The sequence below is a fragment of the Lithobates pipiens genome, unplaced genomic scaffold, assembly GCF_037356315.1.
Source record: "Lithobates pipiens isolate NorthernLeopardFrog02 unplaced genomic scaffold, aLitPip1_a1.2 Scaffold_23, whole genome shotgun sequence".
NCBI classification, from domain to species: domain Eukaryota; kingdom Metazoa; phylum Chordata; class Amphibia; order Anura; family Ranidae; genus Lithobates; species Lithobates pipiens.
The window spans coordinates 216,482,148-216,626,326 of NW_027507785.1; the positions used below are offsets into that span (position 1 = coordinate 216,482,148).

General features: G+C 43.8%; 1 protein-coding gene across 3 annotated transcripts; it reads right to left on the bottom strand.

Annotated features, from left to right (window-relative positions):
* Positions 1-18,994: 18,994 nt before the first annotated feature.
* Positions 18,995-104,625, bottom strand: SOAT1 (sterol O-acyltransferase 1). Of its 3 annotated transcripts, none has more exons than XM_077452848.1 (16): positions 104,434-104,625; positions 89,317-89,437; positions 70,084-70,142; positions 69,309-69,457; positions 67,373-67,435; positions 66,971-67,078; positions 64,672-64,951; positions 49,529-49,607; positions 48,864-48,945; positions 48,588-48,633; positions 44,156-44,285; positions 43,436-43,533; positions 38,556-38,654; positions 35,993-36,128; positions 30,538-30,683; positions 18,995-26,841 (listed from the first exon to the last, which is right to left on the bottom strand). In XM_077452848.1, the coding sequence occupies exons 2-16, from the start codon at positions 89,432-89,434 to the stop codon at positions 26,785-26,787; spliced, it is 1,650 nt and encodes a 549-aa protein (XP_077308974.1). In that variant the 5' UTR covers positions 89,435-89,437; positions 104,434-104,625; the 3' UTR covers positions 18,995-26,784. The 3 variants fall into 3 exon arrangements, with proteins under 3 accessions (XP_077308974.1, XP_077308975.1, XP_077308976.1); XM_077452849.1 differs by having other exon boundaries at positions 104,412-104,625; XM_077452850.1 differs by lacking the exon at positions 104,434-104,625 and adding an exon at positions 103,478-103,501.
* Positions 104,626-144,179: the final 39,554 nt, after the last annotated feature.

The following is a 144,179-nucleotide window of genomic DNA, read 5'->3' on the forward strand; positions in this document are numbered from 1 at the left end:
CGGTCGGACGAAAAAGCAGTTTGAGAGCGGAAAAAGAGGGCCCTTGCCTGCGGTGTGGCTCCTTAGGCTTCCTGGCTTGTGGGAGCAGGGTACTCTTACCCCCAGGATCCACGACTGGAGGAGCAGACCATTTTTTGAGAAGGCTTTCCTCAAAGGGGTAACGCACCGCCATGTTTTTGGGGACCGAAAAGGTCCTTTGCAGCCGACCCCATTCCCTGTAGATGAACTTGTCAAAATAAGTCAAATACGGGAACACCTTAGGTGAACGTGCTGGCTTGCGGGACCCAAAAGGGGCCGATACATCAGCAGAGGAATCCGCTGGCTCCTGGATCTTCAGGGTATCACGCACAGCTGTGATAAGTGCTCCAACAAGCGCCCGGACGGGGAATCATCCTCGCTGTCCGAATGGTCCTGGTCAGCTTCGTCTGATAGGTCAGAGCAGGGGTCACCAGCTGCTGCAGGGCCAGAGTCTGCATCAGAGCTCTCCCCAGAGGACGGGGGGGGGGGGGGGGGCAGGAGCCTTTTTAGCGCACCTTTCTAACCATGCACAGCCTCCATTTTAGCAACAAATGAATTAAGGACCGCAGTCGGGGTGTCCATGGGCACAGTGCCATCCGCAGGTGACCCGGTTGCAATAGCCTGGATTTCGTGGGAAGAAACACCAGTTTCTGAAGCCACCCTGACCCTACCCTGTCTGCCACCTAAAAGGGGACTTAGGACAGTGAAGGTCTCACCCTCCTGCTGCAGCTGGCTGGGGGGGCTCCAAGCGCCAGACTCACCACCCTGAGGTGTCCTGTGTCGGTTACTAGCCGTGCCTGTAGTCCCCAGGAGGTTAACCAAGTGCAGAGTGAAGAGGCTGTGTCGGCAGCAGCAGTAGATATGAGCAATGAAATGATCTGCAGAGCTTGCTCAAGCATTCAGAAAATGGCCGCTCAGCGTCCTGTATACACAGGAACCACAGGAAACCATGTGTGTTAGCACATGGCATGCTGTCACTAGAGAGCTGCAGTGAAAAAAAAAAAAAAACGCTCAGGCCTCAAGAAAATGGCTGCCAATGATCTGAATAGAAAAACCTACAGAAAATGGCTGCTGAAGCTCACAAGGGGAACCTGCTCTGCCCTCATCCAAAATGGCCGCCGGACAGCGCCATGCCGTGAAAATTGAAACCCACATCACAGAACAGTGCTGGCTCAAACACAGCAAAATACCCCCACAGGCACCTTTTTGCGACCCCCCACACCGGAACCAGCACCATCACTAGCCGCATGGACACCATGCAGGCGAGAGACCCAGCGAGCCCCTGTACACACACCGCTCAGCAGATACATGCAGCCGCCCCCCCAGGGGGGAAGATAGGGACGTGGGAGAGAAGAGAAGGCGGTGAGGTGGGCCCCCGAATCGACCCCCCAGGGAATGCCCAGCTGCTAAACTCCACCGAAGCAGGGAGAGCCGTACTTGCCAGTCCTGAAGAGCTGAGAGACATTCCATTACAGACCCACTCCTGCGCAGTTACAGGGTGGCTGCTGGCCTCGGTACACAGTGATCCAGACCATCAGTAGCCCAGTCATAAGTATACCCCGGAGCATTGAAGCTCCCGACCACCTCTGGAGCTGAGGTATGTCGTGGCCTGCCGAGCCATAGCTGCGACCTGCACACGCTTGATGGCCAGACTGGGGGGACTACAAGGATAACTTAACCAGCCTGTCACCCAGCCGGCAGTTGATAGAAGATCACAGGATCATTCATCTTGCACAAAAGCATAAGTCCTGCATCAAAAAAATGGACTGAAGGGCCCACAGGGTTCCTAGGTCATTCTCCTTCACTAGGCAAATTAAAACTGAAGCTGCTGTGGCAGCAGGGAGGGTTGTTAGCACAGGGTCTGCCCCCCTGGGAGGAACTGACAATTCTGTGTATTGTGTTATGATTTTGCCTAGTTTCTCCTAGTGGCAGGCTAACAAACCCACTTTGTACAGAGAGGAGCTGTGTCGGTCGGTGAATATAAGAGAAATTAAATAGTCCTCGTGTGTGGATTGGGAGCATAACAAAGTAAGCTCATCAGTGGGGGGGGGGGGGGGGGGGGTTAATGGCAAGTAGATGCAGTATCTAGTGATCCCTGTGTGGGTATATTGGAGCTAGTAGGCAATATGTAATTGGCATGAGGGCTTTTTAGCTTGGACGGCTTTTTATTCCAGGAAAAAATTCTATCTGAATTATAGTCGTCCAGATCTCGTTTAAAATTTGCCCATTTTCATACTAATGAGATCAGCTTCATCTCTTCTAGTATGGTTCTCTAGCCAAAGAGAAGGAATAGGTACTAAATGATTGGAAATTTCCTCTATGATGGTGGACAGTTGAGAGTATAAATTGATCGAACTTGTTCTCTCTATGCGCGATAAGTATACCTATCCATTTTGCTGTGCAGAATTCTGCAAAGTTCACCCATTCTTTTGAATTGGCGTCAGCCAAAAAAGTGGGGACATCCTTTCATCACACAAAGGCCTCTAGGAGAGATCTTTGTGTTGATGGATTGAGTCAAGAAGAATTTATCCCACCACTGCTGATTAGTGGTTCAGACAGGTCTTTCCAAATGCTTAAATTAGCCACAAAGAATCCGGCGTGTTCTAAGTTTAGCTTCATTGGAAAAGGTGACTGATGAAAGCATATAAAATATTTTATCTAAAATTACACTCCTATTACCATCTATAGTGGAAATGAGGTTCACCAAGCTGTATCTAAAAATTAGAAACATTATTCTGAAATTGACCAATGTAAAATAAGATTGCAAAACACTTTTAAATTTATCATCTACAGTATATAATATCAAAAGATTCAGAGAATCTGGAGAAACACTATTGGAACTTTGTGATCTTTGGGTCCTCAGGTCAGCACTGCATTAAAAACAGGCATGATTCTGTGATGGACATCACTGCATGGGTAGAGTATTTCCCAAAATCAGTCTGAGCACTTTTCGCTGTGCCATCCAAAAATGCAGAGTAAAACTCTATCATGCAAAGAAGTAGCCACCTCTGAACATGATCCAAAAACACGGCCATCTTCTCTGGGCCAAAGCTTATTTAAAATGGTCTGTTGCAAAGTGGAAAACTGTTTTGTGGTCAGACAAATCAAAATTGTACATTTTTGGCAACCCTGGGCACCCCATCCTCCAGACTAAAGAGGAGAGGGACCTTCCAGCATGTTAGAAGCACTCAGTTTAAAAACCTGCATTTAAGAGTTAAGAGTCCTACATTAGGCAACTATGGGACAACATTCCTTTCCCAAAACTCCAGCAACTGGTCTCCTCGGGTCCCAGACATTTACAGAGTATTGTTAGAAGAGGGGATGCCACACCATGGTAAATATGGCACGGTCAAATTTTGAGATGTGTTGCTGCCATACATCTTAGAAATTTCCTAAAATGGTACAAATTTTCTCAGTTTAAACATTTGATAGCTTGTCTATGTTCTATATGGGTTTAGGAGATTTGCAAAATCAATGTCTTCTGTTTTTATGTAGATTTTACACAGCATCCCATTTTTTGGGGAATTTGGGTTGTATAAATCAGTACTTAAAAAGGGGGTCCCCACTTGCAGACCAAATTGCATAACACACTCTCCTCCATGTTACATCTTATGTGCATTTATGGGTTAATTTTGAAGTCTATACGACTGCTCCACTTAAAACGTAGATCTAAAGCCTTATGTTTTTTTCTACGTTAATGCATCCCCTGCACTAAGGTAAAAACCCTCAAATCCTGTTATTTTTATTTTTTTCCACAATCAAAGGTTTTATTGAAAATAAGATCACGTTTACAGTCAACGTTTGGATACATATATTATTTCAGACAGTCTGTAAACAATAAAGCATATAAATACATCTCTATGGTGTTCCAGTTTAGTCAGTGACTAAGTTGGGGAGAGTGCACGATTGAATACGGTGAGTAGCGTACACTATGTGGGGATATGTGGTGTGGGGGACATGGGGGGAGGGGAGGGGAAGGTGTAGGGGGTAAAAGGGGGGGGGGGGGTTGTGGGTTGTGATCAGCCCTTTGCTATGGTATCCAACTCCTTGTGTTATAGATGCTCTATGTCAGTCCAAACCTTGCCCCCACCATGTTAAGGATCCAGAGGTGCCGACGGGATTAATCCTTGAGAGCACGAAATTCAGGGGAGAGTGTGAAGGCCAGCCATGGTTGCCATGTTTTGTTAAAGTTTGTGCTATTCTCGTGTTTGGTTGCCACTATCTCCTCCATCTTGTAGATATATTGTACTCTATCTAGCCAGTCTCTAATGGCCGGAGCTTTGGTTGTTTTCCAGTGGATTGGTATTAGTGTTTTAGCGGCTGTGAGTAGGTGTCTGGACAGCGATTTTTTGTAGCGGCATATATTGATGGGTACCAGATTGATCAAGCAAGCGGCCGCATTCAATTCCAAGCAAGTTTCTGTGATATGCTTAACCCAGTATCTGATTGTGTCCCAATAGGTTTGTATTAGTGGACATTCCCACCATATGTGCAGAAAGGTACCTGTGTCTGTATTACATCTCCAGCATGTGTCTGAGGTGGAGGGAGACCATCTCCTGGTTTTTTGTGGCGTAATATACCATTGAGCTAGAATTTTATAGGATATTTCCTGATATTTAGAGCTCAAGGAGCACTTGTGTGTCAAAATGCATGCCTTATTCCATTGCTCCTCAGATATGCTGGTCTTGAGATCACGTTCCCACTTTGTTTTGAATTTATTTTTGTCAGCCTGAGACGCTTGAGTTAGCATCGAGTATGCAAGAGAAGTGGTGTTCGTTACTGGTGATCTTTGTAAACATATATGCTCAATCTGAGTTAATGGGAGGCTAAATTGATTTTTGTGTTTGTTGTTGACCAGGAAGTCCTTCAGCTGGATGTAGAACCAACTTCCAGGAAACAGCTCCCCCACCTCTGCGGCCAGCGTTTCTAACGTCTTAACTCGCGTACCTGACATGCAAGTGTGTACTAAAAAATTTTGTGGCATGTTATGGTGTAGGCCTGGAATGAATTCGGGATTATTCGTGAGTGGGGTCAGGGGACCTGGGTTTGTTGCGATTTTTTGCGACTTTACCAGCGTCTGCCAAATCTGTATTGTGGTTTTGATTAATGGGTGGCCTATAAGTTTGGGCCTTCTGGAGTGGAGCGACCATGGGAGGTATAGGGTGCCGCGTTGTGCCAGATTGCTTTCCAGCTGGACCCAATCTTTATTTAGTCCGTGGCAATGCCAGTCTATCACTCTCGTGATATGTGTAGCCTGGTGGCACTTTTTAAAGTCCGGCAGTCCTATGCCCCCATCTCGCTTAGCCAATGTTAAGCGTCGGAATTGGATCCTAGGTTTCTTATCTGCCCATAGAAATTGTCTTTGGATTTGGCTTAATGTTTTGAAGAAGAGTTCTGGGATTTTTATTGGTAGAGCGTTAAATACGTACAGAAGTTTGGGGAGCACTGTCATCTTTAATATCGAGGCCCTACCAAACCAAGAGAACATTTTTGATTTCCACTTGAGAAGGTCTTTTTTGATCATGGCAAGTAGGGGTTTATAGTTTGCATCGTATAGTTTTTCAAGTTCACTAGATAAATGTATGCCCAAGTACTTAAGGGCGCCTCGTTCCCATTTGTAGGGGTGATTGTTTTGTAGATTTTCAAGGATGTTTTGTGGCAGGGTGAGGTTCAGGGCTTCTGATTTTGACTGGTTTATTTTAAAGTTAGATATGTACCCGAAGGTTTGAAATACTTTGTGTAGGTTAGGTATCGAGATGTGGGGATTGGTGAGAAAGAACAGGAGGTCATCGGCATAAGCAGCAACTTTGTATTCTTTATCCTTTAACGTAAAGCCCTGGATGTCAGCGTTTAGGTTAATTGTTCTAATTAGAGGCTCTAGGGTAAGGATAAAGAGGAGGGGTGACAAGGGGCAGCCTTGGCGGGTACCGTTATGGATGGTTATAGAGTCTGAGAGAATATTATTAATTTTGATTTTGGCTTGGGGATTCTGGTAGAGAGCCGAGATCCATGACAACATGTTTCCTCCAAGGCCAATATGTGTGCACGTAGCCATCATGTAATCCCAGGAAACCCTATCGAAAGCCTTCTCGGCATCGGTAGAGAGCAACATGCCCTCGGTGGTAGATTTGCGTGCAAAATGTATTAAGTTCAAGGCCTTAATGGTGTTGTCACGGGCCTCCCTCCCCGGCATAAATCCCACTTGTTCAGGGCCAATTATTTTCGCAAGAAGGGGTTTTAGTCTATTCGCTAGGATTTTGGCTAGGAGTTTGAGGTCTATGTTTAAAAGTGAAATGGGTCGAAAGTTTGCGCAATCCGTGTGTTCCTTGTTGGGCTTGGGAATTACCGCTATATGCGCCATGAGAAAGGAAGGGGAGTCATGTTGGTTCTTTGCTAAGAAATTAAAGGCTGAGCGGAGGGGTTTTATAAGAGCGGTAGTGTAAGTTTTATAGTATTGTGAAGTGAAGCCGTCAGGCCCGGGGCTCTTCCCTGCTTTCAAGTCTGCAATTGCGTTCGCAATCTCAGTGGGAGTTATGGGGTCCTCAAGTGCATTTGTACTTCTACTGTTAGGGAGGGAAGTCCGCTATCCTGTAGAAAATCCTGTATGTTATCCTGTCGTGTGTGCGTTAGGTGAGGTGGTTTGTGTTGGGCCGGAAGTTTATACAGTTTAGAATAATAGGCATGGAACATATCAGCTATTTCCTCCGAGTTGTGTTTTAAAATACCTTCCTTGTCTTTTAGAGCGTGGATACGGTTCGATAGTTTAGCATCTTTTAGAGCCTTTGCCAATTGTTTGCCACTCTTGTCTCCAAATTCATAAAAAATGCTTTTCTTAAAAAATAGCGTTTAATTTTCATGTCTAACAGAAGCCTTAGTGCGGTCCTATGTTGCGTCAATTGATGTTCTACTTTAAGCGAATGGGATGGTTTGTGTTGCAGTTCAAGATTTGCTATTTGATGGGAGAGTTGATGGATTTCATGTTCCTTTTCCCTCTTTTTCCGGGCTCCCCATTTAATAAGTTCGCCTCTAATCACGGATTTGTGTGCCTCCCAATTATTCAGTGGAGTCGTGTCAGAGTCAATATTATGGGCAAAATAAGTGTTGATGGCTTGTAGGATGTCATCTTTTACAGTTGGGTCGGTGAGGAGGTAGGAATTCAGTCTCCAGTTAAATACGGTCTTGTGTGGTGTTTTTAGGTGTAATGTGACCGATGTAGGTGCATGGTCAGAGATGGCCATAATGCCTATTTCCGCTGAGAGTAGGTTGCCAAGGTCCCTTTGCGATATGAATATCATATCTATTCTCGAGAATTTTTTGTGTGGTGCGGAGAAAAAGGAGTAGTCCCTGTCTGTGGGATGCATGGATCTCCAGGTGTCTACCAATGTCAGCGACTGCAGCAGCGCTTTTATTCTCTTGAGCGTTCTATACGGAACTTGGGTGTGTCCTGTCGAAGTGTCTTTGAGGGGTGCGAGGGGAACGTTAAAGTCTCCACCAAGAAGGATACATCCTTCGGCAAACCATTTAAGGTCCTCAACAATTTTGGTGCAAAAAGATACATGGGAGACATTCGGGAAGTATACATTGGCAAAAGTTACAGGTGACCCTTCCCATGAGCCTTTAAGGAATAGGAATCGTCCCTCAGGGTCTGCCAGTTGTTGCTGCAGCACAAAGGGGGCATCTCTGTGAAGGAGAATGGACACTCCTTTAGTTTTGGCTAGGGGGTTGGTGGCGTGGTATACCGTGTTAAAGGTGTTGTCAGTGAGTCTAGGAGTATTACCGCTCTTAAAGTGAGTTTCTTGTAAGAACACAACTAAGGGTCGGGCTTTTTTAAGTTCCCTCAACAGTCTAGACTTCTTTTCGGGTATATTTAGACCATTCACATTATGGGAGAGGATAGTAGGTGTTTTCCCTAGGAAAGCGTATGCCATGGCGAAGGCGGGGCTTTGCGAGGGGGGTGTACAGAGATACGGAGTAGTCTAACAATAATCTTGACCTGTCGCGATCGTGGGGTGTAGGCGGGCAGGGATAGAGTAGGGGTCAGGAGGCGGTCGTGCGGGTAGGGAGTAAAGGTGGGTAGGGGGGAGGGGGAGGTGAGACGTGTAGGGTGATTGAGAGGGGCAGAGCACTCTGCCCCTCCTGGGGGTGGAGTCAGCCCAGTGTCTGACTCGTTCCAAGGTACGGTGACCCTTCCCCTGCGGGGGACAGCGGGAGGTGCAGTAGCAAGGTAGTGTTACGTGTTGCGCTATGTAGTAGCGTGGTGTGTTTCTACTAGTAGGTTACCCTGAAAGAAGGTCCGATGGGACCTGGGGACCCAGGACTTCAGGCCGGGGGGAGTGCCCCCCAAGAGGTTAGGATGTCTGGGATCAGGCATAAAGCTAATCTTGTATAGAGGTTTAGCAGCGTGAGACGTCGCCTGGATTGACGGTGCTGCGTTTGGGCTATGCCCGAATTACTAAGTGGTGTCTTAAACTCTATCAACAGTGTATAACAGTGAAGAACTTACAAAATTGTCAAAGAGAGGGAACTCAAAAAGAGTAACAAACCTAAGTAATAGCATTTCAGGTCATATAGAGATAAAACATATCAAACTGCTAACTAGAAGTGGGAGTGTAATACTCCTCCATAACCCGGCATGTGAAAGTAAACATTAAATAATTCTACAGTTTAACGAGCCTAATGAACCTGATAGCAAGGAATCTAGGCCTAAGGTATCCAATTAAGTCCGTTCAGCTACAGTCCCGTACGTGTAGCAAAGCTCTCCGCTATGATAGGATTAAAGTGACCTGCATAGGGATCAGGATATCACAGGTGGTATCCGTTGAGGCGTTATGCCGCAGTCAGGTGCGTACTGTACCAAGCTGTTCCCGGAAGCCAACAGATAGTATGATTAGTGGTACTCACAGTTCAGATGGAGGCAGAGGTGCAAGCTTGATCGCAGGTTGCTCTAGCCTGGGGTAAACTTTGCGTTGGTCTGTAAGTGGGGCTGGAAATAAAAAAGAAAAAAGAAAAAAGAAAAAAGGGGGGGTGGGGTGGCAGGGGAGTAGCTGAGCCACCCTGAGGCAGGTGTAGAGATGGGTTAAGCAAACGTTGGAGGCCAGCTTAAGATGCTTGGTGGTCACAGTTAGCAGTCGGGTGTAGCGCTCGCGTTAACATTGTGCATATTAACCTTAGGCGGTCACACGCTCGTATTGTTCAAAGGATGGTGGAGGTTCACAGTTTGTAGGTTCAGAGCTTGTGTGCTGCTTCATCGAGTCAGTAGTCCCTCGCGTCCCTCCCTCTCGGGCTTCTGGCATTTCTGGAGGGATACGGAGGTTCGAAGCTGTTCCTGTCTGGGTTCCTGCGGTGTTTACCGGATTGGTAAGGCGACTGCGCATGGGATGGTCCCGGTGAAAATTGTGGGTTGTTTATTTCTGGAGGCGGACGGAATTCTGCGTACCATTCTGGGAGGTCCACGGTGTCAATCTGAAGGTCGTTACAGAATTTGTTGAGGTCTTCTGGTACTTTAAGCACATATTGTTTTCCCAAGAAATTTGCTTGGAGCGCGAAGGGGAACTTCCATCTGTAGCTTATACCTTTGTGTCGTAGCACCTCCAGCAATGGCTTCAGGGCCCTCCTGTTTTTGAGTGTAATGGGCGACAGATCCTGGAAGAGTTGGATTACAGCTTCTTCATGCACAATCTGTTCTCTGGTCCTGGCCTTCTGAAGAATGTCCTCCTTCAAGCAATAGTTGGGTAGACAACAAATGAGGGTGTTAAATATGGCTGTGAGGGTCGGCCTAATTTGTTCTTGGGACACGGTCTCAGGCACTCCTCTAATTCTGATATTGTTCCTGCGTCCTCGGTTGTCTAAATCTTCGATGTGCCGGTTAATATCGATTAGGTGTTGGGAATGCGTGGCTGCAATGTCATCCAGTCTTATCAGAGCCCTGTCTCTTCTTTTCCCTGCCCGGTCTGTTATTGCCATTTGTTCCGTTAGGCGCAGAATTTCCGTTTTAATGTCAGTAATCGCTGCTGTAAAAGAGCTTTTAATGTCAGCTGCAATGTCAGTCATGGCCGCGTAGGTGAGCAAATGGTCAGTCTTATTGGCGCCAGCAGCAGAATCTTCAGAGGCCGGTAGGGAGACCTCATCATCTTCCATGTCTTCTATAGCGCTGTTGCTCAGCGGGGGCGCTTTTTTGGTATTTTTACCGCTGCCTGAGTATTGAAATTTACTTAGGTTTGCAGATGATGTCTTGCTCTGTGGGGTCCCCAGAGAGCGCAGGGTATGGTTATGTGTACTTCTCCGTGAGTGCGTTGACATAGTCAAAATGATCCGTTTTCACTATTCAGGTCCCCAGGTCATCAGGGTTCTCCTACAGCAACAACATATAGGCCTTACACCAGGCCACTGCCCCTATATGTAGTAGGCTTTGTGTGTGTGTATGTATGTATGTGTATATATATATATATATATATATATATATATATATATATATGTGTATATGTATATATATGTGTATGTGTGTGTATGTATGGGCATATATATGTGTATATATGTATATATATATATATATATATATATGTGATAAGTATCATATGTGTGTGTGTATGTCCATGTACTTTATATATATGGTGTTAGATGGGCACATGCAAGATTGACCAGGCCAGATGTCAGTGGACTGACTTGTTGAATGACTTGTCGGAGCCAACTCAATTACACATATCAAAGGGGACTTGTTGACCAAAAGATTGTTAAGGTGGTTTCTGTTAATCTAATTACACACATTGAAGGAAACCTGTTGGTATTAACATGCAAGAATTTAGATTGGGGTATAGGCCTTATTCTATATACCAAAAGGTTGTTAAGGTGGGATCTGTTAATCTAATTACGCATATTGAAGGGAACTTGTTTATGTTTATATGCAAGAATGCAAATTAGGGCAGTTTATGACTACAGCTGTTCACGGCTAGGGGTAATCTTTTGTCACTCTGAAAAGAAGACACAAGGAGATCAAAGCATTTAATTGAAAAGGCCAATCAAGTTGCTCAGCCATTCAATGCTTAGGATATATAACATGGCAGTCAGTCTTGTATGGGTGTGTGTGAAGGCACCAAGGATTAAGGAATATGGGGATCTGAATATGTTCTAGATCTGTAAGATATACTCTGTTGGATATTTTGTCATCTGTTGCAAGACTTTGTTCTGTATTGGAAGTCAATAAAGTGCATCTCTCTGGAAGAATTGGGTTGCTGCGGAAGAGTACTTATAATAACGAATTAATCATCTACCCAACGCCACTATATTTATACTATATCACTACACTACTGAGAGTGTATGGCAGTCCAAGGACTGAGTGGGGTGTACCTTAAGCACGGTGTTCGTTGGGATCTTTTTGTGGTCCGAACGGCCGATTCAAGCAAATTCAGTTAGGTGTAGAAGCGGGGTAAGCAGGCAGGGTGTAGCAAGATGGCCCCTGGTGTCTTATCTGTGGGCCTGCTGGCTCTTGTTGTCCCACAGTCAGTTTCAGCTCCCTGAATGTCCCAGCGCATGCACGGTGGGACGGCAGGGGGAGCTCTACAATGGTTAAGCCTCTGGTGGGGGCCAGTTACCAGGCAGTGTCCTCTATGGAGGGGGGGGGGGGGTGGCGTGGGCCCTGTGGTACTCACTGTGTGTCCAGGAAGTAGGCCCAGGTTTCGTTATATCCTCCTGCTGGTCCTGACCACAATGAGGGGCTCTCCAACAGTGGCCTTGATCTGTCTTGTGTGTGGGGCTGCCTGGAGGCCTTGCGTCTGGCAGCGGTGTGGAGCGGCCTGGCCGTAGGCCCCAAGATGGTGCCCGTCTGATTACTAGGCCTCACTGCGGCCTGCTTTACCAGCTCCGTCCCGGGCGCAGATAGGGAGTCCTCGGCGGCGGTTTATTACCGATCGGGGTCCGCTCACATGCCGCGGCCTACGGCCCTGTGTGGATGGGCTCTGGTGGGCCGAGAGGCCGGCGGAGATGCGAGGCGCGCGGCGGCCCATCTGTAGGCCTCAAGATGGCGCCCGTCCTGCCTTGTCAAGCTGCGGCGTCCCGCAGCACCGGCACCCCTCCCAGGGCTTAAATGGTCCTGTGAAGTGTTGCCCAGTGGTCCCAGCAGCAGCCCCCTGAAGGATGGGTGTTCGGCTGCGCTCCTATTGCGCCGGATGGCGGTGGATGGCAGTCGCTATCCTGGAGCTCTGCTAGAAGACGTCCGTTCTCGTCCGCGGCTGGCCACGCCCCCCCAAGAAAAAACCCTCAAATCCTATGATGAGCCTATAGATGCAGGCAGTGGGGCTCAGGATTGTGCCTGAACGACACAGGAAGTGGCTTTCTAAGGTGAGCACTCAAAGAGGTAGAGCAAGGAACACCAGTGGAGGAACCCAGAAGAAGAGGATCAGGGCTGCTCTATGTAAAACCATTGCGCAGAGAAGGCGAGTATAACAAAAAAAAAAGGGTTTTGAATCTCATTAACACTGCCAGTATTTTCTGATTTCAACCAAATTATAGATGTCATATCTCTAATTACATTACTAAACATTCCCTAAAAAAAGTGGGGCAATATAAAATATTCTTGCAAGCGCACGTCTCCACATTTGCCTTTATCTACACTGTGGGGTAATATAGTATTTTTTACCGAGTTGGAAATCGCCACATTCATTCCAGTATTATTGGTCAGCTAGAATCTCAGGAGCTCTATGATTTACATGCTCTTCAAGGGGTGAATTGGATTACTCCTTTACCCCTCGATATTCTTTTGGATGCAACTAATCAGGAGTTCCAGCGTTGGCTTCATCACACCCGCTAGGGTGCCTGCATGTCAGCGGATTGTTTTATATGCAATTTTTCGCCTGCCATCTTGTAAGTAGTTTTAACCTTCTTCATAAAAATATGGATTATTAATTATGGTACTAGTACTAATATCACTGAAAAGTATTTAAAAAAATATTCCTCAGTGATCCCAGCGCTCAAGACAGGTTGTCAAATAGTTATCAAATTATAAGCTGCCATCATAAACAAAATCATACAACATAAATATATAGTATAAACCGTTCCTTAAAGCGGAGGTCCACCCTAAAATGGACCTTCCGCTCATCGGATTCCTCCCCCCCTCCGGCGCCACAATTGGCACCTTTCAGGGGGGAGGGGGGTGCAGTTACCTGGATAATCCAGGTAACTGCACCCACTTCCGGGCTAGCTCTCTGCGGAAAGGGGCGTACATTACGCCCCTTTCCGCAAGTGCCCGCCCCCTTCCGCAAGTGCCCCGCTGCCTGCTGGGAAACACACAGATCCCAGAGGCAGCGGGGACCGTCCTCATTGCGCAGCGCGGCTCGCGCATTGCGCAGTAGGGAACCGGGAAATGAAGCCGAAAGGCTCCATTTCCTGATTCCAATACCCAAGATGGCGGCGGCAGCACTCGAGTGTCGATCCAGAGATCGGCTTCTGGTGCCGACATCGCGGGCGCGCTGGACAGGTAAGTGTCACTATTTTAAAAGTCAGCAGCTGCAGTATTTGTAGCTGCTGACTTAAAAAAAAAAAAAAAAAAAAAAAACGCGGAGTCCCGGCGGACTCCCGCTTTAATCCTTCATAATGTGAAATATACTATATTGACAGCGCTAGATAAATGTAAAGTAATGATTTATCTAGCGCTGTCAATATAGTATATTTCACATTATGAAGGATCAAGGAACAGTTTATACTATATATTTATAATTATGGTATTACACTAGAAGTTTCTCCTTTGTCTATCCCTTTTGCTGAGCCCACTGCTGAACATCCTAGTTGTATGGTAACCCAATCTGGAACCTTGGCTCCTAATATCCATCCAGCCCATGGATACTGGGATAAAGCGCAGCCAGACCACCATCTTGGGGTCAGAGTAGCTCGTAAGTGGCTTGAGAGTTAAGTGTGCACTTTTGGGTGTGAAGATTTTGCCATCCACACGAAATATGGATTTTTGTTGATACACAAGAGCACTTCCCTTCCTCTTTTTTCTGATGGACTTTAATGGCTTATTTATGAATGTTTAAAACATTCTTACTTGTAGTTTGATATATATTATTTTCTTCCTTGATTGAATGTATACACTTTATATTGATAAAGAATCCATATTAACCACTTAACAACCGCCCATAGCCGATTAACGGCTTCAGGGCGGTTGTTTAAATCTGAGAGGCCGTTAATTAACGGCCTCCCAGAATTCTGCTCTCGCACGGCCGTTTACCACGTGATCGCTCCGTCAAATGACTTGTAAACAAACCGGTGTCATGTTATGACGCCGGTTCCTCCCTCCCCCTCTCTGTACCGATCGGTACAGCGGAGGGGAAAGATCGGTGTCAGCAGCGCTGTGGGCTGCATCTGCAGTGCCCACATCGCTGCTCACCGAATTTAACCCCTCCATACCCCGCCAATACTCTGCAATACCCCGCCATACTTGGAGATGCCCAGCCATACTCGGAAATACCCTGCAATACCCAGCCATAGACGCTTCTACCAACTCGCCAATACGATCAAAGCCAGAATCTTTTTATTTATTTTTTAATTTTTATTTCAGGCTTCCCAGCCTAGAGGTGAGATGTGGGGTCTTATTGACCCCCAGATCTCACTGTAAAGAGGACCTGTCATCCCATATTCCCATTACAAGGGATGTTTACATTCCTTCTAATAGGAATAAAAGTGATCAAAAAAATTTTGGGGGGGGGGGGAAAAAATGTCAAACTAAAATAAAGTAAAATGAACAATACATTTTTTTTTAAAGCGCCCCTGTCCCCATGTGCTCGCATGCAGAAGCGAAACGCATACGTAAGCCCCGCCCACATATGAAAACGGTGTTCAAACCACACATGTGAGGTATCGCCGTGAACGTTAGAGTGAGAGCAATAATTCTAGCCCTAGACCTCCTCTAACTCAAAACATGTAACCAGTAAAAAAAATTTAAAGCGTCGCCTATGGGGATTTTTAAGTAGCGACGTTTGGCGCCATTCCACGGGCATGTGCAATTTTAAAAAGAGTGACATGTTAGGTATCTATTTACTCAGCATAACTTCATCTTTCACTTTATGCAAAAATTGGGCTAACTTTACCGTTTTTTTTTTTTTTTTTTTAAGCACAAAACTTTTTCCCGAAATAAACGCGTTTGAAAAATTGCTGCGCAAATACCGTGTGAGATAAAAATTTGCAACGACCACCATTGTATTCTCTAGGGTCTTTGCTAAAAAAAAAAAAAAAATTATATATATATATATATATATATATATATATATATATATATATATAATGTTTTGGGGTTCTATGTAATTTTCTAGCAAATAAATGATGATTTTTACAGAAAGAAATGTCAGAATTGTTCTGGCTGCTCCAGAACACCTGATGGCGCTCCCTGCATTTTGGGCCTCTGTATGTGGCCACGCTGTGTAAAAGTCTCACACATGTGGTATCGCTGTACTCGGGAGTAATAGCAGAATGTGTTTTGGGGTGTAATTTGTGGTATGCATATGCTGTGTGTGAGAAATAAACTGATAATATGACGATTCTGTGGAAAAAAAAAAAAATTTGATTTTGCAAAGAATTGTGGGGAAAAAAAATGACAACTTAAAAAAACTCATCATGCCTCTTACTAAATACCTTGGAATGTCTTCTTTCCAAAAAAGGGGTCATTTGGGGGGTATTTGTAATTTTATGGCATGTTGGGGTCTCAAGAATTTAAATAGGCCGTCAGTACTTCAGGTGTGATCAATTTTCAGATATTGGCACCATAGCTTGTGGACTCTATAACTTTCACAAAGACCAAATAATATCCACCAATTTGTACTTCTTTTTACCAAAGATATGTAGTGGTATAAATTTTGGCCAAGATTTATGAAGAAAAATTACTAATCTGCTAAATTTTATAACAGAAACAAAGAAAAATTCATTTTTTTTTTTTTTTTTTTTTTACAGAATTTTCGGTCTTTTTTCTTTTATAGCACAAAAAATAAAAAACCGAAAGGTGATTAAATACCACCAAAAGAAAGCTCTATTTGTGTGAAAAAAAAAAAAGGACAAAAATGTAATGTCATTCAAAATGTGAGAGCACCAAAAGCTGAAAATTGGTCTGGTTATTAAGGGTGTTTAAGTGCCCAGTGGTCAAGTGGTTAATAATAATGAAAAAAATAGTTGCCCTAAGAAACTCTGATAAGCTCCCTCACAGAAAAATGTATCACTACCTCCAAGAAGAAAAAAAAAAAACTGCATTACAGGGAGACAAAATCCTAAGGAAAAAAGGAAAAAGAAGGAAGGATCTGGGATGAGCCATTTTTGACCCCAGATCTCATATTTAAGAGGACCTGTCATGCTTTTTTCTATTACAAGGGATGTTTACATTCCTTGTAATAGGAATAAAAGTGACCCAAATAGTTTTTACTCAGCGTAACTTAATCTTTCACAAGATAAAAAATGGGCTAACTTTACGGGTGTCTTTTTTTTATTTATTAAAAAAGCAAATTTTTTCCCCAAAAATTACGCTTGCAAGACCACTGCGCAAATACGGTGTGAAAAAAGTATTGGAATGACTGCCATTTTATGCTCTAGGATGTTAGAAAAAACATGTATAATGTTTGGGGGGTTCGAAGTAATTTTCTAGCAAACAAAACATGTTTTTAACTTGTAAACACTGAGTCTGAAAAAGAGGCCCTGTCCTTAAAGCGGAGGTCCACCCTAAAGTGGACCTTCCGCTCATCGGAACCCTCCCCCCCTCCGGTGCCACAATCGGCACCTTTCAGGGGGGAGGGGGGTGCAGTTACCTGGATAATCCAGGTAACTGCACCCACTTCCGGGACAGCTCTCTGCGGAAAGGGGTGTAACTTACACCCCTTTCCGCAAGTGCCCGCCCCTTCCCGCAAGTGCCCCGCTGCCTGCTGGGAAACACACAGCTCCCAGAGGCAGCGGGGAGCGTCCTTATTGCGCAGCGCAATTCGCGCATGCGCAGTAGGGAACCGGGAAATGAAGCCGAAAGGCTCCATTTCCTGATTCCCATACCCAAGATGGCGGCGGCAGGACCCGACAGACGACCTAGCGATCGGCTTCGGGTGCCGACATCGCGGGCGCGCTGGACAGGTAAGTGTCACTATTTTAAAAGTCAGCAGCTGCAGTATTTGTAGCTGCTGGCTTTTAAAAAAAAAAAAAAAAAACGCGGAGTCCCGGTGGACTCCCGCTTTAAGTGGTTAATCCAGGACACATATTACACAGATTCTGAGGATGATTTAATGCAGATAAACTCAGTGCCTTAATTACCACCTTAATCAGCGACAGAATCTGTGTAATTAATGTGTGCCCTGGATTAAAGGGATGTGATGTGGCAGCCCTATTGCTGTGTCCTCCACATGGCTTCTCGCAACCTGAATTATGGTTTTCTTTCAGCAACGGCTTTCTTCTTGCCGCTCTTCCATAAAGGCCAGATTTGTGGCGTGCGCGACTAATAGCTGTCCTGTGGACAGATTCTCCCACCTGCCTAGAGGCGATTCAGTTCGCATTGTGCGCTATATAAGTATTTCATTCATTCATTCATTCACCTGAGCTGTGGATCTCTGCAGCAGCTCCAGAGTTACCATGGGCCTCTTGGCTGCTTCTCTGATTAATGCTCTCCTTGCCCTGCCTGTTGAAGTTGTGCCATACTCTTTCCATTTTTGGTTGATGGATTGAACAGTGCCCTGTGAGATGTTCAAAGCTTGGGATTATTTTTTTTATATAACCTAACCCTGCTTTAAAACTTCCCCACAACTTTATCCCTGACCAGTCTGGTGTGTTCCTTGGCCATCATGACGCTGTTTGTTCACCAAGGTTCTCCAACACAATGGTTCTCAACCCTGTCCTCAAGGACCCCCAACAGGCCATGCTTTGGGAATTTCTCTTAGATAAAATAGCTGTCCAAAATACCAGCCATTGACTGATTAAAAAAAAAGCACCTGTGCAAGATAAAAGGAAGAACTTCAAACATGGACTGTTGGGGGTACTTGAGGACAGGGTTGAGAACCACTGCTTTACCAAACCTCTGAGGGCTTCACAGAACAGCTAGCTGTATTTATACAGAGATTAAATTACACACAGGTGGATTAACTAATTAGGTGACTTCTGAAGGACAATTGGTTCCTACCATACACATCGAGTACATATTTTTGAGAACACACTAGTTGTGTGGATTGTTCCTCCATTTTTTGTTAATAAGTGAAAAAGCGAGTGTTCTCTCAGCTTGGTAAAATAGGTGAAGCAGTGTTCATGGTCAGTAATGAAATATGGGCAAATGAAATTGCACAGGACTTCTTCCTTATCTAATGATGATTAAGTAAAGACACCTCTACGATATCCACCAAAAGAAGTGAGCATTACATCTGAAAAGAAAACACTCCCTTGCTACGTGAACATCTATTCCTTTACTAAATGAACCGCATTGTGTAAGGGCCAGTTCACACTTGTGTGATTCGAGAACCCTGCGAATAAACGGCGGGTTCCGGCATCGCAACCGGCACTTCACATTGCCATATGCAAACTGCTGGGGAGTGTCATATGTTAACGACACCCCCATTTCACCTCACATATTGCACTGTGAACTGACAGATCGGATCGCATATGTGTGAATACACATGCGATCTGATTCTGGTCCGACCTGAAAAAAGGGTCCTGTGCGCGTTTGCACCGAATGCTATCTGTATGGCTGACATTGTACCCACACAGACATCACATGTAATGTGAACAGCAGTGCGCTGCGCATTACATGCAATGCCTGGCATCGCAATAGTGTGAACCGGGGCTTAAAAAAGAAATGGAGAGATGAGAACATTTGTTTTGCATTCTTTATAGTGATTAGTAGACCATACCACTATTGTGTATTATTTACTGGGCATCCATCAAAATTATAATACAATTCCATCAAACACGTTTTAGAAAACATAACTCAAGTATTTATTTGCAAAGGTCCCTTTTTTCGCAGTTCATAAAACTATCAGTCTTTGAAAAAAAAGTTTGCAACATCTTTATTTTTCATCAGTTACAGCCTCGGACCAGCAGAGGGCACTCTGCATGATTCAGTGTATTGTACAGGGATTTCATGATCATCATTGATTGTATAAATGACTTACATCAATCAAAATCTTAACTTTGTATCTGTATAAATATATTTGTCAGAGTGCACATTCGCTTGCCAGGAAATCCTAGTTTACACTTCAGACACTGGCCTTTAGCAAGCAGAGTGATGTACAGTAACCAGTAGCATCTGAACAAATCATATTACATTTTTGGACTACTCAAGCTAATGAAAAGTGATTGATGCCAGGATTAATGATTAATGTATATGTAAACAACTAAAATTTTATATACATTTTAACATGGGAATGCAATTTCAATTGTAATTCTAAGTCATTTTAAAATGTGCAACTTTCATTAAAATAATAATTAGTGATCCTGCCGTGAAGGTCCTTGTCCAGGCACTTCCTGTTGCTGCATCATCACCCTGCTGGAGAGTACAAGACGTTGTGCAGGCATGGTCTGCAATTGTTACGCATCAGAAATCCAATGCAGAGCAATGATGTGCAACCAATGCTAGAGTAACTCCATGAAGACAGGAAGTGTCTGAAAGAGCCCTTCTGAGATCAGCAGCACTGAGATGAAAAAAAAAATAAATAAGTGAAAAAAAAAACAAAAAAAAAAATAAAAATGAATGGCAATAGTTTATGAGACATAGCACTCTAGTAAAATAAATGGCATTTAGTTAGGGTTCACAGCTTCTTCAAAGCAAATCTGACACTAGTTGAAAGGAGTTCGAATAGCAGCCCTCTGTATAGAAGTAGGGAAAAAATCCTACTTTATCTTCCCAGCAGGCAGTGTATCAAATGTTCTCTGTTGAAGAGTTCTGGCCACCACTGCCAAAAGAGACACTTCTGGGCGTGATGGATGAGCAATTCCCTGTTGCATGCTGTGGGTTCTCATGGCAACGCCTACATCACTACAGGACAGAGTAGTGTATCAGAGGTCAGCAGGATAAATCAAGTGCACACTAGGGAATGCGCTATCAGTCCACCTTAGGGTGTCAGATAGCAGCGGGTACTAGATATGCGAGATAACGCATCCCCCAATGTCGATGTGTACTGTGGTTCTCCAGTTTGTCCTCCCCATCACCACTGGGACTTGTAGTGATGCAGGGGCCAGCAGGAGAACCACAATGCACAGCATGGGACAAGGTATCGGACACCCAAAAGTGTCATAGCAGTGGTAGCCGTATCGGAAGGGTTTAAAACACTGTCCAAGGGAGAGGCAAGTATGCGTCTTATTCTATAAACTGCTGCTGTTCCTAATTTCAGCTCTCTATCTGTACATCATTCTCACCCACCATTATATATGGCCATATTCATCATAAACCAAGATAGCACATGGCTAGTAATCCTGCCATTTTTCACCAATAGAACCATTACATTGACAATCTGAGACCATTACGAAAGAATTAAGTATTTGGAGGACGGAATATAAAAACTGACAATAAGTAGACCAATAGCAGAGGGAGCCCACCACTATGCAAATACACATGTGCTTTAACATAGACACTTGTACCAGTGACTGTCTAGGGCAGACAAGCCTCAATACTAGACTGCATGTAGTACAGAACTTATATACCAGGTCTAAAGTAATATCTCATAATTCACATTTAAAAAAAGGGACCAGCAGAAATAAAGCGCCACATTAAATTATTCCTATCTGGGCATAACTTGGTTCAAGGAGCAGAAGCTAGGTCACATGTACTGCAAGACCATCCTTGGTTAAATATAGCCAAGATATATCAACGTGCATCACGTACCAAATAAGAAAAAGGTGTGACCTGACACAACCCTGTATATTAATGGCAGGCCTCCATTCCTGTTATGCATCACGTGCTAACCTACTTATCAGAGAGCAAGGATGGTCAGCAGATCTTACACTGGACTGGAGACAATTTTTTTTTGTGTCTTCTCACCCCCAGTCGTTGGCATGTTGCAGCGTGTGAATTCCGGTAAGGCTGTCTGCGGATGACACAATTCCTCTCATATATGCAATGGCTAGACCTGGCCCTCCATACAGCTGTGAGAAATCACTGGGAGCCCCCATGATACTTATACTGCATTAAGGTTAGTAATTCTCTTAGATCAGCCTCTCAACTTCTTTAACCCAGGGGAATAATTTTCATGTCTCAGGGAACCCCTGTTAAAATTCAATGGGAAAAATGTCCCTTACATTATTGGAGGTCAATGGGAAGAATGCCCCCCTTACATTGGTGGTCAGGATGCCACCTTTACAGACCGCTAAAAAGATCAGTGGTGTCATGCTGCTGGCTCTGCAAAGTGGCGCTGGACCTGTTACTATATTATAACTCATGAATGACAAGCCAACCTTCTATTAATTCTGAGAATGCAGTATTACCATTAAAGTGATTGTAAGGGCTCTTTTTTTTTTTTTAACAAACATGTTATACCGTGTAATTGTTTTGTACACAGCAGCCTGGATTTGCACCTTCTCAGGTACCTCTTCGCTGGTTATGGCCCCTCCCTCCTGTCGAATTCCCCCACAGCAAGGAGCTTGCTACGGGGGCACCAAAGCCGAGCTGCAGCTCCGTGTGTCCATTCAGACACAGAGCTGCCATTCCGCCCCCTGATTGGCTGACTTTGACAACAGTAGGAGCCATGGCGCCCCTGCTGTGTCTCAGCCAATCAGGTGGAAGAGTCCCGGACGGCCAAAGGACATCGCATGGACAGAGATGGGGCGGCTTCTACACACAGAAGGCTTTTTATCTTAATGCATAAAGATAAAAAAATAAATAAAAATCTTCTGACTTTACTCCTTTAAATCAAAGCAACCAGAAGATATACGGTTTCCAGACTTTGAACACAGGTCCGAAACTATGTAGGCACCAGCCACAGCTCAAGGAACCCCTAGCAGCCTCTGGAGGAACCCCAGGGTTTCATGGAACCCTGGTTGAGAATGGCCACCTTGAATAATTTAGAATTAAACTCCAAATAAAAAAAAAAAAAGGCTGGGAGGATAAGACTAAATACATATAAAACAAAAGTCACATTAAATGGCTGAACAGTGCGATATGGTGCATTATAATTTAAATGAAAATTTCATACACAAGAATTACATTTAATAAATTAAACTGGCAAATCACCACCTTATCTGAACAGCCTTGACAGTAATGAACTATAGAAGAGATACAGCGCTATTTATGGAAGAAAATCAATCTTCCACAAACATTTCAGTATATAATTATGAACAACATTGCTAGCGCTCCCTTGAGTAACACTGTATATATAAAAAAAAAAAAAAAAAAAGCATGGATTCTATGAAAGGTTTGGCAGCTTGTAAGCTTGTACATACAGGTACTTTCCTTGCGCATGTAACACATTTGTTTTAACTTCACTTCACTCATTGTTCAGTGAATAAAGCACAAGTTTAATTACAGAGACATAAACCCGGCAGGAAGAAACTCCAAATCAGGAGCAAGAAGACTGATGAGGGAGTTGTGTCACCGTAAAAACTGTCCAACTGCGTTTGTTGCCTTGCAGCTGATCTAACACAAATAATTCCTGCAGCGCTCACACACAAACCCTTAATGCAAAAATAAAACAAAAGGGATAAATGACATACAATGAAACAGGACACTCACTTTATATAGCAAGCTGCATATTGCTTCTGAACTGTGCTGCTACAATGTTGCTAATGCATTGCAAGCATGTGCAAGTCTAATGGCAAGTTAGGAGCAGAGCAAGGAAAGGAGCACAAATCAACTTGAAGTGTTTGTAACCTTTAAACAAATGTCACTGCCAGCCCCTCTTTTATGCAGCTATATTGCAGTGTGTGTGTTTGCTGAAAACCATGTAAATGCCCTTTTTCAGATCTATTCAGGCTGGCCACGCGACTCTCAGTTGCTCTCCTACTCCATCTACGGCTCCAGTGGTAGGGACTGAGGTCTCCCTCTGACGTCAGCCGGGAGGTCACATGACTGCTGTGCTGGCCGTTCAGCCCCTCCCACTGTAGCCCGTAGATGGGTATGAGAGCGGGGGGGGGTAGAGACAGCCCACACACAGGAACTGACAAGGGGGAGGAAAAAAAAAAAAAGGAGAGCTGCAGATGACAGAGGCACAAAAAGTGACCACATTAAATCAGGGCTCAGCAGCCATGAATATTGTGGTCAGTACACAGAGGGAGACACATGAACTGGCAGGATCAGCCAGGTTTTTTACAGTTTAGAGAGGGGCAGATTAGACAGCACAAGCACTGAGCCGTTTAATCTGCTATAAGGCAACAGAATCTCTTTTTTTATATAAAGGTTTAAAGGGTTACAAACACAGGGTGGGCCCCAGCTGCTGACACCCAGCCTGTAATAAGATGGTTAAAAACTCTGAGGACAGTGCACAATCTACAGCAAAATCCTTGTACTAATGACATCACCTCCTGCCTGTTTCGACATGTTTCAATTGGATACGGCCTATTCTAACGCAGTACTTCAACAGAAACATATCAGTATAGACAGGAGGTGATGCCACCAGTATAGGGGCATTGTTGTAAAGTGTGCACTGTCAAGAGTTTCTTTACTATCAGATACAGGCCTCTGTCTTGCTCTGCTCCTATTGAAACCGTCATTAAGCACACACACACATTTGCACTGCAATAGCAACATCAAAGCAAAACAGCTCAAAAGAAAAGAAAAAAAAAAAAAAAAACTACCACAATGACAGTCAAATGCATTTTTTTTTCACTAGCCACACCAATTTTGACCAGGTAACAAACTAGGGAATAACACTTTGCATTGACGGCAACTAAAATATTGCTCTTTTCTATTCCATTGTTTTAGCAAAGGCTCATTTCCTACAACACCCCCCCAATGCCTATAGATTTCTTGTTTACTTGAATTGTTTCACAATAAGTATTTTACAAAGCATCAAGTAAAAAAAAAAAATCCTTAAGATTACTTAACACTGTCAACTATCAGAGAATTTGAACAAATGTAGCGCAACGCAGTAAAAATGCCCATTGATATAAGCGGTATAAAAGCAAGGCACACAGGCAAATTGTCACCATTTTTCTTAAAGGCCAACTCCAACCAGCTGGTATTTCAGTTTTGGGGAAGCTGACATATGTTAGTGAAATGCTTACCAATGGATAACCCACAAAGAAAAGAATAAACAACCAATTTCTTAGACAGGTAGCAGGAACCAGCAAGTAAGCCAACTCACTAGGGCCAGTTAGCCTTTAAAATAGCCTATGGAAACAAATTCTGTGGCTATTGAACCACTGAAGCCTATGTAAACTGTATACAACACAGGCACATGTAATCATAAGGTCGCACTGTAATCCAACACAAACAAGACAATGTGACACCTCAATTGCATCAACGGAAGTCTCATTACGGGACTAAACAATGCAGAACGGCAGCAGATGGCATGGTAGTAGGCATTGTTCTGTGAAAGGCAGTATGTTTATTGATGATCCAGTCAGAGTATATTGTGGGTTTTCTTAGACTTTCCGTATTGTGAAGATTCAGGGCGATCAGAGCCATACCCTTGCATTGGTCAGAGTACCTTGTAGCCAAACCATCACCACCCAGATTTTTGTTATAGTTATACACAAGTCCTTCATTTGGTTCTCAATGCGTGCAATCAGGCCAATGTTTCATGGCCAAAATAAATTAAATACAAGATCATTAAAATATAATTGTCCCTTGTTTCTTCATAGACTTGCATTGTATTTGTATCCAGTAAAGAAGCACATGCTGCATCCTAGCAATACTGAGTATGTAAGCTCATTTACAGCCATCATGACACTATGTAAAAACATTGTATTACTTTTGATAGAACAGAGGTCCCTTTATATCCACAATGAACAAATATATTGCTCTATGGAGTGAAATCAGAATGATTAGTTACATATAAGGATTATGACTGGTCTGTTTATTTACAAACTGATCATGAAATCAAACATTGGGAGAATGAGATGAGAGACTAATAAAATATTTAGCTGTGAATGCCTTAGTTAGAAATTGTTCTAGTAGTAATATTGTAGCATCCTTCAGTGAGCCTCTTGTAAAAAAAAATAGTGGGACCCATGTCCTGTTCCGTTTACCCCAATTGGCTGACTGAAGTTCAACTACACTAATCTGCACTAGAGGATCTTATTGTGTACTGCTGATGGGCACTATCAGCATTAAAGAAAAAGTTCTTTACATATACAGTATGTTGTTGATTCACAACTCTCAAATCCAGCAGCATAAAATTACAATTTGTAAAGGAATGTGCTTCAGTAAAGTATCAAAAAGTATGTGCATAAGCTTATGCAGTGTGACTTTAGTGAAAGAAGACACCCTTATACCGCGTACACATGAGTGGATTTTCTGTCAGAAAAATCTTGGATGGTTTTTACGACGGATTCCACTCAAGCTTGGCTTGCATACACACGGTCACACAAAAGTTTGCTGAACTTTCGACCATCAAGAACGTGGTGACGTACAACACTACGACGAACCGAGAAAATGAAGTTCAATGCTTCCGAGCATGTGTCGAATTGGTCCCGAGCATGCAAAGGAATTTTGCGCGTCGGAATTTGTACAGACAGACAATCAGAAATTCCGATCGGAACTTTTTCCGACTGAAAAATTGAGAATGTGCTCTCAATCTTTTGCTGGCTGGAATTCGGCCAGCAAAAGTCTGATGGAGCATACACACGGTCCCATCTTCCGACCAAAAGCTCTCATCTGTCTTTTGCTGGCCAAATTTCCGATCACGTGTACGCGGCATAAGAATCCCTTCAGAAGCGCATGCTTTGAGGAGTTCTACCAGCTAATTTAGAAATTACATTCGGAGCAGGCAAATCTAAAAAGAATCCTAGGGATGTCTCCTTCAACATAATGTCTGATGCAAAGAACCTAGTGCAAATCCAACAGGCTGCATTTGCCTTCATATATTAGATGAGCTACAGAGTGGCTTACCTTTTAAATACAGCCTGTGCCCAGACAATTTTAAGTGAACCTTTATATCAAGTCCTAGAAGCATGTTATAGGCTAAATGAAAATAGGTTAAATAAAAACAGTGATAGTTATGGAGTCATGATAATAAAAAAGTCAAACCATAGTGTTATTTGGAAAAAAATAATGTAATGAGGGTGGAGAAGGTAATCTTTGGTAATAAGTGTTATTATGGTTGTAATGTCACATAACTCATTATTGCTCTGTAACGCAGCATTGATAAAGGTCGCTATATTTTCTAAATGTGGCACTTTACTGGCCTACTCGTGCCTCGCTGGTTTCAAAGGGAAATACATTCAGTGAAAGTACAATGTGCAAAAGGCACCAGAACATCAGTCTGCAAAGTTATGCCTATTGATTTCAAGGTCCTGCTTGACGGGCACAACCATTAATCAGAACAAGAACACATCTTTCTTAGATCAAAAAGGAAGAACAATGGGATGTACCGGGAGGAAGGTCAGTAACTTCTACTGTAAACCGAATTTGGTATATCTGAGGCTAAAAGGAATGTATGGTGTTACAGACATCAGAAGAATGGCATCATTCAAGGCATGATGCTCAATGCTGGTACTTGTCTAAATATAGAGGTGGTATTTTAAGAAAAAGAAAAGTTGAATCCTTTACAAAAGATGTAGTCACTGACTACAGACGGTTTCCAGAACTGGTACAAAAACATTCAGTAACAAATTGAGGACGTCAGTCGATTTTTTTTTTTTGCCAGAGTCTGACAATGTAGTTTTTGTAGTTTCTTCAGTTTACTCGTCAACATGGCAGGTCCAGGACCGTGGCTTCAAGAAGTCCAAAAACGCAGGCTGGAAAACAAAGAATTATTATTTTTTTTTTTTTTTTTTTTTTTTTTTAGGGATAGTGTGCATTATATCAAGTCTTTACTAATGCCAAACTACATTATCTTAAAGTGGTTCTAAAGCCTCAAGTTTTTTTTACCTTAATGCATTCTCTGCTGCAGGATTCCCACAGCCGCCCCCCCCCCCCCCCCCCATTCTTACCCGAGACGTGCACAAGAGCAGCAGCTTTCACTGCCATCTCCCTCCTCATTGGCTCCCAGTGCTGTCAATCAACTCCAGTGACGAGGGAGCAACTGTCAATTGACGCAAAAGCGGGACTCGGGAGGGAGCATGCACAAGTGGGGGAAATTGCAAAAAGAGGAGGTTTAGGGCTGCTCTGTGCAACTCTATTGCACAGGGCAGGAAGTATAGCGATGCCGTTTCTCTCTACCCCCCCCCCCAACTTTACAGTCACTTTCAGGGCTCGTTTACACTTGATCTGGTCTCAACACACAATAATGGCTAGTTTAAACTTGCTTCAAAACAAGGCTTCGAACATGCTTTGTTAAAGCTCTCAGAACGCCAGTCAAAGCTCCTGTCACTAAGACCCCTTTCACAATGGGTCATTTTTCAGGTGCTTCTAGGCTAAAAATAGCGCCTGTAAAGCACCTGAAAAATGCCTCCCCTGCAGTCCTAGTGTAAAAGCCCGAGTGCTGCTATCAGCATATTTGGAGTGGTGTGTGTATACACCGCTCCTCCACCGCCCCTGCCCATTGAAATGAATGGGCATTGCTGCTGAAGCACCTGAAAAGCAGTTTGGTAGCGGCGCTACACGGGCGCATTTAACCCTTTCTTCGGCCGCTAGCGGGGGTTAAAAGCATGCCACTAACAGCCGAATAGCCCCGCTAAAACTAGCTGAACTTTACCGCCAATGCTGCCTGTGACTCAGTGTGAAAGGGGTCTTAATAAAATGGTTAGCTTACAGTCCTGTTTACACCTTGCTTTGCTTAAGGTTCACTTCAAAAATGATACCACGTGTTGCTTTAGCTATGCTTCAAAAGCGTCTTCAAAACCTCCATAGAAGTCTATGATAAAGCTCACTTGAAGCCCCACCGAAGCCTCACAAAGCTTCATCAAAGGCTCATCAAAACTCCACCGAAGCCTCAAAGCAAAAGCAAGGCGTAAACAGGACTGTAAGCTAACCATTTTATTCAGAGACAGGGGCTTTGACTGCCATTCAGAGAGCTTTAACAAAGCATGCCTGAAGCCATATTTTGAAGCAAGCGTAAACTAGCCCTAACAGTCAGAAGTTAAAATGTTACTAAACCCAAAGACATGAAAATAGTTCACCTGCGCCCCACCCCTATTACAGTGCCCACAGCTTATAAATCTTTTTTACATTAAAATATTGCCACTATATAGCTTTTTGGCTGATCTGTATATCATGGTCAGTAATAAACTGCACTGTTTCTCCAGTGCTGAGAGTTCAGTTAGGAGATTTCCACTGCAGCTTGTATACACACCCACATGTGTAAAGCCAGTCTGAAAAATCTTAGATGGTTTTTCCAACGGAATTACGCCCAAGCTTGGCTTGCATACACACGGTCACACAAAAGTTCGCTGAACATTCGACCGCCAAGAACGCGGTGACGTAAAACACGATGAGCCGAGAAAATTAAGTTCAACGCTTCCGAGCATGCGTAGGAATTTTGCGCGTCGGAATTGCTACAGACGATTGGAATTAGCGATTGAAATTTTTTCCCACCGAAAAATTGAGAACCAAATCAAAAGTTCAATGGAGCATATACACGGTCATATTTTCCAACCAAGAGCTCTCATCTGTCTTTTGCTAGCCGAATTTCCAATCGTGTGTACGCAGCATTAGGCTCCCCCCCCTCCCCCCCTTTATTTCACCTGGTATTCTAGCCTCCGGACAGCAACATTGTAAGTTTGGGAAGAGGGCAGTGGCGGCTGGTGCTCCAAATTTTTAGGGGGGTGCAAACTAACTGAAAAATTAAGAAAAATACTGAAATAAAAACCATTAATTGCAGCCACTGTGCCCATCATATGCAGCCTCTGTGTTCATCAAATGCAGCCAACTCTGCCCCATCAATTGTAATAGCCGTACCCTGCAAATGCAGCCAACTGTGCTCCATAATTTGCAGCCTTTGTGCCCATAATATGCAGCCACTGTGCCGCCCTCCCCCCCCTTTTGTCTGCCCGGCACTTACCCCATTGTGGTGGTGGGTCAGGCAGTGAGCTTTGGGACGTGTAGCATGGCGATGGATGCAGGACTCCTCCGTGCGCATTTTCTTCCTGTTCTGCGCGGCGGCCAAAGGGATTGCCTCTAACTTCAGCCAATCAGGTGCCCAGTATTACATCCAGGCCCCCTGATTGGCTGAGAGGTGGTTCTGTGTTAGCAAAGCAAATATTTGCTTTGCTAACACACTTGGTGGCACTGCGAGCACAATGGTTTGTGCTCGCAGTGCACCTTTTTTTGGAGCCTATGGCTCTAATCGAGTGCTTTAAAAACGCCCCTCTCCGCTGCTGGAATTCAGATGCCCGAAAAGGGGGCGGACACCTGAATGGGGGTGGCTACATTGATCGTGGATAGATTCATGCAATGCATTAATCTATTCATAGTAAAGAGGGGGTGGCTGGAAAGAGGGAGCAGCGCCTGAGCACACATAATGGATGCAACATCACTGGAAGAGGGTAGTGTTAGACTAGCAGACTTAGATGGACTTGACTAACAAATTGAAGCTGAACTCCAACTAACACTTTATAAAAGTAGTTATATCAAATGTTTTTTTCACCCAATTTATGATAAAGGTTTCACCTGAAAGAATAAAAGCTGACCATTGTAAGCCCCCTCTGTCTATGTTTAATGGTTTGTCTCAACCCTCTGATACTTTTTCTGTACAGGTTGGTTGGTTTACATTTACATTACAGTTGAAAACTAACAGACTTACAGACTAAATAAATAAGCATAAAAGAAAACTAATGCAGCCACCACATCTAGAAATTGATCAGCTGAAATTCATAAAAAAAATTGTTTTTGGGTTAAATACCGCTTTAGCTTTAAAGCAGAGCTAAATGCCATTTCTTGAATGGTGCATGTCCCTCACCAAAGCCAGCATCTTCTGCCCTGTGACGGTCTTTGGCTGTTTTCATTGGTCAATGTGGGATGGCTTCACTCCTGTGCATACACAGAATTGCAGTCCCCCAGCACATAGGAGCGGTGCTGGAATGTAAACTGAGCTGGGTTTGTACAGCTCACTGTACATTCCAAACTGGGAGGCGGCAGGTAGGTTTAGGGGTCTCTTCTGCAATAAACAGCCTGCCTGCTTGCAGTTTGAAAGCAGGACTTTACTTCCACTTTAATTAGTCTTGCAGTTCATTTTATAGGCTCAGACCAGACCTACAGAGCTAGTTAGTAAAGTGCAGCGCAACAAAGTAGGAAACCAAGCCTGCACATGTAATCAACCAAGCGTGCCTCATCTATATTTATAATAAACTTTACACAGAAAAAGTCTTTAACATCATCACTTATTGAAAAGGCCATTAGCATTGCATTCATGGCAACATGATTCTCCATATTATAGTCTTGTTTTGCTCTGCATTATGATAAACATCTGTTAAAATCTGTATCGGTAACAAAACATACTATGGGCCAAGAAGTTTTTCTTGAATGGACTAATACAACTACTCGTATACACTCACATTGCTGATGGGGCAGTGTTTCTGGGCATACCACTCCTGAGAATAAAGACATAGGAGAACACCCTGACCCAGGAACAGAGATGTCCACATGATCACATTCCAGATGGGACCTTTCCGACGGTCATGAAGGATGAAGTTAAAAATCACTGCAATTAAAGAAAGAGCATGTATTTAAAAATAATGTATCCTGGAACTCGGAAGTAGTTGTGAAAAAAATAGAAAGCAAATAAAAAAAAAAAAAAAAAAAAACACATTTGACTAGACTGATAATTTAGTAGGACAATTCTTTTTACCTTTTGTTTTCTATTCCTGCACTGTGCAACCACTTGATTCAAGCAACACTGTATTAGTTTTAGAAGAATGTGCCATTTCTCATACTGTATTTGCAATGCCAAGGTAAGTGGCATAGCATAAAAGATTCTTATGATGAACAATAGACTGTTTAGAACAGGCAACTGACTTAACATGTAGCAAATAATATCCCATTAAGGGCTCTTTCACACGGGTGGACAGTTTTTCAGGCGGACCCTCCAGTCTCCTCTATGGAGTAGTGGGTGTCAAAAGACACGTGTCTGTTGATACTCGCCAACATTCGATCCGATAAGCTAAAAAAAGATGGATGTGGATTTGTTACATCTGAAAATGTTCTGTTTACATCCACCCATTCATAGAAGAGGGCTCTGCATAAGCAGAGCAGACATGAACCAGCCAGCCACCTGCTCGGCGGGGATCAGCGTTTAGCTTTGCAGCATGAAGATGGCAGCGCAGGGGATCCGTGTTAGTGCTGTGCGGGAGTGATTCACTTTACAGGTGAGTCTGTCATAATGTGCTAATTTGCGGTGCATACAGTAAGTGCCCGTTCACACAGGGGCGACGTGACTTGCAGCGCGTCTCACAGACGCGACCTGCACACGATTTCAGCGGCGACTTGCAAAATGACTTCTGTATAGAAGTCAATGCAAGTCGCCTGAAGTCGCCCCGAAAATACTACAGGAACCTTTTTCTAAGTCGGAGCGACTTGAGTCGCTCCTATTAGAACGGTTCCGTAGTACAGAACGGAGCGCGACTTGTCAGGCGGCTAAGTCGCCTGACAAGTCGCGGTAGTGTGAACCGGCACTTAGGGGAAAAAAAGGTTTGTGATTCCCTGCCGATTTTGTACATTTGCCCACTGACAAAGAAACGATCAGTCTATAATTATGCTATAGGTAGGCTTATTATTTTACCAGTGAGACAGAACAACAAAAAAAATCCAGAAAAAACGCATTTCAAAAAGTTATAAATTAATTTGCATTTTTATAAGCAAAATAAGTATTTGACACCTTCGCAAACCATGACTTAGTACTTGGTGGCAAAGCCCTTGTTGGTAATCACAGAAATCAGACGCTTCTTGTAGTTCAACTAAAAGAAAAAGAAGATTTTCTGTACACACTTTTGTTTTAATAAACGTTTTAAAAGTACTCATGAATCAGGCCACACGCCTTCTCTTTTTTTAGTTTTGCATTCTGGACTTTCCCCGGTCAGCCAGGGCAACGGGACATGCATGCATGATTGATTATAGATCAATATCTATATGAAAATACTACCAGTTTTACCTAGACATATCTGCACAAGCGCAGGCGAAAAAACATTTTCTCTGTTCCTTGTAGATGGCCATCAGGTTTGGACACATCTCAGGAGGGATTTTGTCCCACTCCTCTTTGCAGATCCGAAGTCATTAAGGTTTTGAGGCCGACATTTGGTAACTTGAACCTTCAGCTCCCGCCACAGATTTTCTATGGAATTAAAGTTTGGAGACTGACTAGGCCACTCCAGGACCTTAAGGTGCTTCTTCTTGAGCCACTCCTTTGTTGCCTTGGCTGTTTTTTTTGGGTCATTGTCATGCTGGAATACCCCATCCACCACCAATTTTCAATGCCCTGGCTGATGGAAGGAGGTTCTCACCCAAGATTAGACAGTACATGGCCCGTCTAAACTCCCCCCCCAAAGCATGATGATTTCATCACCATGTCTGATGGTGGGAATGGTGTTCTTGGGGTTATAGGCAGAATTCCTCCTTCAAACACGGCGAAGTTGATGTCAAAGAGCTCAATTTTCGTCTCATCTGACCACACACACTTTCACCCAGTTCTCTGAATCATTCAGATGTTCATTAGCCAACTTCAGAAGGGCCTGTACATGTGCTTTCTTGAGCAGGGGGACCTTGCGGGCACAGCAGGATTTCAATCCTTCATAGCAATTGTTTTCTTGGAGACTATGGTCCCAGCTGCCTTGAGATCATTGACAAGATTCACCTGTAGTTCTGGGCCGATTCCTCACCGTTGTCATGTCATTAAAACTCCACAAGACAAGGTGAGATCTTGCATCGAGCCCCAAACCGAGGGAGATGGACAGTTATGCGTTTCTTCCATTTACAAATAATCTCACCAACTGTTGTCACCCTCTCACCAAGTTGTTTGGCGAATGTCTTGTAGCTCATTCCAGCCTTGTGTAGGTCTACAATTTTGTCCCCAGGCCCGGTTGGCCATAGGGCAAACTGGGGCCACCGGGCCGCATGTCCTTGCGGGGCCCAAGGCAGCTGGGCTGCTCTTGGAGCCTGCACCACTCACGCGGCCACCAGTTCAGCCCAAGCAACAGGGGGACAGAAACATGAAGGGGGAGGGAGCTAGAGGAGACACCTTTGGTCTCCTCACAGCCGCCAGTGTAGTTCAGCCGTCTGTGCCAAGGGACGTGACCACGAAGGGGGAAGAGCCAGAGGAGACACCTGCTGCAGACACCATGGAGCCGAATCAGAGAGAACGTGAGTGTGGCACCCTGTAACCTGAATAGGAGGAGCGGTGGGGGTGGCTGCACATAGAAGAATCATTCTTACCATCCTCCTCCAGCAGTCTCTGAATACCTGCTTCTGCTCCCAGGCTTTCAGAAACTGCGGGAAGAAGATGGAGAGAATGATTCTTCTATATGCAGCCACCCCCAACACCCCCTCTTATCCTACTGCCCACCACAGTGCTCTCTACCTCCCCATTGCTCTACATCTCCCACTATCCCACTTTCCCCTGATGAAGTCACGTGACCCGTGACGAACACGTGCGGGACACAGTAACCAGGAAGTGATGTAGACCGAGCCCGCAGCTTGTTTATACACTGCTTGTACAGACTGTTTGTTTGTGAGTATTTTTAAACTGTTTTAATAATAATAAACCTGTTGAAGCACTTTACACTATGGAGTATTCTTCCTCCATCTCTGCTTAAACCCATGCATATGCCATACCATTGAGGAACCCTGACTGCAATACCACAGAGGAAAACCCCAGACCATATCATTGGCCAGGACCTGGGCACCCCACATTAAAGGGAAAACTCCGCTAAAAGGATCCCAAAAAGCTCTCTATATATACGCTGTTACCTTACAGCGGTAAGGTAAGGGGACATCCATTACTGGTATATATGGGACCACCAAGGCCATATTCCCTTCCACCAGCACCACTGCCCTTCCCATTGCCAGAGCTCCACATCGTATATCTTGTTGAAGAAGTCACACCCTATGCGATTTTGAGAATAATCGCAGCACTTTGCACTGAAAACGGACTTTGTGTCTGATACACTTATATTTTTTGTCACTTAATTATCATTTATGTTTGAACGTTTGCCTATGTGCACCACAGCTGAACACTTGCACTTTATGCGATTTTAGGATCGCAACACGCTGCACTTTTGAATGTTATATTGTGTTTTTTCTTTTTTCTTGTTTTTGTTTCACGGTTTCATGTTGTAGATTTTACACTAATAGCAACGAACATTATTGTTTTATCAGCCACAGCGGCACATTGGAATATTTGCACTTTTATGCGACTACAGGATCGCAACACGTTGCACTTTGGATTGTATATGAATTTTCACTATTTTATGTATTTATGTTGTGGACTATTAGTAGAAATGAGTGTTGCTGTTTAAACTAGTCACATAGACATACCCAGACCTGTATTGTTTACTGGATATCCCCCCATTGCAAATTTTATATACTGCTTTTATCAATAGATATATCCTTTTTGTGTACAGCGCACCACTACCTTTCTTATTCATTATTCCCCGGGGTTCAGATATTTCCCTTTCAGTGTGTGCAGCAGTACCCTATCTCCCTCTATTTCCCTGACGTGGCGCAGGAATACTTTTCCACATCTCCCACTATGCTCTCCAGGACCCCCCCTCCCTGTGCTCTCCGCCTCCCCCCAGTCCTCTCCAGCACGCCCAGTACTCTCCGCTGCCCCCCCCGTCTCTCCCCCAGTGATCTCTGCATCCCCACCCCGTTTTTTCATCCCCGTGCTCTCCAACCCCCCACTCCCTGTGCTCTATGGCCCCCTTGTGCTCTCCTCTTCCGTCCTGTGTTCTCTGCCACTCCCCTGTGCTCTCCGGCCCCTCCCCCCATGCTCTTTGCCTCCCCCCACAGTGCTCTCGTCCGACCCCATATTCCCAAGCTTCTTCCCTGTGCTCTCTGCCCCCCTTCCCCCCGTTCTTTCCCAGTCTCCTTCACCCCCCCACACTTCTGCCAGGTTCCCCCTCCCCTCTCCCGACGGAACCGTCAGGATGGAGAGTGGGGAAGGGGCCGGTTAACATGTCATGGGTTGCTCATTCCAAAATGCCTGGGCCTAATTTTTGTACCAGTCTGGGCCCGCTTGTCCCTGACATCCTTGGATAAGCTCTTTGGTCTTGGCCATGGTGGAGAGATTGGAATCCGATTGATTAATTCTGTGGACAGGTGTCTTTTATACAGGTAACAAGCTGAGATTAGGAGCACTCCCTTTAAGAGTGCTTCTTATCTCAACTTGTTACCTGTATAGAAGACATCTGGGAGCCAGAAATCTTGCCGATAGGGAATCACAATGACTTATTTCACCCACTAAAATGCAAAGCAATTTATAACCTTTTTGAAATGCGTTTTTCTGGATGTTTTTGTTATTATTCTGTCTCTCGCTGTTAAAATAAACCTACCATTCAAATTATAGACTGATCATTTTTGTCAGTGGGCAAACATACAAAATCAGCAGGGGATCAAAATACTTTTTTCCCCCCTTACCGTACTAGTACATTATGACTTGACCCTGCAGGGAAGCCCACTTTGTTTTTATTTTAGTGGCAGTTTACTACCACAAAAAAAAAAAAAAAAAAAACACACAAGGTATTCACATGTCTCATTGTTGCACACCCCAAAAATGAGGGGATACATTTTTCTTATTTCATGATAGTAGGGGCCCATGCAAATCATTGCTCATCACCCCTCTGGCCAGATTCAGAACCACTGGTGTATAGAGAAAAAAAAAATATCCTAATATTATATTCCAAAGTGCATACAGCGGTTTCAGGCTATTTAGCTATCATCAGTGTAGTGTATCAAAACCATGGCTTCTATAGAGTAGAGTATAATCATACATGTCTTACATATTTATCAAGTGATACTTACTGCCAAAGCCCATAAACAGAATGAAAAGAACAGGATAGAAAAATCCAAAGCAGATCCCCAGTGCATATTCATGAACCACAGCGGACACAGTAAACACAGACAACATGGCTGCAGATTTGAATCTCCTGCCAAAAAACTTGAATTGTAAAGAGAGAAAAACAGCAGCAATTAGATTATACTGTTAGCAATGTTGAAAAGAACGACATTCTTTCAATTCCTTAAAATGTAATCCTATTTCTGTAAATTCAATAATAGATATTCAAAAGAAAGCAAAAAATAAAAGCCTAGAAAGAAACGTATGAAGAAAAGAATCTCTTGACCCAAGCAATGAGAAATGCCAAATTTCACAAAAAAAATAATGATCTCCAACTGGCTTTTAAATGAAACCTGGAGATAAAACATGCCGGGTGGCACTGCTGAACTCCTTTGATGATGCTAGTTGCCTGCTTTTTCTAGTTAACAAGTGGCTTCAGAACTGAATGAGCCACTGAAGTGGAAAAAGCACGAATTAAAGTATCTTGTTCTGGGTCAGTGACTCCAAAAGTTGTGAAGAGAGAAGATCAGTTAAACAGCCAGGAAACCTGCATTTTTACTTTAGCAATGCTTTTAATGCTAATGGAGAAAGGAAAATAAGCAGTCATACCATAGGTGGTAAAGAACAGAGGAGGGAATGCTAGCAAGCTTGTAAGCTAATGTGCATGAGCTTTTGAGATAAGTTAATCTAAAGCCAATTTTTTATTTTTATTTCTGAGAATAGGGAAGGGTTAAAATTCCCTAACTTTTTTTTTGCTTCCTGCATCCTATTGGGAGGATTTCCTCTCTCTTCCTTTTCTGGAGACACAAGAAGATTAAATCTCTCCAAAGTGAGGGGAAATGGAATCTCAGAAACTGATCACCTGAACAGATGTCCCCATTGGCAGAATTTCCCATTCTGGCGACAAACCCAGTTAAACTGCTTGGCTGATAAATGAAAATCTGTATATTTGTTATACAATTAGGCTTGTTATACCTTTTGAATAGCTTTGAAGTTAAACAGACACTATATTGTTAATATACACTTACATTTTGAACCAAGTGTTACAAAAAATGTAATGTAACGTTAAAAATATTAAAGATTTTTTATAACCTGCTGTAAAATGTGGTTTCTTGATGCCCACAAGGCTCTGGTAAGTATTGGGCATGTAGGTTATACTGCCTGCTGTAGATGGCAGTATAATCCCACATGTCCAAGACTTACTACAGTCCTGTATCCTACAATGGAAAAAAAGGAGACTGCATTGAAAAAAATAAAAATAAAATTACATTGGTTATAGAGCTGTGGTCTTTACGTAAAAACTTGCGCAACACACAGAATGTTTCTGCATAATGTAGCCTTGCAATGTGTACGGTTTGTGAAACCTATATATACACACACATGCAGAAGACATTATCTGTATATTAGATAAAATGGGTTTCACAATCATCACACTTTTCAAGGTTAGCGTGTTCCAGCTGCACTCAGCTCTGTATACCACAATCTATGTGCAAACAGGCTTTAAGCATCAACACTAATGCAAGCTAAAACACATTTCCTAATCAAAACATAAAAGCTCCCTTTTAAAGGTCCAGGGAAAGTGAACACCACAACTCAACCAGGGGATGTTTACTTCTTGGCAACAAAACAAGCAGAAGTGAGGACAAAGCCAAGCTTCAAAGCTGGCCATACACCGATTGATTTTTACTGATTGCTGCTGCATTGGCTAAAATTAGAGCTGTCGGGAGCCGAACACATAAAATTCAAAGTGTGCATGGCATGATTAATCATTTGAAGTACAGGCCTTTTCTGGCATTTTTTTATTTTTTTTTATTTGTAAAAAAAAAAAAAAACGGTACTTCCTGTGTAGCAGGGGTTATATAGGGGAGGATATCCTATTTGACTATCTGCCAGTGTCCATTCACCTATTGGTGGCATATAACCCATATAGTCATTATGGTTGCTCTCTGTGCAGTGATGTACGCAAAGAAAAGGATTTTACAGGTTAGAATGATGAAAAAAAAAATCCTATTTTTAAATCACTTAATTGTTATCACAAGGAATATAAATATCCCCTGTGATAGCAATAGGCAGTGACAGGAGCTCTATTAGACCCAAGATGTCTTATTTTTCCCTTAAAAGCATTTGATCACACCAAGATCAGTGTGATCAAATGCTTTCCCTAGTTAAAAATGATGCGATTTACATCCGGAGAAACTGAAAGTGATAAATGCTCATCACCTCCGGTTTCCTATACCATAGAGGCAATCAGAGCCTTTTTGGTCTGATTACCTCTAAGGCCAGCCAGCGTAAGCGGCTGCTGGTCGCTCAGGTCTACCGGTGGGATCAGAGAGCCAGAGAAAGCCGTGAGGGTTGCTTTTACAAGAATGCCAACCATCGGCTCTGAAAACAATATTGCTGGGATGATGCCTGTAGCAGGCAATCAATCATCCTGCTATAACCACTCAAAGTCCAGTCACGCTAAAAGTGGTTAACGCACACGAACCCTAAAACATGCAAACAGAGCCACCAAGCATGTGAACTTCTTACCCAGAGAAAGTCCCGATAGGCATAATAGTACAGCCAGTCATGGACAACCACGTTCCAGGTACGGTAGTAGTTGGCAAATGAGGTTGAATTCCACCAGTCCTAAAGAAGAGAGGGAGATATTTACAAACATATTGTTATAATAGTAACATTTTCATTGCCAGGCCAAGCCATTTTCCTCCTCAGGAGGCTAGACCATATTAAAAAGTGAAATGTTAAAAGTTAGTAAAGGGTAAAAGAACCTCCCCCCTCCCCTTCCATAGCACAAAGCTTGTTGAATTCAAAGATGGTACTGCTGATTTCATACATGTCACATGATAGAAATATTAAGCTGTATTTTCATTAACAATTTACTAAAATAGTTACTAGTGCACACAAATAAAACACAACCTTCAAAATTCTTACTAAATCTAAAAGGATCAAACTGAAGCAACGTCAATAAATATTTGTAAACTGTGAAGTGCATTTCCACTTTTGTGGTCAAATTTGGGAAAATCCCACTATACGCTTGTTATGTGTTGCCAGTCACACCTTTCTAGGGGTTTGTTTGGAGAAGGCCTCAGGCAGACTGCAAACTACTCTGAACAACTTGAAAAGAGAGTTTCCCCTCACTAACATAAAAATCTAGAAGCTGGCCTTATCCATTCTCTTTTTTAGGACTAGCAGTGTTCAAGTTCACAGCTGATAATTAAATCTGCCAGCACAGAGAGTGTATTTATGGTAAAACATATGCTCAACACTTCAGCATGACAGAAGAAAATCAGCAGCTTGGCGTTTTCAGAAAAAAAAAAGCAAACAAAATGCAAGCAGCAATTTTTTTTTCCAAGTAATGGTATGTAAACGATACTGTGTTAAAAATATAAAGTAACTGTTAAAACACTTTGGCTGCAAAATTGAAACTACACTTTAAATTGCCCCTTTTTGTAAAAATGGAACGGAAAACTGCAAATACCGATTGAACTTAAAAATCTTTTTCTCTGCATACGCTTTAGGCTAAAAACCTTGAAGCTGGCTCCACATTTATGTGCAGTAGTAATTCACAAACTGCAGTGTGGTTAGTTGCAACCTTGCTTAATTTCAGCACACAGCAATACACAGATGGAAAGCATCTCCCCCCCCCCCCCAAGCACAAAAAGTTCATGTACGATTTTACTTGTATTGTTGTGTGCTGATACTACATTACAAACGAATAGGCTGCCCTAATGCAGTTTAAAGCATGTTAAAGAAACTGGGGTTGATTTACTAAAACTTGAGTGCAAAATCTGGTGCAGCTCTACATGGAAACCAATCAGCTTTCAGTTTTTTTTGTCAAAGCTTTATTGAACAAACTGAAGTTCGAAGCGGATTGGCTATTATGGAGAGCTTCACAAGATTGTCATCTCCAGTTTTAGTTAATCAACCCCACTGACACTTTGCCAATCAAAAGACAGTGACTGTGAAAAGCCCCCCTTTCCCCTCCAACTAATACTCACCTTTCTACTGACCCCCTCACTGCTTCTTCATCGCAACCACTACTGAAATACCCAGGGTTGGAGTCTAGATGATGTATTGATATCACCCCTAGTGACTTGCCCCTAAACAAAAGCACTGTGGCAGCCATCCAATGAGTAGAAATGGGTCCTGTATGTTTTTGTTATTTTACTTTTATATTCGAGTACTGTCACTAGGGGACAAAACCCCTTGTGACAGTGTACATGCAAAGGCAGGTGCTCTTTAATAAGATGTCAGAGTCTAAAAGACCCCTTACATTGAGGGAAAAAGTATTTGTTACCCTGCTGATTTTGTACCTTTGCCCACTTACAAAGAAATGATCAGTCTATAAATTTATTTATTTTAACAGTGAGACAAAACTAAAATAACCAGAAAAATGCATTTCAAAAAAGTTAAATTGATTTGCATTTTAATGAATCAGCCCAGAACTGCACAGGAGAGTAATGTCAATGATCTCAAGGCAGCTGGGACCATAGTCACCAAGAAAACAATACACTACGCCATGAAGGACTAAATGCCCGCAAGGTTCCCGTTTAAAAAAAGCACATGTACAGACCCGTCTGAAGTTTGCTAATGAACATCTGAATGATTCAGAGGAGAACTGGGGGAAAGTGTTGTGGTCAGATGAGACCAAATCAAGCTCGTTGGCATCAACTCAACTCGCCATGTTTGCAAGAGGAGGAATGCTGCCTATAACCCAAAGAACACCATCCCCGTCAAACATGGAGGTGGGAACATTATGCTTTGAGGGTGTTTTTCTGCTAAGGGGACAGGACAACTTTAGTGCATCAAAGGGACGATGGACGGGGCCATGTACCATCAAATCTTGGGTGAGAACCTCCTTCCCTCACCCAGGGCATTGAAAATGGGTCGTGGATGAGTATTCCAGCATGACAAGGACCCAAAACACACGGCCAAGGCAACAAACGAGTGGCTCAAGAAGAAACACACATAAGAAACACACAAGGTCCTGGAGTGGCCTAGCAAGTCTCTAGACCTTAAAGCGGAGGTCCACCCTAAAATGGACCTCCGCTCATCGGAATCCCCCCCCCCTCCGGCGCCACAATCGGCACCTTTCAGGGGGGAGGGGGGTGCAGTTACCTGGATAATCCAGGTAACTGCACCCACTTCCGGGCTAGCTCTCTGCGGAACGAGCGTAGGTTACGCCCCCGTTCCGCAAGCGCCCGCCCCCTTCAGCAAGTGCCCCGCTGCCTGCTGGGAAACACACAGCTCCCAGAGGCAGCGGGGACCGTCCGGATTGCGCCGCGCGGCTCGCGCATGCGCAGTAGGGAACCAGGAAATGAAGCCGAAAGGCTCCATTTCCTGATTCCCATACCCAAGATGGCGGCGGGACCCGGCAGCCGAGCGAGCGATCGGCTTCGGGTGCCGACATCGCGGGCGCGCTGGACAGGTAAGTGTCACTATTTAAAAGTCAGCAGCTGCAGTATTTGTATTTGTCCCGGTGGACTCCCGCTTTAATCCAATAGAAAATATGTGGTGGGTGCTGAAGGTTCGAGTTACCAGATGTCAGCCTTGAAATCCTAATGACTTAGGAGGGATTTTGTCCTACTCCTTTTGGCATATCCTCTCCCGAGATGTGTGCAAACCTGGTGGCCAAATATAGGAAAAGTCTGACCTCTGATTACCAACAAGGGTTTTGCCACCAGGTACTAAGTTACATTTTGCAAAGGAGTCAGATACTTGTTTCACTCATTAAAATGCAAATCAATTTACAAGTTTTTTTTTTTAAATGTATTTTCCTGGATTTTTTAGTCGTTATTCTGTGTCTCACAATTAATCACTGCAGCCCCGGAAGATTTGGCTGCTAAATTACTAGGACATTTTTTGCGATTCGGCACTGCATCATTTTTACTGACATTTCGTGGTCGTGCGATGCTGTACCCAAACAAAATTTATGTCCTTTTTTTTCCACAAATAGAGCTTTTGGTGGTATTTGATCACCTCTGTGGGTTTTCTTTTTTTTTGCACTATAAACAAAAAAAGAAGGAGCGACAATTTTGAAAAAAAATAATAAAAAAACACCCCACAATATTTTGTACTTTTTGCTATAATCATTTTTTTTTTTTTTTAAAAAGGAAATTCTTTTTAGCATCTACAAAATAGGGGATAGATTTATAGTTATTTATTTATTTTTATTTCACCTGTAATGGCAGCGATCTGCAATCTTTGCGACTACGACATTATGGCAGACACATCGGACGTTTTTGACACATTTTTGGGACCATTGTCATTTATACAGCAATCAGTGCTACAAAAATTCATCGACTACTGTAAAAAAATGTCACTGGCAGTGAAGGGGTTAACACTAGGAGGCGATCAAGGGGTTACTGTGTTCCCTGGGAGGTGATTTTAACTGAAGAGGGAGGGGACTGACGGATCGATGGTTCCTAGCTAATAGGAACATGCGATCTGTCACTACTCTCAGAACAAAAACACGGATTTGTGCGTTTATACACACACACACACACACACACACACACACTTCTGTGTTCTGTCCCTCATGCTCGCTTGTGGCTGGCTGTCATCACGACCGTCAGCCACAAGCATCGGCACCCCTGCTGTGCAGCGGGCCCGCCCGCTATCCCGATCCCACATATAGCTACGACGGTTCGCGGGATCGTGCCAACCAGCCTAAGTATAATGACGGCAGCTGGTCAGCAAGCAGGTAAAATAAACCTACCAATAAAATGACAGACTGATCATTTCTTTGTCAGTGGGTAAATGTACAAAATCAGCAGAGGATTAAATACTTTTTTTCCCCCCTCACTGTATGTTCCCCTTAGTATTGAATAGAGATGAGCCTGATGTTTGACTCGAACATCGGGGGTTCACCTAACAGCGAACAATATGCAGTGTTTGCGGGCAATTCGAAAGTTGCTGGAACACCGTTAAAGTCTATGGGACACTAACATGAAAAATCAAAAGTGTTCATTTTAAAAGCTTATATGCAAGTTATTGTCATAAAAAAGTATTTGGGGACCTGTTCCAGGGGACATGTATCAATGCAATTTTTTTTTTTTTTTTTTTTTAAATGCTGTTTTTTTCGGGAGCAGTGATTTTTTTTAATGCTTAAAGTGAAACAATAAAAATTGTTCTAAACACGGGAAAAATGTGCCACTTTACAGGCATACTATAGACACCCCAGGTACCATATTTAAAAGGAATATTTCATTTTTTATTGTTTCACGTTAAGCAATAAATATCACTGCTCCTGAAAAAACTTCAGGTTTTTTTTTAAAAAAATGTCCCCTGGGGCAGGACCTAGGTCCCCAAACACGTTATAACAATAACATGCATATAAACCTTTAAAATTAGCAAAGTGGGGGATGGTGGTCCCCTATTTCCCTGTAGGTAAGGTAGAGAGTCTGTACCCTGTAGAACATCCGGTCAGCGAAGCGAAGCATCTCAGCAAATGCATTGAGCCAACAATGCAGGAAAGCGAAGAAGGCCAGGAAGAGAATCAACACACCTAAAAACAGATGGGGCAAACTAAGAATCAATAAACACACAAAACATACATACTACTACCAAAAATTTTTTACATTTTTAAAATTTATTATAGTTGATTGTTGTCTTTTAGATTATATCTAAACTCAACAACAAAAAGTAGCATATTGCAGGTTGCCAGTCCTATACGTGTGGTGGCTGCATAAGTTATTTTTTCAGTCTATATATATTTTCCACAAATGCTTAAAAAAAAAAAAAAAATAAAAAAAAATAAAAAAAAAAAACACAACACACACATTCCTATTTATCCCATTACAAATCTCAAAACAAAAAAGGAGAAGGAGAAGGAGAAGGAGAAGGGAAAAAAACCTGAAAGGAAAACGATTGCAGCCACAACACAACAGTAACCTGAAATGTATTACTTTTCTTTTTTTTTTTTAGGTTGACATGCTTTAATTAGCACAGTATAGCAGAAAGCAATGACAATATGCAGTAAGAGAGATCACAGACAGGAAAACTAGTTGCTATGGGTTACTGCACTTTACATATGGTTACTTGCTTAATTTAAAATAAGCAAAAATAAAATGAGCAAATTTTGCATTTAACTGTATTGTTTGCCTAAATGACAGGTGGCTGAAACATACCTGGCAGGATAGAGTTGAAAATACAGAGGACAAGGACCTTCAAGCTAAAAGGCTCCTGGCTCATGTTGTGGAAAAGTGGAATGCAGAGTCGGACAAAGACGTAGTAAGCATAGAAGAGGCAACCAAGCACCTAAACAAAATAAAAGGAAATGACAAAACAATTTTAACTAGGATAGCCATGCGATATATAGGCCCAGAGCACATTTAACAAAACTGCATTAAAATGCCTACACATTTCCAGCTAGCTGAAAATATTCAATATTAACCAAAAATCATACCCATTCTACAATAAAAAGGTAGCAATTTGAGACAACATAGAATTGTAAAACTGAGAGCCCTATTAGTTATGCAGGCATGCATGCATATACTGTAGTATGCTTCTATTTCCAAGCATATCCATGTACATAAAAACATGGCAGCCAGTTCAAAAAAATGCTATATTACATATAAATGCCAAATCATATGGTGTATGTATGTATAAAAAAATTTAAGTTTTCAAAACTTAAATTTAAGTTTTGAATAGAGCTGGGCAGGGTTAAAAAACTTCAGTCTGAAGAATTCTCACTACTTTATAAAAAGGTCAATGAGGTCATCTGTAACTTTAAATAGAGAACCCAAAGGAGGATGCCATAATCTGTATATAAAACTTTAGCTGTCCGATCATTTTTCACAATATACAGTGCCTTGCGAAAGTATTCGGCCCCCTTGAACTTTTCAACCTTTTGCCACATTTCAGGCTTCAAACATAAAGATATAAAATTTTATTTTTTTGTGAAGAATCACCAACAAGTGGGACACAATTGTGAAGTGGAACGAAATCTATTGGATAATTTAAACTTTTTTAGCAAATAAAAAACTGAAAAGTGGTGCGTGCAAAATTATTCGGCCCCTTTACTTTCAGTGCAGCAAACTCACTCCAGAAGTTCAGCGAGGATCTCTGAATGATCCAATGTTGTCCTAAATGACTTATAGTGATAAATAGAATCCACCTGTGTGTAATCAAGTCTCTGTATAAATGCACCGGCTCTGTGATAGTCTCAGGGTTCTGTTGAAAGCGCAGAGAGCATCGTGAAGACCAAGGAACACACCAGGCAGGTCTGTAATACTGTTGTGGAGAAGTTTAAAGCCGGATTTGGATACAAAAAGATTTCCCAAGCTTTAAACATCCCAAGGAGCACTGTGCAAGCGATAATTTTGAAATGGAAGGAGTATCAGACCACTGCAAATCTACCAAGACCTGGCCGTCCCTCTAAACTTTCAGCTCAGACAAGGAGAAGACTGATCAGAGATGCAGCCAAGAGGCCCATGATCACTCTGGATAAACTGCAGAGAACTACAGCTGAGGTGGGAGAGTCTGTCCATAGGACAACAATCAGTCGTACACTGCACAAATCTGGCCTTTATGGAAGAGTTGCAAGAAGAAAGCCATTTCTCAAAGATATCCATAAAAAGTATCGTCTAAAGTTTGCCACAAGCCACCTGGGAGACACACCAAACATGTAGAAGAAGGTGCTCTGGTCAGATGAAACCAAAATCGAACTTTTTGCCCACAATGCAAAACGATATGTTTGACGTAAAAGCAACACAGCTCATCACCCTCAACACACCATCCCCACTGCATGGTTTGGGCCTGCTTTTCTTCAGCAGGGACAGGGAAGATGGTTAAAATTGAGGGGGGAAGATGGATGCAGCCAAATACAGGACCATTCTGGATGAAAACCTGTTGGAGTCTGCAAAAAACCTGAAACTGGGACGGAGATTTATCTTCCAACAAGACAATGATCCAAAACATACAGCAAAATCTACAAAGGAATGGTTCCCAAATAAACGTATCCAGGTGTTAGAATGGCCAAGTCAAAGTCCAGACCTGAATCCAATTGAGAATCTGTGGAAAGAGCTGAAAACTGCTGTTCACAAACGCTCTCCATCCAACCTCACTGAGCTCGAGCTGTTTTGCAAGGAAGAATGGGCAAGAATTTCAGTCTCTCGATGTGCAAAACTGATAGAGACATACCCCAAGCGACTTGCAGCTGTAATCGCAGCAAAAGGTGGCTCTACAAAGTATTAACGCAAGGGGGCCGAATAATTTTGCACGCCCCACTTTTCATTTTTTTTTATTAGTTAAAAAAGTTTCAAAAATCCAATAGATTTCGTTCCACTTCACAATTGTGTCCCACTTGTTGGTGATTCTTCACAAAAAATAAAAATGTTATATCTTTATGTTTGAAGCCTGAAATGTGGCAAAAGGTTGAAAAGTTCAAGGGGGCCGAATACTTTCGCAAGGCACTGTATGAGGAACGATTTCCTCATATGCTTAGTTGAATTGCCTGGGTTTACACTTTTTTTCCTAATTAACCATCTTAAACAATAAAAAAGATCATAAAGCATCATCAAGAATGTATATTACCTTAATAAGTTCAATGAAACAGTGGCTTTTTTACATGAATTCTGGAATGTCATAACCAGATTCAAAGTTTAATAAACACAGAACAAATTGGATCAAAGCCTCTTAACCACTTCAGCCCGGACCATTGTGCTGGTCAAAGACCAGACCATTTTTTGCGATTCGGCACTGCGTCGCTTTAACTGACAATTGTGCGGTTATGTGACGTGGCTGCCAAGCAAGATTGGCGTTCTTTTTTTCCCACAAATAGAGCTCTCTTTTGGTGGTATTTGATCACCCCTGCGGTTTTTATTTTTTGCGCTATAAACAAAAATATAGCGACAATTTTGAAAAAAAAAAACGCATAATTTTTTACTTTTTGTTATAATAAATACCCCCCAGAAATATATATAAAAAAAATGTTTTCCCTCAGTTTAGGCAGATACGTATTCTTCTACATATTTTTGGTAAAAATCGCAATAAGGGATTATTGATTGGTTTGCGCAAACATTATAGCGTTTACAAAATAGGGATAGTTTTATGGCATTTTTATTAATAATTTTTTTTTTTTATTAGTAATGGTGGCGATCAGCGATTTTTATTGTGACTGCGACATTATGGTGGACACATCGGACATTTTTGACACCATCGTCATTTATACAGCAATCACTGCTATATAAATGCAGCGATTCCTGTGTAAATGACACTGGCAGTGAAGGGGTTAACCAGTGGGTGGCAGTGTAGGGGTTAAGTGTTTGTTCCTAGGGGTGTGTTACTAACTGTGGGGGGCTGGGCTTTCATTTAGTGAACACTGATCTCTGCTCCAATCACATGAAGCAGAGATCAACGTCAGAGATCACGGGGCGGCATTTCTCCGTTTAGCCGCCCCGTGAGATGATCGCGGGTATGCCCACGGCGATCGAGTTCGCGGGACCCGCGACCGGACTCACGGGGGGTCCCAACCGGCACGCTCGTGATGGCAGGGCAGCACTAAAGATTGGACGTACCTGTACGCAAATATGCCTGCCCGTGCCATTCTGCCGATGTACATCGGCGTGCGCCGGTCGGGAACCGGTTAATATACCCAAAGAAACCACAACATTATCCTTATTATAAAAAGGGAATTTATAGCCGATATTGAAATCCTATTCTAATACACTAGCAGATACCAGTGAAGCTTTTGTTCTGCTAACACTGCTTGCTGCACTACCATATGTTACTTGATCTAGAATAGCGTTTCTCAACAGGTCATGTTTTCAGGCTTTCCATTATTTTGCACAGTTGATTTGATCAGTTTCACTGCCTTAGTAATTACCACAGCTGTTTCATCTGAGGGAAATCCTGAAAACATGACCTGTTGGGGTGCCTTGAAGACTGGGAGTTGAGAAACACTGATCTAGAACACTGCTCATATCCTGTACTACAGCTTTAGAAAGGATGAACCATAATACCCGATTTCACCATTAGCTGGCTCAGATAAAAATACCTTTGAGACATATGAAAGCTAGGGGGGTTGGGTGATGGCTTTTCAAGTTGCTACATAGAAGGCAAAGGAGATGAGAGTTTCTTTGCCTTTGTACAGTGGAATTGAATCCAGTCACTAGTAAAAGGTCTACTGCAATATAAAAAAAATAAAAACGCAAGACAAAGCTTGATCTATAAATACGTTTACCCCTAAAGTTATCCTTTAGGAAAAATCTAAAATTTTTAAATGGTTTGCACTGCAGTGTCCTCTTCCTAGAACAGCATCTACCCACTGCCTGCATGTCAGTGAATTTCCGCGACTGATCATGGTGCCAGTGCTGGAATATATGACTTATGACTAACGCCCAGTAGTGCTGAAACTCGTCAGTTTTTGTTATGCCCCCCTGCTTTACGGGTTGAAAAAAAAAATTATATTTGATATACCATGCTGCCGACCCGTTTATGAAGATTGTTGGATAGCGGTTGCAACTGTGGTCAGGCACAGGGATTGTCTATACATGCGAATATAGACCGACATGGTAGTTGCACCACAAACTTTTGAACATTATAGAAAGAGCCATTTACCTGAAGAAATTTGGTTGCAACATAGCCCCATCTTATGGAGGGATTCCTAAGAGGTAAGAAGCAAAAATCAAGTTCAATAAATGTATATGAACAATGCTATATACTTACTACATAGTAGAAAAAATTTAATTGAAAAAACGAAAACCACGAAACAAACAGTGAACATCTCAGTACAAAATTGTTTGTTATTTGTAGGAAAAAAAGGTTATCGCATAAGGGTCACAGTGTTACTTTTAGACACAGGTCACATAAACAGAACAAAATTGAGACATTTACCTTGGATAACTGTCTCTGTAGATCAGAGTTGGAGCAAACAGGAAATACAGGTATTGTGTAACTTGTGGGACTGGAGCAACAGCTAAATTGGAAGGAGACAAAAAAATATTGATACAGCTCCTATACTGGTAAACAGAGAAGAGCTGTTCTCCATACAAAGCATATAAAACAGGCATGTCAAATGAAATGACACTAAAGACTAAATATGATGATACGAAACATTTTAGTGCACAGATTATGGCATACAGTGCAATGTTCTACCGCAACACTAACCCCTCCACTAAAAGTTTATGAGACTGAAAAACTGCTACTGGGCTTTGGAAATTAGTAAGTACAATTATAAAGCAATATTTAAAATAAAAGGTCAATATTTACTATCTGTCTAACAAATGTTTGCAAATTAAACAATTTCATCTCTGACTTTACTCATTAAAACTTTGAAATGAGTATAGGAAGCATCTCTAATAAAAAGTAATCAATCCGATTATTTGTTTAATTTCTCAGAGAAAAAGATAAATCCTGATATAGATCACGCAATGTGACCAATATTAATTTTGTTCCTTTTCATTATTTTAATCATCCAATTCTTTTCTCCAGGTTTATCTTTTTTTGTCAAGCTGAAAGAAAAGCAGGATAAGAAGGTCACTGGATGACTTATTACTCACATGTCTTTTCCTTGGCAAAAGAGAAGATCCGAGGGACGTTTTCTCTTATGAATGAGTGCGATTTCATTATCAGCCGAATCTAAGAAGACATTTGAAGTAAATTAACTTCCCAACACTTCTTTTGCAGTATTAGATCTTTAAAACTTGTCATGAGGAAAGGGGAAAAAAACAAAACAAAAAAAAAAAAAAAAAAAAACACACGTTCTATTGACCAATTTCTGAAAATGCATATTGTCTGGCTGTCATAACAATGATCTGGTTTCAAGATCTTTCAAGCCAGTGACCTGAAACATGATGCAGATCAGGCCTCTGACTTTGGCTGCTATTTACGACGAGCCAGTACTAAAATCCCAGCAGCTAGCTGCACGACAGGCAGACAACTAGCATGCCTAGGAAGAGGTCAGCAATTACAGCGCCCCTTTTACTGAAAAAAATAAAATACTGAAAAAGGAATCAATGCAGTCTTAAAGTACAGTACACATTTAAAAATTCTTAGGAGGTTTACAACCTGCTCTCCTGCATCTCCATTTACCCACAGAGTGAGAGAATGAAGCTCTGGGTAAGTTGTGAGTCAATCTAGTTGTGGCTCTCTACCTGACCCCCATGTGGCAAACCCAGGGCCAATCAGCAAACACTAATTCTGCCACATACCTGGTCATTTCTGGGCTCCTGGTAGAGAGTTAAAAAATAGTCAACACATATTGCTGGATAGCGTGCATTAAAGTGAGAGATTATATGTTTTCAATAACAAACATGTTATTCTTACCTGCTCTGTGTAATGGTTTTGCAAACAGCAGCCTTGATCCTCCTCTTCTTGGGTTCTGCACTGGTGCTCCTGCCTTTGCGTACCCAGTAAGCCACTTGCTGGGGGGGGGGGGGGGGGATCGTGCACGCTTGCTCCCGAGCCACACTGTGTGCATTAATGACACACACACACAGTGTGGCTTGGCCCCGCCCTCCATTCCTTCGTCACTGTATTTCACTGACAGAAGCAGGAGCCAATGGCTCCAGTGAGGAAAGAACACAGCGATGTTGCTCTCGGGCACAGTGCTGAGCTGAGATCAGTCTCAGGTAAATATTTAGGGGGACATATAGCCGATTGCGTTAATGTAGAGAATATATTAAAAGAAGTTTCAAACCCTCATGGTTTTTCACCATAAAGCATTCTATGCAGACTGCAGGTTTCTGGAGTGCCTTTTGCATAGGGAGCAGGGTTCTGGAGTGCGCAAGATACAGAGTGCAGGTCTCTTTCAGCGCACCGGGTGCACACTCATTTTCAGCTCCTGAACTACCGGACTGGGCTGGTGAAAGAATTTGACACCCTAGACGAAACCCAATTTTGCCGCCCCCACTGGCTTCACACCCTTTGCTCAGACCATGTGACAGGAGGTGGCGCTATACAGGAAGCATTGGCTTTGCTGGCTCCAGTGCAGCTCTGCGGCTCTAATTACAATACTGCTCAGCAGCTGCCTGAGACTGAGTTAGTTACATGCTGCAGCCTGCAGAGCATGCAGAGGGAAACCAGCAGCCAGGCGCCCCTAGGCAGCAGTGCGCCCTAGGCGGCTGCCTAGTTTGCATAGTGGTAGCATCGGCCCTGCTCCCAGAGCAGGAAGGAGATAAGGATTATAGGCAGCTCACCCCCTCCTCCTCTTGAACACACTGCAGTCAGCCAGTCCAGCACTTGTTCTGACTGTAGTGCAGAGCAGGGAGGCTTTCAAGGAGAAGTGGGAGAGATGTTACTTTCAGTTTCAACTACAGAAGCCAGGCTTCTGTGTTTAAGGCTTAATGTACACGAGACGCTGAGGCAATCTCCTCTGAACAAATTTTTTTGACAGCTTCAAACTGGCGTTTAAAAATGCCTGTTTTGCGGCATTTGTGTGCCGCGTTTGCATCTAGGAGCATTTAAGATAACATCATAGGACCCTCCCGAAGCCCAAAAAAACCCAGTATTATATAACAATTTCAGCCATTCTGTGAGACCAGAGTGAGTAGCAACAGCTGAGAGAGCAGCAGTGCACTTGTATCAACCTCAATTTTGGTGCTTTTACTATGGATCCCATAATGAGCATATGTGAGGAAAAAAATAAAATGCAAATATATTTAATTTTTAAATTGCAATTGATTAGTATCCTAACTATGTTTGATCAAGTAGGGGGTGAAGCTCAAAAAGGTGGGGTCATCTGGTTGAAATCCAACATCATATAGGTCAAATTCCAATTATACTTTGGCCAACAGCAATGCTAGTGGTGTATTGGATACATACTCATTAGGGGTATATAAATGGTCTATGAAGCATAGCAAGCAATTACAAGTTTTTAAAAATATTTTAGTGACTTTTAGGGTTTATTCTACTGGCAGTGAGACGGGCCATACCAGTCAGATGGTTATCGCAGTCTCCGCCAACGCTCCCACAGGTACTACAAACTCTGGAACATATCCATAGAATGGAGCACCTTACCGCTATTATTCACGACACATTGCCTAGGTTCTTCCGAGTTTGGGACTTATGGGACCACTCCCAGCTTAATCCAGGACTTCCTACAGCCCCCCCTACAATTGCTGACCCTCCTGAGCAGAGGTACGGGAGAGCAGTCCCGTTACCCCCCTACCTATGGACCGTTCGAGATCCCTTGATATTTTCTCTTACCCCTCCACCTGTACATGTCTCTCCCCGAGGTTGCCTCAGTCTGGTATAGGCTCCCCCGGGAACTGAGCATACCCCAGATCCGGTGGCTGGCTCTGCTTTCTTTGCAGGCACTCAGGTACCTGGCATACCCACCCACTGGATCCTTCCCTACCTCCTCCCCCCCTCCTGACACTTCCCCCCGTCCCCTTTATTGCTGGGTGAATTGCTGCTTTAATTGTGCCTATGACTAGATATTGCCTGACCATTATGATTTTTATTTTTCTGCGTGTGTATTTATTTCTTTTTTCTTGCTCTTTGGCCTTTTGTTTGTAACATTGTTGACACTGACAATTGTTGTTGCACTTCCCTGTGTATATTCTCTCTGAAAATCTTTTCAATAAAAACACAATTGATTAAAAAAAAATATATATATATTTTAGCGTTTTTTTTTCATCATTTGCTATTCTTAAGTTTTGTATTGTTCAAAAAAATTGGGTACCTGTAAAAACGCTTATAAACAAAATCTCAGCAAAAAGACGGTATCTCGAGGGGCGTGGCCGGATGTGAGCGGCAACAGACGTGTCTGAAGAGCTCCGGGAATCCTGCACTCCATCCTTTGCCATCTCGGCTTTTACTGGCCCAAAATCATCGCACTAACTCTGCAATCTGTGCCTCTCTGTCCCCTCCAGAGCCCTGAGGTGAAATTGGGAAGCATTTTGGTCGTGGGGGACTGCGCACCGCTCGGGCCTGCATTCGCCGCCATCTTGCGGATCTCCTGCATCGAATCGCTCCAGGCCTGGGGTAAGAGACTTCCATCCATCCAGCTACCAGTGCCCCCCTCTCCCTCCTGCCTGCCCCTCCGCCCGCCTGCCGAAATCGCGGACCTCCTGGGCCGCTGGACGCGCCGCGGCCTAGTGAGACCTGCCGGACACCGCTGTTTCCTGTGCGGCTGCCCCGCGGAAGTGTGTCGCGGCCGGCCAGGCCCTAAATTGAGCTCGGGGATCCTTCGGCCTACACCTACCTCATCATCCACTTGCCTTCCTGTAGTGACTGAGTGTGCTGAGCGGGGGGGGGGGGGGGGGGGGGCTGCATAGTGTGCACAGTGGCCTGGTGTCTCCCTCCCCAACGTCCTTTCTGCCCCCCCCTACCTGCGGCCTTCCCTGGCCACTCTCCCAGCTATATCTCCATCTCCATCTGTCTCTGCTTGGGTGGTTGCTGTGGGGGGGGGGGGGGGGGTCACAAGTGACTGTTATCTGCCTGCCTGGACTGGGCCACCCTCCCCCGGCTGGGTACCTAGTGATCCCCTGGGCTGCGCTGGGTGGTCCCTCTTGCTCCTGTGTTGCGGTCTCCCCCCTTCTTTGTGTCCCGTCAGATGTCACCCCCCTCCAGAAAGGGGAAGAAGCACTCCAAGGCTGCAGAGACTGACTCCCCACCCCGACTGCCTCCCCACCCCGACTGCCTCCACTCTCTCCAGATCCTAGTCAGCCGGACCATTTGCTTGTGGGGAGACTCCGGGCCTTGCTGTCTGAGATGGAGATGGGCACTGAGGAGGCTCCGGCGGCCGCTGGGCCGGCCCCCTTGCCGCAGGACAGCACGGCCACCATTCTCGCTGCAATCGAGAAGAGCAGAACATCACTGCTTGTGCGAATTGACCACCTGGCAGAGGAGTGCAACTTTATCAGGAATGACCTTGATAAAATCAGAGGGCGAATGACTGAAACTGAGACCAGAGTCTCCGCCACGGAGGATCTTACCGCTGCACATACCTCCTCCATTGCTGAGCTGCAGCGCACAGTACAGTCCCTTGTCGCGAAGTCAGATGACGCCGAAAAACCGGCTCAGACGGAATAATGTTAGAGTCCTGGGGCTTCCTGAGAAAGAAGAAGGGGACCACCCGGCTGTTTTTGCAGAAGAGTTCTTTAAAAATCTGTTGGCTCTCACTGATGTCCCTCCTACCTATGTGGTTGAAAGGGCCCATCGGGTGCCCTCCGGACGTGCCATCCCCGGGAACCACCCCAGACCTTTCTTGGTCTGCTTCCTTAATTATCGAGACAGAGACAAAATTCTATCGGAGGCCCGCAAGCATCCTACTCTCAATTATGGAAACGCATCCATTCATCTTTTCCCTGACTTCTCGGCTGACTTGCAGCGGAAGAGGAAAACATTCAATGATGTTCGTAGACGGCTCCGTGACAAGAACATAAAATATAGTATGCTTTACCCTAGCCGCCTGCGTGTCCAACACGATGGAACACTCCGATTCTTTGACAACCCAGCGGACGCGGACGACTGGCTGACTACCCTGCATTGATGTGTATCCAAAAACTGTCAATGACAATCAACACTGCGCTATCCCCAAAAAACTATAAACCAAAAGAAGTTGCTAACACGATCACAAGGATATAAAACAGTGAACAGAATTCCAAATGTTAAGTTATAGTGTAGCGCATTGATGGACTATCCTCGTGGAGGTCTCTGGTGCGCAAAGTGACCCTGGCCCTTGCTTGTTTTTCTTGGCACAACCTCCTCTTCGTACCGGAGCCACCTCACAGGTACTTGAATAGGTGACCCCCATTGAACCCCTACGATTGGGTTCATCTGCGTGAAGTTGGGAACCAACTGCTCTCCACCCGCTTCGAGGCATTCTCACTGACCTCTTTTGCCGTGGAAGGATACTACTCCCCCCCCCCACCCCACATTAGGGGGCCTCTGTATACCAAGGGGGGCTGTTGTGGCCCTTCAGAGGACTTCCATGGTTCACGTGCACATCAGTGAGCTGCTACCGAATACACGCCTCAAAGGTTGAGTCCGCGGTTCTACGGAGGACTGTAGTGTGGCCTAGATTTTGGGTTCTCACTCCACAATGTTACGGTTAGTTTTGGGTATAGACTGGTTCCTGGTCCACCCCCAGTGTTTTTGGGGGGCACCGGTTACCGGTAGGAAAAGCACCCAGTGCTTGGGAAGTTGTATAGTTTATGGTTTGTATATGTTATGTGCGGTTGGCTCGTGCTCTCTCACTGCTTGTCGGGTGGGTCTCAGGTGGGACTCAATCATCCGACTGGTAGACTCTCCCCCCTGGAATCATGGCGTCACGTGATCAAGGTACCTGGTCGGTGGTATCCTGGAATGTCAGGGGCCTCAACTCTAAGTTTAAAAGGGCACTGATGTTCCAGTATATCAAGACGCACAACCCGCACATATTGGTCCTACAGGAGACCCACCTGATGGGGAGTAAGTTGTTGGCCCTGAAAAAGCATTGGGTTCAGAAGACTTTTCATGCTACGTATTCCTCATACGCCAGGGGGGTCTCCATCCTGATAAACAAATCCTTTATGTGCACAGTTGAAGCTGTTCACACGGACCCTCATGGCAGATTTGTAATCGTGGTATTCACGGCCTGGCAACAACGGTATATTTTGGTAGGGGTGTATATTCCACCACCTTTTAAGCCGGAAGTGTTGTATACCATTTTGGAGAGGATCACCCCGTATTGTCCAGCTAAATTACTAATCCTGGGGGACTTTAATAACACCCTCTCCCCTGATCTTGATAGGCCCACTCCATCGCAATCCTCTAGGGGAGGACCTGATGGGTCGGACAAACGCGGCGGGAGTTACGGAGGTGTGGAGATGGCTGCACCCACACACTAAGGCTTACTCATGCTTCTCTACGTCCTATAAAACCTCCTCTAGAATAGATTATGCGTTCGCCAATCAATTTATGCTATCGGACGTAGTGGAGGCGACATACCTGCCTAGTGGGCTGTCTGATCATTCCCCCTTCAAAATCACTTTGCGGACGACGGAGCGGCGCAGCGGATCCCTGTGGTGCCTCGGGGTACAGTGGATCTCCCATGAAGAGATAGCGAGGCGAATCCCACATGCACTGCGAGAATACTGGGAACTTAATGCGGGGTCATCCTCTCCTCCCACAGTTTGGGATGCCTTTAAAGGCATACACTAAAGGGCAATATATGTCAGAAATTAAGACGGTCAAGGTAAATCAATCAACAGGCCACAAAAACTCAGTTGGAGGGAGAGATCGAGGAGGCATCCGCTGACTATGGGTCTGACCCCTCGGTTTCCAATTTCGATCGGCTTCATTCCACAAAAAGGTGTCTCCACCTCCACCTCTCTGAGATCCCCCGTTTGGAGGTTTTTCACTCTAAACAAAAGGTTTTTTGAGCAGGGCGATAGGAATGGTAGGCTACTGGCAATGATGTCTCACCATGATACCCCTATGACCCTGATTCCCGAATTGGTTTCTCCTACCGGGGACTCTATTACATCCCGGGAGGGCATCCTAAGGGAGTTTCGGGCCTTCTATCAGACACTATACACTTCCACGCTCCCTCCTGATGTGGATCCGGGCGAGATGGCACCTCTCCTGGACCCCCTGGCCTTGGGGTGGCTCTCGGAAGAGGAGAGGTCCCATCTGGTCAAGCCTATTACTGCGGAGGAAGTGCACGCTGTTATTAACTCGCTCGCAGCTGGGAGGGCCCCAGGCCCGAACGGCCTGCCCGTCAAGTTCTACCGATCCCACGCGGATCTGCTAGCCCCTCTGCTGGCTGACCTGTATACCCAGTGTCTGGAGGGGGGAGCGCTCCCACCCTCCATGGCAGATGCTCATGTCATTCTAATTCTCAAGCCCAATAAAGATCCCAAACAATGCGCCTCATATAGACCCATTGCTCTTCTTAACACTGACTTTAAAATTTTCTCTAAATTAATCACGGTTAGACTTAATCCCCTTCTGCCCTCCATTATAGACCCTGACCAGACTGGGTTCATGGCCCAGAAATCGACAGATATCAACCTCCGCAGACTTTTCACTAATCTGCATGCCGAACATGATAATGTGGGCACTAGAACGGTTGCCTCCTTTGATATCGAGAAGGCTTTTGATTCGATCGAATGGCCTTATCTTTGGGAAATTCTGCGGAGGATGGGGTTTCCGTTGGTTTTTATTGGGTGGCTACAGACCCTGTACAGATCCCCGAAGGCAGCCATCAGGCTGGCGGGGGATGTTTCTGCTCCCTTCCCGTTGTCCAGGGGTACCAGGCAGGGCTGCCCTCTCTCTCCAGCACTTTTCGCCATTGCTATGGAACCGGTGGCGGAGGAATTGCGGGTCTCGCCCCATATAAAAGGACTAAAAATAGCTTGGCTGGAGGAGAGGGTAGCACTGTACGCTGACGTCCTCCTGCTTTTTCTGAATGACGCGGACCCCTCTCTTAGAGGAGCGCTGCAAGTACTGACTGACTTTTCTAGGATAACTGGACTGCGGGTAAACTGGACGAAGGCCCAGTTACTTGCTATTGACCCTGAGGCAAAACGACTAGCCCCGCCAGACCTCCAACTGCAATGGGTAGATGACATGGTGTACCTGGGAGTGAGGGTCTCGAGAGATGTGTCCAGCTTTATCCCCCTCAACCTAGATCCGGTGGTCAAAAATGTCAAGGCCAGGTTGAAAGCCTGGGAAAACCTTCCCCTATCCCTATTAGGCCGCATTAACCTAATTAAGATGAAGATAATCCCTAAATTTACCTACCTATTCCGTAACTCCCCACAATGGATTCCTTCCTAATTTTTTACAAAATTGAATCGTTTGTTCTCTTCCTTCCTCTGGGGCTCCGGCCCCCATAGGTTTAAACTATCCACACTGATGCGTCCCGTGTTGCGGGGGGGTTGCAGTTTCCTGACTGCCAGAAATATTTTCTGGCAGCGCAGCTAGTTACGGTAGTCTGGTGGATGGCACCGGACATGTCCAACCCTGCGGCCGTTCTGGAGGCTGCGGTGGTCCGCTCCGTGGAGGCCCTGACACACTTACCCCTGCGGGGTCCCAAAGCCCCCTATGACCTGACACCCTCCATGCACACAACTCTAAGGGCCTGGAGGGTGGGACTGGGACTGGAGGGGTTTCCAAGGACTGCGATCTCCCCACACACCCCCCCTATGGAACAATCCTACCTTACCTCACCTCTACTCACTACCAGACCCCAAAATTTGGGCCAGATGTGGCATAAAACTCATATCTGACCTCACATCCGGTACAACTATACACCCCTTTAATCACCTGGTATCTCGCAATAATGTACCCCCCTCGCATGTATTCCGCTATATGCAGCTATCCCATGCTTTCAAGGCCCAAGTGGTACCCAATACCACGCAAATTGTGCAGTCCTCCCTGGAAAAGGTTACAAGATCTGAATGTACTAGGAAGCCGATTTCGGTCCACTATGCGCACCTTCTTAGGGTCTCTTTTCCAGATCTGTCAAAAGCTCCAACAGAGATGGACTCAAGACATACCGGACCTGGATTTCGAGGACTGGGAGGACATATGGGACTTTCCCTTCACCATCCTGGTCTCCCTTCGAGACCGTCTCATACAATACAAAATACTACACCGGGCATATATTACCCCGTATAGATTACATAAAATGAGAACCTCCCTGTCCTCGGAATGTTGGCGATGCACTGGGGATCCGGGTGATATACACATCTTCTGGTCCTGCCCGGTAATTCAGCGTTACTGGTCACAGGTACTATCCATAATTCATGAAGTGGTGGGAATAGAGGTAGCCCAGACCCCGCGGATATGCCTTCTGGGCTTGGTGGAGGGGGTGGCCCCCAGGATAGCGGACAGAACCCTGATAGGACTCCTACTCTTTTATGCCAGGAAAATTATCACTTTATGCTGGAAAAAGCAGGCCCCGCCGTCAATACTGTTGTGGAAATCCCATGTCAATAAAGTCTTACCACATTATAAGGAAGCATACCATAATAGGGGTTGCCCCAAAAAATACACGAGAGTGTGGTCTAAGTGGCTGGCTGAAGCCTCCACAGTGACTACAGATTAACATGTTCGGGTTGCCATTCTGAGGGAAGATGGGAGCGTGGTTGTTGTGGGTCCCTAGTATTGCTTTACTTCATGGTTTAATATTATTTAGTGTAGCCACTGTTATGAGTCTAGTTCACTTCTTCTATTGTCCCTTGCGGCCCAGCTGAAGAATTTGGTCCTAAGTGTTTATATGGAGTGGGAGCCAACCTAGCACTAAGTTAGTAGTTGTTGTTTGTGGATGTGCTACAGTTGTCGATTTATACTGTTGAAATAACTTGTAGGCCCCTGCGTGGGTCTAACCATAATACTGTGGCATGTCACTGTTACTTGTTGAATGTTTGTTTGTCTGTCTAAAACTCAATAAAAATATATATAAAAAAAAAAAAAAAAAAAAAAAGACGGTATCTCATTTAGCGGAAGTTTAGCATCGGAAACTTTGGCGTCTAAACTCTTTTTTTGCCTTCAAAGAAAAGCCTATAAAAACGCAACTGCCTAAAAATCGGAGTTACTTAACAGTAACATCCTTTTCCAGTCGTCTTTCAGGACAGCACCATAGAGAGACACTGGCTCCTCCCCTCTTAGAAAAGACCGCCTTTCAATTCAATATTTAAATCTCACCGTCCCGCCGGCCCCTCAGTTCTTCAAGAGTACTTCTGGCCAACCGGGGAGACACAAGAACGTGTCATATAACTGTTTATCTTACCAGACAGACACTCTCATGCGATGAGTTCTCATAGATATCCAACAATTTGGATTGGTACCGGTGCTGTCCTAAAAGACTCCTGGAAAAGGATGTTACCGGTAAGTAACTTGTTTTTCCCCATTCAACTTTCAGGACAGCACTAGAGAGGATAAGCGAGCGCCTTACCATCAGGTGGGACTACTGCCTGCAGCACTTTACACCCAAAGGCTCCAACCCCCCTATTACATAAGCCTGACTGATGGCCAACCTTAACCATCTGGCTAACATACGTTTAGAGGCCCTGGACCCTTTCCAGGCCCCTGAAAATAACACAAAAATAATTGGATTTTCTCAACTGTTTTGTACTATCCAAGTACTGAAGGACACACGTCCAATTTGTGAAAAACATGTTCCTGTTCCCTCACAGGATTCGAACAAAAAAAGGTAGGTAAAACTATTTCCTGACCTGTATGAAAACTAGAGGCCACCTTCCGCAAAAAAGCCGGATCCGTTTCAAAAATCAAACGGTCTGGGAAATCCTGAAAAAAAGGTGCCCTAATAGAAAGGGCTTTGAGTTCACTCACTCTCCTTGCCGTAGTGACCGCCACCAAAAACAGTTTTGAGGGCGATCAACTTCAACGTACAGGACTCCAGCGGCTCAAAAGGACGCCCTGTAAGGGCCTGTAAAACTAAAGAAAGATCCCACACTGGGAAGGAAGAAATTTCGACTGGCCTCTGCCTGCCTAAGGCTCTAAAAAAACCTAGCTATCCAAGGATCTATTGCTAGTGGCTTTTCCAGGAAAATGCTCAGGGCAGACACCTGTCCTTTTAAGGTGCTAAGGGCTAATCCTTTGTCCACTCCTTCCTGCATAAATTCCAGCACTGCTACAGAACTGCATACAAAGGAGCTTTCTGTGCACCAACTATTGAAGCATTTCCACACCTTTAGGTAGATATCTTGCATCTCCCTTTTTCTGCAATTTAGGAAAGTCGCCACTAGTCGATCCGAGAAACCCTTGCCCTTTAGCAATTTCTCCACAGTAGCCACGCTGCGAGGTTCCATCGCTCCACCTGGGGGCAACAGATTGGACCCTGAGAAAGAAGACCCTCCTGGATAGGCAGAATCCAGGGAGGTTCCACCGCCAGACCCATCAAGATGGTGAACCACGGCCTTCTGGGCTAGTGTGGTGCGATCAGAATGAGGGTTGTGTCTTCCGACTAAAACTTTCTCAGAACTGCTGGAATCAGTATGGAGGGGGGGCTAGGCATAACACCTTGAGAAATGCCAGCTCTGACTGCTCCATCCCATCTGTTTAGGGAAAAGAACAGATGTGCTTTGGCGTTCACCCTCAAAGCAAAGAGGTCCATTCTGCCAGCTCTGAGCTGGTGAATCCACACTGGCTGTTCCTTCCCATCTGTTTAGGGAAAAGAACCGAAGCGCTTTAGTGTTCACCCTCAAAGCAAAGAGGTCCACACAAGGTACCCTCCCACTTCTGAGTGATCATCACGAAGATGTCCTGGCTCAAAACCCAGTCGCTTTCCCTCAGCATCTTTCTGCTGAGGAAATTCGCTACTTGGTTTTGTTCCCTCTTCCCTCTTCAAATGTATTGCCAAAAACAGAGAGAATACTTGCTTTGGCCCACCTGAGGATGGATTCTGCCAGAACACACAAGGATCTGCTCCTGTTACCCCCTTGCCTGTTGATGTAGGGCACCGCTGAGGGGTTTTCTCTGAAAAGCTCTGAGAGCCAAGTCTATTGCTCTCAGTTCCCTCCAGTTCAAGGGCTTCTTTGCGTCTTCTCTCCTCCAAGTCTTCTTAGCAATGTCTCCCCACCGGAGGAAACACCTGAACTGAGGGGCCGGAAGGACGGTGAGATTTAAATATTGAATTGAAAGGCGGTGTTTCCTAAGTGGGGAGGAGCCAGTGTCTCTCTATGGTGCTGTCCTGAAAGATGAATGGGGAAAAGGACATTAAAAACGAACCTGTGTACATGTACACACAAGAACATAGGATGAGTTCAGGGGCAGCTGAAAAAAGCAACCAATTGCCTCTGAACGTCCGTATACCAGCAGTGTACATGAGGCCTTAAAGTGAAAGTTGCGATCTGTGAGTGCAGGGTTACACAAGGCTGAAAAACCCCCCTGGGGAGGGGAACAGACAATTGATCCTGACACTTTACATCTTTGTCCCAGCCAGTGATGTATGTCAACTTCTGGCTGAATAGGACCTACAGCAGTATGAACATCAAGGGACTGGTGAGCAAGCCCACCGGATGTGCACTGTGCAGCTCCAATCAGAGACTTCACCTGTTGGATCCAAGCTGTGATGTCGGTTATGGGCAGGACTGCTACTCAGACCTGCTCCTTTGTCAAACAACCAGTGTAATGAGTCTCCCAGAGCGGTCAGTTTTTTTTTTCATTCAGCCTGCTGGTTGAATGAGAAAAACTGAATAGTGTACCCAATTCGATTTTCAGGTAAATGTCAGATTTAATGCCTCCCCACACCAGGGATGGGCCTTGGCACAGAGCAAAGCATTCACTAGGTGCCTTACAGACAGATGGCAGGAGAGTGCAGGGATGGTGCCAGCAATGGAGGCACTCAGCTGTAGTACTTACCTTATACTTTGATCTGAATGGACGATGACAGTTTCCCTTTACTGCCTACTGCCTGACACCCCTAGGTGCCTGATCCTCCTCTCAGATCTCCTGTAGGGGGCCCAATGAAGTACAATGCGAGCTTTCATTACACTGGTTGTTTGACAGAGGGGCAGGTCTGAGTGGCAGTCCCACCCATACCCAACATCACAACTTGGATCTGACAGGTGAAGTCTTTCATCAGAGCTGCACATCCAGCTGGCTTGCTCGCCAATCCCTGGATGTGCTGGATGTTTACACTGCTGCAGGTCCTATTCAGCCACACATACCCTGGATACGCCACTGCATAAAGCCCAACTCTATGAAACGTACGGCTTATTGTTGTCCTATGTATAGATACTCCAGTCTCTGCTGTGGAACTCTGCAGCTCCTCCAGGGTTACCTTAAGTCTCTGTGCTGCCTCTCTGATTAATGCCTTCCTTGCCCAGTACATGAATTTTGGTCTGTGGCGGTCTCTTGGCAGGTTTGCCACGTTCTTTCCATTTGGTTATGATCGATTTGATGGTGCTCCTAGGGCTCAAAGATTTGGATTTTTTTTTCTTATAAACTAACCCTGACTTGTATTTCTCAACAATTGTCCCTTACTTGTTTGGAGAGTTCCTTGGTCTTCATGGAAGGGTTTGGTTAGTAGTGCCTCTTGCTTAGGTGTTGCAGCCTCTGGGGCCTTTCAAAAAAGGTGTGACACTTAGATTGCCCACAGGTGGACATAATTTCACCAATTACGTGACTTCTGAAGGTAATTTGTTGCACCAGAGCTTTTTATGGGATTCATAACAAAGGGGGTGAATACATATGCACAATTATCCGGGGTTTTTTTTCAGAAAAATAGTTTTATGTATATATTTTTCAAATTTTACTTCACCAACTTAGACTATTGTGTTCTGAGCCATCACACACAATGCAGATTAAAAAAACATTGACCTAAAGGCTGTAATGTAACAAAATAGGTAAAACCCTGGGGGGGGGGGGGGGTTTAATAGTTTTGCAAGGCACTGTATGTGGCAGTTGTGAGTATATCGCAATGGGATCACCATCTTCAGTTGAGTAGTACACCAAATGCAAGTTTGACTGTTTGCTTATGCCACGTGGAGAGGAGCGGCGCGATTTACACGGACTTGCAGCTCAAGCTCTACGAGTTAAACTTGGTATGGCTGCTGTAGTTTTATACAGTCTGTGTATTTCATGATGCTTGCACCTGTGTCCTAAGCTGCTCGATTGCCTGAATCTGCATACTAAGTGGCTTATCTGCCTGCTTGTACTTCTCTTGCTTGTCCTACATATATAAGCCATAGCCATTTATACTGAAGTCTTCTGCTTATACCTGATGGACTGGGATTTACTGAAGCTCATATCTTACTTCTGTGGGACTTCCTATACTTGATAATCGTGATGATCCCGCAATTGCAGCAGGTTCACTATGCTGAATGATCACCCAGTACCCATATGTGAAATATTTGTTCAGTCCACCAAGGGAGAGACTTGGTTCGATTGGGTGAATATCAAGCCTAGATGTCTACTATTTGATGTATGGCCTGTTAATGGCTAATATCACAGAGGTTTCCTAGGACTCTGAACCCTTGATGTTAACTGCATTACTGTCTATCTTTTGTCAGCCGGCTTGGTATGCGAGTGTTAGTATGACCAAGACCTCAGCTGTATTAAAATTTTTCACAATGTTGTCAAGTTTTTATTTTTACTATTTAATTATGCAAATTGTATGTTGTGTGCGCTAATGAAATTCATCACATTTTTTGGAAGGGGAAACTACAGTTTGCCCCTATATGAACAACAAAGTTGGTCCTTTCCCAACATGCATTTGTGTACACAAGCAGAAGGGCAAGAACAGAAGAAAAGGAAATCTAAAAAAGAAGAAGGAGGAGAAGGAGAAGGAGAAGGAGAAGGAGAAGGAGAAGGAGAAGGAGAAGGAGAAGGAGAAGGAGAAGGAGAAGGAGAAGGAGAAGGAGAAGGAGAAGGAGAAGGAGAAGGAGAAGGAGAAGGAGAAGGAGAAGGAGAAGGAGAAGGAGAAGGAGAAGGAGAAGGAGAAGGAGAAGGAGAAGAAGGAGAAGGAGAAGGAGAAGGAGAAGGAGAAGGAGAAGGAGAAGGAGAAGGAGAAGGAGAAGAAGAAGAAGAAGAAGAAGAAGAAGAGGGACCCAAGACTCAAATGAGCAATGCATTGGGGGGAGATTTACTAAAACGATTGCACACAGAATCTGGTGATAACCAATCACCTTGTTCAATTACGCTTTGACAATAAAACCTAGAAGCTGATCAGTTACTATGCACAGCTGCACCAGATTGTGTGAAAAAGTTTTTGTAAATCTTCCACATTAAGTTGATTAATTACCTGTTCCAAAATGACAGCGAACCGGGATGCTGGGGGTAAGTTGTGCTGCAGAACTATGTATGCTGGACAGAAGCCAAGACCCATCTGGAATGCCATATATAGGGATCCATAAAACAAAGTGCGGAGTTTGCGATGAGAAGAGGTCTTGTATCCCTGGGCCCACATTGACAAAAGTACATATGGAATGATCAACGTGCCCAAGAACATGCATAACCACGTAGAGAAAACAACTGGGAATTTGCCAAAGGCGTATTCCAAGAGATCAAACTCCAGGACAAGTCTAAAAGACAAAAAACAAAAAATGATTAGAACATATTCCACACAGCTTCACCTAGCTGGTCTAACAATTATTTTTAGCAGGTGTTTAAGGTAACAAACCTTCTCCCTTTAGAACCCCTTTAAGTGTTACTAAAAAAGGTTAAATGTTTTACCGTAATGCAAGGTGGTAAAAAAAAAAAAAAAAGTGTTTTTGTTTTTTTTTGCTCTCCAGCCTCCCCCTTCCCTATGTGAAGGGGAAGAGAGGGGAGAAGAGATGCAAGAGACTATCTTTTCTCCCCTCTCTTCCGCTTCACACAGGGACTCGAAAAGCAGCAGGAGAAGAGGAAGATCGGGGCTGTTCTGTGCAATTCCATATAAAACAGGTTTGTTAAAAAAAAAAAAAAAAAGTTTTCTTTGGAATCAAACACCTAGAAAGTCACAAGTTTTAGATAAACATGTTATAATTACCTGCTCTGTGCAATGGTTTTGCATAGAGCAGCCCTGACCCTACTCTTCTGGGGTCCTCCTCAGGCACTCCTGGCTCCTCTGAGTGTTCCCAGAGCAAGCCACTTGCACGACTGATCTCTCCTCAGCGTGTGTGTGTGAGGGGGGTGTGTGTGTGTGTGTGTGTGTGTGAGACCCTAGAGCAGGGATATGCAATTAGCGGACCTCCAGCTGTTGCAAAACTACAAGTCCCATCATTCCTTTGCATCTGGGTGTCATGGTTGTGGCTGTCAGAGTCTTGGAAGAACCCAACTGGCCCTTAGTGCTGCCCATCCCGTTTCCAATGCCATTGCTGCTGTGCAGGAGATGACAGGAGGCAGAGATCAAGATAGGCTTATGCTAGTTGTATGGAAAAATACATTTATCTTATAAAGGATTATACAAGTGCACCAATTGTTTATTTTTGTGTTACACATTATATTTACCATTTTAACAGTACAAAGTTTGTATAGGATATTGTGAAATAAATTGTACATTCTGTATACAACTGTATTCTAGTTTATATTCTTTGCTTATGTATTACCCTGCACGCATTGTGCACACGGCACCAACAATGTTTGATTACCTGTTTGCATTCTTTGGTATTGATAAGAAATTACCCCGTCTGTTACGCCCTTTGTTACCATACAAGTAAAAACAGTAATATTAAACCTAAGTGTTTAAAACAGCTATCTGGAAAGATGCTAAGTGTATCTTTTGTGCATGTTATCCATTTTATTATTTTCTATTAATTTGGGACCACTAATCAGTATGGAGGATAGGGTTATCCTCTATAAAATTTCCAGAACAGACATATTATTGCCTTTTATGAAATCCTATTTTATCAGAATGAAAAATGACACAATCAAGGTCTTTCTTACTATTAATGGGAAAGGCCTGCAGTTTCACAGACTGCTTGAAGGACACTTGGCCAGGGCCACAGCAGGGTAAATATGTGATAGCTCATAGAAAGAAGTCTTTTGTGAGGCAATATCTAATTAAATCAGATAAATGTGCATTATCACTCAATAGTTACAACAACTTTACAGAAAAACTCCGACATTAACGTACATTTGTGTCTGCATATTTTCTGTTATGGAAAAGTACAAAGAAAAAAAAAATAAAAGAAAAAAAATAAAGTTAGCACTAGGCACTGCAAGCTAATTATATTATTTCACGTTGGAGGTTAGCAGTAGCCCCGCAGTCTCAATTATCAGATCTTCGCCCTTGGGTCTCCAAATATTTGCAGTACTAAAAACCACACACACACAAAACACAGGTCGCCAAGAGGTTTTTTTTTTGGGGGGGGGGGGGGGGGGGTGTTGCGGCTTCTTTACCGCATGTGTTTGTTTCTCCACCTTCTAAAATTGCACATTCATACAAGCATGGTCCTCATCTTTCAACGTGTCTCATTACTGGTCTTATCTGGAGACTGTAATTTGTACTCTTACACCATGTATATTGTTATGCAATATGGTGGGAAGTTAACGTTGATAAAAGGGCAAATCCAAAATTATACAGCTTTCCAACAAAATATATTCTTTAATAGGACACTCACCTGCCCTGATCAATTCCATCCACTACCAGTGTGCTGAGGATGAAGAGGATGAGGAGGGCAATGAACATGTGGTAGATAGTCCGAAAATGATTGACTTCAAAGAGCTCACTGCAGAAAAATAAAACAAATGGTCAAGTGTAAATGATTAAAACCACCACATATAAAAATTGTATAATATTTACATACGTGTGTGTGTGTGTGTGTGTGTGTGTGTGTGTGTGTGTGTGTGTGTTTTAGTTTTTTCCTACATAGATTTGATAAGTGAGAGAATATATATATATATATATATATATATATATATATATATATATAAATATAGTTATTTACAATGTCTCTGAGCACCAAGCTGGAACAAAAGATTATGCAATCTAATTTAATTTCTATAGGAAGGTTATCACTTACTCTAGTAGAGAACGTCTCGACATAAACAGCTTCCCATGCTCAGGTGGGGGCCTGGCCACTGCCCTAAGGAAAAATAAATATTGTGTGTGGTTACAGTTCTATGCACAGCAGCAATGCTACACAAAAGTAATAAACTCAGGGCTGCTTCAAACCAGCTGCTACGCTGCAATGCGGTGGGGCAAAGAACAGCGCAGTCATAAAAATAAAAGGAACCAATGCAATTTGCTGGTTCCTTTATGTTATTTTAAACAAACTATTGAGATGTCACACAGATATCTCAAAGTTCAAATGCTGGCCGTGTGGAGCAAGTGGGTTGCCTCACACTGCTATGGACTGATAAAAAAAGAAAACACAGTACTGCATGCAGTACTTTTCAGCACACCGTGCCCATGCACAACCACAACGCAATGGCGCATAGGAGACCATGTATTTTACCTTGTCTATTACAGTGGGACTGCGCTGGAATAGCTGACTAGCGCAGATTCACCTCATGTGGTGTAAACCAGCCCTTAGGAGATATATTAGGTACGAAATGGTTCATTATTATTACAAAGAACTGCATATCATTAGGCAGGTACTCACTTTATTAATGAAGGAATTAAATTAAAATGTTTACTACCCTTACAGGGAATGCAAGAATACGTAAAAATATCAACTATCCATGGTCAGATTACAGAATCTACAATGCTGTTTATAAGTGAAAATTACAGCAACATCTGTTCAGCTGTTATACGTTTATAGTATGAGTTGGCTGTACAAGTCATTATGAAATGGGAGTTGCGAACTCAGTTAACATACAGAACAATCCTTTGCCCCTTGAGTATACTGACATTGCAGTTGCGGAGCACATATAGGAAAGGCTCACTGCCAATACTCCCAAATTTGAGCGTAATCTCCATGTAAAAAAAAAATAAAAAATAGCTTTTAGAACTGCAAGCATATGTGAAGAAAACAATGGTATTACTACAATGATATTTCCAGCACTTTTTTTTCTTTAATTGCAAATTTTAACATAAAATAGGCTCTACTGCAAAATCAAACACAAGAATGTCAAGGTGACCTGTAGTCCGAGGCCCACCAAGACACATTACCAGCAAATGGATAGGCCAACTTACTACACAATGAGCCCCACGGTACGGGTTAATTATTCTTTGAGATAGGACACCATGTTCAAGTAAACTATGGACTCTCAGAAACAATATTTGTGGAGTTGTCACTCAGACAGGAAGCCACAAACTGTACCAACAACCTGACAGAGGTCATAACACTTCCTTATTTATCTGAAGTGAAGTGATCGCCACAGTTGGGACACAGACTGCAGATAAAAACCAAACAGGTTGTATTTTGTGCAATACAAAAAAAAAAAAAAAAAAAAAAAAAAAAACAACAACAGGAAGGCAAATCCAACATTCCATTAAAGAGGAAGTAAACCCTGATGAGTTTACTTCCTCTTTCATTCCCTGCAAAGGCAAAGCATAATGGACTACTATGCATCGCATAGTAGTCCATTATGTGTCACTTACCTGACACAGGAGCCAGCGAAGTCACCGCTGTCCCCTGTAGTTCGGCACATCCATCTTCTCGGTGGGGTCTCGTAGCTCCGCCGCTGTCATTCAGCGAAGCCGCGATGACGTCACTCCCGCGCATGCGCACGGGAGCCGAGACGCGCGGCATTGCGCTGCATCTTCGTCATCGAGGATGCCACGCTCAGTGCACCTGCACGCCGCTGTCTACGGCGCATGCGCCGTAGACAGCAGTGCCCGTCTTCGGGCAAATATCTCCTAAACCGTATAGGTTTGGGAGATATTTATTGGACCTACAGATAAGCCTTAATCTAGGCTTACCTGTAGGTCAAAGTGGTTTGTAAGGGTTTACAGCCACTTTAAAGTGAGTAAAGGAATGAAATCCAAGCCAATAATTTATTCTTTATCATTACCTTACTTTGTTGCCATCTTTTTCTCCATTTCCAGGGTAGAAGTTGGTGGCTGCAGTGGAGGCTTCTAGAGCTGTGGACTCTTCAATCAAATTGTTTACAAATTCATCGAAGTGAATGTCTACTTCCTTCATCAACTCACTCTTTAAAAGCTAGAGGGCAAGAGGAAACACTTTAAAATGTATCAATGTAAATATATGTATTTTTCTCTCATGTATAGCATATAAAAAGCTCAGTGGAGCTCCTGGACAGTCAAAATGGTTTATTGTATTTCTCCAAATCTCTGTTGAGACTTCTATTATGAGCTCCTGGGCCTGCATACGTGTTCATGCCATTAGGAAATGTTCTACACTATACTTGTTGGATTTTATTTCATTAGGATTGCAACAGAAGCGGTGGGCAAGAACACCCAAATTTTCAGGAACAGTTGGGTGTTATCCTATAGGGATATAGAAGGCATTTAGAAAGTCAAAGGCAAAACTCAGCCCGCTATGCCCCACACAGAACTGAACACCTAAAGGGTGGCCCTACCCTTTAACATCTATGTTTATTTCTGAACTTGCAAATATTTTCCTTTCTTAATAAAGGAAGTTTTCTCCACAGTGCTGTCCCAGTGAGGTTGAGTGTATTCCCAAATTTTAGTATGTACCAGCAGACTGTTTCAGGTATAGTTTATCACCAATGTGAAATAATACAATAGATAATGCAGCCAAGCAGTGCAGTTGCTGATGCTTTCGTTTCAGAAGTTTAGGTTCAGCAGATAGAACAGGACGTTTACCTCCGCCTTCTTCTTTAGGTCCATTTTTCTGTTGATGACATGTTCCAAGTCCATAAAACCTGTCAGTAAGAAATCACAAGTCAGGTCACTGTGCACTCACTGACAGACCAAGTGTAAACATGCATAGAGGACAGTTAACACTATGCAACATCTTTAGTACAAAAAATTCAGGAACATTAGGCTAGCCTTGCATGTTAATATTTCTCCAATTCAGCCTGCAAGCTGAGAAATAGACTCTACCATCAGCACTAAACAGCGTGGATGGAGGAATCCCAACTGTCACCAGTTATATCCTGACAGCCAGGCCTGCAGCTTGCAGAATACCTATCAATGACTGTAGCCGTTTGGCTGTTGTCACTGTCCAGCCAAGAATTTTCCTCCCGACTCCTTTAATTTTTAGACAGAAACACCCACAGCTCAGTTTCGGCTATTTCCTGCAGAATCACCTAACATTTAAGCTATGTGTGGCCAGGATTACATGAGCTGAAAAAACAGACAAGAATAAATAATGAAAATCCTAACCGCTCGCAATGTACTGCAGACGGGCGGACGCTGTAGAGTAGACAAAGTGACATACCTGTACATCACTGCCTACTACCAGCTGTTGTACACAACAGGGACCTGCTGATCATCACAGCACAAGAGCTCTATGTTGGTAGACAACACAGAGCTCTGTACAGAAGGAGCGGTCAGTTTGCTTTGCAGGAAGGAGAAGCAGATTAGTAAAAAGCAGCTCACTTTAGACATTGTTAGGCACACTTTTAAACTCTTTATCGCTATAGGGACACCCCCATCCCAGCCACTGTATAGTATTAGCACTGATCGCTGTATTGGTGTCATTGGTGAGGTCAGTGGTAGTTTGTCAGTTCTCCCCAGCGTCCGTTAGTGTCAGTATCGCTGTCCCGTTATAAGTTGCTGATCACCACCATTAGTAGTAAGAAATTAAAATTCCAGTAAATATACCATAGTTTGTAGATGCTATAACCTTCACACAAACTAATCAAATATACATGTGGATTTTTTTTATTTAACATGTAGCAGAATACATTTTGGCAACAATGTATGAACAAATGTTTTTATTTTTTTTATTGTAAAGGTTTTATAGCAGAAAGTCAAATATATATATTTTTTTTTTCTTCAAAATTTGCAGTCTTTTTTAGTTTATATAATCACAAAAAAAATAAAAATCCAGTGGTGATCAAATACCACTAGAATAGAATAGTATGTATGTACATATACACACACACACACACACACACACACACACACACACACACACACATACATACATACATATTTGTTTGGGTACAATGTTGCATGACCGTGCAATTGCCAGTCAAAGTAGCGCAGTACTGAATTGAATAGCAGAAATGGGTTAAGATCTTCCAGAGCTGAAATGGTTAAGGTAGAGGTCAGGTCAAATCTGAACTACTGTGTTCTTAAACATGCTCCCACCCCCATTCTAAGCCTATTCTTACTACCCTGTAGATGAATGCCTATTACTCAACTATGCTGATCCGGTCACATGATCTCTCCAGCGTCCAGCTTCAGTAAAGAGGAGATGTCAACAATGCCTGCAGAGCCTGGGCGGTGATGTCACCCATAGACTTACTATAGGGCATCTGTTGTCTCTCTTCTTCACTAAAGCTGGTGCTGGGAGACGATCATGTGACTGAACTGGGAGCACCCTCAGCATATTAGTACATACAGACATCTTAGCATTGTAGGGTATTTAGAATAGAGTATAGTTAGGATTTAACAGGACTGGTGATGTGATGTTAAAGGGAACGCGATGCCTTGAAAAATACTGAAGAGGCATTAACAGACTCCTTCAGCAGAGACTGTGTGGCCATAGCCATGGTACCCATTGCATGACCCAATGCCAGAGGAAGGCAGGACTTGAGCAAGTAGGCTTGTAACTCCATCCAACACATTACACACACACACACACACACACACACACACACACACACACATTTGGGTCTCTGGACTTTATTCAGACCCTTGCAATGCTGTTCAAGGAGAGCTGACAAGCTGCACCAAGACCTTGGTTGCACTCTGTTATCTGAAAATACTTCTAGATTATTAATGGAGGCCACAAGTACAAAAAGCACATTAAGAGTAGAATGTTGCAATTACTGGTGACAAACACCTCCTGGCCTTTCCAAGCCCTTTCTTTTCAGTTTTGTGAACTCTAATAACCCCTTCCCATCCCAATGTCTTGCTGACCTAAAAGGTGTTACTATTTAACTCCAGATTACAGACTACACTTGTAGTTACACAATCAAACGATTCACACTACTGTCTATAGAAATAAAGGTATTTAGCTTTCATTCCTGCTGATGTGTAACTAGCAGATAAGAGTGTGAGAAAGTATTGAAAATTCATCTACCCGAGTCTCTTGGTGCACAGTCTGGGACAGCCTCAAACAGCAATTTTCAACCACTTCTTGCCAGCTTTAGGCCTTCTTCATATGTGTGAATATGTGCATGTGCCAGATTCCAGTGGCAAGAATCAGAACATTCATGCAGCTGGGTGACAGGTGTATGTGCACATTAATAAGCACTTCACCTGTACAAAAGCAATGACTGGCTCAGGGGAGCCATGGGCGCTCACAAATCCACATACCCAGGGGTTACCTGCAGTTAGTGACAGATGTCAGAGACAGGACAGATTCTTGCCACTAGAATTATGCGTAGGCACATAAATAAAAGCCCATAATTGGCCCTAGACCCAAATGTAGAAAAACTGCCAAATATACCAGCCTATTGCTAGGAAATTGTTGGTGGTAGGATGCCCTGTTCTATTCGATCTGCTGCATTGTGGATGGCCAGAGGGAGGACATTTTTTTTTTTTTCCCCAGTGCCTTCCCTGCTTTCCTCTCTTTCTCCACACAGGAAACAGAGGGAGCAGGGGGAGACATTGGCTCCTGCTGATGTCAATCAAATCATGTGAGGAGGGAGCAGGGGGCAGGGCTGAGCCATGCTGTGTGCATCTATGAACGCACACAGGTTAGCTGGGGACAGAGCCCACACTCCTGCCCCCATAGCATTGTTATGGGGGCAGATGGAGAAGCAGACAGCATCAGCTGGGGACTCCTGAAGAAGAGGAGATTCAGTGCTGTGTTGTGTTGTACAATACCAATGCACAGAACAGGCAAGTATAACATGTTTGTTTATTATTTTAACAAATATATATTGTTTACAACAGCTTTAAAACAATCTTTAGTACAAATGTGACATTGCAAGGTAAGGCAGTGAGATTAAATCCTCTGTAAATAGAGCTCCCCTCCTATTTTATTTTGTTATGCAGCTTAAAGAGGAAGTAAACCCTGATGAGTTTACTTCCTCTTTCATTCCCTGCAAAGGCAAAGCATAATGGACTACTATGCATTGCATAGTAGCACATTACGTGTCACTTACCTGACACAGGAGTCAGCGAAGTCACCGCTGTCCCCTGTAGTCCGCCGCATCCATCTTCTCGGTGGGTCTCGCAGATGACATCACTCCCGCGCATGCGCACAGGAGCCGAGAAGCGCGGCATCTTCGTTATCGAGGATGCCACGCTCAGTGTGCCTGCGTGCCGCTGTCTACGGCGCATGTGCCTGTCTTCAGGCAAATATCTCCTAAACCGTATAGGTTTGGGAGATATTTCTTGGACCTACAGGTAAGCCTACCTGTAGGTCAAACTGGTTTGCAAGGGTTTACAACCACTTTAATAAATTAATTATCTACTGTGCCTAATGGAAAATAGAAGTATGATAGCTAGGACCAGAGAAAAGCTACTGCAGTAAACAATTAACTTTCCATTTCTCAACAATCACATATACCTAGTACTCCACTGTACCGAGTGCTCATCCAGCAGAAGCAAACCTGGAATATTCTGAGCACTCATGAGCCTGCCCAGGGAATTGGAACTCCCTGTCCATTTGGCTACACAAGAAGTTAAGAAAAGTTCTATTAACTGGGGGCAGTGACATTGCTAGGCGGGTGCGGGCCGCACCCGGGTGACACCCGCCAGAGGGGGTGACACCCGTGGGTAATGCCACCGCTAACAACTCCCGCTGCACTGTCCCTCAGTGCGGAGCAGAACAAAGCCGCCTCCCTCTCCTCTCTGTTTACATCCACAGAGGAGGAGGAGCCGAGCGAGGAACACACACCGGTGTGTGTGTGTGTGTGTGTGTGTGTGTGTGTGTGTGTGTGTGTGTGTGTGTGTTATTCTGAGGCATGTAGGGGGGGGGGGGGTGTCTGCACGGAGGGGGTCTGCACTAAGGTGGGGGTGTCTGCACCGAGGTGGGGTGTGCACTGAAGGGGTGTCTGTACTGAGGGGGGAGTTTTATACTGAGGGAGGGGGGGTCTGTATTGAGGGAGGGGGGGATCCATACTGCGGGAGGAGGGTCTGTACTGGGGGGGTCAAATAGATGGAATAAATCTGAAAGAGTATATTCCAAACTAACAATTCTTGGCTGTAGTTAGGCTTTAACAGAATATGAAGTTTCTGGACTGCATGGCTTCTTATTGTATTGTAATCAAATCCTGGATAAAGACTGTACTAGGGAAAGCCACAAAGTACACATGAAGCAACTTGGGAGGATATGCCCTTGAGATAAATCTGAACATTGATCACACAGCTAATCAGTGTGTTCTGCTATGCAAGTTTCAGACAGGAGAAAAAAGGGGAAGCCATTTATTATGTACAGTACTAAAGCACCATTAAATCCCAAACCAAAAATGTCATATTTTGCAGTTTAGCAATCATGTAAGAATTGGTAAGTTTAACCACCTAAGGACCAGGCCTATTTCTTTAGTGTGTTGTTTACAAGTTAAAGAGTTGTTTTTTTTGCTAGAAAATGACTTAGAACCCCCAAACATTATACTTTTTTTTTTTTTCGAACACACTAGAGAATAAAATGGTGGCCGTTGCAATACTTTGTCACACCGTATTTGTGCAGCGGTCGATAGGGAAATCCCAGAACTTAGGGGATTCGAATAACATGTTGACTGCTGAACCACATTCAAAGAGATGTATTTAATATTCAAGCTTATAGTTTTAGCCATAGGCAGGGGAGCATGCATATACAGTAGACATGGTGAAGTAATTGCTCTCACTGAAGCTGGGAGCCTGACTATATTTATACACTCTAAAAGGGGTGGGGGTACCTTTTGTGAGCCTTTTTGTACGTCTAATCAATTTGTTGGTTATTTACATTGATAAACAGATGGTCATTTGGCACCTAGACGTCACTTCCAAAGTTCTCTGGGAACATGCCTTTTCACAGCTGGAGGTGTGAATGGCACTTGACCACAAACACAAGAACAGTTTATACATCCTATAACTAAACATTTGTAAAAAGTATCTCTGCTTAATCAGAATACATGTTTTGATAATAATGACAAAATGTTTGATAAATAAATGGCGATTCCATTTACCCACTCACGGTCTTAAAGTGTACTTTTTTGCAAAAATTTTTGAATAAAAAATAAAAAAATATATGACAATTAGGGGCGGTCACTGCCAGGTGTTTTTTCACCTTAATGCATAGGATGCATTAAGGTAGAAAGAAAAAAAAAAAAAAAAAAAAAAAAAAAAGGAAGAACAGGAAGGTTTATAACCCCTTTAAATCACTAGTACTTACTGATATAGCATTTTGAACAATAACACTATTGGCTGTATATTGTGGCATGTTGAGAATTCATCCAAACATGTAACGTTACTGATAGGTCCACTTGAGGTTGCAGGAAAGGTATAGTTAGGAATTAGGAGATTCAAGAAAAGCAATACTGTTCTTAGATATGAGAGATGATCAGTATAAAAGGTCCGGTTCACACCGCTGCAGGTGAGAGATCCGGATGTGATTCGCACCGCAGTGCAAATCACATCCGATCTGTCTGTACGATGCGAGTTCAGCCATACAGATAGTATGGCTGAATTCGCATCGCTCCCGCCGCAAACTCGCACGGGACCCTTTTTTTGGTCCGCAGCAGAATCGGATCGCATGGGTGTTCACACCATGCGATCCGATTCCTGTGCGAGTGTGCAGATCGCACTGCGATATGCGGACGGATCTGGGGGTGTCATTAACATTTCATTGACACTCCCAGCAGTCCGCATAGGGCAGTGTGAACTGCCGGCGGGAGGCATGCGATGCGGGAAAACGCCGCGGATTCGCATCGCTATGGTGTGAACCTAGCCTAAAACAGAACATAAAAAAATAAAATAAAAGTGTTCTTACTGAACAGTCTAAACTGTATTATTTGCTACAGAAAAAAGTCAAAGTAATTCCTCAGTCATCCTGATAAATAAACCTTATTGTACTGTCACTAATCAAAGTGTAATTTACCATTCCAAGCAGGAAGCATATACCGACATAATCTAACAGCTGTGACCAAAAAGGTAGGAAGACTTTGTTCAGGTTCTTTGTAATGAGTAAGTCTTTGACCATTCACCCAGAGAAGAGACAAAACACTAGGACTCTCAGTTCTTTCCTTTGTGTCATGTGGCTATTGTGCTGTGTGAGCAACTCGAAGTATGAACTCCGATTACTGGAGTGTGACACATGCTGTAATGCTCTGCTTCTCTGGGATATAATAAATGGACCCTTATTTTGGTCTAGCATCTTGAAGTATTGGAAGGTCTTACATTAACAAGCAAGGGAGTAGGCCACATGATCTCGTTGTGGATGGGAGCCCAGAAATTCTACAGTGTTTGGGTCCCTTCACAGCAATTACATTAATCCCTCGGTTGAGAGCTGCTTAGAGAGAACCACACACAGCAGTCAAAAGTTTGGCACACCCCTGATAACTGACAAACTTGCATGATGAAGGGAACCCCGTGTGACATTTGATGTGATGGCTCACAAACTTAAAAAAGTAAAGATGGTATACTGGGGACAGGTTCCGTTTCCAGGACATGGGTTAGGCATCATCTGTCCTGTCAGTGCAACACCAAATAAAAATACACATTTCCTTTAAAAATAAAAAAAAATAAAAAAAAAAATTAATAAAACATAGCATAACTCAGGTATACAGTAGATTCAAAACCCATCAGTCACAAAGACTCGTGGTTGGAGTCTGCTGATAAGAAATCCTAAAATGTCTATCACTAAACTTTAAATAAAGTGCTCATTAAATTTCTACAGATATCTCAATTTTGACTAGAATGGTACAGAATACTCCCGATTTACAGGTAGTGTGCAGTGCTGCTATGTGAAGGAGCCCTTGTTACAGTGCCTTGAAAAAGTATTCATACCCCTTGAAAGTTCCCACATTTTTTTTTTTTTGGTTGTACCAAGACAAATGGAAATGTATTTTATTGGGAATTTATGCGATAGCCCAAACACAAAGTGGCACATAAATTGTGAAGTGAAAGGAAAATAAATAAATAGAACACCTTTTATTTATTTTTTACAAATAAATATCTGAAAACGTGTGGCATGCATTTGTATTCAGCCCCCTTTACTATTATACACCCCCCCCCCCCCAATAAAAATCTAGTGGAACCAAATTGCTTTCAGTAGTCCCCTAATTCATGATTACAGTCCGCCTGTGTGTAATTTATTCTCAGTATAAATACAGCTGTTCTGTGGAGCCCTTAGAGGTTTGTTAGAGAACCTTGGTGAACAAACAGCATCATGAAGGCCAGGGAAGATACCAGACAGGTGAGCGATAAAGTTGGAGAAGTTTAAAGCAGGGTTAGGTTGTTAAATATTATCCCAAGCTTTGAACATCTCACGGAGCTCTGTTCAGTCCATAATCCAAAAATGGAAAGAGTATGGCACAACTGCAAACCTACCGAGACATGGCCGACCAACTAAACTGACAGGCCAGGCAAGGAGAGCATTAATCAGAGAAGCAGCCAAGAGGTCAAGAGGCCTATGGTAACTCTGGAGGAGCTACAGAGATCCACAGCTGGAAAAATCTATTCACAGTAGGGATCGACCGATATCTTTTTTGGGGCCAATACGATTCCGATATTTCAGCCACCTCTCAGGGCAATAGCCAATATTGTCTGCCGATATTCTGTACATTGTAAAAAAAAAAAAAAAATTTGTAACTTTTTTTTTTTTTTTAAAACACAGTTTTTGCTGTCATAAGGAATGTAAACATCCCTTGTGACAGTAATAGGCAGCGACAGGTACTCTTTATGTATTCAAAACATCAAGATCGGCAATTTTGGATACTTAGTATTTTTTACAACTGGCGCCTGCAAGATGCCAGTAATCCAGGAAGTGATGTCATGACATCACTTCGGGGTTACTAGATCGGAGACTTGAACAAAGCTGGTTGCGGGGGTTAATGTCCCCTCCCGCTGCTTGTAATAACAGCTGAGCGGCTGCTCTAAAGAACGGTATGGGCAATATTGGATACGTTTGTGCCCATACTTCAGTTGATCCCTAGTCCACAGGACAACTATTAGTCGTGCACTCTACAAATCTGGCCTTTATGGAAACATGGCAAGAAGAAAGCCATTGTTGACAGAAAGTCATAAGAGGTCCCACTTGTAGTTTGCAAGAAGGCACAGCAAACATGTGGAAAAAGGTGCTCTGGTCAGATGAGACCAAAAATCAAAAAACGCTACGCGTGGCGAAAAACGAACACTGCGCATCACCCTGTGCCCATCATCTCCAAATGTGAAACATGGTGGTGGCAGCATCATGTTGTGGGGATGCTTGTCTTCAGCAGGGACAGGGACGGTGGTCAGAGTTGATGGGAAGATGGATGGAGCCAAACACAGGGCAATCTTAGAAGAAAACCTGTTAGAGTCTGCAATAGACTTGAGACTGGGGTGGAAGTTCACCTTTCAGCAAAACGACCCTAAACTTACAGCCAAAGCTACAACAGAATGGTTTAGATGAAGCATATTCATGTGTTAGAATGGCCTAGTAAAAAGTCCAGACCTAAATCCAATTGAGAATCTGTGGCAAGACATGAAAATTGCTGTTCACAGATGCTCTCCATCCAATCTGACAGAGCTTGAGCTATTTTGCCAAGAAGAATGGGAAGACATTTTACTCTCTAGATGTGCAAAGCTGGTAGAGACATCCCCAAAAAGACTTGCAGCTGTAATTACAGCGAAAGGTGGTTCTACAAAAGTATTGACTCAGGGGAGGCTGAATACAAATGCACGCCACATTTTTCAGATATTTGTAAAAAAAAAAAAAAAAAAAAAAAAATTTAATTTATCAATTTCCTTCCATTTCACAATTAAGTACCTTTTTGTGTTGGTTTATCACATGGAATTCCAATAAAATCCATTCATGTTTTTGGTTGTAAGGTGACAAAATGTGGAAAACTTCAAAGGAGTGAAGATGAATGATGAATACTTTTTCAAGGCACTGCATATTGGGCAGGCTGTAGCATCCAAATGGACTGGGGTGTGTGTGTGTGTGTGTGTGTGTGTGTGTGTGTGTGTGTGTGTGTGTGTGTGTGTATATATATATATATATATATATATATACACACACACACACACACACATCCATATCCATCATACCACCATGTGTCAAACAGGTTAAAGAAGTGCTATAATTTTTAGGTACATTTGTACTGGCCAGTCATTTCTTGACTTTTTTAAATCATCAGACTCACTTGCAACTTTTATACCCTGCACACACAGTCAGACTTTCTGATGGAAAATGTATGATCGGATCGTGTTGGCGGAAAATCCGATCGTGTGTAGGCTCCACCAGACTTTTTCCGTCAGAATTATCGATTATCGACGCACAGAGTTTGAGAGCAGGATCTAAAAATTTCCGGACAACAAAATCCAATTGTTTAAATCCCGACGGACAAAGTGCCACGCATGCTCAGAATAAATTAAGAGACCCCAGCTATTGGCTACTGGCCCATTTATAGTCCCGACATACGTGTTGTACATCAGCTTATTAAGAACGATTGGATTTTCCGACAACTTTGTCCGACTGTGTGTATGCAAGACAAGTTTGGCACAAAATCGGTCAGAAAAAATCTGATGGATTTTGTTGTCGTAATGTCCGACCGTGTGTACAAGGCATTAGAGTTAACAGCCGCCATCTCCAGCCTGCTCTGTGCAGCTTCTCCGACTTCCTGTCTGGGAGAGAACACTCACATCTACACAGACAGTCCCCTGATTCCCCTGATGTCCCATAATTCCAAGTGTCACCGCACATGCATGTCCCATCCCATTCTCTCTGGTTGCCAGTAAATGTAGACTCAGGTAGTGTCCTTAACATCGGTTTAGGAAAGGGTGGCTCCATAGGCACCAACTAAGACAACGGAGCCACCCAGGAACAGGAAACCTGCGGGAGGGATCCTTGGACCGGCTCATTAAGAAGGAAAACGCAGTAGACAAGGTAAGCAATGAGGTGAGCTGCTTTTATTTACACTGACATTTTAAAAATAGCTTCCAAAATGAACAGTAAATAAACTTGTAACAATTTCTGTAATGTAACTTTTTCCCCCTCCAAAAACCTTCATCCTTGTTACACTTGCTGGGTTTATTGGAGTTCAGTTAGTAACAGTGAGGTCATCATGATGAAACACAAGGAGAACTGCCAGGATGTACACAGTGTAAGGTCACAGGAAGTATTGGAGTCACAATCACGAGTCAGCTCATCCTTGGGCCTCATGTAAACACTTTTCTCCTGGCAGGAGAAATCAGCTTAAAAAAAAAAAACACACCTAAGCCGCATTTTTGCAAAAAAGTGTTTAGGTGCATCAAGTGCTTGGTGGTTTATACATGTTATTGGCCAGAATGTCACTTATTCTGACCACTGAAATGAGAATAAATTGCGTAAAAAAAGGACAAGTTGAAAAAAAAAAAAAAAAAAAAAAAAAAAAAAGAAGGGGGGGGGGGGGAGAGTAGTAAATTAACTTATTTTTTTTTGCAGGTAAAGCATTGCACCAGAGATCAACAGATGGCTGATGCCATGCAGGTCTCCTGCAGACTGTTAATGTAGACCAGGGCTCACAAATCTCAGGAGCCAGGTAACAATGGCGACTAAAAATTGCATCCTGGCACCTGGGCTTTTGTCAGCTGTCCGCCATTCAGCTCCCACTTGCCAACCACACTATAGCCGAAAGACAGCTACAGTGCCATCGCCCATTTCTGGAAGAGCGTCTATTGCGACCACCCACCCCCCGCGGGCATGGTTTGTGTGATCAGTGTGATTTTCCAAAACAGCTGATCAAAGATTGAGGTAAAGGGCCAATCACAGAGACACTTTAATTTGTGATAAGCTTTATCCAATCATAGCTGATCACATGTAAACAAGTGCCGGTTATTGGCATTTCCACAGCGGAAGGAGGAAAGGAAAGCTGATAACTGGCTATCCTGTGACAGGGGACATTTACACTGATAAATACAGGGCAGCCCCATCAGCGACCATGAGTACCACCCCATCACCACACATCAGTGAAGAAGAAAAGTCACGGGTGGTGCTTAAAATACCATAAAAAAAAAAAAAAAAAAAATAAGCTCTATTTGTGTGTAAAAAAAATTAAAATAAATAATAAAAAAAATATACGGATACAGTGTTACATGACCGTGAAGTGTGGCAGTGCTGAAAGCTCAAAATTGCCATTGGCAGGAAAGGGGTGAAAGTGCCCAAGAGGCAACTGGTTAAAAAAACTGGCTCCTAACTTTTTAGCTGGCTCCTAGATGCAAAGCAAGTTCGTTAAGCCCTGATGCAAGTGGTTTACCCATTCATTTCATTGTCAAGTAGTGTCACACTGACAGGAAATGACTCAATAGCGTCGTTGCAGTTAATTGAGAACTATAAAACGACAGCCGCAAAAGGATAACGGTACTTGTAGTTCATTCATTCACAGAACTTTGAATGAATGACCTGGCCATGTGGGCAGAGTCCCACATGGCCTAGCTCTTTTCAAAGGGACAGCTGGTATGAGGAACTTCTCCCCATACTGCTGACTCGCAGAGGGCTCAGATCGCAGAGCCACTGCAGGAGCAGGAACATGTTACATGTTCCACCTGTTCCCGAAGCAGAACTTATCCTTTAAGCGCGTTTAGACACGTTTACATGCATTTAACCATTTTTTTTTTTTTTCAGGCAAAACGCTCCTCTCTTGAACACACAAGTGATGGTGTTTTTTCTGCCTCTAAAAACACCTTTGCGTGCTTAGATACATACATTAACATAGAAGCATGTGTTGAGTTTAGTGATAGTACTGCCTGCCCTACTGTTGTAAAGTGCTGCGCAAACTGTCGGCGCTATATAAATCCAGATTATCATTATTCATCATCATCTAAAAAGGCAGGGAAAAAAATAAAATAAAAAACACACCACATTAAATGCCTGCTTTTGAGCTCAAGTGTGCACGTGGCTTTATTAAACTGTCTGAAATGTACATTTGGCCCACCGAAAGAACCTTGCACAAAATTTCAAAGGTTTCAAAACAGCAGGGAGCATTTTGGACTTATTTTCAGCAATCCAAAACAATGAATGGAATTCCGAAAGGTAAGCACTTAAATGTAAATTAGCTGAAAGCTTAGATGAGATTATGAAAAGGCTCCTGTCTGGAACTAGTGGGCACATATAAGCGGATGGAAATGGACGCACATGTTTACATCCATCTGCCCATCTAAACCTGAGCTTCTGTTCAGATCTGTCTGAAGAACCGATGGGCAAATTTCCTCAGAGTAGCCCTGTGAAAGGGATTGAAGGTAGACAGCCAAACTGGACAATAGGAACATTTAGGAGGAGTGGGAAATTTCATTTGCTTACGGGAAGTGCAGAAGCTTTGCTGTCAAGGCCTGGAATTTGGTCACTAAAGGCCAGTTTTGGTGGCTGCTGCACTTTGGTGCAGGTAACTCTGGGTTCCTGCCCTTCATATACTTGCAGTAATTGGCCCCCCTTTAACCCAGAACAGAGTTTCTTCAAGGAACTCAAAGCAAATCATTTAAATAATGAGACAAAAACATATTATATGTCGCCCGTTTTACCCATCAAAGGATTTGTAGGTCTGCCCGTCCAGTCCTGAGATTACCACAGCTCTGCAAAACAGATTAGTACCTTTTCCTCCCGCATTTTAAACCACTCTCAGAGAAAAACACACACACACACACACACACACACACACACACGGGTGGAATTTAGAATAATTACCTCCTTCCGAGCTGAATGGCATGACATCAGCATCATTCAGGCGATACCCCAGGGAATGCTGGTTACCCCAACTCTCGCAAGATGATAGCACACTACCCAGTATTTCCTGGTATCTTGCCCAAAGGATGCCAACATCACTTTCACCTAGGCACTGCAGTTGAAACAGAGAATAAAAGGAAAGTATATATTAACTTTTCACCACTCACAGGTCTTGTCCCTCCTTTCCCTGTGATTAGGCAGTGAAAGAACACCATTGAGCCAATATCAGTCACTTTGCTCTCTCCTCCTCCACATGCCCCTCATCACTAAATGAGCACTGCTGCACAACTGATCTTTGTGATGCTTTTCCCACTTCCAGCCTGAGCTCTGCTGCAAGATTAGTAAAATTATTGTGCTGCTGCAGACTAGTAAAAAGCTAGCCAGTTTGTTGGACAGGCAGCTGTACACACTGTCCAAATATTTGGATCATGTGTACCCAGCTTATGGCAACACCTAACCATGCATGTAATGATGGTCATTTTGCACAAACCTAGCATATGGTGTTTGTTGCCCGGCAAGCACTCTCACCTTCTCACTTCCATACTCAGGGAAAATTATCAGAAATAAGTATGCAGATAAGATCTAGCTTTTATTTGCATACTGTCCTAGATCAGTAATGAAGTCAGCACCTCAGCATAACAGCAAAGCAACTAGTATTTTCAGAACATCTCATGGATTCCTCATAACGGGTTTAAATTTATGTTACTCTCAGCAATCTAAACAGGCTTAGGCAATAGAAATTATGCAAATGCATTTGTCTAAACTACTGGATTTCAATAATCATTTTTTTTATGTAGCAGTTCTTAAAGAGGATGTAAACCCTGATGGGTTTACTTCCTCTTTCATTCCCTGCAAAGGTAAAGCATAATTGACTACTATGCATCGCATAGTAGTCCATTATGTGTCACTTACCTGACACAGGAGCCAGCGATGTCACCGCTGTCCCCTGTAGTCCGGCGCATCCATCTTCTCTGTGGGTCTCGCCGCTCCGCCGCTGTCATTGGGCGAAGCCGCGTGACGTCACTCCCGCGCATGCGCACGGGAGCTGCCACACGTGGCATATCGCCGTTGACGGGTGCCGCGCTCAGTGCGCGCCGCTATCTACATTTTATTTAAAATATTTATTTCACGGTTATCTGCTTTTAGGGCTGATTTTTGTTTAACCCTATTACAACAGGCAATAAAAAAAAATAAAAAAAGGGGGGGGGGGGGGGAGGAAAGAGGAGGAAGGGGGACTTTTTTGCTTGTTTGCCTCAATACTTCAAGGGAGAAGCTGCTGAAAAGCATGTAGTGAGTTGTTGCCGCAATTTGCAAAACGCAAAATCGCGTGTGCAAAAAAAATAAAAATAAAGGAAGAGCACAGCAAAAACCACTGCAGAAACAGATCAAAAGCAAACTGCTTAGGTGCGAACCAAGCCTAAGGCCTCGTACACACGATACAAAAATCAGAAGGGAAATCCTTAAGACAAGCTGTCTTCAGATCTTTAGTACGGTGCTTTCGACAGCCAATTTGGCTTTTTCGTCAAACAAAAGCTGGATATGCAGGCTAGAAAGGTTTTGTCGGATGTGAACTCAAAGTTTGATTTTCGGATGCTCAGTACAGAAATTGTCACACAAAAGGTCGAAAGTACAAAACATGCATGATCGGAATCAAGGAACAACGGGGGAAGAGTTCAGTTTCGTAAATTACTGTTCGTAATCTAGAATTAACAATCGTGGAGCGGCAATTGATGAAATGTCGAAATGCAGCGCACACATTCTCATCTTCTTCAATGGGATAATGATGAAACTGCTTTGCTGGCGATACTGATATAGTTATGCCAAACATATTTTAAAAGGAGTTTTGTACGATCTGAAAATCGTGAATCAACGCTTAAACTTCTACTAACACGAAATTAGCAGAAGGGGCACAAAGGGTGGCGCTTGAGAAATTAACTTTCTCTTTATAGTCTCATAGTATGTCACTACGTTCGTGTTTGTCAAACGACAATTTGCGGATAGTTAGTATGCTAGACAAAATCCTGCACACACGCTTTTGACCAAAATCAGACTCTCGGTCGTACAACATTTAAACCATGTGTGCGAGGTCTTATGCTGGCCATATAGGTATCAATTTCTGGATGAGAATATTCATATGAAAAAAAAAATCTTTGTACATTCGCTGAATGAAAGAATGTTTGAAAATGTCACTTTTTAATGAATGTAATTTCTGAACGAAAACCACATACCCTGTCCTTTCTATTCTGCTCCTTTGAATTTTCCTATCACTGTGGTCGAAAATGAACATCGCTTTAACCCCACTAATGATGTTAAAATTTAAGAAAATTTTCTAATTTTATATAAAATATTACAGTTCTGTCTGAAAATCCACAGAGTCAAAAAATTTTTCTCTTTAAATAATAAATTTGATCTCCAAGTCTGATGATATTTACCAGATTCACCCTCTAATAGTATATACAGTATATCTCTTCTGTCTGTTATTCTCAGAGTGAATTAGAGATTTTGCTCCCCATCCAGTTGGTCATTTATATTTACCACTGCATATAGATATTGAAGAATAAATTGCCTTTTTTTTAATGGGATTTTTTTTACTCACCATAAAATCCTTTTCTCAGAAGTTCATTGATGGACACAGCTCATTTAAATCTTGACCTTAGGGTTGTCACGCCACTTCAGGAGAGGACTAGGCAGAACATGTAACACATGTAAAAACAGCAAAACTGCACAGCACCGCCCAGGGGACGGGTCCCTCTGGCTATAACCCCTCACTCTGCTTCCTGCAGCTCAGTTTGTCAAAAAGCAGTACAAACATAAATAGGAGGGGTGGGTGCTGTGTCAGTCAATGAACTTCAGAGAAAAAAGGATTTTATGGAGAGTACAAAAATCCCATTTTCTCTTTCATTCATTGACAGACACAGCTACTTTAATGCTTGACTTTAGGGATGTCCCCAAGCAGTGTCAAAAAACAAGAGGTGAAAACAGCAAAACATAACTTCACCCACAAAGAGAATACCTCAACAGAGGAGTCACCATCTTAAACAGCTGCCATCAAAACCTGCGGCCATCTTGTGCATCAAAAGATGCGTTTGCAACAAACTAATAACATAAAAGAAAGTGTACAATTTCAACCTTACACAGCCACCGGCAAAACCTTGCAGCCAAAGCAAGCATCTGAAGATGCGCTTATGTCAACTTTGTAGAATTTAGTGAAAGTGTGAACAGATGACCAAGTCGCCGCCTTAGACACCTGGGGAGACAGGCACTTGATGTTGGAAAGCCCAGGAGGTTCCAATCTCCCTGGTGGAAAGAGCCGGGAAAGGAAAAGGGGGCACCCACCCCTTTAAGGCATGATCTGTCTGATCCACTGAGAAATGGTGGACGACAAGACCGGCAGACTTTTTTTTTTTGGACCAGCCACCGAGACAGAATCCGACTTCTGGAAAGGGAGCCGTAGGGGAGGGACCTGTAAAGCCCCTCATTATTTATACATGTCTGTATTTATTGGCAGGCGGCACTAACTGGCATTGGCAGGTTGCACTGGATGGCACTGGCAGGTGGCCCTGGTGGGTGGACAGAGTGTTATCAATGGAATCTCCCTAATGTTCTCAAAAGGACGGTTTCTGAAGTGCGGATAGCACCAGATTCAGATCCCATGGAGGTAGTGGTGCGAGTCGCCAAGGGGCATTGGAAAAAAAGTCAGTCAGTCAATGCTGATATCTGTCCCTTGATGGCGCTTAAGGAAAGTTTCTGAACCACGCCTCGCTGCAAAAACAGCAGGATCCTGGGAACTAAGTGCGCGGACGCCACCCCATCTTCTCACACATGGAGATGTAAGCCTTCCCTGTACGATGGTAAATCTTCCGAGAATACGACCAACGTGCCCTCAGCATAGTGGAAATTACCTAGTCTGACAAAACTCGGTCCTTTAGCACCTGGTTTTCAACAGCCATGCCATTAAAACTATTGACAGTAAAGCAGGATTAAGGAGCCTGAATACCTCCGGATGCCCCTGGGTCCAGCATCTGACGACTTAGGTAGTCCGCCTGCCAGTATTCTATGTCTATGGCCAACAGTGCCGACACCTGTCGCTCTACCCAATGGAGGATGCGAGTGACCTCCCGTGCTGCAGCTGAGCTCCTTGTTCCTCCTTGATGGTTGACGCACGCCACCGCCATGGCATTGTCTGACTGGATCCTGATCAGACGCCGTTGTAGCCTCTTTAACCATGTGGAGAGGCAAAGTCTGATTGCCCAAAGCTCGAGCACATGGATCGGCAGTTGGGATTCTTCCCGTGACCAAAGGCCCTGGGCCGACTGTACTTCCAGCACCCCCCCCCCCCCCCCCAACTGGGTCAGGCTGGCGTCCGTTGTGATCACCGTCCAATTGAGAGGAAGGAACTATCTCCCGTACCGAAGGGCCGGAGACCTCAGCCACCAGAGAAGGGAATCCCTGACTAACTGGCTAACCCGAATTTGACAATCCAGGGATAATGGAGATTTGTTCCATTTTGACAGAATCTCCTTCTGCAAGACTCAAGTGTGAAATTGAGCATACGGTACCGCCTCGAAAGTGGCTACTAAGAGACCCAGAACGCGCATGCAGAAGCGCAGTGACGACCACCTGCGGTTCATCAACAACTTCACCGCAGCTTGAAGAGTCTGCAGCTTGTCTGAAGGGAGAAAACCTCTCGCTTCTGAGGAGTCCCAACAGCAAGCCCAGGTACTCCAGGCGTTGAGTCGGCACTAACACTGACTTCTTTAGGTTCAGCACCCAACCAAACTCCCAGAAAGTCTGCATGGTGATCGCTACATCTTCCCTTAATTCTGAGGCGGAAGCTGCTCTCAGAAGGAGGTTGTCTAGGTAACCCATGATTGCGATCCCACGTTGCCTTAACAGCGCCATAATTGGAGCTAACACTTTGGTAAAGACTTGGGGTGCTGACGCTAGGCCAAAAGGGAGAGCCACAAACTGATAGTGCTCTTCCGACTGCAAAACGCAGAAACCTCTGATGCCTGAGGCATATGGGTACATGTAAGTACACGTCCTGGATATCCAGGGATGCCAGGAAGTCCCCCTAATGGAGTGCAGTGACCAAGGAGTGAACTGATTCGATCCTGAGCCTTTGCACTTTCACAAAGCTGTTGAGGGCCTTCAAGTCCAGAATTGGACGTACCCCTTCCTTTTTGGGGACTACAAACAGATTGGAGTAGAATCCTTGAAACCTTTCCAATGTCGGTACAGGTACTATCACCCTGTGCAGTAGCAGGTCCCGTACTGGCTCGATGGCCAGGCTGGGGAGACAAGGATCTATATTATTCAGCCTGTATCCCAGCCGGCTGTTGATCGTAGATCACAGGATCAAAAATTGTAGAAAAGAAAAAAAATAACACTGAGCTGCAGGAAGCAAGGTGAGGGGGGTCATAGCCAGAGGGACCAACCCCCGGGCGGTGCTGTGCAGTCTTGTTTTTACATGTGTTACATGTTCTGTCTAGTCCTCTCCTGAAGTGGCGTAATAACCCTAAGGTCAAGAATTAAAGGAGCTGTGTCTGTCAATGAACAAAAGAGAAAAAAAAAAAAAAAAACACACACAACACCTACATATTAACTATATTACACACCACACTTTTAAAGGTTATTGTCCCATCAAAACAATAAATCGGCCAACTAATCGTTTTTGAAAATAAATTGTTCATTGCAGCCCTATATACAGAATGCTCCACCAGCACATAGCGATATCCATTTGACAACAATCCTCACTCCTGGCCTCTATCAGGTCACATAATCCTATGTAACATATATACTGGCGAGAACAGGCTTGAGTAGTCCTGTAGTGTTTGTTTATTACTCGCCAAGCTAACATTGCAGTAGCCTGAGCGAGAAAAGCGAGGAGCTAAACCCGGTACTGCTAACCTTGGTTCCCATAGTTTAAATAATTTATGTATATATGGTCACACCTGCGTTGGTACACCTGCTGTTCCTTCAACAATGTGGCACTAACTTGCATTTGCCAGTCTTCAAATGTAGGGGAATTAGGAGACAACCATTTCATAGCAATCGTTTTTGAGAGTGATAAACAATAATCTGATTCCTACCGTTCGTCATATTTCTGAACGGTCTGTCTGCTTCTGTTCTTCTTAGAACTTCCTCTTTCTCCGGAGGTTTGGAGACTAAACGACGACTCCGTAAAACGCGACAATCGTCCTCAGACATGGTCTAGAAAAAAATATACAAAAAAAAATAATAAAAGAAAATAAATAATTAAAAATTATTCAAGTGAAATCAAATTAAACAAAATTTCAAATTTATATGAAGAACACATGCTTTCAAATAGTTCAGAATAGTTAAAAAGTACATAAGTTAGAAGAGTAATGCAATACTGGTCAGAGCACATAGAAGCCTGGGCCAGACGGAAAGGTGAAAACTTGTTTGGTCATGTGTTCAATACAGGATGTTGTTCGGTGTTATTCCTAGCTCCTGGCCAGTGTCATGGATCTGCAAACTAACATCTGCAGGTTGGAACACAGCCACAGCAAGGGTTATACACCTTGTATTAGAAATATTAGAACCAGAAAGATCTTTCCACACATAGAGCATGCTATACCCAGATTAACACAAAAATTACTGGACTGCATCCAACAGGGAACTCAAGAAAAACAATAGCCAGAAGGAATGATGATATTTAACCATGTAAACCTTTAGCATGCAAAGATCAGCAGATTTGTCAAAGGGCATTTCCACTTTTGCAGTCAAAGTTGGGATAACACCTACTTCATATTTGTAACATGTCCACATTACCTTCGTAGAACACAAATATATTATATATATATATTTTTTAGCAGCTGACCTTTTTATATTCTCTTTCCGGAAACTCAGCACTGTAAAATCCTACTAATTCTCTAATTATGAGGAGGCTGAGCAGCCATAGTTAATCCTGTCTGTACTGTGCTGACAGATCTTCATTAGTTGTAAACTGCTGTCCTAACAAAAAGGTTAGCGGTTAACAAGCCAGGCTTCTCCATTGTAGAGTGCATCCTGAAAGTATTCACAACGCTTCACTTTTTCCACATTTTATGTTACAGCCCTATTCCAAAATGGATTAAAAAAATCATATTTTCCTCAAAATTCTACAAACAAACAATAACCCATAACAACAACATGAAAGAAGTTTGAAACCTTTGCAAATTTATTTTAAAAAAATGAATTATATATCTCTTGTACACAAGTATTCACAGCCCTTGCTCAATACTTTGTAATTTTGTGCCAAAGGTACTTCAACAGTCTCAATTCTTTTTGAGTATGATGCTACAAGCTTGGCACACCTATTTTTTTTTGCAGTTTCTCCTATTCTTTGCAGGATCAAGCTCCATCAGGTTGGATAGGGAGCATCGGAGCACAGGCATTTTTCAGATCTCTCCATAGATGTTCAATTGTGCCACTGATCACCATTCACAGAGATGTCCCATAGCCACTTCTACGTGATCTTGGCTGTGTGCTTAGGGTCGTTCTCCTGTTGAGCGATGAACCTGCACCACAGTCTGAGGTCCAGAGCGCTCTGGAGCAGGTTTTCATGAAGGATATCTCTGTACATTGCTGCATTCATCTTTCCCCTCGATCCTGACTAGTCTCTCAGTTCCTGCTGCTGAAAAACATCCTCACAGTATGATGCTGCCACCACCATGCTTCACTGTAGGTATGGTATTGGCCAGGTGATCAGCGGTGCCTGGTTTCCTCCCGACATGACACGATGTCCTATATAGACAGGTGTGTGCCTTTCCAAATCACATCCAATCAACCGAGTTTACCACAGGTGAACGCCAATCAAGTTGTAGAAACACCTCAAGGATGATTAGTGGAAACAGGATGCACCTGAGCTCAGTTTTGAGTGTCATGGCAAAGGCTGTGAAAACTTACAGTATGTACCTGTGATTTTTTCCTTTTTTATATTTAAAAAGAAAAAAATTGCAAAGGTTTCAAAACAAACTTCTTTCATGTTGTCAAGAAGGAGGAGATGACGGCTCGGTGATTTCCTGCATGAGAGATGGTGAGGCTGCAGATGGGCGCATATCAGGCCGCATTGAGGCTGCAGATGGGCACAGATCAGGCTGCATTAATGGGCACTAATCATTATTTTGCTTCAAAGTGGTTAATAAAAAATAAATAAAAAATTTAGGAGGTTTTCCTGGAACTTTCCTCTTAAAATTGAAGGTGCGTGTTGAACACCGATAAATACGGTAAATATAGTATATTGATATCTTTAATGCTGTTTGGAGGTTTCATTTTCAAAGGCTAAAAGTTTGGCACCGAACAGTGTGGGGTGTACCAACATGGCCTCCACCACCTTCAGACTGCTGGAGTCCAGCTTCTTTTAAAATGTAAACATCAAAACAGCACCAAAGAGGTCGATATACTATATTTATATACGCTCACTTTATTGCTAAAATTACTTTCAAATTCAAGACGTAGATTGGTGTAGTAAGATGTCTGCATGGGTGTTCTATTTGATTACCGCTACCCGTCAGATCATGAAGGGAAGCATGCCCTCATAACTTCACCAGTTTCTAACAAGCATTTTAAAGGGGTTGTAAGCCTTCATGTTTTTTAACCTTAATGCATCCAATGTGAGTGTTCCATTTCATCATTATACTGTTCCTATTCTCCGCATGTGATCTCATACATGGCAATAATGCAGTCAAGACCTTGCATATTAATTGCTAGAGTAATGCAATTACTCTCTGGACAGAGGCAGAGGTGCAATCTTAGCAAACATTTTTTGGAGGGAGATAATCTAATCTATCAGATAAAAGGTTAGTATTTATGTGGGTACGCAATTGACTGTCAGAACAATGTCATATCGACCTATATGAGGGACCCTTTATCAGTCCGATAACTGCTCAGTAAAATAGGTTCACCCTGGGGACATGCTATCATTTGATCGCCTCCCAAGGTTTACAATAAACCATAAACTTCCAGTGAATACCGAGTAGTGTGACTGGGCTGTGAGCAGAGCACTCTGATGCTGCCTGTATTTAATTGTATTGTAACTGTACTGTTATAGCGCTGCGCAAACTGTTGGCGCTATATAAATCCTGTATAATAATGTCAAAAAATTTTGATAAAAAACTGCATTGGACTACAAATTGATGGCAAAGCTGTTTTTCACCATCATCCACTGCTGGGGGGCCTTTAGGCTTGGTTCACAGAGGGCAGTTTTTAGTGCACTTGCATTTGACATACAGGAATGTTCGACAATTGATTTAACATGGTTTTTGTATGGGTCCTGTTCACATCTATGCAATTCCCTGCAGTGTTTTTTTGGAAACTTTATTTCAAGCATGAAGGTGCGATTCTGACCTCACAGACTATAATTGGAGCGCATGAAAAACGCATGGTTTCTGGTAGGCTTTTGTGTCTCCTCCTACATGGGGGAAAAAAAAAAAACACAAACACACACACACACGAAGATGCATCAAAAATAGTGAAGTGCCGAAAATTATTGGCAGAAAATAGTGTTGTGCCTAAAGAAAAAAAAAAAAGTGCCAATAATGGCTGTGGAAGCTTTTACCTTGCTTATAGTTTGTTTTTCATAGGTCACATGACTCAAAAAATGCATCAAAAACGCAACAGGGCGCATTTCATACGTTCTTGCTGCATTTTCAACACATTTCAATGTGACACTTTAATGCCCCCCCCCCCCCCCCCCCACAAATAGAGCTCCCTTTTGGTGGTATTTGATCACTTCTGCGGTTTTTATTTTTTGCACTATAAAAAAAAAAAAAATAAACGCATTATTTTTTACTATAATAAAATAGCCCCCCCCCAAAAAATAAATAAAAAAACAGTTTAGGCCGATACGTATTCTACATATTTTTGCCCAAAAAATATATATTTATTATAAATAAAATATATTCGCAATAAACGTTTGATTGGTTTGCGCAAAAGTTATAGTGTCTACAAAATAGGGGATCGTTTTACAGCATTTTTTATAGATTTTTTATTTTATTACTAGTAATGGCAATCAGCGATTTTTTATCATGACTGCGACATTATGGCGGACACATCAGACACTTGGCGCAATTTTGGGACCATTCACATAGCAATCAGTGCAATTAAAAATGCATTGATTACTGTGTAAATGTGACTGGCAGTGAAGGGTTAACCAATAGGAGCACTGCAGGGGTTAAGTGTGTCCCAACACCGATCACAGGTCTGATGAGACCAAGATGAACTTATCTGGTTGTCAAGCGTGTGTGGCGGCAACCAGGTGAGGAGTACAAAGACAAGTGTGTAGTCAAGCATGGTGGTGGGAGTGTCATGTTCTGGGGCTGCATGAGTGCTGCAGGCACTGGGGAGCTACAGTTCATAGAGGGAACCATGAATACCAACATGTACTGCAACATACTGAAGCAGAGCATGATCCCCTCCCTTCAGAGACTGGGCCGAAGGGCAGTATTCCAACATGATAACCCAAAACACCTCCAAGACAACCACTGCCTTGCTAAAGAAACTGAGGGTAAAGGTGATGGACTGGCCAAGCATATCTCCAGACCTAAACCCTATTGAGCATCTGCGGGGCATCCAAAAATGGAAGATGGAGCGCAAGGTCTCTAACATCCACCAGCTTTGTGATGTCGTCATGGAGGAGCGGAAGAGGACTCCAGTGGCAACATGTAAAGCTCGGGTGAAGTTAATGCCCAAGCAGGTTAAGGCAGTATTAAAAAAATAATGGTGGCCACACAAAATATTGACACTTTGGACCTAAGTTGGACATTTTCACTTAGGGGTGTACTCACTTTTGTTGCCAGCAGTTTAGACATTAATGGCTGTGTGTTGAGTTATTTTGAGGGGACAGCAAATTTACACTGTTATACAAGTTGTAAACTCACTACTTTACATTGTAGCAAAGTAATTTCTTCAGTGTTGTCACATGAAAAGATATAATAAAATATTTCCAAAAATGTGAGGGGGTGTACTCACTTTTGTGAGATACACATAGTCACTTTTATTTCTATTACAAGGAATGAAAACATCTATTGTAATAGAAAAAAAGCATGACAGGGCCTCTTAAATATGAGGTCTGAGGTCAAAAAGACCTCAGATCTCATATTTAGACTACACTAAAATGCAATAATAAAAATAGGATTTTTGTACTCACTGTAAAATCCTTTTCTCTGAAGTTCATTGATGGACACAGCTCCATTAATCTTGACCATTGGGTTATTATGCCACCTTCAGAACATGTAATACATGTGAAAAACAGAACTGTACAGTTCCGCCCAGAGGGGCGGTCCCTCTAGCAATAACCCTTCAGCCTGCTTCCTGCAGCGCAGTACGTCCACAAGAAGTATAACATAAACTAAGAGGAGGGGAGGGTGCTGTGTCCGTCAATGAACTTCAGAGAAAAGGATTTTATGGTACAGTACAAAAATCCTATTTTCTCTTTCGTTCATTGACAGACACAGCACCATTAATCTTGACCGTAGGGACGTCCCCAAGCAGTGTCATAACGAGGGGTGGGAACAGCAAACATCCGCATCAGAACTTGCGGTCAACATATGCATCAGAATGCACCGACAATCAAAATGTAAATTTCTCTAACAAGAAAGTGTAAATTGCAACTTTACACAGCCGCCTGCAAAACTTTGCGGCCAAAGCAGGCATCAGAAGGTGCGCTTACATCAACTTTGTGAAAGTTTTGACGGACGACCAAGTCGCTGCCTTACACACCTGGGAGACTGACGCTTGATGTCAGAAGGCCCAAGAGGTCCCAATTGCCCTGGTGGAATGGGCCGTGACAGGAAAGGGGGGCACCTCCCCCTTCAGGGCGTAAGCCTGGACCACGATCTGTCTGATCCACCATGAGATGGTGGTTGACAAGACCGCCAGCCCTTTTTTTGGACCAGCTATCAAAACAAACAGAGATTCTGACTTCTGGAAGGGAGCCGTGGCAGACAGGTATACCCTTAGGGCCCGGACCATGTCCAGGGAATGGAGAGCCACCTCCTTAGGATGTGTCGGTTTAGGACACAGAGATGGTAACACAATGTCCTCATTGAGATGGAAAGCCGAAACCACCTTTGCCAGAAAAGAAGGTTGCCAAGGCAACACCACCTTATCCTTGAGGATAACCAGATGGGAGACTTGCAGGACAAGGCCGCCAGCTCAGAAACCCTCCTGGCAGATGTAATAGCCACTAAGAAGACCACTTTCTGAGAAACAGTCAACAAGAGAATTTTCCTGATGTTCTAAAACTGCAACTTCTGCAGTGCCGATAGCACTAGGTTCAGATCCCATGGGAGGTAGGGGTGGTCGCACCGGAGGGACTACATGTCGAACTCCTTGCACAAATGAGTGAGACGCCAGAGGTCGTTGGAAAAAAAAAAAAAACAGCCAAGGCTGATATCTTGATGGTGCCCAAGGCCAGCTTCTGGTCCACTCCTCGCTGTAAGAACATCAGGATTCTGGAAATGAAATAGGTGCATGGACACCACCCCATCTTCTCACACATGGAGATATAAAGCCTTCCACGTACAAGGGTATATCTTCCGAGAAGAAGATTTTCATGCCCTCAGCATAGTGGAGATTACCGAATCCGACAGACATCGGTACCTTAGCACCTGGCTTTCAACAGCCATGCCATTAAAACCAGTGACAGTAAAGCAGGATGGAGTATCGGACCTTGCGATAGGAGGTCTTCTCGCATCGGCAACCGCCAAGGAGCATCCGCCACCAGGCGTACTAGGTCGGGGTACCAAGGATGCCAAGGCCAAATCAGTATTACTGGAATCCCCTCAGCCACCACTCTGCAGAGCAGATGTGGTAAGAGTTTGAGCGTAGCGAAGGCGTAATTCAGCCGGTACTGCTCCCATGGAGCCACCAAGTCTGACACGTCCACCCAAGGATCTCTTATCCTGGACACGAACTTCTGCGCCTTCTGATTTAGTTGAGAGATCAGATCATCCACATCTGGTGTGCCCCACCGCAGGCAATGAAGCCCAAACACCTCCGAATGCAAAGAGCGTTCTCCTGGGTCCAGCATCTGGCGATTTAGATAGTCTGCCTGCCAGTTTTCTACTCCCGGGATGTATATGGCCGGCAGGGCCGGTACGTGCCACTCTGCCCACCGAAGGATGTGAGCGACCTCTCGTGCTGCAGCCAAGCTTCTTGTTCCTCCTTGATGGTTGACATATGCCACCTGCCGTTCCGTTGTCCAACTTGATTCTGATCAGACGCCCTCATAGTCTCATCGACCATGTGGAGAGGCATAGCCTGATCGCTCAAAGCTGTGGAGGAAGCCTGCACTGTTTAGGAGTTTTGTTTTCTTTAAAAGAGGAACAGACAAATGACTATATTTGTCAGAAGAGAAGAGATAGTAAATATGTCAGCCAGTTACTGCAGCTCCTTAAAGTGATAGTAAAGGTTGTGTTTTTTTGGGGGTTCAGGTGAAGGAGATCTACCCACAGTGCTTCTTGGGGTCCAAGTTCCAGTGGAGAAAACCAGAATGCTATGGGATGCAATGGGCAGCAGCTTTGTTGTAAAAAATTGCAGGATGGATCACCGGGATGGATGGGTTCGCATTCGCGTTCTAATCATGGCGCAGCAGGGCTCATTAGATCAGGGAAGATCCTCAGGACATGTGGAAAACAGAAAAGGGAGCCACATCGCAAATATTAATTGAAGCACAAGTCATTTATTAAAATGAAACAATAATAAAAATACTTACATCTAGGTAAGCAGATTGATGTGTGGATTGAGAGCTGAGCCATCCCTTTCATACTGTTTTTTTTTTTTTTTATTGTACTGTATCTTTTAAATATCAAATACTGCGTTTTCAATGATAGGCGTTTACTTATTTAAATCTGCTTGCTTTACCGACTTCCCATCAGCCAGTATAAAATACAACCTTGCACTATCATTGGGTATACTTAAAAAAGGAGGCGGGGCCTCCAAAACACATTGTACATGCCCTCTCACACCCTTGTGGCTTGTTGCTCTGCCCCAGAGGGAACCCGCTACCTTCCCCCCACTCCTTCAGCGGCTCCGACACTTGGACATGACAGCCAGTCCTGCTGACCAGACAGCCACAGCTCTCCCACTCGACACAGCAATCTGCTTTCAAAAGATGTAAGTGTTTAATTGTTATTTTTAAATTAATGATTTATGCTTCAATGGACGTTTGCGGCACCCCTTCCGTTTACCAGTCAGTATTTGGGTGGGGGCTGCACATGAAGGTTTTTTTTTTTTTTTTACCTTAGGGGAGAGAATGCATTAAAGGTAAAAAAATAAATAAAAAAAATTAAAAAAAAAAAAAAAATGTACTTCATTCTTTAGAACCACTTTAAAAAGAGAAGTATGGCTGTCCCCGCGGGAAGAACAGTGATTGCCAGTAGCTATAACATAGTTCGAATCAGGTATGGACGACTTTAAAGTGGGACTGTAGCATGGTGAAGTGTCATTTGTCGCTCTTGCCATCATCTGCAAATATACACAGTATTAAAAACTAAAAAAGGCCTTATGCACATGGGACGTTAAAAATAATTTTATAAAAATGCCAGTAGCTTTGCTAAAGTTTTTGAACATCTTTGCAATAGCGTTTAGTTTTTTTTATTTATTTTTTTTATGGATCAAAAACGTTAAATGCTGGCAAGCGGCGTTTTTGAGAGTTTTTACAGCTGAAAAACTCCTTCCAGAACCCACTAGTTATGGGGGAGGTTTTAAAGCCAAAAACTGCTGATAACAACCTATGTGTGCATGGACACATCAGATAAAATCAAGGGGAGTTTATTGACTGTAGAAAAAAAAAAAAAAAAAAAAAAGGTCTGAAGCCAAAAATGGCTGCTGTAAAAATGTCCAGTGTGCATGAGGGCTTTTGGACAGCTTTGTGAAACCTGGAAAAATCAAATCAATTTTTCAAATCAATTAATCTAATCCCAACACAAAAATAAGAAAGAATTTAGACAGCCTCAGCCATTAAACATTTACCTACAGATTTTTTATTTATTTTTTTAACAGTTTTAGGCCTCATGTGCGCTGGATGTTTAGCTTTGTGCGTTAAATATTTCAGCCGATCACAGACTTTAAACAGGCTGCAAGACGCTGTGAAAAAAACTGCCGGAATGTGACTATGTCTAACGTAGCCATACCTTGAATTTCTCTTTAAAAAGAAGTATGGATTTTTTCTTTTATTAATACGTACCTTGGTGGATGGATTATCAGACCGATGCTGCAGCTGCCCCCCGCCGTCTCTGCACTGAGAACCGAGCCACCGAACATTGCAGATGGCTCAGTTTTCACAGATCCCCCAGAGGAGAGCTGCTGACTGTCAGTCAGCATCTCTCCTCTCTGCTTCTCCACGCTAACTGGAACGCTGAGCTGTGGAGGGGTGGGGAGAGGCTGTCAAACAAGGCAGATGGCAGATCCAAATTTGGAAGTCAGGATGACTCGCTGCCTCGACTGATGGCAGCGACATGAGTGGAGAGCGCACTTCAGAACGCTCTGCGTTGAAAAAAAAAAAATAAATAATAATTGCACTCCTGTGACCCAGAAGAGAAGCCCAGCCTAAAAAAGCTCTGGCTAGACTTCTCCTTTAAGTAGCGGTCACGAACTATACTGTAGCTACAACTCAGTTCCAGTCCTGGTGACTATGGTCATCATAAAAAAAAAAAGGGGGAAAATTAGCCCAATGGAGTTAAAAACAGCAACCTATCAAAAGGTTCAAATCCTAGACCACACTACCCAGAATGTTAAAAGAAAATGTCTGGTTTTCCGATATATGTTAACCCCATCATGGTTTTCAAAGTTTTATTCAGAAACAGTTTAAATGATCTACGTTCATCACTTCAGCAACAAAGTGTATGGATGCCCTGTTAGTCAATGAGGATAAGTTTGGGGAATGCGGATCTAGAGACAGAACCACTGAAGGAAGTCAGCACTTTTAACACATACTAAACACCATCTGCTCAGAGCTATCACTTATCTGCTACTTGGTCACAGAGGAAATGAGACACTTCTATTTGAAGCCAATCTGCTAAGAAAAACATCCAAAACAAGAAGTGATCTCCATGCTGAAAGCTTCCCAGAACTCTGCAACATTTAAGGCTCATGCACATGGGCGCATAGGGCCATGCACTTTACATAATCAGCTGAGGTTCTGCAGCTGGGGGAGGGGGGGGGGGGGGGTCACATGTGTTAAGTACAGCCACAAGTACAATTCAATGACAGGATGCAGAAGCATTTTGGTAAATGCAGATCCAAGCATATACATGCGTACAGGTATGATGCATGTGTCTGGAGCGCACATCAATATCGGTACATAAGTATATGCCGAGATCTGCGTTTACCAGAATACATCTGCACACTGTCACTGAATTGTGGCTGTACGGGAGCACCTCTGACTCTAGACACAGAGATACGGCTGATTTTTACAGTGTATGGTCCTCTGGGATCATGTGCATGAAACCTCTTTAGAGCAGAAGCTTTCAACCCTGTTCTCAAGTACCCCCCCAACAGGCCAGGTTTGCAGGTTTTCCTTTATCTTGCACAGGTGCTTTAAATCAGAGTCGATGGCTTGGTATTTTGACAGAAGTGATCATTTTTGGAACAGGTGCGATGCAAAGCTTTGCTAGAGCAGCATTTGTACAGCCCCCCCCCATCCACTGCCTTTGGTGTTGGGGGACGGGGGCACTCAACTGTGCAGTTACCGGAAGTCAAATCACAAGCCCTCAAAGCGGTTGTAAAGTCTGTTATTTTTATAGAAAAAAATCAAAACTGTCATACTTACCTGCTCTATGCAGTGGTTTTGCACAGAGCAGCCCAGATCCTCCTCTTCTCAGGTCCCTGGCTGAAACTCCTGGCCCCTCCCTCCTGTAAAGTGTCCCCACAGCAAACAGCTTACTACGGGGGCGTCCGAGCAGAGTCGCAGCTCCTTGTGTTCATTCAGACATGGAGTTGCATCCCGCCCCCCCTCTCTATCCTGATGGTCTGACTGACTTTGATTGACAGCACTGGGAGCCAATGGCGCCACTGCTTTGTCTCAGACAATCAGGAGGGAGAGTCTCAGATGGCCGAGGGACTCGTGGACATCGCTGGACAGAAATGGGGCTCAGGTAAGTATTAGGAGGGCTGCTGCACTTTAAGATAAAAAAAACCTTCTGACTTTACAGACACTTTAAAAAAATTAAACGTATCCATTTCTTCATTGTGTCAAATAGAGTGCATCATTTGGTCATTTTAAAATGTCTCATTTTAAAAGACATTTTCTGGCTTTTTAGCAGACAATCCTGTAGTTTCCAGTTTAAAGAAGCATAAAAAAAAAAAAAAAAACAATCAATAAATGCAGAATTAGATGCTTCATTCATATACAGATATAGAAGGGACAATGTAAATGAAACAGTGTGCGTTTTGGCATCACTTTAAGGGATTATGTAGAGATGTATCAGACCCATAAACAAATAGTATTCAGTATACTTTTATACTGAAATATCTTCCATCCAAATTGTTGCTTTCCGATTAACTTGTATGGGATAGACATGCAACTCAGATTGCAGTATACATGAGGTCCCATAAATATCTGGACAAAAAGCCACATTATACTGTGTAGAAGAGGCAGAATTCCAAAGAACGTCGTATTCACTCTTTATGAATTGCCCTGGGAATGTAAGACTATAGGAGTATAATTATTACAGCCATAGAAAAAAACTCCACGCATTAACCTTGTACCTACAGGTAAGCCTGAAGGTACAGCGAATATCTCCAAAAAGTGCACCGTTTAGGAGATATTCACTTTTGTAGTAGCCTGTGAAGTCACTGGCGCATGTGCACTGCGCTCTGAATGGGTGGCATACTGAAGTATGCCATCCGTTGAGCGCTATGTCGCAATAGCAAATCCCCTGCACACGTGCAGGAGTGACGTCCGTGCGGCACAGCTGTTAAAATTGGGCATGAACCTGGAAGGAAGACCAGGTAAAGATGGGGAGGGGGGGGTATTGGCTAGCATGCACAGCTGCACCAGTTTTTCCCCTCTCCAGTTTTAGTAAATCAACCCCATTGGAAAGAGCAAAATCTGTTTCACTTCTGCATAGAAACCAATCAGCTCCTGGCAATAAAATGTTAGGCCCTCTCTGCCCATTTTTTATTGCTCCCGGGAGAGTCCGTAACTGATGGGAAATCCAAAAATGTTAGAGGAAGTAAAGCTGGTATGTAATCAACTGGCTGACAGGCAGGGTATTAATGACAGGAGACCCTATTGGTCTCTTATGCCATAAATGCATCCTTTTGCCTGTCAGCGGTCATGTTCACTGAGCCACGCATAGACAGCTCAGCCAACATTTATGGCTCCGAACAGCCCCTCGATCTGTTCCGGGGTGATGTGACTCCTGTGTACAGCGCTAGGCTGGAGGACCCAATATGGCAGGTAAGTCTGTTATAATGTACTAATATGCTGTGCACACTAGTACATTATGGCATAACCCACCTGGGGAGGCCTTAAAAGACAAGAAAAAAAAATGCTGACTTTACTTCGTCTTTAAGCTGTCACCAGAGCAAGAGGTGAGGAAACAGAATGGGACACCATTCCAGTGACAACACTACGATGAGAAGTCCAGTAGTAGAGCTGCACAATTAATCATTAAAAACCCAGATGACAATTATTCCCCCCCCCTCGAGATACTAACAAAGCATTTTCCCAATTCTATACAGATTTCTCTGCTGACAGCTGTGAAAATAAATAAATAAATAAAACCCAGGCTGCCTGCCAAGTTTATGACAATATTGCTTAGACAAACATTGTAACACTTTGTCCTTTTAGATCAAAGAAATTAACTTAAGTCTGTAAACGAGAGAAGTTTAACCACTTAAAGACTAAACCTTTTTCTGACACTTGTTGCTTACTAGTTAAAAAAATATATATATATATATTAAGATTACTTGGCACACACACACACACTTTAATTACACCAGAAATCTACCCCCTATATTGTAGACGCTATGAGTTTTGCGCATAGCGATCAATATACACTTATTGCGTTTTTTTTTTTTAAACCAAACATATGTAGAATACATAATGGCCTAAACCAGGGGTCTCAAACTCAAAATTACCTAAGGGCCATGACAAGTTTTCATATATATTATTATGTCAGATTTTTGCGCCTCAAAGCGGTACAGTTGTTTTGCATAGAAATTTGCCATTTTATATTGCAGGCCTGTAAGTCTTAGCAATAACACACTTAAATTTGTCCAAACAAGAGTCTAGTACAGTGATTCTCAACCAGGGTTCCTCCAGAGGTTGCTAGGGGTTCCTTCAGCATTGGGCAATTTCTGCCTCTCCGATAAGTTCCCACTGACACCATTGATCTTTTTAGCTACCTGTAAGGAGGTAATTCTTCCCAATGACCACAAGTGTAAGGACCATTCCTCCCACTGACCATCACACTAATGTATCATGGAGTTGTAGATTTCACATTTGTAGCAGGGGTTCCTCGAGACTGGAGAACTATTTCAAGGGTTCCTCTGTGTTGAAAAGGTTGAAAAAGGCTGGTCTAGTAGATATCCCAGGTATGATAAAGTTTGAAACACAAAATCATAAATTATAATATAATAAATAACTATAAAAAAAAAAAATTAACTTCCCCACGTTTCACTATCACTCAATTCTGCAAGTGTTCTAATTTAGTAATCGTCTTTTTCAAGCTGGTTTAAAACCACTTTTGACTTGAAGGGACACCTTTTGGTTTCCATGGACAATCTCAAGTTTCCAGGCAGAAAGAACAGTGTGTGTGTATGTGTATGTGTATGTGTATATATAATATCTCTATATATCTATCTCTGTATGCAGGGCACTGGACAGAGGGGGATGTGAAATGATTTTATACAGTAATGTAATCTGTAAGATTACAGTGTACTGTATGTGTTATGAATTTTGTTCTTTTTGAATTTGCCACAAGGCTCCACCCCCATGCATTGCAACGCTCGCAGGAAACATAGCCTGGCACAGAGTGGCATCAGGCGGAGGACAGAGCCCGCAGACACAGTGGGGGGACATCGCAGGATCCTGGGGACAAGGTAAGTAACCTGGACCAGGATCCTGCAGTGTGGCTCGGAGTTACTGAAATTGAACCCCCTAGACACACTCCAGAAAACTGTCAGGGAGGTTAAACCCAGCATTACCCCCCCCCCCCTTCATTCCACAAATACCCCACACACAAATTTCTACCCCATTCACCCCACTAAGGACTTGCCTCAGTGTGATGGCTCACTCACCTCTCCTCCTGTCAGCTCCTGGCTTCAACACCCAGAGAAGGACACAATCTCCTGCCCTGAGGTGGCAGCAGGAACCTGGATCCGGGGCTCTGGTCGATCATCCCCATGCCAAGGTGGGTGGGGCGATGGAAGGATCCTTCCTCCGCTCTGTTCTCTCTCTGAGCTGCAGCAGAGAGGAGACAGGAGATGGAGACATCAAGCTCTTCGGCGCCTCCCCCTCTGTGGTGCCCGGGAGCAGTGCAAACCAGTCCAGGACCTGCCCTGCCTCCGGGCCATTTGTAACCAGTCCGCAGGCCAGTACTGTGAGACCACTGGCCTAAACTGATGAAGAAATTCGTTTTTTTTTGGGGGGGGGGGGGGGGGGGGGGCGATATTTATTATAGCAAATAAAAAAAAGTCGCTTTTTTTGTTTATAAAGCAAAAAATAAAAAGCTCTATTTGTGGGGGGAAAAAAAAAAAAAAGACACCAATTCTGTTTGGGTACAACGTCGCATGACTGTGCAATTGACAGTTAAAGCGATGCAGTGCAGAATCGCAAAAAAAACAAACAAAAAAAAACGGCCTGGTCAATGAGGGGGCAAATCTTCCAGTCCTTAAGTGGTTAAAGTTGGGGGGGGTGGTAAACACACAACACACAATTTTGTTCCTGTACTACAAGCTGTGCATACAAATACGCTTAAAAAAAATATATATATATAATATAATATAAATATATATATATATACAAAAGTCCATATAAACAGTATGTTGGGGTGTTAGAAATGAGAGGAATAGCTATGGGGGGTGTCATTGTTACACATAGTTGTGGTCTCCTAGTAGAAGCATGTTGGGAAACACAATGGCTGCTAGAGTGCCAACACTCATTCATTCCTAGGACAGGCTATGAGGAGGACACACACATACATACATACACATCTATATATACAGCACATACACAGGTCCTGAGGCGGGTGTACCTGGCTGACTGGGGATCTGGGACACGACGTGTGATGTCTCCTCTCCAGAGACCAGCTCCGGCTCCCTTCTCCACGCACGAAGCCTCCTGTAGCTCTCCCTAGAACTGACCCATCTCTTCCTGCTCCTCTCTATTAAAGCAATGCCTGTGACTCACCGAGTCGCTCTGCACAGCGCTCCTCCTCTATGGTAACTGGGTAATATGGCCAGAATCTGATGGGACTCCGGTCAGCACTGCGCATGTGTCCTCCGAGGACCGGAGAACGCAGGAACACTTACGCATGCGCAGTGCTTGCTCGGGAGTATTACGTGGATGCAGTGTGAGGCAGTGTGTGCGGGTCGTGATGCAGACATGGGAAGTGTAGTGATGACTGTACTATAAGAGTCAGCTTTTCACACGGAGTTATGTGTAATGAGGAGCACTGAGGGAGATGTAGACTTTGTTTTCAGCGCCAGGGAGTTTACATTCTAAAGAGCTGCCCTGGATATTTAACCACCTCAATACCAGGCACTTAAACACCTTCATGCCCAGACCAATTTTGAGCTTTCAGCGCTGTTGCATTTTGAATGACAATTGCGCAGTCATGCTACACTGTACCCAAATGAAATTTTTATCATTTTTTTCCCACAAATAGAGCTTTCTTTTGGTGGTATTTGATCACCTCTACGGTTTTTATTTTTTGCTAAACAAATAAAAAAAGACCGCAAATTTTGAAAAAAAAATGTTTCTTTTTGTTTCAGTTTCAAAACTTTGTAAATAAGTACGTTTTCTCCTTCACTGATGGGGCTGCACTGACAGGCACTGATAAGGCGGCACTGATGGGCGCTGATGAGGTGGCACCAATGAAGTGGCACTGATGAGGTGGCATTGATGGGCACTGATAGGTGGCACCGATGGGCGACACGATGGACACTGATAGGTGGCACAAATTGGCACTGATAGCTGGCACGGATTGGCATGGATAGGCAGCATAAATGGGCATGGATAGGTGGCACAGATGGGCATGGATAGGCACTGATAGTCGGCATGGATGGGCACTGATAGGTAGCACGGATGGGCACTGATAGGTGGCATGGATGGGCACTGATATGCGGAATTGTATTGTTTTTTACTGATGGATGCCAATCAGTGCCAAACAATAATGCATGTCAATCAGTGATGCCTATTGTGGGCACTGATTGGCATCCATTATGGGCACTGATTGGCATCCATTGTGGGCACTGACTGGCATCCCTGGTGGTCTAGGGTGGCATACCTGGTGCTGGGCATGTCTGGTGGTGTCCCTGGTGGTCCAGTGTGGGCAACCTCGGGGTGGCTGCGCTTATAATCGATCAGCACAGACCCCCCCTGTCAGAGGAGCAGCCGATCGGCTCTCCTCTACTCGCGTCTGACAGATGCGAGTGAGGAAAAGCCGATCACCGGCTCTTCCTATTTACACTGTGATCAGCCGTGATTGGACATGGCTGATCACGTGGTAAAGAGTCTCCATCTCCGTTCAGAGGCAGTTGGACGCTTTTTTCAACTGCCCCTGAATTCATTCAATGTTATCCTATGTGTCCATGTATACAGTGTCATCTTTTGGAATTTTTAGGCAGTTGCGTTTAACCTCGTTTTTCCAGAAGCAAAAAAATGGGTTCAGACGCAAAAGTTTTCCACATTTCAGACGCCAAACGTGGCAAAACGCCGGTACCGCGTTTAGCCGCATTTTTGCCTTATAAGCGTTTTTAAAGGTGCCCTATTTTTTTTACGTTAAAAATCTCAAAAATGATGGCAAATGATGAAAAACCATTAAAAAAATATTTTAAACAATTGTAATTGCTTGCAATGATTTATAGACCATTTATATACCCCTAATGAGCCCTTGTTCCAATCCAACACACCACTAGCATTGCTGTTATCTGAAGTATAATTGGAATTTGACCCATATGTTGTTAGATTTGAACAAGCAACTTGTGGCAAGTGACGTAGCAAGTGGACAATCCACAACTTGTGGCAAGTGACATGCTAAATACAAGTACACTGCTGCTCTCACAGCTGCTGCTACTCACTCTGGTCTCATTAAATGGCTGAAATAGTTAAATAATACTGTTTTTTGAGCTTGGGGAGGGTCTTACGAGGTTATCTTATAAACGCTTCTAGACGCAAATGTGGCAAAACGGGCATTTCTAAACGCCGGTTTCAGCTTTTGAAAACATGCGCTCAGCAGAGTTTGCACGGCGTCTCGTGTACATGGGGCCTTAAAGCGGTTTGGTACCTAAAAATTAAACTTCATATTATTAAAATCACAAGATAGAATACTTACCTAAATGAACCCTGAAAAAAAAAAAATATTCTTTACTTACCTTTTATTTCAGATGTTTCTGCTGACTTCCGGGTTGTCCTCCCGTGGGAGTAGGCGTGGTTATCGTCCTCGCAATGGTCCCTGGGAAATTTCTAAGCTATTTCCCAAGAATCCATGGGGGGGACAATGAAATTGTGAAATCTTGTGAGATTTCGTTAGGACGCCGGTCACGTGACGAGGGCGTGTCCGAATTTGCCATTTTTAAAGTGGGCAGGCAGCTGTATCTGCCATTACCACTGCTATCACTGAGCATGCGCGAGATGGAGCGGAGCATGCTGGGAGCCGAGCCTCATCGATATACAGGAAGTAAATGCCTGTGGGCTTCAGACGCCCACACTTAAAATGGAAAACGCCAGAGCACTTTTTTAAAAGTCATCCCGAGGAAAAGAATCGCCGCGCCGGGGGTCAAAAAAACGCCGGACGTGGATGCTAAGCGAAGGTAGCAGTCGCCCACCTGTGACACAGGTAAGAAAAAAAAAAAAAAAAGAGCGGAATCCCGCTTTAAATATCGGAGTGGGAGAAGTCAACATGGAAAAACAGGTTATAGCCAACCTATTTTCGAAGAGAGGTATGGCCATACTTGTGATGTGGGTCACAAGAAGTGCACTTATTTCTGCTCTTCTGTCACCAAGATTCAGCCGACAGAAGGCTAGAAGCCCATTATCAGCTGACACTGGAAGAATCCCAACCATATTGTTGGGATCCACGCGGATATCCGACTGGCAGTTGGCTCAGCCTTCCAGTGTGCCGTCAAGAGACTGAACCAGCCACTCTCTCTTCTCTCCACAAGATGGTTCTACAGTGAGCTCTGAAGGGGCACAGCAGAGAGCCGATGACAGTCCCCACTTTCTGCTCACTGAAGACCGAGAACTGGGTGATCAGGGGTTATGTTGTCACTCAGTTCTCCATCTTAGAGATGGAGGGGACTGGCAGGGGACAGCTGCAGCTATATAAGCGAGAAGGAATGTTTTGATTTTTTGACATCCCGATATTCTCTTTTCAGTGCTTTAACAATAGTCATAGCAGCCCACACAGCCGCTGTGGGGGTAGGAGGGGGCCCATTAGACTCAGTTCACAATGCCACAACCTACGGTGAGACTTTGCTAGGAGACTTCCTGGCGACATGAGTACTACTTTTAGCCACAAGTTGGATAGAAGTCACCTTGAAGTAGTACAGGAACCTTTTCTAAAGTGGGAGAAACTTCTATACTGCTGTAGTGCTAATTAACTGGTTCCCACCCAGTCTATGGCAAGATGACGCCTGCAGGAACCTCTTGTTAATCCGGGCAGATGTCATATGATGTCCTCCCAGTTCGCACCCTGCAAGGGGCCACATAGCGGCGCAATCTGTTGTCCCCTGCCAGTACCATGTGACCGCTGTAACCAATCACAGGAGGTCACAGGTCCTTTCACGCCACCCACTGTATACAATTATGTTGCTAGCTGTGATTGGTCAGTGTGATCACGTGGTACAGACTGGGTCAATCACAGCCCATCTGTACCATGTGATTAGCTCTGACCAATCACAGCTAATCACAACAAAACAAACTTAGTCGGTTTCATTCAGTAAAATGCTTACATAAAGCAATGTAATGCACTGCTATATGCAAACAATGTGCCAGACTTCATACATCACTTGCAGAGACAATAAACAGTCTTTTGCTGGTTTTGTTTTTGTTCTTTTATTGAGGGGTACAACCTGGATGGATAAAGGGTATAGGGGATGCCTAAAGAATCGTTTGTTTGCCATCATATTTAAAAAATTGTCTTCCTAGCACAAAGTTAGAGCCAGAAGAATGATGTGTATCTGTATTAAGTATAATTCTCCTACTGCATCTCCATGCAGACTGTTGCTCCTCCTCTGCTCAACTTCAGCAGACTATTCCTTCTAAGATTTCCCCGCCCATTACCATGTAGAGGGTGAGGACATCACTCCTGACCGTGTAGGAGTGATGGTCCCAGAACTTCTTACCTCCTGTCCAAAACTTCTTTCCTCCTGCACAAAACATCTTGAAGTGAAATAATGTCGAGCAATAAGGACCCCCTCTGAATGAGTCCCTAAGCAGGCTCTGGTTGCTCGCTGCTACTGGGCTTGAGGACTGCAGTACCTCTCCCCAGAGGCAGTGTTGCCAACCACCTGTAGATTTACAGGCAGCACGTAAAAACAGGCACTTTTTCTTCTGCCCTTTAAAAGCATAAATGTGCCAGTAAAAATGGCTGCGATTGTCGCGGGTGTGAACTGCACATGCGCAGCTCCGAAATTCCCAAGACGATTCGATCCTGTCTGAGTCCGTGCCGTCCGCCCCCCGCCTGCTGCCGTATTTCCCGCTACACAGCGCTGGACGGAAAATTTTAAATGCCAGGACATGAGCGGAGCGGGCTAATGGTGATGGAGCCTGTGCAGTGCACTGCAGTATGTGGACAGTACACAGTGGAGCCAGAGGACGTGCGGCACCAATGCACCATCCATCACCGTGAAAGAGATGGATGGACAGAGCTGCCCCGGACAGACACACAAGGCCTCCTGACAAGTGCCCTGGTTGCAGCCCCTTGCCTGATGTGTGGAGTGCAAATACAATACACACACACTAACTTGAACTTAGAGAGAGTCTCAGCACCGGACCCCTGGCCCAGTGTTGCCAACCGCTCATAGATTTACGGGCAGCCCGTAAAAACAGGCACTTTTTCTTCTGCCCGTAAAAGCCTGTAGAAGCAGAAATGTGCCAGTAAAAATGGCTGCGAATGTTGTGGGTGTGAACTGCGCATGCGCAGCTCCGAAATTCCCCGAGACGATCTGATCCTGTCTGAGTCCGTGCTGCCAGACCCACCCCCACCTGCTGATGATGTCATGTGCAAGCCGCATCTCACGCTACATGCTCCGGCCGGACAATTTTAAATGCCAGGACATGAGCCGAGCAGAGAGGACTAATGGTGGAGGAGCCTGTGCAGTGCACTGCAGTATGCAGACAGCACAGTGGAGCCGGAGGACGTGCGGCACCAATGCACCATCCATCACCGTGAGAGAGATGGATGGACAGAGCTGCCCCAGATGGACACACAAGGCCTTCTGACAAGTGCCCTGGTTGCAGCCCCCTGCCTGGTGAGTGGAGTGCAAATACAATACAGACACACTAACTTAAGCTTAGAGAGAGTCCCACCACCGGACCCCTGGCCTGACTGCAACATCCATCCATCACTTGGGATGGATGCTATGTATGTGACGTCTACAGGCACAGACAAGAATGGAAGTGGTGTAATTGTATAGTATAGTATTACAGATGTTCACAATCTCTGTCTTGCTATCCCCTGTATCCTGTCCATCATCCTCTGACCACCTCCTGTGTCCTGTCCGCCATCCTCTGACCACCCCCTGTGTCCTGTCCGCCATCCTCTGACCACCTCCTGTGTCCTGTCCGCCATCCTCTGACCACCTCCTGTATCCTGTCCGCCATCCTCTGACCACCTCCTGTGTCCTGTCCGCCATCCTCTGACCACCTCCTGTGTCCTGCCCCCCATCCTCTGACCATCCCCTGTGTCCTGTCCGCCATCCTCTGACCACCTCCTGTGTCCTGTCCACCATCCTCTGACCACCTCCTCTATCCTGTCCGCCATCCTCTGACCACCTCCTGTGTCCTGTCCACCATCCTCTGACCACCTCCTATGTCCTGTCCCCCATCCTCTGACCATCCCCTGTGTCCTGTCCGCCATCCTTTGATCACCTCCTGTATCCTTTCCGCCATCCTCTGACCACCTCCTGTGTCCTGTCTGCCATCCTCTGACCACCTCCTGTGTCCTGTCCGCCATCCTCTGACCACCTCCTGTATCCTGTCCATTATCCTCTGACCACCTCCTGTGTCCTGTCCGCCATCCTCTGACCACCTCCTGTGTCCTGTCCGCCATCCTCTGCTCACCTCCTGTTTCCTGTCCGCCATCCTCTGACCACCCCCTGTGTCCTGTCCGCCATCCTCTGACCACCTCCTGTGTCCTGTCCGCCATCCTCTGACCACCTCCTGTGTCCTGTCCGCCATCCTCTGACCACCTTCTGTGTCCTGTCCGCCATCCTCTGACCACCTCCTGTGTCCTGTCCGCCAACCTCTCTTGTTTATCATGTCTGCAGTCTCAGAGGGGGGAGTCTGGAGAGGAGTCAAGAGTGAGAGTGACGCCAGGATGGGGGTAATGGAAGAGGTCAGACATGTGTGGACCGTGGAAAGAAGACTATGGAAAAATCCAGAGCCACTAACCTGGAGTCTGACTGAGCCCTGCACGGTGCACCTGAGAGGAGATCATTGACAGTGCCAGGCAGTCTGAAGAGGGGGGGTCATTGATGTAAGGGGGGAGTGAATGCAATAATGTAAGGGGGCGCTGATATAAAGGTTTCCCCTTATATCAGTAACCCCCCACCTTAGTGTATTCACTCTGCAGAAGGTGGTCTCTGGTCACCAGAGCCCCAAACATCAGTTCCCAGCATTCCCCTTTACATCAGAGTCTGCAGGATTCCCAGCTTACAGTGCAAGGGGGAACTCTGATGTAAAGGGCAAAGCAGTGGACTCTGATATAAGGTGGTCTCTGGTGACCAGAGTCCCCCCTTATATCAGAGTTCCCCCTTGGATCATGATCTGCAGCATTCCCCTTAACGTCAGAGTTCCCTATCACTGTAAGGGGGAATCCTGCACACTCTGCTATATGGTTGATCTCTGTGCTGGCTGGGTTATATTAATCTGACCTTCATGTAAACTTGAGAAATATGTTTTTTGACTTTTGTGTAACTTAAACACATTGCTAATCACACTTTTTTGCAGTGTCAGTAAAAAATGTGGCTCTGGCAGTAAATTTCATGACTATTTGCCAGTAAAAAATTGGTGCCGTTTGTAAATTTTGTCTTTCTGACAATAAATTTCACTTTGGGGGGGTTGGCAACACTGCCCGGAGGCTCAGTAGTTTAAAAGCATATTTGTCTTGGATTGTGGACTACTGTTCCCAGCTAGCCCAGCTCGCAAATCCTGTGCCCTCCGGCTACATCGATTTGACACATATCCCCACAGTCTCTCCTCTGATCCAGGATTCCCCATCATTCACTGTGTAAATGATGGAGACTTTGCTAATGACCGCGTAAAAGCAAAGTTCCCTCACAGACTTCCTGGCACATCCAGCCCTCCACTGTGGTAGCACTCAACCTTTCACTGCCCTGATTCCTTGGTAAGGAACTTGACCGGACCATACTTTTCGGACAGCTTCACCTGCCCCTCTGCTCCAGGAGTTCTTTATCACCGACCGTGTGATAACAAAGACATGACCGTGTAGAGGCAAATTTCCCTCACAGCTCTCGCTGGGCCTCCTCCTGCGATCGGTACTCCCCCCCCCAGATGGGGGTGCCCTCCTGCTGCTGCCTAGTATTCCATTCTTCACTTGACTCAGCTGACAACTCTCCCCCTAGTGGCATGTTACCTTAGCTTATATAGGAGGCCTGCCCCCTGCCAGGAGTAAATGCATCCCATGGATGGGGGAAATGAAAAACTTGGACAGGGATTTTGTATAAAAGTACAAAAATGTAATATATACACTCTGTTCATATATTTACATTGCAAATTTTCTACACACATCCTAATCTGCAGGTCCATGTAGCTACATCCATACAAGCGGAGGCAGAGCACTGCTCCTTTGGGAGGAATATTCTGCCTACCACAGGTCTTCATCTGATGTCCCGTGGTGTTGATGGACAGCCGCCTCATCCCTGCGTTCCTAAGAGAAGACAAAACACAAACACAGTCTATCTATATGTAAGGGTTAAATCTGCTTAGACCTGGACAATCAGTAGAATTATTTGGAGCTCCTGAAGCATCCAATGCACACAAGAGAGTCGTTCAAAGAATGGTTGCTTTTAATGGAAAAAATTGCATCTTTATACAAATTATTGACACAAAAATATTGCACAACCCAGGAGAAAGGAGGGAGGGAGGGAGGACAGAGTTCAACACATGACACATAATTCCTATACAAACATATAGAGCATCTCAGACATAATTTAAACTATTTAATACTGATGTTCTGACTTTGTCTGAAGACATCATTTCAAAACTAGTTCTTATCAGACCTTAGCTATCCTGTGGTCATCATGACAAACAAGACCCTAAAATAAGGATATTCCTCTGTCAACTGTTTTAAAGTTTTAGTCATGTTAACTCTTTCTCCTCCTTCACTATACAACTATCTATACAACATTCACGAGGCAGAGGGGGTTATCATCCTCCACTTGGTGAATAAAAATACACATTTTTTTTTCAAATGTTTTAATGTTTTTATTTTCGAAAGTCGGGTAGTAGGGAGGTTTTACCGGGACAGTATACCATAGTGTCCATTAACCTCTTGTCCTCCTATCAGGCACCCTGGGTGGTGGGCAAAAGCTGTCCCTGTTGAAATTTTGAGATTGTCATTGGTGAAAACCACACAAGGGCTGCCCTGTCCTTGCAGTCCTGGTGGCCGGTTCCATGTGGGCTGCATATCACAGCAGACCTCCCTATACATAAAACCATGGATCCGGCAATCTCCTTCTGATATCCCCTTCTCCACTGACTGAGACCGAGTGGCTCCTGGTAGGCCGACCCGCCTTTACAACCAGGACCCGGTCTTTGTGAATTGAACAAAGACTGCTCATGTTTGATGTCTTTGAACAAAGCCCAAGCCTCACTTTCTGGCACCCAGAGTGGCTTGGGGACATGCAAAAAGTCCCAAACCATGTCATCCTCCCACTGTCCCCATGAGGCCTCTAGGATGTTCATGGTCTGGGTTGGGACATAGGGGTAATCTAAACACCACTCCAAGGCAACCCTCCTTTTGGAATCGTAAGAGTCGGGGTAACGCCTTAAGTTTTCCTTTTCCAGGCAGGACGCAGGCATCTGGGGCCTTGATGACCCACTGCCCGTATGTAGGTGCCCTGGTCTGGGTAGGGGATGGCTCATTTGTGAAGATTCTGCTGGTTTGAACTGGGGTTCATGCTGGGGTCTGTGGTTCCTCCACTGCATCGAATGGGGTAGCAACGGCTGGGGAACCTTCCGGTCTCCCACTCTTCCTCACTGGAGCCCTCCTCAGGGGAAGACCAGGGAAACAACTTTTCCATTGTCCCTAAGCAAGCTCTGGTTCCTTGCTGCTACTGGGTCTGAGCAAAGTTCCTTCACAGACTTCCTGGCACATCCAGCCCTTCACGGTGGTAACACTCACTGACCTTCCCCTGCCCTGATTCCTTGATGAGGAACTTGACCGGGCCATATGTTCCGGCAGCTTCACCTGCTCCTCTGCTCCAGGAGTTCTTTATCACCGACGTCCTGTTGCTGCCCTAGTATTCCATCCCTCACTTCACTTAGCCGACAAGTGGCATGTTACCTCAGCTTATATAGGAGGCCCGCCCCCTGGCAATACCAGATGGGGATTGGTCAGGGCTCCCACATGAGCTGCCTGCCACTCCAGTACTCTCAGAACTGGAGCACAGGTGGTCACACCCACTGCTACTCTGACCACTCCCAGCCCCCAAATCAAAACAGACAGGCCTAGCTTGCAGCATAAGCCTGCCTAAATTTGCCTGTGCTGACAGTTCCTAGTAAAAAAAACATTATTAGCACCTACCTATTGGCTGTGGGTGATATACTGTGTGTGTGTGTGTATATTATATATATATATATGAGAGAGAGAGCGATATAGATATAGAGAGATAGATATACATATATGCTCACACACACACACACACACTATATATATATATATATATATATATATATATATATATATATATATATATATATATACACACACACACATATACACACACACATATATATACACAGAGTTGTGCTCAAAAGTTTGCATATCATGGCATTTATCCCTTTCACAACTTTCACAACTAAGCTTATTTGGTGTTTACAAGTTAAAATCCCTATATTTTGCTAGAAAATTACTTAGAATCCCCAAACATTATATATATATATATTTTTAGCAGAGAATCTAGAGAATAAAATGACGATTGTTGCAATATTTTTTGTCACACAGTATTTGTGCAGCGGTATTTTAAACGCAATTTTTTGGTGGAAAGGGACACTTTCATGAATTAAAAAAAAAAAAAAAACATTATAGATATCCCATTTTTTTTTTGTATAATGTGAAAAACTATGTTACGCTGAGTAAATAGATACCAAACATGTCACGCTTTATAACTCGTGGAATGGCGACAAACTTTGGTACTTAAAAATCTCCATAGGTGATGCTTTAAATTTTTTTTACCATTACCAGGTTAGAGTTACAGAGGAGGTTTAGTGCTAGAATTATTGCTCTCGCTCTGACGATACCACACGTGTCTGATTTGAACACCGTTTACATATGCGAGCGCAACTTCCATATGCGTTTTCTTTGCTGTGTGAGCTCACAGTGATGGGGGGTGGTTTGGAAAAAAAAAAAAACTTCTTGTTTATTTTTATATGATTAAATTGCGGCACTATTGGCAGTCGAGTAAATAGGAAGTGACGTTGTGACGTCGCTTCCATGTTTACATCAAGGAGACTGGACCAAAGCAGTTTCATACACAGACATACAGAGGTTAGAATGGCTATTAAAGGATAATTTCGTTGTGCATGTTGTACGTCACCGCGTTCTTGACGTTCGGAATTTCCGACAACATTTGTGTGACTGTGTGTATTCAAGACAAGTTTGAGCCAACATCCGTCAGAAATAAATCCAGGATTTTGTTGTCAGAATGTCCGATTGTGTGTACGCGGCATTAGAACAAAGCCCTCCAGTGCCACGCTATCACCGCTGAGAGGGCTGACATCTTCCCCCCATCTTCCTTCCAGGTTCGTGGCCTCAGGCTACATGATGACATCCCTCCCACGTGTGCAGTTTACTGCGTGGTCTCTGAATGTCTGGCACTGTATGCTGGACCTTCAGAGCACATGCGCCAACAACGTCCCGTTCTGCTGGATTCCAGGCCAGCATCTCCAGTTTGCGGGTCTAGAAACAACATTCTAGAACACTTGTGTTCCTCCTGCCCCCTTGTACTCTCTGTCCCACTTTCAGGAGTGCTTGGGCAAAAGATACAAGAGAGGCGGCTCTCATTATCTCGGTCTTCTATCAAGTACACAACAAACATTGGGTAGATTTTCCTTCCCCTCCTGTCCCAGGAACACAACAGACAATTAGGAAGGAAGCAATCTTCCAATGTGAGGGGAACTCCCCGCTTAGAAATGGAACACATGCCTTCTGTGTAAGATTTACCCTCATCTCATTTTTCTGGGGACATTCTGGAAGTCTCCAGTGGAAGAGTTACCCTCATTTCTTGATCTGGGGAGATTTCCCTTCACCTCCTGTCTTGGGAAAGCAACTGGAAATTGGACAATATTTTAACGTGAGGAGAGCTCCCCTCTTAGACAGCTGTCCCTGAAATCAGGCATCTCCAATGAAAGATTTACCCTCCCCTCTTGTTCTGGGGACATTACGAGTGTCTCGAATGAATGCTTCAGAGCCGGTTCACACAGGGGCAACACGAATTTCAACGCGACTTTTGGAGGCAACTTGGACATGACTTGTCAACACGACTTGGGGCAACTTACAACACGACGAAATTTAAAAAAAAAAACGGCGTGGGTTCCTTCTCCGGGAACATACCAGGCCCTTAGGTCTGGTATGGATTTTAAGGGGAACCCCCTACGCTGAACAAACGGCGTGGGGGTCCCCCTCCAGATCCATACCAGACCCTTATCCGAGCACGAAGCCTGGCCGGTCGGGAAGGGGGTGGGGACAGGCGAGTGCCCCCTCCTGGACCATACCAGGCTGCGTGCCCTCAACATGGGGGGTTGGTGCTTTGGGGAAGGGGGGCACCCTGCGGCCCCCCACCCCAAAATTCTTTGTCCCCATGTTGATGAGGACAAGGACCTCTTCCTGACAACCCTGGCCGTTGGTTGTCGGGGTCTGCGGGTGGGGGGCTTATCGGAATCCTAGAGCCCCCTTTAATAAGAGGGCCCCCCGTTTTTTCGGCGTAGGGGGTTTCCCTTAAAATCCATACCAGACCTAAGGGCCTGGTATGCTCCCGGAGGGGGAACCCACGCAGTTTTTTTAAAATAAATTTGGCGTGGAGTTCCCTCTCGAGAGCTAATAATTCTGTGAGAGTCGCCTCAGTATAGACGGAGATCCGACTTGGAGGCGACTTCCATTGAAATCAATGGGTACCAGTCGCCTAGAAGTCGGATAGAAGTAGTACAGGAACCTTTTCTGAAGTCTGAGCGAATTCAGTAGTGTGCATTAAGACGGCTCTCATTCACTTACATTGATTTTTACATGTAGCGCGACTTGAGGTGACTAGGGGCGACCTGAAGTCGGATTTGAGTTGCCCCTGTGTGAACCGGCTCTTAATCTCAAACAACCTTAAAGTGATTGTAAAGGTTCGTTTTTTTTTTTTTAAATAACAAACTTAACTGCTCTGTGTAAGGGTTTTGCACAGAGCGGCTTGATCCTCCTTTTCTGGGGTCCCCCGGCGGCGCTCCTGGATCCTCCTCCTCATTGAGTGCCCTCACAGAGAGCCGCATTCCATGGGGATACTCGTGCAGACATGCTCACAAGTCCTGCTGCTGCGTCCATTGACACAAACAGCAGGAATCGGCCCTGCTCCCCAACTCCCGTGTCATTGGATTTGATTGACAGCAGCAGGAGCCAATGGCTCCCACTGCTATCAATCTGTCCAATGAGGACCCGAGACTGGAGCTGGTTCAGGTAAGAAAAAGGGGGGCTCGGGGGGCTGCTGCACCACAGAAGGTTTTTCACCTTAATGCATTAAGGTAAAAAACCTTCAGACTTTACAACTCCTTTAAGGTTGGTACACACGGCCTTTAATTGGCCGGTTCAAAAGACTCTGGTCGACATTTGGCCCATGTGTACAGCAGCCTGTCCAGCTTCTTTTGAAGAAAACCAGCAGCCAATCGGCATATGATCAGCGCTTTCGCTTCCAATGACTGCGAGCGCCGATCAGTGTGTTCTGACGTGGGGGGCATTACCCCTGTCAGAACACAATAGCACAGTGTGGGAAGATTGTTGTACTAACATCACATAGTTAGTGCAGCAAGCTCCTATTTTTTAGTGTTTTCATTCAGCCTGCTTTTCATTAGGCTTAGTACACACTACTAGTTTTCTTTCATTCAACCCAGCGTGCGTAACGAAAGAAACCTGACAACTGAGGTCGGAGCTGCTGTACTAACTCTCTGATGTTAGCACAGCGATCTCCCCTGCTGTTCTATTGTGTTCTGACAGGGGGACGGCCCCCTGCCAGAACACTCTGGGGGCCAAACAGCAGACCTTTTTTTCGATAGAAGCTGGTCAAACAACCAGCTTCTGTCAGACTGGCTGCAGTACACAAAGGCCAAAAGTCTATTGACCCGGCCAATGCCACCAGACATTCGACCTATGTCTACTAGGCTTTAATGTGTGCCAGGATTAGGGACAACCTTAAAATGATGTGTTTGTGTTTCAGTGACAATGAACTCTCGACTTCACACCTCAACTTCATAGACTGCCTAACCCTTCCCAATACTAAAATATAAAGTTTTGACTTTATATATAATCTAAAGCCATGGCTTTAGATTATATATAAAATAGAAAAGATTTTACTAAAATAGAAAGTTTTGACTTTATATATAATCTAAAGCCAAATATAAAATGGGTTCTATGGCTGCACAACCCCCTGTTTTGCTCTATTCCTTGTGATTAGGGATGAGCTAGGTGTTCGACTCGAATGCATGTTCGACTCGACACTGTGACACTGCATGCTTGGCCAATCACAGCGCCGGCAGCGAGGAGAGCCATAATTGGTCACAGGCAGGATGCCTGTGGCCAATTATAGCACAGGGGGTTTAGTACACGCCCCACACTATATAAGGCCACCAGCGCAGCGGCCTTGTGTAGTGTGTTCCGGCGTGCAGGGAAAGAGCATTATAGGCAGGGACAGTGTTCTTTTCTCAGGCGTCTGCAGGAGTTAAAGTTGGTGTTGTGTGCCTCCAGCACAGTATACACCTGTATCTACCCTTTTTTGCTGGTGTTCTCTAATACAGGTATCTGCAGGAGTTAGTGGGTGTTGTGTGTCTCCAGTACAGTATACACATGTATCTACCCTTTATGCTGGTGTTCTCTAATACAGGCATCTGCAGGAGTTAGTGGGTGATGTGTGCCTCCAGCACAGCACAGTATACACCTGTATCTACCCTTTATTGCTGGTGTTCTCTAATACAGGCATCTGCAGGAGTTAAAGTGGGTGTTGTGTGCCTCCAGCACAGTATACACCTGAAGATACCCCTTATTGCTGGTGTTGTCTGTTGCATATCTTGCATATTAGCCTTTAAAATTAGCACTTTTGATTTCGAACTTTCGAGTCCCATAGACTTTAATAGGGTTCTAAAGTTCGTACGAATTTTTGGTCCGTTCGAAGGTTCTGGTGCGAACCGAACCGGGGGGTGTTCGGCTCATCCCTACTTGTGATAGCTAATAAGTAATTAGTAAACAATTTGCTTGATGTAGATGGGAATGTAACAAGGAAACTTTTGACGTATTAATTGTTTTTATTCCTGTATCCTAAACAGTAGTTTGCATTCCTAGTCAGTTACTCATCACAGTATATTCTTTACAGTGAATGACAGAAGATCGTGCCATTTTGTAGCATCATGCCAGATCGTGATTTCTTAAGACTCTAAATGACAGTGCCCTGAATAGATTAATCATGGAGATAATTTATACCTGTGTGCAAAGTAATTCTGAGTAATTCCAGGCGTACATGTGGATTAAGTTACAGACTGTAATCACTTCTGTCTCCCTGCCAGAGAGAGGGCATAATGAGGCAAACCACAGAAAAAGCCTTAGGCAGCAGGAATCTGCAGATCAGGAAGTTAATACTGTACATGGTGGAGTAATAAATCAATTTCAAGTACACATGACAATTCACATGACATTAGTTGGTGTTTTTATGGTAAGACATGAAATAAAATCATATAGAATTAATGTTTTTTTAAAGTGAGCCTGCACTCAATCATAAACACCTATAATAAGCCTAATGCCCCATACACACGGTCAGAAATTCCGACGGAAAAAGTCAGATCGGATTATGTTGTCGGAAAATCCGATCGTGTGAGGGCTCTATCGGACTTTTTCTGTCGGAATTTCAGACGGAAAAAGTTTGAGAGCTGGATCTGAAATGTTCCGACAACAAAATCCAATTGTGTGTAGAGAATTCTGACTCACAAAGTGCCGCGCAGAAAAAATTTGGAGACAAAAGCTATAGGCTATTGGCCTCTACGTGGTCCCATCGTACGTTTTGTACGTCACCTCGTTCCGAACGATCGGATTTTCCGACAACTTTGTGCGACCGTGTGTATGCAAGACAAGTTGCGGTCAAAATCCGTCTGAAAAAATCAGATGGATTTTGTGGTCGGAGTGTCCGACCACGTGTATGGGGCATAACAGCAGATACTGTATCATACGGTACTTCTATTAACATCAATGGCCAGAAAAACATCTGTGTAAACTTGTGATTTTGTGAATTTCAAAATTATCTTATTTTTTTTATTAAAATGGTACATTTTGTCAGTTTAAAGACTTGATATGCTCTCTATTGTGAATAAAATATGGGTTTAGGAGATTTGCAAATCATTGCATTCAGCACAGGGTCCTAACTCTTTTGGAATAGGGTTTGTACATGCAATGGACTGCAGTACAAAGCAGCCATGCACACCAAAAAAAAAAAATACTTATATGTATAAGAATAGGCTCCCTAATTTAGCCACGTGACTGTTATGCCACGTACACACGATCGGACTATCCGGCTTTTAAGCAAACAGATTTGGCTACACACGATCAATCCAAAAGTCCGGCGGATTCTAACGTGATGACGTAGAATAAGGAAGTTCATAGCCAGTAGCCAATAGCTGCCCTAGCGTCGGTTTTAGTCCGCCGGACTAGTACACAGACGAACAGATTGTGTGCTAAAAGCCAAGTCCGGTGGACAATTTTGAAGTAAGTCTTATTTCTAAAGGCCCGTACACACGATCTGACTTTTTGACAACAAACATGCAAATTAGCTGTTTTGGAGCAACATCCGACCGTGTGTACGCTCCATCGAACAAACTTTTTCCGGTTTCATCTGACTTTTGTTGGCTGTGCGAACGGACAAACTTTTTGACAACAGAAGTCCGATGGAGCAAAGTCCAATCGTGTGTACACAAAACCATCGGACTTTAGTCCGAAGTACAAACACATGCTCGGAAGTAAGGACCAGCACGAAGAGGTCGGTCTTGTAAAACTAGCGTTCGTAATTTAGTTAGCACATTCGTGACGTGTCAAATTTTGAATTTTATAAATGCAGCGTACATTGTCTTAATTTTTAATGGCTTAATAATAATAAATATGATTTGCTGGTGATACTGACGAAGTACTAACAAACATATTTCACATAGGACTTGTGTGCTAATGATATCAAAAAACAATTATTTTTTTTTGGCCATTTTTTTTTATTGTGCATTCACAACATAAATCAAATTCGAAAATAATTTTAGACATATTTTCTGTCATCACAATTCTAAATGAAAAATTATAAACCAAAAGAGCAAATGATACACCGAAAACCAAAACTATAGCCTATTAAATCAGAAGCCTCTAAACTCCCCAGACCACGGGCCTTGTTGTGCATTCTGGGGCTGATTTTGCCACTGACCACCATGCTGCTGAGGTGGGTGGGCTTGCTGGGGTGGGTAGGTTTGCTGAGGTGGGTAGGCTTGCTGAGGTGGGTAGGCTTGTTGTGGAGGAGGTAAAGGTGTGTGGTCAAAATTACACACATGAGATTTGTTGTTTAGCTCACGTTTCCTGGCCTTGCTGAAGAGCTGGATTATGATACCCTCACATAGCTCCCTTTGATCTGGATCAATTTCTCTGAGTTTATTAGCTGTAAAACAGCCAAACCCTTCAGCACTATCGGGTGCTGTGGTGATGACGGAAGTAGCCCTACTTAGGAAGTCAGCTGTGGCCTCATCCAGGTGGTGGCTCTTCCTGGCCCTTTTTTTGAGAGGATGCAGGGGAGGGATTCTGCACTCCGTTGTCTGGCTACTGGGCCCAGCCTCTTCTTGGCTCAAAAGTTCCTATGTGTGAAAAAACATAATTTTAATGTTTGGTCATCCATCACAAACACTTTTCAGATCATGACTTTTTTAATTTGGAATGTGTCCAATTAGTAAAGACTATCAATATGACTCCAGCATTTATCATTCTTGTCCAAATCCTTTTTGGCCACTACTTGTCTATTGATATGGAACTCACTTTTTTAAGACAACTAATTATTTTAGGCATACTAGCATCTAATTAACAACACACACATATATATATATATATATATATATATACACATATATATATATATATATATTTTGTTTTTTTAGCCAAGCTTTTAAACAATGCTATACCTGAGTCAAGCTGAGCTCCTCCTCCTCTTCATCCTGTGTAGGATCAGGCTCAGTATGGGTGGCCTCAGCTGATGCGGAGGGCAGTGTAGAGAGCGATCTACGTGGTACTGTTTGATCCCTTAAAAAATGGAGGCTATTAACCACTTGAGGACCGCCGTATTGCCATTGTACGTCAGCACAATGGCACAGGCAGGCACAATCACGTACATCTACGTGATTGCCTTCCAGCGGGTGGGGGGTCCGATCGGACCCCCTCCCGCTGGTTACGGCGGTCCGATTCGGTCCAGGAGCGCTCCGTGATGAGGGGATGGCCGTTGGTTTTCGGCCACCCCCTCTGGATCGCTCCTGGCCAATGAGAAGCTTCCTCCCCTGTGTATTGTTTACACAGGAAGGAGGAAGTGATGTCATTCTCCTCGGGGCGGTCTTTTTGACCGGACTACGAGGAGAACAGTAAAAGTAAGTGTGCACCAACACTACACTGACATGTAGGTACACACAGGCACACAAACCCCCCCCCCGATCCCCCCCCCGATCGCCCCCCGATCCCCCCCCGCCCCCCTCCCCCCCCAGTCACAGTGTCACTGATTGCATTGATCATTTCTTTACTGATCAATGCATTCAGTGTCAGTTGTGACAGTAAAAACTGTCAGGACAGTTAGTGTTAGGTCCAGGGTAGCCCCCTATCACCCCCCAATAAAGATTTAACCCCCTGATTGCCCCTAGAGTTAACCCTTTCACCCCCTTTTGCCAGTGTCACTAAGCGATCATTTTTCTGATCGCTGCATGTGTCGCTAGTGTCGCTAGGTAGCTAGTTATTTTTTTAGGTTCACCGCCAGGTTTTTATATCGCTAGGTACCCCGATATACTACCCAATAATGTTTTTAACCCCCTGATTGCCGCTAGTTAACCCTTTCACCCCCTTTTGCCAGTGTCACTAAGCGATCGTTTTTCTGATCGCTGCATTAGTGTCGCTACAGTCGCTAGGTAGCTAGTTATTTTTTTAGGTTCACCGCCAGGTTTTTATAGCGCTAGGTACCCCGATATACTACCCAATAATGTTTTTAACCCCCTGATTGCCGCTAGTTAACCCTTTCACCCCCTTTTGCCAGTGTCACTAAGCGATCATTTTTCTGATCGCTGCATGTGTCGCTAGGTAGCTAGTTATTTTTTTAGGTTCACCGCCAGGTTTTTATATCGCTAGGTACCCCGATATACTACCCAATAATGGTTTTAACCCCCTGATTGCCGCTAGTTAACCCTTTCACCCCCTTTTGCCAGTGTCACTAAGCGATCGTTTTTCTGATCGCTGCATTAGTGTCGCTACAGTCGCTAGGTAGCTAGTTATTTTTTTAGGTTCACCGCCAGGTTTTTATAGCGCTAGGTACCCCGATATACTACCCAATAATGGTTTTAACCCCCTGATTTCCGCTAGTTAACCCTTTCACCCCCTTTTGCCAGTGTCACTAAGCGATAATTTTTCTGAACGCTGCATCAGTGTCGCTAGTGTCGCTAGGTAGCTAGTTATTTTTTTAGGTTCACCGCCAGGGTTTTATAGCGCTAGGTACCCCGATATACTACCCAATAATGGTTTTAACCCCCTGATTGCTGCTAGTTAACCCTTTCACCCCCTTTCACCAGCGATCACAGTATAAGTGTCACTGGTGACGCTGGTTAGCCAGTTAGTTATTTAGGTTCCCCGTCAGGTTTTTATATAGCGCCAGGGACCCCCATATACTACCTAATAAAAATTTGAACCCCCTGATTGCCCCTAGTTAACCCTTTCACCACTGATCACCGTATAAGTGTTACGGGTGACTCTGGTTAGTTTGTTTTTTATAGCATTTTATATTCAAATCCGGAAGGCAGTGCTTGGTTTTCGGGGTCCCGTACGTGGCTAGGCTCCCAAAAAGTCCCCCACATGTGGTATCCCCGTACTCGGGAGAAGCAGCAGAATTTATTTTGGGGTGTAATTTGACTTCTGCCCATAGCATGTGTGAGCAATATATCATTTAGTGACAACTTTGTGCAAAAAAAAAAAAGTTTGTAATATTCCCGCAACTTTTGGCAAAATATAAAATATTCCATGGACTCAACATGCCTCTCAGTAAATAGCTTGGGGTGTCTACTTTCCAAAATGGGGTCATTTTGGGGGGTTTTGTGCTATTTTGGCATTTTATGGTCTTCGAAACTGTGATAGGTAGTGAGGAGTTAAATCAAAAATTTGTACCCTTAGAAATCCTGAAGGTGGTGATTGGTTTTCGGGGTGCCGTGCGTGACTAGACTCCCAAAAAGTCCCACACATGTGGTATCCCCGTACTCGGGAGAAGCAGCAGAATGTATTTTGGGGTGTCATTTCACATATAACCATGGCATGTGTGAGCAATATATCATTTAGTGACAACTTTTTGTAAAAAAAAATTTTTATTTTTTTTTTGTCATTATTCAATCCCTTAGGACAAAAAAAATAAATATTCAATGGGCTCAACATACCCATCAGCAATTTCCTTGGGGTGTCTACTTTCCAAAATGGGGTCATTTGGGGGGGATTTGTACTGCCCTGCCATTTTAGCACCTCAAGAAATGAGATCGGCAGTCATAAATTAAAAGCTGTGTAAATTCCAGAAAATGTACTCTAGTTTGTAGACGCTATAACTTTTGCGCAAACCAAAAAATATACGCTTATTGACATTTTTTTTACTAAAGACATGTGGCTGAATAAATTTTGCCCTCAATGTATGACTAAAATTTAGTTTATTCGATTTTTCTTTTAACAAAAAGAAGAAAATATCTTTTTTTTTCAAAATTTTCGCTCTTTTTCCATTTATATCGCAAAAAAAAAAAATCGCAGAGGCAATCAAATACCATCAAAAGAAAGCTCTATTTGTGGGAAGAAAAGGACGCAAATTTCGTTTGGGTGCAATATTGCATGACCGCGCAATTACCAGTTAAAGCAGCGCAGTGCGAAATTGCAAAAAGACCTCTGGTCCTTAAGGTGTTTATTGGTCCGGAGCTGAAGTGGTTAAAATACCACAGCTTGGGAACATAGACCTCTTCAGCTGCTGCTCCAGTCTTTTTGGATTCCTCGATCTTCTTTCGTTCCCTGTTATACATGCTTCTGAGGCCCCCAATTTTTGTCTTTATTAAATTGTAGGTTGCTCTGGGGTACACAGTTTTTGACAATTCCACCAGTTGCTCAATTGCTGCTATCCTCTTGCTTTTATTGCAATAGTCTTTATGTTTGACTTGCCACAGACAAGTGAGCTCCCTGTATTTTTCGATAAATTGGCTAAGGAATTCGTGAGAATTTAAACTTGACTTTGCCATTTTGATCTCTGCAAAACATAATAAAAAACAAACCATAATGGGTGGCATATAGCTCATAAGCTGCTCAAAATATGAGTCTTTATTTAAGCTGTAGGGACAGGCTGTATGTTCAACCCGAACATGAGTTTGACTTGAACATTGACATCACCCAATAGCAAACCAACCCCCAACCCCGCCAGGACCCCCAACCTCACCGGAACCCCCAACCCCGCCGGGACCGCCAACCTCACCGGAACCCCCAACCCCGCCGGGACCTCCAACCTTACCAGCCTGAATGGCAAATTAGCCCGAGAAATCAAGAGGAGGTGGAGGAAAGAGAGGTGGAGGAAGTGACAGGGGTGTACACTCCACCAGGTGAGTGTCTGACACCCCAGCTTCACGTAATCTATGTCTATGTATATAAATGCATATTTCTAAATACATGTTTTTTATCCCATTTTTAGATGATGTGCTGTTTGTGGAACAACAACCTGAAGCGTTCACTACAGACAGTGCACAGAGGCTCATCGGCCAGATCATGGCATGGAATGGGGAGATTGATGCCATGCGCAATCGCCTCAATATCATGCAGCAGGAAATGAAGAACATGATAGATATTTTGGGAAGAATCTAATCCCTTTTTCAAAAAAAAATAATTTTCTTTATTTCCTGCTGCATGGTGTTGAGGCGATGCCCCCATTCCAATGTTATTGTTAATTTTAATTTTTAATGTTTTAATAAAAAAAAATATATATATATTTTGATTTTACTAAAACAATGATCAAAAAAAAAGATATATTTTGATTAAAAAAAATTATCCCAAAAAATACAAAAAAAAAATATTTTGATTTAAAAAAAAATTATCAAAAAAAAAACAAAAAAAAATTATATTTTGAGTTAAAAAAAGATCCAAAAAAAATATTTTGATTTAAAAAAAAAGATTAAAAAACAAAAACAAAAAAAAATATATTTTGAGTTAAAAAAATGATCCAAAAAAAATTTTGATTTAAAAAAAATGATCAAAAAAAATATATATTTTGATTTAAAAAAAAAATTATCAAAAAAACAAAAAAATATATATTTTGATTTTAACAAAAAATGTGGCACAGATTAAAAATGTTAAACTAAAAACGATGTGTGGCTTCTTATTTCAATGCTCAATACCAGTATATTTGTTCAGTTGTTGTAGTTACATTGACCATGTACTCTAAAATGTGTGTAGCTGAGATACAGCACAATATAAAAGTTAGCTCAAAGAGAGATTGTCACCTCATGTTGCACATCAGGTTGGTTTAAACTAGTGGCAAAAAGGACAAAGATCATGGCTATTTGCAAACATAAGAAACACAGACAACAGTAGTTGAACTGAAATATTATTTTATGAATAAGTAATATATTTACAAGTTAACAAACATATTTTGCTGCCAAGGCACTGCCCCTCTACCAACAAAGTAGTCCATATATTGTTCACGGACAAGACGGCCACTCTGGGAGCCCAAACCAGCACGTGCACCTTCCAGAGCTGGCATCACAGCCTTTTCAGCTGGTCCGGAAAAAGCCTCATCAGTTTATCCTGAGGCAATATAGCTGGAAGCATTCCTCCTTAAAAAATTATGGAGGATGCAGCAGCATAACACCACATGATTTAATTTATATTCTGCCAAGTTTATGGCAGTTAAAAAGAGACGAAATCTGCTTGAAAGAATGCCAAAGGCATTTTCAACTACCCTTCGGGCACGAGAGAGCTGATAATTGAAAACCCTTTGTTCTGGGGTTAGGTTCCTCATTGGAAAGGGTTTTAGAATATGTTCCCCCAAAGAAAATGCATCATCTGCCACAAACACAAAATTGAGTCCCTCAATATTGTTCTGAGCAGGTGGCAAATGTAAGGTCCCTTTCTGCAGCCGGTCATAAAATTCAGTATGCATCAGCACACCTCCATCAGAGTGACGGCCATTCATCCCAACATCAACATACAAAAAATCATATTTGGCTGACACCGCAGCCAGCAGAACTATGCTGCAAAATCCTTTATAATTAAAATAATATGATCCTGAGTTTGGTGGTGGAACTATCCTCACATGCTTGCCATCAATGGCACCTCCACAGTTGGGGAAATTCCATAAATTGGCAAACTGGGCCGCCACATCCTGCCATTGCTGGGTGTTTGAAGGAAACTGTGGAATCAAACAAATAAAAAAAATTAATACCCGAGTACATAAAATTGCAAACATATTTGACACAAACATTGTGGGGCAACAGAATATTGTAACATATAAATGTTTATTTCCAATAAAATGATAAGTTACAATTATATGTTCCCTCACCCCCTCTGGTGGCACATTCTAAAAAACTTAGGAGGGGGAGTTGGGTATGATGGTTTGGACAAGTAAACACTTCCATGAGAACTAAATGCATTAAAATGTAAGTTTAATTTGGCCAACCCATCCATCTTTACAAGATTGTCAGGCCAGTGGATAGGTAAGAAGTGGTATAAAACAAAAATAAGAATGTACATTGTCAACATCTACACACATTTTGACATGCATCGTAAACAAAAAAAAAATTTTAATAATGAGTAATCGATATGAGGAAGTTAAAAAGCCAGGAAGCTGGCACAGCATAGGGATGGTGGGAGCCATTCATAATGATAAATTAATCATAACCAAAGTATAATTTGTACATTTTGAAGGTAATCAGGCAGGCCCTTGCACTACATTATTTTAAGTATTTATGCAGCAATCTTAACTCAAAAAATAAGGTACACAGTGTATGTGTTTAGCTAAATCTGCAGATAGAGTAGTTGTATTGGTTTACTCTGCGTTTTTTATTATTGTTTTCTTTTGTTTTTGTTTTTTCTTTATTTTTTTGGGGGGTGTTAAAATAAGTGTGTGAAACACAAAAAAGGGACTCTTGCACTCTGCATAAATTTAAGGGCAGGAATATGATTGGCACACATTTTAGGTGGTGTTTAGGGTAAGGAATGAAGCATAATATATAGTGTTAAGTACTAGGTAGGGATGCACCGAAATTTCGGCCAACGAAACATATTGGCTGAAAATGGCCCTTTCGGCAGAAAGCCGAAAGAGAATTTTTGCCGATACTGGTGCGAAAATGGGGTGGGGCCTTCTGGCCTTGGTCCCGCCCCCGGTGCCGCCCATCACGAGGTGTAATTCCATTTTTACTCTCTCCTCCTCCCCTCCCTCCTCACCCATGCTGCAGGCAGCCTGTGGGGTCTCAGTGTAAAGTCTCCTTCTCCACAGCGGTGGCTCCTCAGCCGATGTGTAAATCGGCTGTGCAGGAGCTCGAACACGCTGTTTACTATGAAAGTGAAAGCAAAGGAGAGGCATCTAGCAGTGTGTGCTGTGCTCTCTGCCTCCCCCTACAGTGCAGTACCCATTATGGAGATTAAAGTACAGAGCTGCAGCTCCCAATTTTAAAAGGACTGTCTATATATATATATATATATATATATATATATATATATATATATATATATGTTTGTATGCCTCTCTGTGTGTATGTGTGTGTGTGTTATATGTGTGCATTTGTGTGTATGTTTATTTATGTGTTTGTGTTTTTATATATGTATGTTTATATGCACTGGTGAGGCACAGGCAGGCTACATGATGGCCACTGGTAGGCTGCTGGGGACAGTGAGGCTGCGTATGATGTGCACTGATGAGGCTGCATTGATCTCCTGTAGCATGTCCGCAGTCTTTGACCATCTCCTGTAGCATGTACCCAGTCTCTGACCATCTCCTGTAGCATGTACCCAGTCTCTGACCATCTCCTGTATAAAAATATTAAAAAAAAATAGTCAATTTCGATATCGGTGCTGTTTCAGTATCGGCTTTGGCAACCAAAAAACCCATTTCGGTGCATCCCTAGTACTAGGCTAGGTGTGTATGGGCCCAAGGTGACATGCTGGGGAGGTTAGTGAGGGGAAATATGCACGTAGGCCACAAAAGGGGTTACAGTATGCATGAGGACAAAGAGGACATTCATTCACAGCATATTCCAAAAATGGGAAGGATGGAATACAAAAAATATAAATTGAATTGGAAAACAGGAAGGTGATATTAAAGCAAAAAACTTACACGAATATAGTCTTTCTGCAGGACTTGGATGATGGCACAACATGTCTCAGGAATAATGACTCCCAGAGCCTGGGGAGAAATACCAGTGGTAAACTTAATATCCTGGAGACTCCTCCCTGTCGCCAAATAACGCAAGGTGGCTATGAGCCTTTGTTCTGCTGGAATAGAAGCTCTCATGCAGGTGTCCTGCTTCATGATATAGGGGGACAGCAAGGACAATAGTTGCTGAAAGCAGGAGTCCGTCATCCGGAGATAATTACGAAAATCATTTGGATTATTCACCTGCAGCTCACGCAATAAGGGCATATGGCTAAATTGGTCTCGATTAAGTAGCCAAGTTTTGGCCCAAATACTCCTCACCCTACTACTCCGATTATTCCTAGACCGGGCTAAAGTCACAGCAACAACTCCAAGCCCATAAATAGCACGCTCTCTCCTAGGATCGCGCAACATAGCTAGTTGATCAAAACGGTCGGAAACTAACAAGAAACGCACGGAATGGAAAACCGCGAATCAGCACCGACTACTAACTCGAAATTAGCAGATGGAGCCCGAAGGGTGACGCCAGAGAATTGAACGTCCTCTTTTGAAGCGTCGTCAGTACGTTGTGACGTCACTACGTTCGTGTTTGTTGTCAAAAAGTCCGATCGTGTGTATGCAATACAAACTTGTGGACTACGCCCTTTGTACAAAAGTCCACGGGAAAGTTTGTACAAAGTCTGTTGGACTAAAGCCTCATACACATGATCGGACTTTGTACAAACTTTCCTGTGGATTTTTGTACAAAGGGCGTCGGCTGAGAACTTGTATTGCATACACACGGCAGGACTTTTTTTGCCAACTTTCACCAAATCACGTGTTTTTTTCTGCTCTTTACCGCCACCTTTGGTCAACTTCTGTACTGTTGTCTGATCTTTTGCATTGGTTCTGAGCATGCGTGTTTGTACCTTGTACAAAAGTCCTATTGTTTTCTGTACACACGATCAGACTTTGCTCCATCAGACTTTTGTTGCCAGAAAGTTTGTCCATTCGCACAGCCAACAAAAGTCCGATGAAAACCGAAAAAGTTTGTCCGATGGAGCGTACACGCGGTCGGATGTTGCTCCAAAACAGCTAATTTGCATGTTTTTTGTCAAAAAGTCAGATCGTGTATACGGGCCTTAAAGTGGAAGTAAACCCATTGATTTAAACAGTTAAAAAAAAGGCATGCCGGGAATGCTAACTGCACATTGGCTGTGCTCTCAGCCAAACGATCAAACCATCCAATGGCTGGTGTCATAACGAATCAAATGTGCAGCACCATAGCAGTTGAAGATTAAACAGAGGCAAAGATGGCAGCTTCCTTGGCTGAAAACGATACTGCAGCTGCTGACTTTTAAAATAATGACACTTACCTGCCCAGCGCGCCCGCGATGTCGGCACCCAAAGCCGATCTCTCGATCGTCTCTCGGGTGCTGCCGTCGCCATCTTGGGTATGGGAATCAGGAAGTGGAGCCTTTCGGCTTCATTTCCTGGTTCCCTACTGCGCATGCACGAGTCGCGCTGTGCAATAAGGATGGTCCCCGCTGTCTCTGGGATCCGTGTGTTTCCCAGCAGGCAGTGGAGGACCTTCGGAAAGGGGCGTAGATTCTGCGGAAAGGGGCATGGCTTCTGCAGAAGCTACGCCGGAAGTGGGTGCAGATACAATGAGCGGAATGTCCACTTTAGGGTGGACCTCCGCTTTAAGTCCACTGGATAGTCCGATCGTGTGTATGCAGCATTATTCTTAAGTCTCAATGAACTCAGCTGAAAACAACTGTCACTTTTTTTTTAATAACTACCGTATATACTCGAGTATAAGCCGAGATTTTCAGCCTCTTTTTTGAGGCTGAAAGTGCCCCCCTCGGCTTATACTCGAGTCATCGCTGTCTGCCCGCTCGATCAGCGTGTCGAGCAGACAGACAGCGGCCATTCTATTCAAAAGCCGCGCCTCCGGCTCCGCCTTCGCCTGTGATAGGCGGAACACTGAATTTCCCAGCAGCCTGTGTTCCGCCTATCACGGACATCGTATCATCCTCGTACTACGGACGAGGATGATACGACGTCTGTGATAGGCGGAACACAGGCTGCTGGGAAATTCAGTGTTCCGCCTATCACAGGCGAAGGCGGCGGCGCAGCTTTTGAACTTTACAATGGCCGCCGACGAAGAGGGCACGGGACGGCACGGCACAGGACGGGACGGGACGGGGGCAAGGCAAGGCAAGGCACGACACGGGACGGGACGGATGCAAGGAGGCAAGGCACGGGACGGAGGCAAGGAGGCAAGGCACGGGACGGAGGCTCGGGACAAAGGTAGGCTGGACACACACACACACACACACACACACACACACACACACACACACACACACACACACATGGATGGAGACACACACAGGGATGGATGGATGGATGGATGGAGACACACACACACAGGGATGGATGGATGGATGGATGGAGACACACACACACAGGGATGGATGGATGGATGGATGGACACACACACACAGGGATGGATGGATGGATGGACACACAGGGATGGATGGACGGACACACAGGGATGGACGGACACACAGGGATGGACGGACACACAGGGATGGACGGACACACACACAGGGATGGACAGGCATGTCTCACCCTCGGCTTATACACGAGTCAATAAGTTTGCCAGTTTTTTTGGGGGTAAATTGGGGGCCTCGGCTTATATTCGGGTCGGCCTATACTCGAGTATATACGGTACACTCATTCTGGTATGTTAGCTTTGTTAATTGACTTGATGGGTTAAATTCACATAAACAAACCTACCATAATATAAATACTAACTTAAAAAAAATGACAGCTATTTTTAATTAGGTCCAACAATATTTGCTAATTACAGTCACATGGTTAAAATAAAGATAATTATCCTTTGTGTTAAAGCTTTATGAGCCTAATTTACATTGTACACAGGATCTGGTGTAATGTCATCTGACCCCTGAGTTTAAAGGGATTGTAAAGTGATTTTTTTTTTAAATAACAAACATGTTATACTTACCTCCACTGTGCAGTTCGTTTTGCACAGAGTGGCCCCGAACCTGCTCTTCTGGGGTCCCTCGGCGGCTGTCTCGGCTTCCTCCCGCAGATGTTTCTCACGCTCATGTGAGCTCCCTCGCAAGGTGAGAAGCATCTGCGGGCGCGCTCCCGTGATACAGCCGGCGGCTATAGCCGCTCGCTGTATCACACGGCCCCGCCCCCGGCGCTCCGCGTCAGTGGATGTGATTGACAGCAGCGCGAGCCAATAGCTGCGCTGCTTTCCATCCATCCACTCCAGCCAATCAGCGGCCAGGCTGAACGGTGGAAAGGACGTCGGGGGACGAGCGCGGGACTTTCGAGGGGTGAGGTAAGTAAAACGGGGGGGCTGGGGGCGCAGGCACTGTCAGATGTTTTTTCACCTTAATGCATAGAATGCATTAAGGTGAAAAAACATTTACCTTTACAACCCCTTTAAAGCTGGCCATAAATGGTTTGAATCACCTGCTGAACCGGCCAAGATTCTAACTGTTAATGGGCAGGCGGATGTACCAAGCTGATTGATCGATCAACTTGGGTACAACCAGCCTGCCGGATTCTCTTACGATTATCGCTAGTGGCTGCTATGTCTGCTAGCAATAATCGCTGTCTTCTCCTGGCGGGGACGCCCCTTTCTCCCCCCGTGGTAGAAGACAATTGCTCAGCAGGATGGCTTCTCCTGTCAGCACTGTCTGTGTTGATGGGGGGAATTGTGCAAATTTCTGTCCTGCAACCTGTGGTTGCAGGTAAGAAATTTGCACCGTGTATGGCCTGCCTACAGTTTTTCATTCCACTCCAATGTCCTGTCCAGTTGTTGGAGTTCTAGGCAACTGTCTGTGTCATTCAGAAACTGTCCTACTTCCTGGAGATTAGGCAAATGTGTATATTGTATGACTCCACTAATAAGAGTATGAAGGTAACATCCAAACTGTACCCTGGACTGCATGAAGGAGCGGAACATTCTCTAACATGATTTGAAATGGAGAAATCACTTGCTACTAAAAATATAATAGAAGAAAAACAGCATTTTCCTCTTCATAGATAATATGTCTCCCTATTTCCTCATAATTGAATCATTGATGTTTTTCACGCTTTGCTGTACATTAATGCTTCACTGTTTTGCAATACCGCCTCACTTGTGATCTCCCTTACGAAACTGTATCCTTTCATCTTTGATTTACATTAGCTTTCATAATCATGAATGATACTAAGACTAATATGTATATCATCAAGTAACATTGGGTAAAAAGAATAAACTGATATATGATCTTGTTATCTGTATCATTTTCCAGACAGAAACTTCTCTAGACAAAAACTTAAACTTTTACCAAAGCCAGGACCCTGCATTCACTATATCTGGTCTCCCGCAGTACACAGAACATTTTATTCAATTATGTAGTAATTACCATCAACCAATACTGCAAGTTGTGCTACAGAAACAAATATATACAGCATCTCACAAAAGTGAGTACACCCCTCACATTTTTGTAAATATTTTCGTCTATGTTTTCATGTGACAACACTGAAGAAATTATACTTTGCTACAATGTAAAGCAGTGAGTGTACAGCTTGTATAACAGTGTAAATTTGCTGTCCCCTCAAAATAACTCAACACACAGCCATTAATGTCTAAACCGCTGGCAACAAAAGCGAGTACACCCTAAGTGAAAATGTCCAAATTGGGCCCAATTAGTCATTTTCCCTCCCCAGTGTTACAAGGTCATTATGTGTGAATGAGGAGCAGGTGTGTTAAATTTGGTGTCATCGCTGTCTCACTCTCTCATACTGGTCACCGAAGTTCAACATGGCATCTCATGGCAAAAAACCCTCTGAGGATCTGTTGCTCTACATAAAGATGGCCTAGGCTATAAGAATATTGCCAAGATCCTGAAACTGAGCTTTAGTATGGTGGCCAGGACCATACAGCGGTTTAACGGGACAGGTTCCACTCAGAACAGGCCTCACCATGGTTGACCAAAGAAGTTGAGTGCACGTGCTCAGCGTCATATCCAGAGGTTGTCTTTGGGAAATAGATGTATGAGTGCTGGCAGCATTGCTGCAGAGGTTGAAGGGGTGGGGGGGTCGGCCTGTCAGTGCTTAGACCATACCCCGCACACTGCATCAAATTGGTCTGCATGGTGTTGTCCCAGAAGGAAGCCTCTTCTAAAGATGATGCACAAGAAACCCCACAGTTTGCTGAAGACAAGCAGACTAAGGACATGGATTACTGGAACCATGTCCTGTGGTCTGATGAGACCAAGATAAACTTATTTGGTTCAGATGGTGTCAAGCGTGTGTGGTGGCAACCAGGTGAGGAGTACAAAGACAAGTGTGTCTTACCTACAGTCAAGCATGGTGGTGGGAGTATCATGGTCTGGGGCTGCATGAGTGCTGCAGGCACTGGAGAGCTACAGTTCATAGAGGGAACCATGAATGCCAATATGTACTGTGACATACTGAAGCAGAGCATGATCCCCTCCCTTTGGAGACTGGGCCACAGAGCAGTATTCCAACATGATAACAAACACAAACACACCGCCAAGACCACCACTGCCTTGCTAAAGAAGTTGAGGGTAAAGGGGATGGACTGGCCAAGTATGTCTCCAGACCTAAACCCTATTGAGCATCTGTGGGGCATCATCAAACGGAAGGTGGAGGAGTGCAAGGTCTCTAACATCCACCAGCTCCGTGATGTCGTCATGGAGGAGCGGAAGAGGACTCCAGTGGCAACATGTAAAGTTCTGGTGAACTTAATGCCCAAGCAGGTTAAGGCAGTATTGAAAAATAATGGTGGCCACACAAAATATTGACACTTTGGACCCAAGTTGGACATTTTCACTTAGTGGTGTACTCACTTTTGTTGCCAGCGGTTTAGCCATTAATGGCTGTGTGTTGAGTTATTTTGAGAGGACAGCAAAGTTATACTGTTATACAAGTTGTAAACTCACTACTTTACATTGTAGCAAAGTGTCATTTCTTCAGTGTTGTCACATGAAAAGATATAATAAAATATTTCCAAAAATGTGAGGGGGTGAGCTATGAATAAGCGCTAGTTTTAGCGTGAAACGCGTCAGTGATTTTGTTTTTTATTTTTCCCTTTGCTGCTGTTATTTGTGTGATGTGAGGTTTTTTAGTTTGAAGAAATAAAAGGCACTTTACTTTACTTTTATTGTAGCAAAGTGTCATTTCTTCAGGGTTGTCACATGAAAAGATAGAAGAAAATATTTACAGAAATGTGAGGGGTGTACACATTGAGATACTGTATATATATATGGTGGGCTACAGTTATAATATTGTACAACTTCCCTGTTATGCTTCCTCTATAGCTGTATCCCTGTATAGTGCTGGCTACCAGTGACTGTCATCATATCATCATATCTGTGAGCCCAACCCGAAGGATTGTGGGACTCGTAGTCTCCCAGACTAGCGATCCCATTGTATGACATTACATCTGGACTCCACATCCCAGGGATCTTTGCAACAACCGAAGGAGACTTCTGGGAGGAACTATCAAAGAGTGAGCAGATCCGCCCCGCACTCTCTCCTTCCTGGGACCTGCTGTGTGTTCATCACTCCACAGCTGAGATAGAGAGGTCGCAGCCTACCACTCAGTGGTTGAGTGCATTCCAACCTGACTCCGGAGGGCCCAACTCTGCTTGCTGTCCATCAGACATCTACGTGGCACCAATCCAGCAGACAGACACTATGATCATCTGCACTCAGCAGCCATGGGTCATTGCTGGTCACTTACTGAAGGACGTCTCTTCCCGGGTTGCTGTCTGCAAGGTGTCCCGCCAGTCAGGTCATTGGTGAGTTTCAGTGAAACTTCGCTTTAAAGTGGTCCTAAAGGCAGAAGTTTTTTTTTAATCTTAATGCATTCTATGCATTAAGATAAAAAACCTTGTGTGTAGCAGCCCCCCTCAGCCCCTCTAATACTTACCTGAGCCCCATCTCGATCCAGTGATGTTGCACAAGAGACTCTGGTGTCTGAGACTCTTCCTCCTGATTGGTTGAGACACAGCAGCGGGAGCCATTGAAAATCAATCAAAATCAGGGAGCCAATGAGGAGATGGAAGGGATAGTGCCGAGATGAGGCTCCGTGCCTGAATGGACACACAGAGCAGCAGCTCTGCTCGGGTGTCCCCACAGCAAGCTGCTTACTGTAGAGGCACTCGGCCGGAAAAAAGGGGAAACCACTGCACAGAACAGGTAAATATAATATGTTTGTTATTTTTAAGCAAAAAAATAAATAAAACAAGACTTTCGTATCACTTTAATCCTGACTCCTGTACTTTGCATTACATACTGATGATCTCTGAAATCTGTTCTACTGACCCCTAATTTATTGAAAATTACTTCCTTTTTTAACCTCTAGAGATCCGCGCTATAGCCGAATGACGGCTACAGCGCGGACCTACTTTGCCGGGACTACGTCTATTGATGTCGTCCCGTGCACGAGCGGCCTGCGCGCCCCCTGTGATCAGCGAGTCTATGAGACTCGCCTGATCACGGATTGGAGCAAGGGGTCGATCCCGACCCCTTACCACGTGATCAGCTGTCAGCCAATGACAGCTGATCATGTGACACAACAGAGCCCGTAATCGGCTATTTTTCCTCCTCGCGCTGACAAAAAAAAAAGCCGATCACCGGCGGCCGTGATCAGGACATCAGTCCCGATCACGGCCAGCATATCAGTACCCACCTGCCCCCTGACAGTGCCACCTATATAATAAAAACATGCCCCCCCCATCAGTGCCACCCATCAGTGCCCACAGTGCCACCCATCAGTACCCACAGTGCCACCTATCAGTGCCCACAATCTGCCTCAACAACAGTGCTGCACCCCAGTGCCACATATCTGTGCCCATCAGTGCCATCTACCAGTGCCACCTATCAGTGCCGGTCAGTCCCATCTATCAGTGGTACCTATCAGTGCCCCTTAGTGCGACCCATCCGTGCCACCCATCCGTGCCACCCATTAGTGCCATCTTATCTGTGCCCATCAGTGCCGCCTTATCTGTGCCCATCAGTACTTCCTTATCTGTGCCTATTGGTGCCACCTTATCTGTGCCTATTAGTGCCGCCTTAACTGTGCCTATCAGTGCCCACCAGTGCAGCCTATCAGTGCCCACCAGTGCAGCCTATCAGTGCCCACCAGTGCCGCCTCATCAGCGCATTTCAATGAAGGAGAAAAATTACCTGTTTGCAAAATTTTATAACAAACTATGAAACATGATTTTTTATTCTTTTTTATTTTGCATCTTTTTTGTTTGTTTAGCAAAAAATAAAACTCCCAGCTGTTATTAAATACCACCAAAAGAAAGCTCTATTTGTGGGAAAAAAATGATATAAATTTCATTTGGGTACAGTGTTGTATGGCTGCGCAATTGTTATTCAAAGTGCATGAGCGCTGAAAGCTGAAAATTGGTCTGGGCAGGAGGGGGGTTTAAGTGCCCAGTAAGCAAGTGGTTAATAGGCATTGCTATGTTATCTCCTAAAAAAAAAGAAGCTTGCTGCACCCTGGCATTCTTTGATTTCTTCCATATTGCTCAGGTAGATCTTCAGCTCTCCAGGGTTGACTACCCCTGAATTAAAAAAATGAGAAATTGCATAGGTATGTACAGTAAAGCCAAAGAAATGCCGCTCTAGGTGAGTGACTGATTCTGACATGTTGTGAACTGGAACCCAGGGTACTGCACAGCTCGTCTGTGGGACTCAGAAATATGCAAAATCCAGAATATTGCTGCACTCCTTGCTATCTTTATTGAAGCATTAAAATCACATCACAGGTATGACAGGAACAAGCAAGGAAACGAGTTTTGCGCTAAAGTCAGCGCTTACTCAAATCTCATATACACATACATTGCATAAAAAAAAAAAAAATATATATATATATATATATATATATATATATATATACACACACATGATACAAGTGAGCATAGTGTGGCAATTAAGCAATTGAACAATTAACCAATAAGTCAATTAGAAATACTCTCCCACTACACTAATGAGAGCCTATGCTCCTTGCCTTCCCATACTAACATATCATATAACATATAAATCAAAAAACAAAAAAAAAATCACAAACAATACAGGCACACAAATCTTCTCTAACCCATCACCCACCAACACAGGTCCAGCAGCACATACCTATGCATGTTACTGTGCATAGGTATGTAATTAATTGAAACAAAATGAACTTGCTGTTCCTGAAAGGTAAGTAACTAATTCATGGTTACTATCTCACACCAAGAATATCTAACTCAGCAATAACAGGCTTTATCTAAATAATCTGCTTACAATCATAGTGTGAAATTCCAAACACAACAGGGGCATCACTCATACCTGGCACCCAGGGTGCATGCCTCCCATCTCCTGCGGGGTGCTCCGGCCCCAATGCTGCACTCCCCTGCTACAGCAGCAGCTGTCATCTCTCCCAGCGAGTTTTCTGTCACAGTATATCACTTCAAGTCAAGGGAACCTTCTCTTAAGTTCCTCCTCGGCTCTGACATGACATATGACACAACACTAATGGGGGAACTTGGCATAAAGAACATCTCCCATGCCACGCTGTATCTGAGATTAGTAAGTTGAAAGGAGATAGGATGACCCGTGGGGATGGGTACAAAGAACGATGCAGGGGGTGAGAGGATTTGTGATGGGTGTGGGGGGGGGGGGGGTTTGGGGTAAAAGTTGATTTGTTCTAGAAGGGGGGGATTTAGTGGTGGGGGGGTAGAGAATGTATGCTAGAAGAGGGGATTGGGGGGAGGGATGAGGACTCATAATAGAAGGGAAACTTAGGGTAGGGATTTGTGCTAGAATGGGGGATTTGGGAGAGAGAGGTTTTGTGCTGGGGGCATTTGGGGTGGAAGTTGATTTGTGCTAGAAGGGGGGATTCGATGGTTGGGGAGTATAGAATTCATGCTAGAAGGGGGGATTGGGGGGAGGGATGATGAGTCGTAATAGAAGGGAGGTTGAGGGGAGGGATTTGTGCTAGAAGGGGGGTTTTGGGAGAGAGAGGTTTTGTGCTGGGGGGATTTGGGGTGGAAGTTGATTTGTGCTAGAAGGGGGGATTCGATGGTGGGGGAGCATAGAATTGATGCTACAAGAGGGGATGGGAGGGATAGAAGGAAGGTTGAGGATAAGGATGTGTGCTAGAGTGGGGGATTGGGAGGGAGAGGATTTGTACTGAGGGGGGGGGGGTTGTGCTAAAAGGGGGTTTTGGGGAGGGAGAAGGATTGTGCTAGGAAGAATTTTTGGTGGGGTCCACCATTTGTTGCATTTCAGCACACCACAATGTATACTATGGTGTCACTATGCATTGTGGTGTGCCCCAACACATGTGCCGGAGTTGTGGTACATTCAAAATGTCACCCTAAAATACACTTACTTTATCTCAATGTGTGTTGTGAATGCAATAAACCAGGATGCCAAGGTGTGAATGGGCACTTACTGTATTCTTTTCATCCGTTGTTTCCCCTTTCTTATTTATTATTTTATTTCAATACATTTTTATAAAATTTTATCAAAATTGTAAAACAATTTTACTGTAATGCCCCGTACACATGATCGGACATTCCGACAACAAAATCCATGGATTTTTTCAGACGGATGTTGGCTCAAACTTGTCTTGCATACACACGGTCACACAAAGTTGGTTGGAAATTGCAAACGACAAAACGTATGACGAGCCGAGAAGTATGAAGTTCAATAACCAGTGCAGCTCTTCTGCTGGATTCCGAGCATGCGTGGAACTTTGTGCGTCGGAATGGTGTACACACGATCAGAATTTCCGACAACGGATTTTGTTGTCAGAAAATTTGAGATCCAGATTTCAAATTTTGTGTGTCGGAAATTCCGATGGGAAATGTCCGATGGAGCCTACACACAGTCGGAATTTTCGAAAAAACTCCCATCGAACATTTTCCGTCAGAAAATCTGACCATGTGTACAGGGCATTATCCTTTACTTTATATAAGTTGACTACTTTGTAGTAATATCTTTAGTAGCTTTTTCAAGCAACAAGTGAAATCCCTCAATGAGATAATAATTCTATAAAACAAACTGCTATCGTGTTCAAATCAGGAAGTCCACTTATGCTTCCTTAACACCATATGTGCATAAAAACTGTAGGAAAAAACACAGATTTGATTTGCATTGGCTTGTTTACACCATGTGCATAGACATGCATATTTATAATGTAGGTTCTCCTACAATGTTGAGGTCATGTGAGTTTTTTTTCTGTGCAGAAAACTGCATGCATGTTACAAATTTCTGAGTAGAAAAAAATCTGCACATAAAACCGGTGTTGTGGTGTGAACAGAGCACATAGAAAACAATGATTTTCTTTGTACCCCTGCAGAAATAGGTGCAGAAAAAACTCACATCTCTGCACATGGCGTGAGCATGCAGCTTTTTTATCCTTGCCAGTGTCCCAGTTTTTAGCTGGTGCCATGACTACTGTCCGAGCTATGCTTTTTTGGGGTGGCTCCCTTCTTTTGTAGCATCCTTTGGAGCAACCCTTGCATGCAGGGACTAGATTTGAGTCTCTCTACACCGACTTCAAACAACATGTGTTAAGCCAAAGCAACCGTGAGCCTCAATGAACGATTTTTCCAAAATTCCATCGGATGTTTAAACAAATTCTAAATTTGTTTTTTCAGCTTTACTAGGGGTCAAAACTTTCACTTCTTAGTACCAGTGGAAAGTCAAAAAAGCATCCTAATCTTAATTCATTCCTGCCCAGTCCTGGCATCCCTTTAACCACTTCCCAACCGTCTCCAGTACATATACGGTGGCAGGATGGCTCTCCTGTGCGAATCGGCGTATATATAAGACGCCTATTGGCCGGCGGGCACAAGAGCCAGAACAGGGATTTGTGTGTGTAAACACACAAATCCCTGTTTTGACAGGGAAGAAGAAACAGATCATCTTTTCCTACTAAGTAGGAACAACGATATGGCTCCTCCTCTAGTCAGTCACAACCTCAAAGTTATAAACAAACCTAGGGAACACATATAACCCCTTGATCGCCCCTAGTGTTAACCCCTTCCCTGGCAGTGACATTTACACATTAACCAGTGCATTTTTATAGCAATGATCGCTGTATAACTGTCAATGGTCCCAAAAATGTGTCAAAAGTGTCTGATCTATCACAGTCCCACTAAAAATCATAGATCGCCGACATTACTAGTAAAAAAAAAAAAAATAATAATAAAAATGAAATAAAAATGCCATAAATCTATTCCCTATTTTGTAGATGCTATGTTTTGTGAAAAACAATCAATATATGCTTATTGAGCTTTTTTTTTTACCAAAACTATGTAGAAGAATACATATTGGCCTCAACTGATGAAGAAATTCTTTTTTTTTTTAAACATTTTTGGGGATATTTATTATAGCAAAAAAAATACGTTTTTTTCAAAATTGTCACTCTTTTTGTTTATAGCGCAAAAAATAAAAAGGTAGTGATCAAATACCACCAAAAGAAAGCTCTATTTGTGAGAAAAAAAGGACATCAATTTTGTTTGGGTACAGCATCACATGGCCGTGCAATTGTCAGTTAAAGCGACGCAGTGCCATATCGCAAAAAATGCTCTGGTCATTAAGGGGTTAAAACCTTCCGGGGCTGAAGTGGTTAAATGGGTCTAGATGGATGTCACAGTGGTCACACGATTGTTCCCAATTGTCACCAGAGACCAAGAGCTGCCTTTGACATCTCAGTCACTGTGCTGGACACATACAGTGTATGTGAGATGTGTGGGCAATAAAGCCCACTCTCTTTGCTGGTATACTTATACATTCTGTGGGCAGATAGAGGTTAGGATTTTATCTTCAATTTGAGTTAGCTTGTCCCTTTAAAGCCACCATTTGCATGCCTGTATCAGTATATGCTTCCTCTGAAAATATTTTATTATTCTTCAAAGGCCTGTTAATGCCATGACATCAGCTGTCCTGGAGGAATGCCATTGAGTGTACTTCAGGACACAACAGCAGCATGGTAGGAATCTGTAATTGTATATTTGGGATGCATTTTACAGAGCATATACATTCCACTTGGATTTAAGGCACTGTTGTTTTGTATGCCTGAACAATCCCATTTTTTTGGATCGACACGTGCAATTTAAAGTTCAAAGCAAATGCATTTATTGGAATAATAATAGGAATATCATAAGCCACCCTAAGCCGGAAACCAATTATAGCTTTTTTTCTTACTATGTTCCTGTTAATCATTTTACAGACTCATAATAGTTTACACAAAGCAGTGTTTCACTTCCTGTGCAAAACAATTGCACAGAGCAGGTAAGTAAAACATGTTTGTTATTTTATAAAAAAAAATAAAAAATTTGCTTTAATGTAGGGTTGCCACCTGTCCAGGATTCACCTGGACAGTCCGGGTTTTGAACCATGTGTCCGAGTTTCAGTCCACCTGAAAACCCGGACACATTATTCAGACCAGATGGTGTAGATAGTCATACACAAATCTGTTGCCGCCGGTGGATGTTTGAGGCCGGTTTGGCATCACTGATGTCAGTAGGAGCAATTTGGCCACACCCACTTGGGCAATCTGTGCGCTACATTACTACTCCCCTTGGGGCACCCAAATGTCTCCCGGGTCTTTTATAATCCTATAATGTTTACTGCAAAAAAAATAAAATAAAAATTGCCCTGTGCCGCAAAAAGTGTTCAGGTTTGGCTTGAAGAAACGGTGGCAAACCTACTTTAATGTCACTTTATGTCACATACCCCCATTTCTTGTATCCTTCCTGTTTTATGAAGATCTAAAGTACTGTGTGTGTATTTAAAAAAAATTATAATCCTAAAGGAAGGAGAGCAACAGGAGGTCACGTGCCCGCAGAACGATGCTGTGAAAAGAGGTAATTAGCGTAATAGTTTTTTTTTTAAAACACACAGTACTTTAGATCTTCCTAAAACAGAGAGGATGTATTGCAGAGTAAATAGTGGCAGGAGGAGAGGGGGAGAGGCAGGCAGCATATCGTCTCTCACACACAGACAGGGGGAGAGGGAGAGACAGTGGGCTGATGGAGGCATGTAAACTGACCACAGTATCGTGGATCAGCAGCCAAGATTACCATGGTCAGCTCACATAGGGGGACACAGGAACAGACAGGATCAACCAGGTATTTTAGAACATAGAAAGGGACAAATTACACTGCAACAGCACTATGCTGTTATTTTATTTTCATTTTTTTTTAGGGTTACAACTGGCTACAACCACTATAAGTATTATGGGGGGAACTAGTCTCAGAGTTTCCCATCAGAATCCTCCCACCCCACTACACTTGGCTGTGCGTCTGCCAGTGTGCTCAGTGAGCTGCACCAAAGACTGATCATTCGGCCTCAATTCTACTACCCCCTAAGCCAGATTTATGTACCTGTTCCTGACAGGTGTGGAGGTGCAAAGAGATTCTAAAAGCAATTCTACCATTTTCTAAAATAGTGAAAG

Coding starts and splice junctions, on each gene's coding strand:
- SOAT1 (XM_077452848.1), bottom strand. CDS start 89,434: ATGTCTGAGGACGATTGTCGCGTTTTACGGAGTCGTCGTTTAGTCTCC. Junction 67,436..69,308: donor AAAGATGGCAACAAAGTAAG/GTAATGATAAAG, acceptor ATTTTTCCTTAG/GGCAGTGGCCAGGCCCCCAC. Junction 36,129..38,555: donor CCTATCGGGACTTTCTCTGG/GTAAGAAGTTCA, acceptor TTACAATTCAAG/TTTTTTGGCAGGAGATTCAA.